The 144179-nt window shown below is 41.2% G+C and overlaps 4 protein-coding genes and 1 long non-coding RNA gene across 5 annotated transcripts; 3 read left to right on the forward strand and 2 right to left on the reverse strand.

Annotated features, from left to right (window-relative positions):
- The first annotated feature begins 10912 nt into the window (after positions 1-10912).
- LOC141436253 (intermembrane lipid transfer protein VPS13A-like) lies at positions 10913-93171 on the forward strand. Its single transcript, XM_074099154.1, has 58 exons — positions 10913-11027; positions 15634-15785; positions 16260-16660; positions 17390-17601; positions 19193-19367; positions 20261-20534; positions 21407-21556; positions 22267-22327; positions 22820-22950; positions 23087-23284; positions 25254-25462; positions 25933-26077; positions 27079-27215; positions 27742-27928; positions 28973-29049; positions 29365-29552; positions 32340-32557; positions 33485-33627; positions 34764-34898; positions 36504-36675; positions 37580-37738; positions 38738-38863; positions 40915-40981; positions 44487-44641; positions 45118-45325; positions 46398-46509; positions 46790-47008; positions 47356-47552; positions 48288-48416; positions 48965-49144; positions 49965-50147; positions 51993-52153; positions 52468-52578; positions 53064-53240; positions 54141-54454; positions 56289-56436; positions 57079-57292; positions 58454-58567; positions 59387-59471; positions 59832-59982; positions 60445-60579; positions 61270-61472; positions 62808-62941; positions 63633-63881; positions 64684-64847; positions 66237-66292; positions 66450-66576; positions 70518-70790; positions 74925-75071; positions 75602-75729; positions 76604-77821; positions 79094-79286; positions 80567-80696; positions 81298-81411; positions 85803-85945; positions 86437-86579; positions 87741-87867; positions 90590-93171. Exons 2-58 carry the CDS (start codon positions 15645-15647, stop codon positions 90725-90727), a joined length of 10386 nt encoding a protein of 3461 aa, XP_073955255.1. The 5' UTR covers positions 10913-11027; positions 15634-15644; the 3' UTR covers positions 90728-93171.
- On the reverse strand, positions 71668-74105 carry LOC141436249 (uncharacterized). Its single transcript, XM_074099151.1, has 2 exons — positions 72906-74105; positions 71668-72347 (listed from the first exon to the last, which is right to left on the reverse strand). The coding sequence occupies exons 1-2, from the start codon at positions 73941-73943 to the stop codon at positions 72087-72089; spliced, it is 1299 nt and encodes a 432-aa protein (XP_073955252.1). The 5' UTR covers positions 73944-74105; the 3' UTR covers positions 71668-72086.
- Positions 93172-98263: 5092 nt separating the features above from the next.
- On the reverse strand, positions 98264-102051 carry LOC141436367 (coiled-coil domain-containing protein 130 homolog). The gene is made up of 4 exons (XM_074099306.1): positions 101892-102051; positions 101483-101809; positions 101002-101262; positions 98264-99422 (listed from the first exon to the last, which is right to left on the reverse strand). Exons 2-4 carry the CDS (start codon positions 101792-101794, stop codon positions 98871-98873), a joined length of 1125 nt encoding a protein of 374 aa, XP_073955407.1. The 5' UTR covers positions 101795-101809; positions 101892-102051; the 3' UTR covers positions 98264-98870.
- A 166-nt stretch (positions 102052-102217) lies between these two features.
- adp (WD and tetratricopeptide repeats 1) lies at positions 102218-126947 on the forward strand. Its single transcript, XM_074099307.1, has 14 exons — positions 102218-102689; positions 102771-102882; positions 106669-106847; positions 107942-108137; positions 109939-110056; positions 111660-111769; positions 113692-113853; positions 114417-114544; positions 116956-117103; positions 117720-117816; positions 119185-119347; positions 121026-121194; positions 122187-122345; positions 123155-126947. The coding sequence occupies exons 1-13, from the start codon at positions 102442-102444 to the stop codon at positions 122343-122345; spliced, it is 1989 nt and encodes a 662-aa protein (XP_073955408.1). The 5' UTR covers positions 102218-102441; the 3' UTR covers positions 123155-126947.
- A 4566-nt stretch (positions 126948-131513) lies between these two features.
- Positions 131514-135609, forward strand: LOC141436369 (uncharacterized). The gene is made up of 2 exons (XR_012452302.1): positions 131514-131841; positions 132186-135609. It is a non-coding gene; the product is annotated as an uncharacterized lncRNA (long non-coding RNA).
- Positions 135610-144179: the final 8570 nt, after the last annotated feature.

Here is a 144179-nt window from a genome sequence, read left to right on the forward strand (position 1 = left end):
ACAAACCGTCATGACAAAGTCAGGTTCTCTTTATAGTTTAACGCCATGACGGATCGTGACATATATAGTACCATAGTACCTAACAAAATAAAGGTGCGACCAAACCGCTGCTGCTTAAAAAACGGTGACGGTACGGAACCGCAGTGACGCATCGTATGCGCACCGTTTTTTAGGCTTCCGGAGCCAAAATGGCAAAAACGGAACCCTTATAGTTTCGCCATGTCTGTCTGTCTGTCTGTCTGTCCGTCCGCGGCTTTGCTCAGAGACTATCAATGCTAGAAAGCTGTAATTTTGCACGGATATATAAGTAAACTATGCCGACAAAATAGTACAACTAGAAATACAAAAAAAGTTTTTTTTAGGGTACCTCCCATAGACGTAAAGTGGGGGTGATTTTTTTTCCTCATCCAACCCTATAGTGTGGGGTATCGTTGGATAGGTCTTTTTCGATTCAGTGATTTGTTTGCGAAATATTCAACTTTAAAGTGCAAATTTTCATTAAAATCGAGCGTCCCCCCCCCTCTAAAATCCAAACCGGTGGGTCGAAAAATTTGAAAAAAATCAGGATGGTAGTAAGTATATCAAACTTTCTAGGAAAACAATAACGGCTAAGTTTGCTTGAGATTTTTAGTAGTTTATGAGTAAATAGCAGCCTAAGGTATAAAATATACCTAAACTTGGAAGATTCCGTATAAAACACGAAATCCTTAGAAAAATATTACTTAATTTTTCGTAATGGCTACGGAACCCTATTTTGGGCGTGTCCGACACGCAATTGGCCGGTTTTTTTTGCATGCTTTCCACACCGCTGCTTAAAATACGCAAACGGTGCGGAATCGCAGTGACGTGCCGTAAACGTCACTACTTTCCGTATTTTAAGCAGCGGTGTGGGCATGCGATAAATAAAAACGGTGCGCATACGGTGCGTCACTGCGATTCCGTGCCGTCACCGTTTTTTAAGCAGCGGTTTGGTCGCACCTTCATGATAATCTTACATCGATAGTAACGATCGAGCTAGGTATATTTCCAAAAATGTAATTGAAATAATATGATATTATGGCATCCTACGGACATTTAATAGTAGATTGTTCAACAAGGGACTAAAACAAGCCATAATGATACGAGATGTTCGAGTGGCATTATGGTTGTTTAGTCTCGCGTTAATCACTCTACTTTTCACTTTGTATGCAAGGAAAAAAAACAATGTTCTGTTCAAAATTACAATATTACTTTTTAAAAACGTACGCTCGACTAATGGACGGCCATCTGTTCGAAAATTCAAACAGCAAAAAAAAATTGTTGCGCGGTTTTTTATTCTTTTATTGTTTATGAAGTGACGCTTTAAAAGCTTGCATATTTAGCCAAAGGTTTCAAAATTGCAAACTATTTTAAAAGTAATTGGACTATGCATAATAAAATGAATTAATCTTCAATATAATTGAATAGATTCATATTTGTAATCATCGCTCCACCTAGTCTGAGGGCGTCCTACGCCACGCTTGCCGATTCGCGGTCTCCACTCAAGAACTCGCAGGTTAGCTGGTAAGAACTGGATGAGACTGGCCGAGGATCGTGCTCAGTGGCGTGCAACTGGAGTGGCCTATGTCCAGCAGTGGACTAAGATAGGCCGATGATGATGATGATATTTGTAATCATTAATGGTTTGTGAAACGTTATTTGTGAAATGATCATTTATTGTTAAACGTTGTTTGCCAAATGATACTTAACCTGTTTTTCGACACCCACGGGTAGAGATTGGTCCATCCTATTCGAAGGCAAGACACGATCAGAAAACTGACGGACGGAAGAGAAGAGAGTTACCTACGCGGAATTATACATTGCTAGTCGTAACTAGCAATCCTAGCAATCCTCGTCCATCGTCCATCCTCGTTCATGCTCGTCCATCGTAATGGACGAGCATGAACGAGGATGGACGATGGACGAGGATGGACGATGAACGGTGCACGGTGGACGAGAATGGAAGATGGACTTTGGACAATGGACGAGAATGGACGATGGACGGGAATGGACGATGGCCAAGAATGGAAGTGGACGAGGATGGACGTTTGACGATCGACGAGGATGGACAATGGACGAGAATGAACGATGGACGAGAATGGACGATGAACGATGGACGATAGACGATGGACGAGGATGGACGATGAACGATGGACGATGGCCAAGAATGGACGTTGGACGAGAATGGACGATGGACGATAGACCAGCCATACTCAATATGCGGCCCGCTTCTATGAGGGCACACCTGGTATGAAAATTATATACAATATCAATTATATATAATTTTCTTTGAAGATTTGTTGTCAGATGTGCCTTAAAAACTCGACAGATAGCTCCAGCTCGCCAATTTCCTAATGACTTAATGCAAAACAAGTTGCAGATACCTTTATCAGTTGCAACGCCTGCAGACTGAAGGGTCGTGACCTATAGCCCTGTTATTTTGTTGCAATACAGATTTCTACAAAGTTGCTTTACAAACGTGGTCGTTTAGATAAAATACTCAAATAAGTCCGCTTTTGCATGTAGTAGTAATAAGTGTTCGTACACTTAAGCTCCATAACAGTACGGTACACTACACGCAATTAGAGCCTTTCTTAGTTTTGAACCATAGTCAAAACATAAAACATTAAAACATAGTCGATGTTAGCACTTCAGTGCATACGGTTGGAGTTTTTGCAATGGTTTTATTCATTTGTACCTACATTCTCGGCGAAGGTATACTGCTCTAGCGTTTCTCTGAAAACATATCAGTGCATTTACTACCTTCAAAAGCTGGCTGATTGGCATCCGTACCAGCGATCCGTACTTATGTATTTATTGTATAAAAACGTTAATGGCCGATTCTCAAAATCTCGATTTAGTGTTAAGGGAATTTTAGTATGCTCAAAAATGGAACTGTCGAGCTTGAACCAGATCGAGCTCATTGCCGACTTGTTGGAAAAAAAAATCAAAATTTTGTGTTTAGCTCAGTTTGGTAGAGAAAAAATGTATGTATGGAACTGTCAAGCTTAAACAAATTTAATGACTGAATAAAATAAAAAAAAAATCAGGTAGTCGGAATTAGAAAAATTTAATATTGTTACTTTTTTTGGCTAGGCTATTTAAATTTTGGTTTTGCAAGGATTTTGTTGTGTGTGTACCTATTAATTTTACTGCAGACACTGTTAAGTTATTTGCTAATATGTTGTGTGTGTGTGTGTGTGTGCGTGTGTGCCAATAATTTCTCCAAACAGTTATTGGTTGTTATCAAGTGGAGTCGCTCAACCCCTATGCGATAAAAAATCAGAACGTGGTTGGGATGTTTTTTCGGCATTGATTTGACTTTCATATATAATAATAATAAAATTTATTCAAATTCATTTCGGTACGAAATAACAAAATAAAATATTTCACTTAAAACCTATGTAATACGTGTGCCTGACTGAACTAGGATAATTCCTGACTCAGGCTAAACGAGCTAACATTTACATACTAAAATAATCACCAGGTAAAAAATAACAAAGTAGGTACGGTGTAATATAATAGGTAGTATATCCACGTAGAAATTAGACAAGATCAAAATAATAAAATTGTAATATATTGACATAAAAGATATTATTAGGTCAAACATAAATACTGTGCGTCAGTGGATTTTTATTGGGTTAGAGTGTTGGTTCATAGTATAATTTCTGCTTGTGTACCATTGGAGTGATCGTACTTTTTCTAGCATTTTTGGTGCGATGACGTCAAGTGACACACGACAGCGACCTAGGGTTGTCGACGTGTATAATATGATTGACGTTTAAAATTATGTAATATTAGGAAAAAGAAAAAAAAAACACCTTGTGTATAATTACTGTAACCCAGTTTCTCCATCGTGTTTAATCAGTTAATAATTATTGCTTATTTTCACACACAAAATCAACGCAACTGTTCTTAGCACTTGACGGGACGTCAGTGAAGAAACAAAATGACTTCTATATTTATGCACTGCCATTACCTACGCATTATACTGTCTATGCTAATATGTAGTTAGTATATCAATTCCTAATCATAAATATGAACTATAACCTGAGATAAGGATTATTGCAACTGTTTTACATTTTCTTATAGTAAATTAATCCTTCATGTCATTATGCATATTGGGTTGGGCTTTACATGTTCTAAGAGTATTTTCTGTATTTCCGATTTGTTTAATGCGCTATTTTATTTTATTTATTTATTTTTTTTTTTTTTTTTTTTTTTTTTTGTTTGATTCTTGGTTCAAACAATTTCATATTGGCACTACTGACAACCCTAGCACTGCACCGAAAACGCTGGAGAAAGTACGATCACTGACCATTAGGTTTTATTACAGATTCTCTTTTCCGCTTGTGTACCCTATCATTACATCATCATCATCATCTCAGCCGCAGGCCGTCCACTGTTGGACATAGACCTCCAGTCGCTTCGGTTGGCAGCGGCCTGCATCCACCGTGAACCCGCGGCTTCAACCAGGTCATCCGTCCATCTCGTTGGTGGACGTCCTACGCTGTGCTTGCCAATCCGCGGTCTCCACTCGAGAACTTTACGGCCCCAACGGGCATCTGTTCTCCGTGCTATTTATATGGCCTGTCCATTGCCACTTCAACAAGCTAATTCGCTTGGCTATGTCGGTGACCCTTGTTTTTCTACGCATCTCCTCATTTATGATTCGATGCCGAAGAGAATCATCATTATAAATATCATATCATTACATATATTGTTAAAACTTTCGAAGACTATACCCGTATTAGTACAATCACTCTTACCACTGAAAGAGTGGGTTTCAAGTCCTATAGAAGTAAGATTACGGTAGATGCTTGAACAACAAATGGCGAAGAAATAGGGGCTCCGCTGTGCGGGGCTCCGTGACTGGTAGACGAAGAGAAATCGCACGAATATTGAAAATATTTCAACACAATTTGAATGAGTTTTCGATTGAACAAATGCGGAAATTGTACGAAATTGTTCGGATCCAAAAATCAACTCAAACATCAATAGACTAGTTAGGGAACGTACCATTACATATTGTTGCATTCACACTCAGACTTTTGATTTTTTCACTACTCCAAAGGGTACCTATTTATTATAGCAAGATTGAGTACCTATTTGATATAAATATCAGCTCGATACTTCCACGAGCTCCTGAGAAAGAAAGAAAGAAATAAAACATTTATTCGTGTCAAAATGGGTTAAACCGGCCTAGAGCGTGTCGGACACGTCCAAGATAGGGTTTCGTAGCCATTACGACAAAACAAGCAATATTATTCTAAGGATTTCGTATGGTGTACGGAATCTTCCAAGTTTAGGTAGGTATATTTTATGGTGTACTGCGTGTTCGGCGAAATATGTTTCGCCAAAATTCACTTAGCAACCAACCTTTCGCCGAAGTTTCATTTGGCAAATTAATCGTTGGCATAACTTTACTTCGAATTTTCTGATTTCGCATCATTGTTATATTGCAAAATTTCACTTCATCACACTAAACCATACCTTAGGCAGCTATTTACTCTTCATTCTCAAGCCTTCTTAGCCTTGATAATTTCATTGTAAATTTGATATATTTACTACCATCCTGATTTTTTTTTAAAATTTTCCACTCAACAGTTTAGATTTTAGATGGGTGGGGGGACTCGATTTTCATGAAAATGTGTACTTTAAAGTTGAATATTTCGCAAACAGATCACTGAAACGAAATTCGTCTTAGCAGGCCCCAATGGTTTTGAAAGACCCATCCAACGATACCCCACACAATAGGGTTAGTCCAGAAAAAGAAATCACCTCCACTTTATGTCTATGGGAGGGGTCCCTAAAAAAAACTTTTTTAGTTTTTTTATCCCACCACTTTGTCGGCGTGACTGATATGTACATTCATGCCAAATTATAGCTTTCTAGCACTAACGGTATCTGACTTAGCCGCGGACAGACAGATAGACAGACGGAGAGACAGACATGGCAAAACTATAAGGGTTCCTAGTTGACTACGGAACCTTAAAAAGGGTCTTGACAGACGTAACACATAGATCGACAGTAAATTTGGGTTTCGTTTCTAGCCGAACGAGGTTACCGACCTGAGAATGATAAAACGACTCCTAAATCGCATCGCAACATCGGTCACACAGTTTAAACACGTTCATTTTAAAACTGTAGGTCATCGATAAATCGTTTAACTCTGTAAATAATTTCAAGCCTCTTGATTGGTCAATAATACACACGATAATTGCAGCTATCGCAAAGGTGAACATGATAGCTTTATTTCGGCAAAAATAAAACTACTTAGGTTATTAAATCGATACGTATGAAGTCAAAACTATAATAAATTATAAAGTTAATGATTATATCATGGACAGGGATATTTGGAAATAATTCCGATCCGCATTAGCGATCCCTTCAAATAGCGAACCTACTGTGTTAAAAATAAAGTTGTGTTAAGTAAATACTTGGGATGTATACATATCATTTAATAATATTGTAAATCTGTTTAAATAAAATATACCTCGTTGAGTTTCTTGCCGATTCTTCTCAGCAGAGGTTTTTCCGAACCGGTGGTAGATTTTTTTTAACATTCGTAAGTGCTTGTTATAGCCTAAATTGAATAAAGATATTTTGACTTTGACTTTGAAACATGTTCAAAAACAATAAGCAAATCAGAATGCTAAAGAACACACGTTTATCATATTCAACTATGGCTCTTGTTTCTAATAGTGTTACGACGACTCACATGAAAATATTCTAACGCTATAGTAAAAAATACCACCAACGGGACTTATTACGCTAACACACACGAGTAATAATGTGCGGCAACACATGCTGAGTGGAGACCCTTTTTGGTATCCTGCCGTGTCACCTAGTAACATAGTTTTAGTGCTAGTTCTAGTCTTAGTTTTAGGTGGTACTTTTGGAGCTAAAATAAACCTTTCTTTCTTTCTTTCTTTCTAATATTTACCTCGACGTTTCGGCAACATTGCAGTGGCCGTGGCAGTGGGTTTTGATTTGACTATGAGTGAAAATCACGAAAGCTTAAAACGTTATACTCTAACGCTAGTTCCACCCGTACAATTTGCTCAACAAAATCGTATGCGGCAGTTTGGGGATAGTCAGTTCGCTAGATGTTATAGAAAATATTTTGGACGGTATTTTGGAGCTCAACTCAAAGAGCGTAGCTGTATTCACTGTATTTTTTTTAATAAGAGCGCTCATGACTAGTATTATTTCCTGTAAGTTTCAGTTTCCTATCTTTGTTATTTTCTGAGATATGTTTTTTTTTAACTTTTCACAAAAATGATTTTTTTTCCTCATTGGCTAATGCGAGCTTCGTAATCTTTTAGTACAGTATTTTATGTATAGAGACTCACATAGTCTTTAAATAATATTTTATTTTACTTCAGTATTTTTTTTCTTGCTTTCTAGAAGAGCGACACCAACAGTTTTTTTGTTAGGTAATTGCTTATATAAAGGTCTACAATATATAATAATAATCCCAGCCTATATACGTCCACTGCTGGGCACAGGCCTCCTCTCAGAATGAGAGGGCTTGGGCAGTAGTTCCCACGCGGGCCCAGTGCGGATTGGGAACTTCACACACACCATTGAATTGCTTCGCAGGTTTGTGCAGGTTTCCTCACGATGTTTTCCTTCACCGTAAAGCTCGTGGTAAATTTCAAATGTAATTTCGCATATGAATTCCGAAAAACTCAGAGGTGCGAGCCGGGGTTTGAACCCACGATCCTCTGCTTGAGAGGCCATAGGTCAAACCACTCGGCCACCGCGGCTTACAATATATATTTTTTTCAAAATAATCCAGTTGGTGCTTCATACTAGGAAATGGAAAAATAAAGGATATGGTGTACCCATACAAGATAATTTAGTCGCAAAAGAGATTATGCACATTGCAACCTCTTTATTATTAACGTTATAGTTACTGGCAGATAACATTCTTAAGGGTGTTACTTGGGTGTTACCAAGGTGTTACGTATGTTAATGTCAAGCTGTATTAAATGCAATGAGGGCTATCGTTTTTTGTCTCACTAGATGGCGCACTGTTGCGTGAGGTTTTTAAGTATGGCTTTCAAAGTCTGTTATTACGGGCGTGAAAACAAAGTTTAGATTAAAATCATATTTAAAACACCTTAAAACCGTACCATAAAATATCGAGTATGCCACAGTGTTGCATAGTCCCCGTTTTGTTCGGAAAAAGGGAGGAAAAAGGTTTCCGAAAGACAAAACTGTCTCAAAACACAGACATTCATTGCCCCGGAACGCATATTTGCCATAATTAATTTCAGATATTGCAAAATATTTACAAAATTATTCTAATTATAAATAAACCCGCGTAGCTCACCCAAAAACTATGAGATTTGACATTTCGGAGACCTCACGCTACACTAGCGCCTCTAGCGGCGAATTCATTCGCGATAGCCCTCATTATTACAGCTTGACATTGACATACGTAAGTTCATATAAAAGAGTTGCGAGAAACCGGTGGATGCAAGTGGCGAGTTGTGGCGTTTTAAGGGGGAGGTCTTTGTCCAGCAGTGGACGTCTTCCGGCTGATGATGATGATGATGATGTATATATCATTATTCAACAAAATAATAATAATAATTAATAATTGTAATAGTATTAGTAATAGTAATTTCAGCGCTTACTAACTTCTTTATGTGTAAACAATTTCAATTTCAACATATCGATTTCAGGCAATAGCATTTAGTATTATATATTTCAAAATATACATTTGTTTATTCCTAATCTATCCATACATAAATGCAAGTAAATTCAAAATAAGAAACTATAAAAACAAATAAGCCGGAAAAGCCACATAGGTTAGAACTTTGACCTTCACAAAACCTAAATGCTGCCAAAAATGTTAGGTTAGGTTAGAACTGCGACCCTCACGAAACCGAAATCCTGCCAAAAAAGTGGGTTAGGTTAGGTAGAACTGCGATTTAGATATTGTTATTATTATGTGTATTATTGTAGATATATATAATAATATGAAATAAGTTTATAAATAAAGAAATTCTTTAAAATAACATTATGGGTATAGATAAAATCTCAGTGATTAAATTATGAGTAAAAAAAAAAGAAATATGTATCATTATGAACAATGTAGGTAGTAGTAAAAATAATTATTTAAAAAATATATAATAAATAAATAACTGTATATGAGCCAATATGGACCCAAACCTTTTAGTACTCGTAGCCGTGGTGGCCTAGTGGTTGTTCCTATGGTCTTCGTCATACATTTGAAATTTACCACGAGCTTTACGGAGAAGGAAAACATCGTGAGGAAACCAGCACAAACCTGCGAAGCAATTCAATGGTGTGTGTGAAGTTCCCAATCCGCACAGGGCCCGCGTGGGAACTACGGCCCAAGCCCTCTCTTTCTGAAAGGAGGCCGGTGCCCAGCAGTATGACGTATACAGGGTGAAAAAAATCAATAGGCCCTGGAGGTCAACTACCTAAATCCTGTAGTTAGCTAATTGTACTGAAAGAAAACATTCCTTTATTTTTAAAATGAAACAAAACTGCATCCAAAGATCTTCTAAACTTCGCTTGTCTTACCCGGGAATCGAATTAACTAAAAAATAAAACAATAAACAATCGCTATAATATTTCATTAGACAAATCGATAGGATTATTGTATAGGATAAAATTTATCTAATAAACATTTGGCCTTACACTCATCTGTTGTACGAGATATAATGAAATAGAATATCTATTAACATTAACCTAGTATTGTTTACTTGTTAGTAAATGTACCTACGTTATAATTTTCTTATCTCTCTCATATCCAAAGACACCATAATCATGAAGTATGTATGTATGTAAATACTTTATTGTACATAAAACACAAAATAATACAAAAAGACAAGAACAAAACCAAAAGAGTACAAAGGCGAACTTATCCCAAGTACCTACAAGTTTACTAATACAAGCAATACAGTAGTACCTAGTGATTCTAGTACAAGCTTGCTAATTTTATTTATCTCTCAGTACCTTATTGAAGACTTTTGAAAGAAAATCTTTAAATGGTAGGTAATGATAAATGTATGCATAATTCCTTCTTACACGAGGCGTTCTGACGAAAAGTTTAGAAATGGAACGTATTTTTTTTTATGCTACGCGGGGCAAACAATCCCCAAATGTTTATACCAATAAAACAAAACGTAAAAAAAATTTTTGCTCGACTTGGCGGGGGCACTGCCATGCCCCCAGATCCTGAACAATAATCCTATTGATTCGCATAATGAAATAACGAGTTTTTATTTTTTAATTTTTAGTTGGTTCGATTCCCGGGTGAGACAAGGGAAGTTTAGAAGATCTTTGAATGCAGTTTTGTTCAATTAAAAAAATAAAGGAATGTTTCCTTTCAGTACAATTAGCTAACTAAAGGATTTAAGGTAGTTGCCCTCCATGGCCCATTAATTCTTTCCACCCTGTATAAGCAGGGATGGTGTTAATCCTTTAAACGCCAAGAACACCTAAAAGTGTGTGTGGTCTAGCCTACCACGCCAGCAACGCCTAAAGGAGTAAGAGCTAAGGTCGTGTACTTCGGTAATGGATAAAATCTATTTCTTTTTTTTGCACAACTCTGTGAGACTCATTCACACATTGAGAGTCATTTTCTAAAACGCAAGTGCTTGGCGTTTGACTGATCACTTCATTCAAATATGAAAGCGTTCAAAGGGTTAATGGGGGCTCAGCTGAACCAATCCTCCAATGCCCGTTTCCCTGCAACGTGTCAACAGTTGCACTGGCCACCCACGTCCCGTGACGTATCCTCGTTTATTGAACGCCCGCCCACCATCTCGGCGAATCAGAATAAAATGATTTTTACAGCTCCCCTTCTGTGTACGCCTGCGCCAACGCCACACATGCGCCCCGCGTGACACCTGTCAAAGGCTATCAGTCTCCGCAAAGGCAAATCCATCGCTACACCTTTGACGTCATTAAAAAACTTGGTGAAGGATATCTACAACTGCGTTGAAAAACAATGTGATTAGAAGGTAACAGTCAAATTGTACACATCCTGTATTTAAAAACATTTTTTCGCGGCCATTGGTAGCGTAAGCGTTTCAGATTCAGGTTCTTTTAAAAACATATGTTACATTCCTAACCCTTTTTCGTAATCCGAATGCAGATCTGCCGGATTCTAGAACGATATATTCGAAATTCTCAACGGTTTTTATGATTAACGTCCCCTGATTGGTTAACGGTTTTGTCATAAATTCGTCCTTGGTGTTGTCTATTTTTAGCCTTGAGATGGATTTTAAGTACTGTCATCATCATCAATTATCTATTATAATATAGTGCTTGCTTGGTGACCTTTATTCTTGATTTCAAGAGATGTAGGTAGACTTGGATCTGTTACAATAATAAGTGGGTTAATTTAACCGTAAATTGGCGGTGGTTAGCTGAATTGGTAAATCGTCGGTCATTATTTTAATCGATGTACCTACATACTTATAGGTGCTTTTAGTTATTGTTTGTCTCTGTATACCTAACTTAGTCATTGTGTTTTTATACCACGCTTATACGCCTTAAAGCGAAAGGACTGATAATGAGCGCGTCATTTTAAATAACAATCCCTACTAATATTATAAATGCGAAAGTAACTCTGTCTCTGTCTGTCTGTCTGTCTGTCTGTCTGTTACGCTTTCACGTCGAAACCACTGAACCGATTTTGATGAAATTTGGTATATAGATATTTTGAACCCCAAGGATCAACATAGGATACCTTTTATTCCGGTAGAGGGCGCCACCGCGCGATAACCTAGATCCGCGCAGACGAAGTCGCGGGCTTAAGCTAGTACAATATAGTTCTAATCATAACACGGATTTAATGCCTGTATAATATAAAACAAAATAAAGGTAACTAAAACTACATACAAACTAAAATTATAAATAAAAAAGTTGCCCAAAATCACTGCCAGGTGGTAGGGTGCCCAGAAGGTTAACTTTTCTTTACTCTCATATTGATTTCCTGCGTGCTTTAATAGTTTGTTATGTATCGCCTTACCATTAGGTACTTATAAAGCGTAATATCTCGGACAGTTATTAAACAAATTTGCATAAATGAGATATTTATTCACCGTCTCAGCTTCGAAGTCCATATTTCATGTAGCTTAGCTAGTATCGCCTTTTTGTGGAAGAAAAGAACATTGACGATCAAAGACTGGACCTCCTAATAAACTATTTTATTACATTTCTATGACCTGGCCTGGTTGAAAATTCAATGCGTCCATATCTATATATGTATTTTATTATCCTATGTGAACAAATTCTTCCACGACTCGAAATACAAATTCAAATTCAAAATTGTTTATTGCATATTGCATGTCACATTACAGGCGTTAGGATGAAATAGTAGATTCAACAATGAACTTATCACTTCCAATGCGAGGAAAAATAACGAAATTCTGTTCAAATTTACAATATTACTTTTTAAAAACGTATGCTACACATTTGTTCAAAATTTAAATAAAAGTATCAAAAAAAAATCTCGGTTTTTTTTCTTTTGTTTTTTGTAGTGTCGCTTTAAATGCTTGCAGATTTAGCTAACAGATTCAAAATTAAAAACTATTTCAAAACTAAGTGGACTATGCTAATAAAATGAATTCATCCTTAATATAATTAAATAGATTCATATTCGTAATCATTAATTGTGTTTCACGAAATTAAATCATGTTTTTTAAGTATTTTTGCACAGTTGCCATTTTGAAATTATTTCCACGCCCGAATAAATGTATATACACAATCCTCCATTCCCAAATTACACCCTGCTTGGCTGTTTAGGAGTTTCCAAAGTAAATAAAAAAAAATAGTACATTACTGTAGGTAGAGGCCGGGAAGTAGGGGCACGTTCCGGCCGAGGCTTGTATAATGCTTTTCTCAAATATGGCATGAAATAAAATAAAAAAAAAACAAGAAATCAAGCATGGCGGGACGCTAGTCTAGTCGCCCTGTTGCGTGCGCGCGTGTCGCGCTGGCTACTGGCGCGGCGGCTGCGGGGCGGGTGCGCGCGGCCGCTGCGGAGCGCGTTGAAACAAAAGACGGTCACATTGCCGGCCAGCGGCCTGCAAAGTTGTATGAAATCTCTTTGCAGGCCGCTAGCGTGACCGCGCGCAGGCAGGCGAGCTGCAGTGCCTCCAGCGCGATACTTCTCGGCCTATTATTATTTGTAACACAACGTCAATATTTCATGTCTTTTGTCCCTTTGCCAAACAACCATAATATTATATTCGAATAAAAAAATAATGTTTGCATATCCAGTATCGTAAAATAATTAGCATTCATCTTTTATCTCACCACGTTTTGGTGCCATCGCAATTACACGCAGTATCGACAACTGTCGCACTCGAGGTGTCTTATCAGACCGATAAACCGATAACACAAAATATCCAATACCGCATCACATTGTCACGTTGTTTACAAGCATGTATCATGTGGAATATGATTGTATACAAAGAGACAGTGATTTTTTGCTACTTAAAACGATTTTTGTAACTTTTTGGTGAATCATATGTGGTGTTACTTGTTCTGGTGTAATGGAACTAGTAATTGAAAATAAGACTTTAATTTGTGTGCATTTAAAACAATTTCATTGTTAATAACCGTAAACAATACCCAGGTACGTAAATTGTTGCTAAGATTTTAGGGTTCCGGAGCCAAAATGGCAAAAACACAAACCTTATAGTTTCGCCATGTCTGTCTGTCTGTCCGTCCGCGGCTTTGCTCAGGAACTATCAATGCTAGAAAGCTGTAATTTTGCACGGATATATATGTAAACTATGCCGACAATAACAATAAAATGTAAAAAATATTTTTTTTAGGGTAAGTACCTCCGATAGACATAAGGTGGGGGTGATTTTTTTCTCATCCAACCCTATAGTGTGGGGTATTGTTAGATAGGTATTTTAAAACCATATTAGGGGTTTGCTACGACGATTTTTCGATTCAGTGATTTGTTTGCGAAATATTCAACTTTAAAGTGCAAATTTTCATTAAAATCAAGCGTCCCCCTCCCCCCTCTAAAATCTAAACCGGTGGGTGGAAAAATTTGAAAAAAATCAGGATGATAGTAAGTATATCAAACTTACAAAGAAAACTATAACGATTAAGTTTTCTTGAGAATTATTAGTAGTTTAAGAGTAAATAGTAGCCTAAGGTATAAAATATACCTAAACTTGGAATATTCCGTACGAAATACGAAATCCTTGGAAAAATATTACTTTTTTTTCGTAATGGCTACGGAACCCTATTGCGGGCGTGTCCGACACGCTCTTGGCCGGTTTTTTTGTAGTATTTTACTTTCCTTACAGTCGAAATGAAAAGTAGAGTGCCTAACTCGGGTGAAATTACCCATTTCCCCTCGGACTATTGGCGCTCTCACTTCGTTCGAGCGCCAGAAATATCTCTGGCGAAATGGGTCACTTTCCACCCTTGGTTATCAATCTACTATTTCAATGTATGCAATATGATACAGTTGATGCTTTAGGCCGACACGGTTTACATTGTCATCTGAGTGCTGGTCGTATTTATAGGCATGCCTCTCTTAACGACCTTATCCGCGGCACTCAGCATTATTGCCATACCGGCAACCCATAAGCCTTCAGGCTTGTCTGCCTCGGACGGAATGAGGCCCAATGGATGTACATTGGTGCCTTGGAGTTTGGGCAAGCCTTTGGCGTGGGACGTTACTTGCTCAGACACGCTGGCTCCGTCCTACGTCAGAGGTTCTACTAAGTGAATCAAGTGCGCGTTTTTATCGAATGATTACTTATTTGCGGCACTTGCGTTTCAAACTTTAGGACCGTGATTGGTTTTTTGGAGTCTTTTTATTTCAACTCCAAATTTGTTATTTTTACAATTTTTTTTTGTTTTAATAAGCAAACTGAGATATGTATGCATAGGAAAAATTCGTGTCTTGATTCCTGTCCAGCGGTGGTGTAGGGGTTAAGCACGCAGCACGGATTGCTGAGGACCTGGGTTCGATTTCCCAGCGCTGGTCTCTTTTTCTGGTTTTCTGTGCATCCATGCTCAGTTTGTTATTTTCGATTTAGGACCGTGGTCATCTGACACCAAAAAATGTGTTCGTGAGGTGTTGGATAAACTTTTTATTGTCTCTGGCGATCGGGCCGGGTCTTTTTTCGCCCAGAGACTGAGCTTAGCCGTGCAGCGAGGGAATGCCGTAAGCATGCTGGGCACGATGCCACGGTTAGGCGAAATACAGGATTTAGAATTTTTTAAATTGTTATTATAACCAATGTGTTCTTATGACAATAAATCATACGATACTAAATTAACGGCACATTAAAACCTATCTTAAAGAAATGTCATTTGCAAATATCAAAATATTTAAAGGCATACCATGGGACGACAATAGCGATAATACCGCCGTCTCCGAAATAATAATTTAACGATTAAACTTTGTGGTGAACCTATTTTGTAATTTTCTAAAGGCGGCTGTGCACTACAAGACCGGATCGGGAAAAAACGGTCCGATATTGCACGCCATAAATTTTCATACCAGTTTGTGCATTTACCCTTTCAGCTGTTTTTTTTCCGGTCCAGTCTTGTAGTGCACAAGCGCCCTAACTGTCGCCTTTCCAGCCGCCGGCATCATGTTCGAGGGCGCCGTGGCCGGCATCCTGAACCGGCTGCTCGGCAAGTACGTCCAGGATCTCGACACCGAGAACCTGAACGTCGGCATTTTCTCTGGCCAAGTCAATCTCAGCGACCTCAAGTTAAAACCGGAGGCTCTGGTAAGGCCTGAAATCATTTTTTTAAACCTCATATTTTCCGGGGCGTAAGTGCACCAAATGTAACTATGTTTTCATCAAAAATTCCTCCATCTCCATTTTATGAACGGATATCCAGGCGATAGTACTATTCCATTGATCCACAATAAGCGGTTTGCTTCATCTTTCATAATGCGAACTGCTAAGGAATGGAATTCGCTCTCATAGTCTGTATATCCGGATAAATACAATCTAGGGCTATTTAAGGCTAGAGTAAATAAACCAGTAGTTAGCCATTACCTTTGGTCTCATCTGCACTTTTCATCAGGTGAGATAGAGGTCAATCACGGGTCAGTTATACGTAAAACAATTCTAAGTCTCTGGATGCAAAGGCCTATAATATAAAGGCCACGGATTGGCTCAAAAAATGTCGTGCATACATGGACTATTAATACGTGAATGACTCATGTTATTTTTAATTCAAATAACTCTTTCCAGTATGAGCTTGACCTCCCGATCGATGTCAAAATTGGCACAATAGGCCGCATCAACCTTCAGATACCATGGACTGGACTCTATACCCAACCCGTCATCGTCAACATAGAAGACGTTTTAGTCTTAGTCGGCCCAGCCATCTCCAACAGCTACTTCGATCCCGAACGAGAAAAGCGCCTGACAAGAGCAGCTAAAAGGAAGATACTTCAAGATCTAGAAGCCGAAAGTGAGATTCTTAAAGGCCCGCAGAATTTCTTCGAGCACTTGTTCACGGCTATTGTTAATAATCTGCAGATTTATATCAGGAATGTTCATGTGCGGTATGAGGATTCGATCAGCTCTAAAGATGGGCCGTTGGCGTGCGGGCTATGTCTGCAGAGTCTCTCTATTGAGACTACTAATAGGTGAGTTGGTTTAGACCACAACCCTTCTTCTTGCTCCACTGTACAGTCACCAGCACCAATGTCTGTCACAACAAAGCCTGCATATTTAAATATCTGATACGACCCTTACTCTACCTTTTTGTTTTTCCTTTTCGTACCATAAAGAGTATAAATATAAACAAACAAATAAACAAACTACATACCTAACTTTCCGAAAAAAAACACCCTGTGAGCAATGTTAAGTGTTATTTCATACCAATTTCGATTCATGTGTGTGACTGGTAAAAAAAACATTACAATTGTTTTTTGTTTTTTACAAAGTGTTTTTTTAGATAAAGAACCAAGCTAGATCGATTGTTCGCCTACAAAAGTTCTGAGATAAATACCCGATATAAATAAATATACAAATTGCTAAAATATATAAAATTACCTATAACTGTTGATATAATACTATAAAACTTAAAGTACACAAAGTTAAAAAAAAGCAAAAGGCGAGTTTGAAAAGATGCTGACTGAGTCCCATCTTCTAGCTAGCTAATTCTTTGTCCGCGGTAACTGTCAGCTCTTCATTCTCCTATGGTTTGTACCAATGGTTGTGACGTCATTAGTCAATTTTTAACAAATTCGGTCCCCATAATTTATAATACGTGCCTTGTGTGAGATCTCTCTTCAGTAGTCTCCCCCACATATCTCACTATAATCTTATGATAAAGATAAAGAAAAAGATATTCACTTAATCCTCATCCTCAGCAAATGGAAGCCCTCAGTGACACCGGCGAACGCAACGACGGTGTACCAAATGATGCGCATAGAGTCCCTCTCACTGTACTGGAACCCGACGGCCACAGCGCTCGACGACGCAGAAATTGCGAACATAACACCGATGCAGTATTACAATTGGAAGCACTACATGATGACCGGGCTGGATAAATTTTCTATGCACCATGAGGATTTTGAGTTCTGTAAGTAGCTACTAATACCACACGGCGGCCACGCCGTACAAAATACGCGTTCTTGAATCTACATAGGCACGACGACGTCTGTACACGCGTCAATGTGTGCGTAAGATGCACAGGGCCGACTAACGCAAAACCCTAATAAGTGCTACCAAAGACATTTAAAGGTACTTATATGTAGGTATGGCATAGATAGTGCAAATCAATGTAATCGTTAATCTTACCTATTTATTTAAACCTAATTAAAATGTGTCTGTCTGTGTATTTAAGCATTATTATTTTCAATTATTCGGTAGGTAGTTATTTCATGTATTAATCGCGATAATTTCAGAAATCATTATTTGTTTAGAAAAAGGAAGTAGGTAGGGTACCGTTACCATTTCGCAAAATTATTGCTCCCGAACTTAGTGCCGTGCGGCCGACATACATCGCGTCGCGCACCCGACTGCTTTCCTGCGGTTTTCCTGCAATCTGCGCTTGAGGGGTGGGGTAACTCGAACCGGTGCGGGGCGGAGCGTGGCCATTCTGTACGTTAGTACTATTATATATTCTGTGCTAATACTATCAAGGGTGTTGCCAGCCGTTCGCTATTTGATAGTTTGAGTCCCGGAGATGGACATAGGATAGTTTTTTATCGAGGAAAATTTTGTAGAAAGAGAGAGCAGAGAGTATAGTTAGCAACGAAGCATACGAGTGTAGGTTAGGTATAAACCGGAAGCATGTATGGCACATGACTTGTTTTTTTTTGGGATCCATGGAGCGTATTATGATAGGAAGGTTATATTTAACTGGTAATATTCGTAATTGCAAAGTGTAATTATATTTCAAAGTTCGTTGACAAAGTTATAATGTGAATAGGGAGTAATGGAATTATGCTAGGAGCATTAGGGAGATAGATCTAAGTTGTATGTGATAAATTCCCAGTTGTAGCCGTGGTGGCCTCTCAAGCAGAGGATCGTGGGTTCAAATCCGGGCTTGCATATCTGAGTTTTCAAAATCCATTTGCGAAAATGCATTTGGAATTTACCACGAGCTTTACAATACAATAACTCTTTATTGTACACCAACACAGTAAGCAGTACAGATAACACAGGTATATACATAGAGATTTTCTAAGGTAAGCAATAGGCGGCCTTATCGCTTCAGAGCGATCTCTTCCAGGCAACCTTTACAATGGACAGAAGTAAGAATACATTTTAGCAGGTGGTGCAATTTACAGTAGATAAGAGCAGTAGCTTTACGGTGAAAGAAAATACTTTAAGGAAAACTGCACACACTTTCCGAGAAATTCAATCCTGCGTGGGACCTACCTACGGCTTAACCATCTCATTCCGAGAGGAAGCCTTGCGCCTTTGCCCAACGTATATTATTACTTTTGTTTGGAAACTGTAGCCTCTAGGTTGGCAACGCATCTGCAATACCCCTGGTGTTGCAGATGTTTATGGGCGGTGGTGATCTCTTACCATCAGGAGACCCACTTGCTCGTTTGCCATCCAGTCGAATAAAAAAAACTGTTCTGTTCTTACTTTAATTTGCTGCGCAAAACGAATAGTAACACCAAAATCAATCAAGTACTAGATACCTTTATTTCTTCCAGTACTAAAGCCAGTGACATGCAAAGTAAAAGTCCTCATCAACCGCTCGAGCGAAGCGCGCGTGCCCCGGCTACTCCTGGACGCAGTGCTACAAGACAGCGCGCTGCAACTGTCCCGAAGGCAGTTCTTGTCGATTGACAATCTACTGTCTTCCTTCCACAGGATACAGTTGAACAGGTGAGAGTAGGATGGAGTTGGGGACAAAGTCGGCTTTAAGTCGTTGTAATTTTTTTTTGTTTTCGTTTCGTTCCTTTTTTATAATAAATAAAAATGTCTAAGTTCAAGAGGTGAGGTTAACTTACGATCCGAAAATTCGGGCCTAATGGAAAATTACCTACATGAGGGCATGAATTATCAGGTCGTACGTTTTTTTATATCTATAAAACTAAGCCGTGATCGAGTCTACTAAATATTGTAAATGCCAGTTTGTAAGTCTGTTTGTTTGTTATCTCTTTACGTCTAAACTGCTTAACCGATTTAGATGAAATTTGGTAGATATATAGTTTGAATCCCGAAGAAGGACGTAAGATACTTTCTATTCCGTAAAATTGCTTAGTTCCCGCGGAATGTGTTTTTCTGTGAAGCAAATGTGTTTTTCTAGAGATCTTACAGCCTTATTATTGATTAAAATGGTTTGTGCGCCTTCTAAAACAATACTCACTACGCTCACTCATATTTATTGTACCATCAGTCAAATAAGTGGTTTATCAATTTTAAAACAAGTTCCTATCAAATGATAAAGTCGCTAAAGTCGAACTTTCAAGTTAACAGTCACGTCTATTAGCATTATTGTTTTATGACACGCAAACGATTATCAACTTTAGGGTGGTAGACCACATATTTGGCTGATAGTATCATCTCACCCAAATAAACGGTCTATCAATTTTAAACAAGTTCCTACCAAATGAATACGTCGCTAAAGTCGAACTTTCAAGTTGACAGACACGTGGCATAAGATTGGCATTATTGTTTTATGACATGCAAACGATTATCAACTTTAGGGTGGTAGACCACATAGGTATTGGCTGATGGATGATGGTACAATTTTAAGCTTAATTTTATTGTTCTAGAAAATACCGCCACCTCCACCCCGGCGTGCCATTGTCCTCTGACATAAAGAAGTGGTGGAAATACGCGTACAACGTGGTCGTAGAACAACGCGTGAGACCCTACACCTGGGGGGCCATCCAACGGCACCGGGCGCACTACAAAGAGTACAAACAGACGTACAAGAGCACGCTCAGGAGTCCCCATGACACGGAGTTGAAGCTGGACTTGCAGCAGTGCGAGGATAGTCTGCCGATTGTTGCGGTGGTTATAGCGAGGGAGCATGCGAAGTATGAGGTTAGTGGATTTGTGGATTAGTCGCGTGGTGGCCGAGTGGTTTGACCTATCGCCTCTCAAGTCTCTCGGTCGTGGGTTCAAACCCCGGCTCGCACCTCTAAGTTTTTCGAAATTAATGTGCGGAATTACATTTGAAATTTACCACGAGCTTTGCGGTGAGGAAGCCTGCACAAAGCTGCGAAGCAATTCAATGGTGCGTGTGAAGTTTCCAATCCGCACTGGGCCCGCGTGGGAACTATGGCCCAAGCCCTCTTGTTCTGCGAGGAGGTCTGTGCCCAGCAGTGGGACGTATATAGGCTGAGGACCTAGTCCCAAACTAAGCAAAGCTTGTGCTATTCAGGGTATGGGTAACAGCGGCGTGCAGTGGTCGTAAAACCGTCTGAAGAACATAGCTAACATAGCATAGCATGCTAAGTTCAGCAGTGTTTTTCAATAGGGTGGAAAACGAGAAAGTACTAAATACTACGTAAGCACCACTGCCAGGGGCGTACCCAGCTTCTGGCCTAGGGGGGGCAAGTCATATTTTTTAGGTCAGATCGCCCGCGCTTGTTTTTACATCCACACTACACAAAGACGAGTGTGTAGGGCAAAAACCCATACTTAATATGTTTGTGTGTTTGTCCGTATTTCACGCCGTAACGGAGCGACGGATCGACGTTATTTATGGCATAGAGATAGTTTATGGGCCCGAGAGTGACATAGGCTACTTTTTATCTCGAAAAAATGCACAGTTCCCGAGGGAACAGCGCGCGATAACCGAATACCACGCGGGCGGAGCCGCGGGCAAAAGCTAGTTATTTATAAAAGTTTTCTGTTGATATTTATTTCAGTCAACGGACGGCTTAAGATTATTATTATTTTCATATTTCCAGCTGCTAGCCCAAGAACCGGACCGCATCGAGGTGGTGGAGTCAGAGTTTGACTGGTGGAAGAGCGAGGAAGATGAGCCACACGTAGAACTGTGCGTCAAGACTGAACGGAAGACTCTGTGGAGCCATCTGTCCAGCCCTGAACGGAAGAAGGTAAGCCTTTGACAGCTTTCCAGAAGGCTGTACCAGGGAGTCGCTGTAGGATTTCTGTCATTAGGAAACACAAATTTGTGCACACACACACACAAACATCACGCCTGTATCAGTTTGATAAGAAGTAAAATAAAAAATCTGCATAAAATACGTTTATTCTGCAAGTAAGGCGCAAAGGGCTCTTATAAGTGTATTTTTTAAACTACCAGCGCATTCGGAAATACCAAGCATCATTGCCAAGAAGAATGCGCCGCAAGAAACTTGACAGAAAGTCATTTAAAACGAAATGTATATTACAATTATCTGGAATATTAAAGCTAGCAAGATACCTATTGAATAAAGATAGAAATTACATTAAAAAATACAGGAATGTATGGGGTCCCTTATTTACGAAACTAAATGTAACATTTTAATCATATCTACGTTCAGTGGAAGTATAGCACAACTCTAATGTCAAAAACAAAAAATAATTAGAGATGTAGAAGTAGAGTGAGATGTTCGTTAGCCATTAGTGGAACTCTCCAGACTCCTCAGTTTTCCAGCAGGCTGTTCATTTACTTATTTTCGCTCCGCTGAGCTGCTACCACTTCAGCTGTGCTGAGCGAGGCGAGGTAAATGAAGCGTTTCTATTGGTTCATCCTCGCACATCTCTGGTGGAAACGGAACCAGAGTTTGATGTCGATTAAGTAATATATCTGTTTTTGCTCCAGGTTTGTGAGCTAATCGGGTACGTGGAAGGTGCACCAAAGGATAAGTCTAAGCAGTATATTGGTGAGTTGAGTATCGGAAAAAATACCTGTTCAGTGGAATATTCATACTTTCCTTGTATCAAGCTTTGCGTAACGAAGTATTTAGTAACTTTGAATATATAGAATATATATAGGTCTGGAACTCGATTTTGTATTAGAGTTTTTACGAAATTGGAACAACTACTTCAAGCCGTGTATGTACCATCAGCAAAATAAGTGGTCTATTAATTTTTAAACAAGTTCCTATGAAATGAATATGTCGCTAAAGTCGAACTTTCAATTTGACAGACACGTCTATTGGCATAATATTGGCATTATTGTTTTATGACATCCAAACGATTATCAACTTTAGAGTGGTAGACCACATATTTGGCTGATGGTACAACGTTTATTGCAATTTATTAAAATTTCATATCGAGCATGTGTCCAATATTGAGTGAGACAAAGACCATCATTTGTATCAAATTTATCTCTGTTAAATTCGTACTTATTCATTTATTTTATTTTCTTTCAGAGCACAAACTGAACCTGACTCTGGCTAACTGCTCCCTCACATTAATGAACAGAAACAAGGAAGTTCTGGGTTTGACGCTCACGCAGTTCCTCGCTTCTTTAGAAACGAGACCTTCAGCCAAAGCCTACAAGGTATGTCTCAGTCAATATTTACTTACATTCTACTAAACATTTATTTTTATATCCCTTTAAAACTATTTTTAGTTTTTATTTATTTTCTCTCCTTTACGTATGCTTATAAATTTAATCTTCTGTAATCTACTTCCAGTTATCAGCGAGAGCAGAAAGCATAGTAATGGAGGGTCTTTCTACCGACGGAGAGTTGGTGCCACTCCTGACCGCGGAGAGAGGGTCACCGACCAGCACGAATCTTTTGGCTCTGGACATAGAGAAGAACCCAGCCAGCAGCGAAGCGGACTATGGCCTGAGCTGCCTGTTGGAGCCGGTGGAAGTTCTTTATGTCGAGGTATGATTGTGGTAATTGATTACCAGGCGTTACTTTGCGGAGTTGAACTCAAAACCTAAATTGAAAATACAAACTAAAATATAGATAAGTGGCTAAATAAGAAACAAACAAGCTGAGATATGTGGTGCATAGGGGAAATTCGTGTCTGTGCCGTTGACCAACAGTGGTGTAGCGGTATAGCACGCGGTACGGAATACCGAGGACCTGGGTTCGATTCCCAGTGTTGGTCTTATTTTTCTGGTTTTTCTGTGCATCTATATTTCAGTTTGTATTTTCAATTTTGAACTAAAAATAATTTGTTCACCCGTGACCTTATGATAGCTACGTCTATAAAAAAAACTCTTACCTCAAAATAGATAATTTTTCTTAGTGAACTTTATGAACATTATATCAAGGTTCAATTTTGTTAACATATTGATTTTAGATACGAGATTTTTTCAAAGTAGTGACGAAATGTGTTTTTGTTCTTCCTCCACCTCCATACAAACTACACCTCAACCAGAGTTCATCCACCCTCAGAGCAACACAACCGATCACCATGTCACTAGATGTTAGAATAACAAGCATCGCGAAGATCTTCCTACGGACCTGTTATAATATCAGCGTGGAGAGATCGCTCTATTGCGGCCTACCCCCATAATAGAATACCTCATCATCATCATCATATCAGCCATAGGACGTCCACTGTTGGACATAGGCCTCCCCCATAGACCTCCAGTTGCCTCAGTCGGAAGCGGCTTGCATCCACCGTGAACCCGCGACCAGGTCATCCGTCCATCTCAATACCTCATACTAATTTCACCAGCTGTCTGAGGCTACGTTTTCACCAGAGATGTGCGAGGAGGTTCTCTATCGTTTGCCCGAATTTCATATGCCCGAATGTATCGTTTTCACGAATTATCATTTGCCATAAACTAATTTATTTCTGAAATAGTCATTTCTTCAGAGTTGATATTAAACAAACCTACCCTAACCTACTGCATTCTATATGATGACATTTAAAAAAATCCTGAAAACAGCACGGTTCTATATATTTTATGGCAAACGTTGGTATGGCAAGTGAAATTCGGGCAAATGAAATTCGGGCAAGTGAAGGTAAACGGTGCGGGTTTGTGTTTTTCAGGTTTTTACGTACCTATCCTCGCACAGCACCGCTCTGGTGGAAACAGCAGAGCGGAGCGAGGCGAGGTAAATGAAGCATTCCTATTGGTTCATGAAATACATATTCCTCGCAACACATCCTCGCACATCTCTAGTTGAATCTGTGGTTAAATGTTATGCCGTCTCTATTTGTTTTGTTCGAATAGACGGAGACGGCATCACATTTAACCGTCAGTTAACACTAATCAATGGATGGTGAAACAGCCCCTAAGTCTCCATACTGGAACATCCAGCACAAGCACTGCTCCTCGCAGGATTAGCAAGTTAGACGGTGGAAGGAATCGGACCCCGCCCAAGGTCCTACCCACAAAACCATAACTCCATCAGTCGTAACATAACTGGACGCTGTTATGCAATAGTGTGTCAACCCTGATTAATTCTGCAACACAATGTCGACCCTTAGAAAATAGTTTTAGAAGTTGACATTGTATTGCAAAATGACGGTGGGTTGACTCAGTATTGCCACGTATTGCAAAACAGTGTCTTGTAGAAGACCGATTCGTAGATACTTACTTTTTGTTCTGTTTTTTTATTATTATTCGACTGGATGGCAAACGAGCATGTGGGTCTCCTGATGGTAAGAGATCACCACCGCCCATAAACATCTGCAACACCAGGGGCATTGCAGATGCGTTGCCAACCTAGAGGCCTAAGATGGGATACCAGTAATTGCACCGGCTGTCTTACTCTCCACGCCGAAACACAACAGTGGAAACCAGGATTAGCGAGCAAGATGGTGGTAGCAATCCGGGCGGACCTTGCACAAGGTCCTACCAGCTGTAAATATACCATCTGCATCTGTTCACAGCACGCGTTCACAGAGCTAATAAACTTCTTCCAAACGCACTCGATGACGTCGGAGGAGTTATTCGAGGAGCTCTCTCATGCGGCGGACGCGGCCGCCGGAGTGGGACGGTCGGTGCTGGCGTATGCCGTGAGCAGGAAGAAGATGTTCCAAGTCAATGTCGACGTGAAGGGGCCTTGCGTTATACTACCCGAATACGGATGCGCTACCAAGTAAGTCACCTTACATGGAATAGAAGAAAGAGATTAGGTTAAGGGTCCCATTAAGTCACATATTTCCGGAATGTGAACTTTCTCAAAAATACCTTCGAAGGACCATTTTCGAGTGTATTCATGATTGACGTGTGTGATCACACCCGAAAACAAGTTTTCACTGTTATCATCATCAGTCGTAGGACGTCCACTACTGGGCATAAGTTTCCGCCTTTGAATCCGCGGCTTTAACCAAGTCATCCACCCATCTCGTTGGTGGACGTCCTACGCTGCGCTTGTCGATCCCCGGTCTCTATTCGAGATCTTTTCGGCCCCGATTTATGGCCCGACCATCTCTTCTCCGTGCCTAATGGCCTGCCTATTGCCACATCAACGTGCTAATTCACTTGGTTATGTCGGTGACCCTCGTATTCTACGTATCCTCATTTCTGTTTTCACTGTAACTAAACAAAATTTCCTTATTTTCCCAGGACTGGCAAATTTATGGTACTGGACATCAGTCGGGTTCTCATAAAGTCGGATCTGCAGCCTTCGAACCTGGCCTTAGAAGACGCCACATGTATGGAGCTGGAGGAGCGTTTGTATGACAGGCTGCACGCTGAATGCTCGTTCCAGGTCAATACAAGCATCATACATTTTCTGATTATATTAAGTACGATTGGTAGATTTTTTGTTAGAGGGAAAGAGGGGGCGGGTTACCTGATGTCAACCAACCCCCATCGTCCTAGGACACTCGTGACACCACCATCCCACCATCCCAGCCTATATACGTCCCACTGCTGGGCACAGGCCTCCTCTCAGAATAAGAGGGCTTGGGCCATAGTTCCCAACGCGGGCCCAGTGCGGATTGGGAACTTCACACGCACCATTGAATTGCTTCGCAGGTTTGTGCAGGTCTCACGATATTTTCCTTCACCGCAAAGCTCGTGGTAAATTTCAAATGTAACTCCGCACATGAATTTCGAAAAACAGAGGTGCGAGCCGGGGTTTGAACCCACGACCCTCTGCTTGAGAGGCGATAGGTCAAACCACTAGGCCACCACGGCTTTTTACTTGTGACACAAGTAGAATTTTACTATCGGAGCATTGTTGACCCGTAAAAAAAGAATAACCTCGTCCCTATTTATTTTAATTCGGAAATATTCTATTGTAACTATGGTAAAACTCTTCATGGTATTTCTTGTACCCAAATGGTTGTCTGGAAGAGATCGCTTTTAAGCGATAAGACCGCCTATTGTCTACCCTGAATCTAAGTGTTTATATCATAAGTTTTTGTACTGCTTTATGGTGTGCAATAAAGAATATTTGTATTGTATTGTATTGTATGGTAGTTACATAAAACACATGAAATTATATGTGTGGTGTTTTGCGCCTTGATAAGGCAGGAGATTGAAAGCACTTATATTATCATTAAAAGAAAGGATAATTTAGGGGAAAAATAAGTGGGGAGAGTGAATAGATCTTGTGCGGGTTACTTGGACTCGTTTACTGATCTCTTGAACTACCACTGAACAGAACTAACCACATTACTATGCTAGCCTAGCTTATATACTAGAATATCTCTAAGGTACTGAGATGGCGGCGTGTGATATTATTATGCGTATTATTTTATCCAGGTGTTGTTCAGCGAGGGGGCGGAAGAGTGGCGCGAGGCGCGGCGGCTTGCGGACTCCGAGCTGCACCTGATGCCGCGCCTCAAGGGCCAGGTCGTGTTCTCCAACAGCATCAAGAAGGACTACAAGCTGCTGCCGAGGTACCCTCACAGTGAACACTGATCTCGGACGATGTGGACGTCTATTCATTTAAAAAAAAGCAGGTGTATTTTTCTACCGAAAACACCACAAGCTGTTTCAGATCCAATAAAAAAAGTCTGGAGTTCCAACAAAATAACTGATAGCAGCCATTTGAGTTGGCTGTATACGACTTGTGCCAACATTTCCGTGGCCGCTTTCACTTTTTAAAAAGTTCGAGACTCGACAATAATAAATTATTGTCGAGCTAGCGCGCCTGCAATCTTTTTAACTTTTAAATTTCTCGCTGACTTTAAACTATGCACTTAGCCTTCTGATATGTAAGGAATAATGTATAGACTTTTACGGACATTTTTGAGAAATTTGTTAGGCGAATAAAGCCGATTCTGCGTTGGTAGGTTTGGGGAGACAAAGCTCCCAAACTACAAAAACATAGCCCTCCTTTGGGCAGTCTGATAAAAAGTTGAGGTAATAACTACCCGGGACTTATCCCGGGTGCTGTAATGAACTCCATAATGTTGTCCACAGATACAAATTGAACATATCCCTGTCGAGTCTCAAGTTCAACCTCTCCCAGCGAACCATCGCCTCTGTCCTGGACTTCCTGGACACGCTGCCCATCCCGGTGCCGAACACCGTTCCAGTGTCCTTCATGGACTCCGGGGATTATGCCGAGTTTGAGGAGCCGGAGCAGGCGCTGCTCATGCTGGATAAGGTACCACACAGTTTCACCATTATCTTCGGCCTGTATACATCCCACTGCTGGGCACAGCCTCTGAATCAGAGGGTTTGAGCTGCAGTTTACAAGCGGACCCAGTATGGCAATCTGCACACACTATTTAAACGCTTCGCAGGTTAATACAGACAGCTGTCTCCATCAATTTTTCCGTCATGGAAAATCTATGGTAAATTTTGCGCGTGTGTTCGGAAAAATGCAGATGCGAATCCGGGAACCTACCACTATCCACTTTGAAGGCCATTGGTAAACCAATATACCTACCAGTACCAATATCCATGTCTCAGTTTGTATTTTCGATATAGTTTTACGGGATACCCGTAAAAGTAACAAATTTGGATTTGAAATAAAAAATACAAAAAGACTCCAAAAAACCAATCATAATTTGATTATTGAAGTAGCGACATCTCTTGTCTGGGTGAGCGGTTAGTTCCGAAAGAGTGTGACGTCTCTTGACGAAACATAGATGTCGCTAGTGCTGCTGCTTAAGTAGCATAGTAGAAATAAGCAACCTGAGATATGTAAGTATGCATAGGAAAAAACCGTGTCTAGATTCCTATCTAGCAGTGGTGTAGGGGTTATAGCACGCAGCACGGATTGCTGAGGACCTGGGTTCGATTCCCAGTGCTGGTCTCTTTTTCTGGTTTTTCTGTGCATCCATGTCTCAGTTTGTATTTTCGATACAATATACCTACCACATCACAGATCATATAATAGTTCCTAGGTAACATCCGACACTCACAATGAACAACCTTTATTTTCTTATCCACTGAACTAGCTGAATTCGATTGTCAATTCCTCCCGTTCTCTTTATCCCTTTCTTCTAAAGTATCTGTAGCATTCTTAATTGCAGTAACAACTTTGGCAACCGATAATTTTAGACTCAGCAGGGTTGAATTAATAAGAAAAGACTAATCGTTTACCAAAAAGTATTAAGATTTGCTTCTGGAACTTCACTTCGTAAAGTTCTGTTCTCGCCTAAACTTTTTTGCGTTAATATGTTTGTTTTGCTATTTGATAAAGGTCCCGGCGGATCCAGGACATTCAGAGCTGGTGCAGCTTCGGCAGAGGATCGTGGCAGCTTACCTGGGTAGAAACAGGTTTGTTTATTTTTTTTATGAATAATTTGATTGATCTGATGGAAAGCAATCACCACCATCCGTGGACACCCATAGTAACATAAGTTGAGTAACAGATCTAGTTAAGTAATAATGTTTTTTAATCATATTTTAACGGATAAGTTTGTTCTTATCTTGCTTTCTCAATTATCTTCAGTAAACTTCAGTAAGCTAGTTAAGAAGCAAGATAAATACGAACTTTCCCGACAAAATACGATGGCATAACATTATTCACTATCTCTGTACATGCGTTGTCCTTTTAGAAATGAGTAGAGACAAATCTGTCTATCTTCCCAGGGCAGCAGAGTCCACGTTCGACCGCGCCGGCGCCAAGCTCGGCTTCCAGGAGTCGAACCAAGTGTTCATATCGTCAGAGCACAGCGACGAAGATATGGAGGTGTACGCGCGCTCCGTGGACCTGCCAGGGTTCGACGACAACGTGTCGCCTAGCAACAATATCAATACGCTGCTTCGGTTTGTTGTTGGTGAGTTCATTTTGGGTTTAGACATGTCGGCAACCGATCGTAAAATCCTCCAAATCACGAAATTCCTAGGCATATCATGCATCGCCGCCACTTCATGATTTGGCCCGTTTAGGCAGGTCATGAAATTCCAAGGCATATCATGAAACGCCGCCATATCGGTTCTGGCACTTCGCCGGGCACTGCCGCGGCACGCTCGCTTCGCTCGATCGGCTCGTGCGTTGTAGTCACAATTAATATATATATTTTTTTTTTCTTTTTTCCGCATATCACTATGTGCCCGGTATAGAGCTAAGAATATCGACGAATGCGTTGCTTTAATCGATCTGCTGTATTGTTTCTCAGGCACACCGTGATGTGCCTGGCCAACTTTTAGGCATATCATGAAATGGCGCCATTTTCCAGGAATTTCGTGATCTGGCGGATTTTACGATCGGCCGCCGACAGACATACTGAGAGGTTCTGGAGACGTGAGCAGGACCCTAAACCCTTAGTAATGAGAGTTATCACGTATGAATTCGCCGGTAGAGGCGCGAGTGTAGCTCTCCGAAATGTCAAATGTTTTTGGGAGAACTACGCGGGTTTATTTATAATTAGAATAATTTTATGAATATTTTACAACACATGCAATTAATTATGGCTAATATGCGTTATCCGGCAATGAATGTCGGTTTTGAGACAGTTTTGTCTTTCGGAAACCTTTGTCCTCCCTTTTTTTCCGAACAAAACGGGACTACGCAACTCTGTGGTTGCTCGATATTTTTATGGTACGGTTTTAACGTGTATTAAATATGATTTTAATCTAAACTTTGTTTTCACGCCCGTAATAACAGACTTTGAAAGACACACTTAAAAACCTCATGGAACAGTGGCGCCATCTAGAAAGATAAAAAACGATAGCCCTCATTGCAGAGTGACCTGACCATCCACTGAGTAAATAATGTAACATTTTGTTTTCGACACTTTTTGTATCTCTTGTCAAGGTACTCATTGACAAATCGTTCAAAAGTTAATGGGCAGAGATCCCCTTGTGGGATAAGTTCGCCTTTATACATCGTTATTTTTATGTGTTTTATTTTTAATTGCAATAAGGAATTATATACAATACAATAAAAAACATACTTATACATATTTTCTTTCTCATTTGAATCTTCAGGAAAATGGAGAAAACCGACGAGTCCCGAGAGACATTAACATTCAATTTGTACTGTACAGTCACCAGCACCAATATCTGACACAGCAAAGCGTGCAAAGTAATCCATACTAATATTATAAAAGCGAAAGTGTGTGTGTTTGTATGTTTGTGTGTATGTTTCTCCGTCTTTCACGTCGAAACGCAGCGACGGGTCGACGTGATTTTTGGCATAGAGATAGTTTATGGGCCAGAGAGATAGGCTACTTTGTAATCCCGGAAAAATCAACAGTTCCCGAGGGAACAGCGCGCGATAACCGAATTACACGCGGGCGAAGCCGCGGGCAAAAGCTAGTACGATTATATTTTCAGGGTCGGTAGGACGTGTCAGATATTTTTGCACGCTCCTCTGTAGCAGATATTAGTGATGGTGACTGTATAGTCAACCAATTTGATTCCTAGGCCATAATAATAATAATAATATTTGCCTGTAACAATATTTATAGAATGACGTAAAATGTCATTACAACACTCATGTGTTATTGTCACCTTCATTAATATCTGCTACAGAGGAGCGTGCAAAAATATTTAACTCATTTTACCGACCCTATATAGAAATATACAGAAAGTCGTAATTATCAGATATTTAAACACTTTGTTGAGCCAGATATTGGTGCTGGTATTTGTACGTACAAATGGGAAGTTAAGGAAAGAAAGAAAGAAAGAAAGAAAGAAAGAAAATATTTAATTGCCAACAGTACAAACAATGCAAGACAACAATATAACCAATACAAGATAGTAGTCTGCCCTGCGGCAAAAGGAGCAAACTCAGCTAATGCTGCGCTTACGCGGAAGCTGCCAGCAAGACACGCTAAGGGGCTGTTTCACCACCCATTGAATAATTTTAATTGACGGATAAGGGCATTTTTACTTTAAGGGGCTGTTTCACCATCCATTGATTAGTGCTGTTAACTGGCGGTTAGGTGTGATGCCGTCTCTATTTGTTTTGTTCGAATAGACGGAGACGGCATCACATTTAACCGTCGGTTAACGCTAATCAATGGATGGTGAAACAGCCCCTAAATGACGCAACTATTGATTTTGACGAAGAAAAAAAAAGTCCCCAATTTTCCATAAACATTTTAAGCGTCCATTTCGTAACGAGCCATATAATCCACTAGCTTATGCCCGCGACTTCATCTGCGCGGATCTAGGTTATCGCGTGGTGGCGCCCTCTACCGGAATAAAAGGTATCCTATGTTGATCCTTGGGGTTCAAACTTCCTATATACCAAATTTCATCAAAATCGGTTCAGTGGTTTCGACGTGAAAGCGTAACAGACAGACAGACAGACAGACAGACAGAGTTACTTTCGCATTTATAATATCAGTAGGGATATGAAAAAAAGTCAAAAAACTGACAAAAAAATTAGAGACACTATTTTTCTTCGTTTAAATCAATATAGTACTCGTGATTCTGAGTAAGGAGAATCCAGAATTACCTAATTCTGAAAAAAATAGTTATGTTGCGTCATTTAAAAAGTAAAAATGCCCATAAATCTGATGCCGTCTCCGTCTGTTCGAACAAAATAAACAGAGATGTCAAACAAATTTAATCAATGGATGGTGAAACAAGGGTAAATGGAATTTTCTTTCCAGGCGAGATAGTCATCAACCTCTCCCGCACAATTGACAAAAAGGACCATCCATATATGGTCCTGGGCGTGAGTAAAGTGTGCCTGGATGTGGCCCTGATGCAGTACGGACCAGCGCTGCAGCTGAGCGTGGCGCGCGCCAGCCTGGTGGAGCACGCCCCCTCCGGCGCCCAGGACCTGCTCGCCGGAGGGGGGGAGCTGCTCAACGTGCTCTACAGAAAGGTGGGTGGAGATTAGACGTTGCTTATGTACTACAACTACGGGATTATAGGAAACCAACGTCGTCTTTATAAACGTCGGTATCTTTTTACAAGCTTTTATTTAGTTTCATCGGTCCCGTTGTCTGTCTGTCTGCCTGTTTGTAATCAAATCTTGCAAGTTTAATTCGACCAACTTCCAGTAGTTGGATTGACTTGAAATTTGGTATATTATGTAAATTGCGTGACACCGGCCAGGATCATCTCCACAGGACGGAACTCTTCGATGGTTAATGGCATCGACTTGAAATTTGGTATGCAAATGTAGTTTAAGTGACAATACAAGTACAGCCAGCAAATGAAACGCTTGTATTAAAAATGTTTTTTTGCCAATAACTTATTCATAAACATCGATGACGTCAGCGTAAGCATCATCATTGCCATTTATATCACTATCATCATTAGCACCAGCGATCATGAAAAGCTAACGCTAGTATGAAATAAGTCGCTCTTGTACTAGTACGAGACGATAGGAAACCAACATCGTCTACATAAATGCAGCCATTCTTCGATGAGAAGAATATTCGGCATCAACGTAAGCGTCGGTATCATTATTATTAGCATCATTGTCATGGATATCGTCATCATCTGCGTAGATATCGTTATTATTTTCATCGCCACAACCACCAACATCATCAACAGCAGCAGCGATAACGTCACCATTATCATTACCTTTAATTTTCCCTTTTTTTTTTCCTTTTTTTTTTTTTTTTTTCCTTGTCTTTGTATTGTACCTTAATCGCCAGTATCATCTTATGAGATAATTTTATTATTAACATTATCGGCATCATTTTCATAACCGTCAACATAGTCACTATCAAAATCAACTTTCATTAGCCTCATCTTCGGCGGGAATCCTATGAGGTAAACTGTAAGTACGTATACATTGTAGGTGCGAGCTGACTGTCCAGATTTCCGGTCCCACTTCCACAGCGTCGAGCAGAGCCTGGTCGGCGATACGGGCGCCATAGAGATGGTCCTCAACGCCCACACTTTGAAGTCACTGATGCAGTACCTGCACTGCATCTATAATGAGTAAGTCATAAAAAATATCAATCCCACTAAGTGTTTGTTAACTCTTCACGTCTTAACTGCTGAACCGATTTAGGTGGAACTCGGTATACATATAGTTTGAGTCTCGGGGAAGGACATAGGATAGTTTTTATCCCGAAATAGGTCTAGTTCTCGCAGCATAGCGATAAGCGAATTCTATACGCGGACGGAGTCCCGTATAACAGCTAGTTTATAAATAAACGCTTAAATTTGTGATTTCTACATTATATTTTCAATACGACCGGGTTCGATTCCCGAACCGGGTATTTTTTTTAAATCTATGAATTTAAAGAAAGAAAGAAAGAAAGAAAGAATATAATGACCCGGATAACTCACGTCTTAAATCGAGCTTAGCTCGACATGTTTCGGGCTAATCCGTAGCCCTTCGTCTTCGGAGCAACGCGACTCAGCGGCTGCTGCAACACGCGCACTGCGCGCCGCTGCTCTGCTCTGCTTTAAAGAAAGAAAGGTTTATTTTGGCTCCATAAGTACCGCCTAAAACTAAGACTAGAACTAGCACTAAAACTATGTTACTTGGTGACACGGCAGGATACCAAAAAGGGTCTCCACTCAGCATGTGTTGCCGCACATTATGTGCAGTAACACTGGTTTTCTGTGGAGCCCACACGTTAAATAAACATGTATGCATGAGCCAGTTCCTTTGCCCCAGTCAGACGGAGAAAAAAAAAACCATAGACAAGGGAGAAGTGACGTGGCTCAGTGTAAAAGATAATAATACAAATCACAGAGTACTTTATACATATAAATACAAATACTGCTGTCGTGGCAATAAATAATTAATAATTTAGTTTTTCTTGTCTCTAAAATTCGTTGACATCGTTCCTAAGAACAGATCTTTGTACTATTTCTTGTAGTTTCAGAATGGCTCATACTGACCGATCTTAATGTGGCACCCTGTTTACTTTCGCAAGGTAACACCTAGGGGCTACTACGAAATTCGAAAATCGAAGTTCATGTCGTAACTACCGTCTCTTTCACTCTCGTGTAAAATAATATAAGCGTCAGCGGGACAGCAAGACACGACGTTCGAATTTCGCACTTCGTAATACAGAACCTTAATCAATATAATATTTAGCAACTTGTTTCTATTCTCACAGAATTCAAGCTCGGCACGACCTGAACCTGAAGAAAGCTCTTCTACCGAAGACCATGTCTCTGTGGGACTACCTCATGAGACCAGAGGCGGATCCGCCAGTACCCTCGGGTGCCACCAAGTTCAGTTACTCTGTCAGGTAATACGGGTGTGCCCGACATCATACTGAGTTGAGAGTGTTACGTGTCATTTGTCTTTGTTACTGTTTTTTTTAATCTTAAGGGGCTGTTTCACCACCGATTGATTAATTTTATTTGACGGATAAATGTGATGCCGTCTCCGTCTATTTGAACAAAACAAATAGAGACGGCATCACATTTATTCTGTCAAATAAATTTAATCAATGGATGGCGAAACAAAGGGTAAAGTCACCAAATTAAATAATCGTCTTTCTATGATTGGTTTTTTGGAGTCGTTTTGTATTTTTTATTTCAACTCCAAATTTGTTACTTTTACGGGTATCCCGTGAAACCATATCGCAAATACAAACTGAGACATGGATGCACAGAAAAACCAGAAAAAATGGAATCGAACCCAGGTCCTCAGCATTCCGCGCTGCGTGCTATAACCCCTACACCACTGCTGGACAGGAATCTAGACACGAATTTTTCCTATGCATACATATCTCAGGTTGCTTATTTCTACTATGCTGCTTAAGCAGCAGCACTAGCGACATCTATGTTGCGTCGACTTTCGGAACTAACCGCTCACCCAGACAAGAGATGTCGCTACTAAGCAATCAAATTATGATTGGTTTTTTGGAGTCTTTTGTATTTTTTATTTCAACTCCAAATTTGTTACTTTTACGGGTATCCCGTGAAACCATATCGCAAATACAAACTGAGACATGGATGCACAATCGTCTTTCTTTCTTTTTAAATATTTGAATACCATAGAACATCTGATCTCTGCCGTTCTAGTATTGACGACCGGATAGCCCAATAGTTAGAGAACATGACTATAAAGCTGAGGTCTCGGGTTCAATCCTCGGTCGGGGCAGATATTTGTATGAATAATACGAATGTTTGCTCTTGAATCTTGGATGTTTAATATGTGTGGTATGTTTATCTTTTGTCTAGTACATATAGAAGCAACTAGAGGTCTATGGGGGAGACCTGATCGTCACTACTTTTAAAAAAAGTCGTAGCTCAAAATAGATAACATCAAGGTTCAATTTTGTTGACATATTGATTTTAGATACGAGATTTTTTCAAAGTAGTGACGTTATGTCCAACAGTGAAGTTCCTACGACATTGTGATGCAGTTGATGATTTTATTCATTACTATAGTTTAACCGCGGCTTCGCACGCCTAAACTATTCGATCTAGTAGTTACAATTGAAATTCCGGGATTTTATAAAATTCCTCTGGGAATTCCCAAAGTTTACATCGTGGTCTTCATTGAGGTTGTGTCAAGAACAACTATCCAAAATTTCAATACTCTAAACCCAGCGGTTGGAATTTCAAGATTTTATCCCTATCCCGAGGGAATGCCGGGATAAAAAGTGCCCAGGTTACTTATATGTTTTTCCAGACGTACCTACATCCCAAATTTCATGACTCAAAGCCCAGTGGTTGTTATTTCGAGATTGTATCCCTATCCCGTGGGAATATCGGAATAAAAAATAGCCTTTATGTTAATCCAGGCTATACCTGTACGCCAAATTTCGTAGTTTTTGCGTGAAAGAGTAACGAACATTCATCCAAACAAACAACCATCCATACAAACTTTCGCGTTTATACAGGGTGTCGTCAGCGTGTGTGAAGCTGTCGCACGCGCACGGTGGGCTGCTCGCTATTCGCGTGCGCGCGCTCGAGAGCGACTGCGTCTTCCGAGCCAACGATCGCATGACGCTCAAACTGTATCTCGCAGCTGCCACGGTTGATGACCTGGCTGGACCCACCCTGTATCCAAAGGTAACGATTACTAACCAAGCTTCGCTTGTTACTTAGGACTCTGACCTACTTTGTATCCTAAGAAACATTACACCTCGTGGTTTATAATAACAGCCTGTAATATCAATTGAAGGCTCTGAAACGGTGAGCTATTCTCGTAAGTCCTGACTTGTTTTATCATACATCGTTCTACAGACCGAGGCGAGAATTCTAAGTATTGTTATTTTGAAAATTACTAACATACTCGTACTAACTTTAAAGTGCATATTTCATAAAAAAAAAAGTATAATAATCTATCTATCGGGAACGGCTGGGCCGATTTTACTTATTCTTATTTTGTTGTATACGTCATTGTCAGGAGAAGGTTTTTATGGAAGAAAACTTGAAAAAAATACTACGGGGGCGAATCCGCAGGCAACAGCTAGTATTTAATAAAAATAAATAAATAAATATTTCATTTAAAATTTGTACTCCACCAAGTATATTCGGTAGTTATTGTTACAATTGATTTGTACTTTGTGAAGTACACGGGGACTTTCGAGGCTATTTTTATGTCTTTATACTGTCATTTGTAGATATTAATATGCCGAATATTAGTGTAGTATCTAATACTCATTACAATTATTGTCAGAACCACCTACCTAAAAGCTAAATTCGTCTTGAAGGCTCAGTTTCATTGGTCGATATGCAGCGTACGGCATCTCTCCGCAAACGGCGACTATATAGTTATACACGAATGCGGGCATGCGTTATGAAAATCTCCCGTACCCCGCATGTGGGCCCTATCGACCAATGGAAAGGGTTCCCAGAAGTCGGGCTCTGTGGCATGCATTATGGAAATCTCCAGCACTCCACATTAGGGTCCTATCGACCACTGTAACTGAGCCTTGAAAGGATTAGACGAAGTTTAAAATTCCGTTTCCAGCTGATGTGGCCCGACGAGGAAAAAGTGCTGGAGTTGAAGTACGTACGGGCCGCGCCGCGCTTCTACGGGCAGCAGCAGCTGAAGTCCCACGGCGAGCTCAAGCTGCACGTGGGGAGACTCCAGCTGGTACTGCTGCACTGCGCGCTGCATCACCTGCAGGTGGGTATGGGTACAGCTGGACAGGGACAGCTGCAACCACCTGCCTCATGTTTAACTCATCGTCTAATCAAGTATACTCGTATGTATTTAATCCCAAACATTATTTGGGATTGCATTTACTTTGTTAGAGTAATTATTATTAAAAGTATTTACTTTTTACCATAAAAATAGAAAGCCTTAAAAAAGGACAGATCCAGTCTCAAGTATGTATTGAAGAGGTTAATTCCACACAGCTGGACGGATTAGAATGAAATTTGTAGTTTGAAAAAGTATGTAGAATGTAGATAGTTATAAAGGATCGGCATAAATCTCAGAAATAAAATAATTGTTGGAAATTGAGTGAAATAAAAAAATTAAAAACACATATCAGGTAATTATAAGAAATTCTCAAATGGATTGTCAAATGTATACAAAAAAATAAAAATAGAATTGACAATGTCAAATTAGATTATTATTAAATAATAATAATAATTAAAGGTAAAAACAAGAATATAAATCTATCTCAAATATATGCAATACTTATATGAACAATCAATTAAACAAACAAAAAAAATTAAAATGTCAGGGCAATAAAATTAAAAATTAGTTCACAAAACTATGACAAATGTCAACCGAACAAAACGAGAGTACAGAAACAAGGTACAATACAATACAATACAATACAAAGACTCTTTATTGTACACCAGACATAGTAAGCGATACAGAAAACAAATTATTAAAATTACAAGGTGAGCAATAGGCGGCCTTATCGCTTAAGAGCGATCTCTTCCAGGCAACCTTTAGGTACATAAACAAAATAAAAATGAAATGCAAATGTCAACATAAAATTTCACTATACTCTTTTAAAGAGTACAAAGACTTGTCCAAAAGAAGTTTTTTTAGTGTGCGTCCAAAATTCCAAATGTCTCATGATTGATTACAATAAGAGATTTGTTAATCAGTCCCTAGTTGCCTACTTTGTCAGTAGATATCCATAAAAGTATGTTGGTATGTTTCCAGCAATTCCTGGAGCCGCTGGTCCCGTCGAGCGTGGCGTCGGAGGCGGCGGTGGCGGCCGAGCGCGCCGCCGAGCGCCAGGCGCAGAGCTTCCGCACGTGGAGCGCCCGCATCAACCTCGTCATAGAGGTATACAATCAAATGGATCATAACCTGAAAACGGTAGAAATAATAAATGCACACACAATACGATACACATTCGCATTAGATAACAACCAGACACTGACAAATAAGTAAAACAAAAACTATAAAAAATCTATATATATAAAAGAAAGTCGTGTTAGTTACACCATTTATAACTCAAGAACGGCTGTACCGATTTGGCTGAAAATTGGTGGGGAGGTAGCTTAGAACCAGGAGACGGACATAGGCTACTTTTTATCCCGATATTCCCACGGGATAGGGATAAAATCTCAAAATAACAACCGCTGGGCTTAGAGCCGTGAAATTTGGTATGTGGCTAGCTGGTCGTCTGGAATAACACATAGGTTACTTTTTATCCCGATATTCCCACGGGATACCTAGGGATAAAATCTCGAAATAACAATCTCGGGGCTTAGAGCCATGAAATTTGGTATGTAGGTAGCTGGACCTCTGGAATAACAACACATAAGCTACTTTTTATCCCGATATTCCCACGGGATAGGGATACACACACACAAACACCACGCCTGTATTCCCAAATGGGGAAGGCAGAGCACACGAAACGTTACCGCTTTGGAGCCACTTTTAGCAATTTTAGGTTTAAAATTTGTCAAAAAAGGTACAATAGAGATAAAATCTCGAAATAATAACGCTAGGCTTAGAGTCATGAAATTTGGTATGTAGGTAGCTGGACATCTGGAATAACACATAGGCTACTTTTTATCCCGATATTCTCACGGGATAGGGAAAAATATTGAAATTTCAGCAATGGGTTTAGAATCTTGAATTTTGTACAATACGGTATTTGACAACTCCTGATTTTGCCATATCTTAATATTATTATGAAAATACAGATAGTGTTTAGCGAAGAGAAAATTTAAATCGGTTGAAAATAGGATTTATAGTGATTTTTTGAAAAATCTATATACATGTCTCTTTTTCAAACGCTTTTCTCTATGCAGCAAGTATGATGGTACTGGCGTGTGACGTCACATGCCAGTATGTCTTTCTCTGTCTAATCTTGAATTTCAAACCTTTATAACTTTGTTTTTTGAAAAGGTAGCTTAAAAATTGATTTTCTATTCGATAACAGGCATTGTGTAGTTTTAATATATAAAACATATAAAAAATAGTCAAATACCGTATTGTTCACATTCACAACACAACCTCAATGAAAACCACAATATAAATTTTGGAAATAATCATTTATAATAATGGTGTCCTAACCTGACTTTGTTTTATTTAATCCTTATTATTCTTATAAACTTTAACGTTATGTTTATTATACTCATTCAGTTACGTTAGTAAAATCCTACATTGTTTAGCTAAAAGTTAACACTACATTCATTGTTTGCCTGTTAAGTAGGCGGTACGAAGTTCGCCGGGACAGCTAGTAGATAATAAAAAAGAGTAGGTACAAAAACATAAAAAGAGGTCTGTCGCCAACATAATCATAATCATTTATTTGCCATATTATGTACATAAGTATACATGCAAATATATATAAATTGAAGTCGGTTAAAATTAGAATTTACAATACGATATACATATACTTGAAGTTATTGTTTACGGCAGCACTTGATCATTCAAAGTTTTATTAATAAATTAAAGCTATGCTTTGGTCACGCGACGGTTTGGTGCGCCGACGTTAAGGCCCGGGCTACACGCAGCGACTTGCTTGAGCAAACGTTTGTGCAAAAGTTGGCGCAATACTGTATGGCGTCCCTCAAGATAAAAAAATATAATGATAATAAAGAATAATAATAGATACAAATCATCTTAACTTATCTTAAGCCGTGTGTGTGGTATACCTACCGTTTCGCCATCTTAGCGCACATGCTTGCTTGTGTAAATTTGTAATTTGCACAAGTATGATTGATCGTGTAGCTGGACCCTTAGAATGCCCCCCCCCCTGAAATGATTTAATTTTTATTATTACTACACTACTATTCACTTTTAATACACACACTACACACACTTGTATTCTGAAGATATTTATCCAAATAAGCACTAAGATTTTACTTTTATTATTTTAGATCCACGCTCCAGTATTGCTGCTGCCCCAGAAGCCTTCGTCGCCTAACCTACTTGTGCTAAATATGGGTAAGCTAACTATCTTACCATCGCACACGTAATCCATTATATTCAACTGTTGAATTGAATTTTCGCGTTCATACTGAATTCTTATGAAAGTTCCCAAAAATATATCGTGGATCCCATTAACTTTTGCTTATAAGTTACTCGCACCAAATTTCATGTCTCTCTAATCCTTGTGGTTAGATTTCCAAATTTGACGATCTCGTGGGATTACTAGAACAAAAAAGTAGCCCATAAGTTATTCCAGACATCGAGCTTACATACCAAATTTCACCTAAATCCGTTCAGCTGTTAAAGCGTGTAGGCTTAGATGAATGATTGGTCTCGCGCGCTCGCTCGACTAGATACCACGCTAACTAAAAACAAAACGTTCTTGAATGCGGAAACTCAATATTGTAGTGTGCGTAAGAACGGTGTAAGACAATTTGCAAGGATGCTAGTGTGCGTGACGAATTGTATTGCCAGCTGCTCCACTGTTACCCGAATTATTGGGAAAATAAATTATTCTGTGGTCTATTAAGTTACTGGTTACAAAATGTATCTTGGGAAATACTTAGAAATTAAGAAGTAATTAAGAGCGAATGTATTAATATGTTTGTGTATAGGTTAGGCGTAGGTTTCTTCTTTAAAAAAAATGGTAGGTATGATGTAGGTATATCAATGATCAGGCCTAACTTTTAATTAAAAAATATATATATTTAAGGACATTCAATATTTACAAATAATTACTGAAAATTCATGGACTGAGTCACCAACTAAGAAGTTTTTGCGTACTTAACACGTTGCACCTATAGTTAAACCTAATATAATGTAGGTACAGGTTAATTAAGACTAAAAATAAAAATAATTGTTTACAAAATATACATACATAGGTACATGCATACATACATACTTACATACATACGCTTGAAAAACATAACCCTCCTTCGGGCAGTCGGGTAAAAAGTTAACATTTCAGGAAAATGGGTAGAAATACGAAAAAAAAAAATTTTCGTTTCCCGTAATACCTAAGTAAATCAGCTGATCGGGCTTTTGACTGGGAAGACGAAAAACAATTTTAATTTTAAGACACATTCACCCCTTAATTAAATAGTGTCGGGTAACAATTTATACACCTTCAGTGTATAATATCACAAAGATAAACATTAAATAATATAGAACTAGGTTATGTATATATAATAATTACGTTAGATACTTAAATAAAATAAGTTATTAAAATTTATCATCATTTAATGATGATAACAATAAATTTCAATTTATTAAAATCTCAACCACGGGGAATTTGATTCTTGTGTACGCGGCAACACAGAATGGCGTTTAGGGTTCATGTTATTTTATTTTGTAATTTCGAAATTATACGATATTTACTGATGGTATGTGATCCCAGTGTCCTTCTTATTTCTTGTAGTATTATTTTTAAACAGTTTCACTGCGAAAACTGGCATTTTACTTCGGTTTATGACCAAAATTTAACAAAAATTCGGGACATGCACATTACGCACAGTTTGCAACGCGACTGACTCGCCTCGGGCTCAGGTACGCCGATTTCGGCGTACTATTTGTTGCCGCATTTGACAAGTACGCCGGCGGTATCTAGTCGAGCGAGCGCGCGAGACCAATCATTCATCTAAGCGTGTAGGAATAACAGTCATTTTACAGACATGCAAAATTTCACGTTTATAATACTAGTAGGTTATAAAACTACCTACAGTTATCTATATATATAAAAGAAAGTCGTGTTAGTTACACCATTTATAACTCAAGAACGGCTGTACCGATTTGGCTGAAAATTGGTGGGGAGGTAGCTTAGAACCAGGAGACGGACATAGGCTACTTTTTATCCCGATATTCCCACGGGATAGGGATAAAATCTCAAAATAACAACCGCTGGGCTTAGAGCCGTGAAATTTGGTATGTGGCTAGCTGGTCGTCTGGAATAACACATAGGTTACTTTTTATCCCGATATTCCCACGGGATACCTAGGGATAAAATCTCGAAATAACAATCTCGGGGCTTAGAGCCATGAAATTTGGTATGTAGGTAGCTGGACCTCTGGAATAACAACACATAGGCTACTTTTATCCCGATATTCCCACGGGATAGGGATACACACACACAAACACCACGCCTGTATTCCCAAATGGGGAAGGCAGAGCACACGAAACGTTACCGCTTTGGAGCCACTTTTAGCAATTTTAGGTTTAAAATTTGTCAAAAAAAGGTACAATAGAGATAAAATCTCGAAATAATAACCGCTAGGCTTAGAGTCATGAAATTTGGTATGTAGGTAGCTGGACATCTGGAATAACACATAGGCTACTTTTTATCCCGATATTCTCACGGGATAGGGAAAAATATTGAAATTTCAGCAATGGGTTTAGAATCTTGAATTTTGTACAATACGGTATTTGACAACTCCTGATTTTGCCATATCTTAATATTATTATGAAAATACAGATAGTGTTTAGCGAAGAGAAAATTTAAATCGGTTGAAAATAGGATTTATAGTGATTTTTTGAAAAATCTATATACATGTCTCTTTTTCAAACGCTTTTCTCTATGCAGCAAGTATGATGGTACTGGCGTGTGACGTCACATGCCAGTATGTCTTTCTCTGTCTAATCTTGAATTTCAAACCTTTATAACTTTGTTTTTTGAAAAGGTAGCTTAAAAATTGATTTTCTATTCGATAACAGGCATTGTGTAGTTTTAATATATAAAACATATAAAAAATAGTCAAATACCGTATTGTTCACATTCACAACACAACCTCAATGAAAACCACAATATAAATTTTGGAAATAATCATTTATAATAATGGTGTCCTAACCTGACTTTGTTTTATTTAATCCTTATTATTCTTATAAACTTTAACGTTATGTTTATTATACTCATTCAGTTACGTTAGTAAAATCCTACATTGTTTAGCTAAAAGTTAACACTACATTCATTGTTTGCCTGTTAAGTAGGCGGTACGAAGTTCGCCGGGACAGCTAGTTATAAATATTTCCTCATCGTCCTTAATCAAATTGCGAATGCGAGTCGAAATCAGTGACCGCATTGCACAGAACGTATATCGAGATAGACGAAAAGAGCGCTTCAAACTGTATGAGAACCTAGCGTGTCGAATTTTTCGTACCTCCGACGACGTCACGAGCGAGATTTAGTGATGGGAAATCAAGACCGCACGCTACCGATTCAAAGGCGCATTTAGGTCGGACAAAACCTTGACCGTGGATCAAACTTTTTACACGCAAGGTAGAAACTCTTACGGTCTATCTCGATATAAGGTCTGGCAGCTTTGTCTAACGAACGGGCGTCTGCGATCGCATAGACCATCTCTTTCTACCCTCATGCCATACCATGTGATAGAAAGAAGCAGTGAAATCGATTATGATTTCGAGTGCATTCGGCAATAAGACCTTGGTGGCTCGGTGCCCAATGATCATTTGCTTAACCACTAAATGTATTCAACGTAAGTAAATACTTAAATTATCTCTGTCTCTTCAGGTGACCTGGTCATAGAGAATTTCTTCAAGCAGACAAACCCGCGCGACGCGTCTAGTCCCGTACAGAGTCCGGTGATCGACAATATTCTGATAAAACTGGTCAACGTAACGCTCTCGCGCGCTGTCATGACACTCGCTGGGACGTTGGAAGTACAGGTACCATTGGAGTGTTTTTAAAATAAAGCAAGAGGTTCTAATATTTCGGTTGTATGTTTTGTTGCAACCACAAAATTTCGTCATTTATGAAACGATTTGGAATTTTCTTTTGGGGTAGCGAATGTTTCTCGTTTTTAGGGAACGGAACCCTATTTAAGCCGTGGTGGCCTAGTGGTTGGTCTTGTTTTGTTTTGAAAAAATGATTTTATGCCAAGTTTCTTGCGGCGCTTTCTTCTTGATAATCATAGTCTTTCCGAGAGCACAGGTAATATAAAAAAAATACATATGCATCCTACTTACAGAATAAACATTTTCATTTTGACCTATGATCTCTCAAGCACAGGTTCGTGGGTTCAAAATCGGGTTAACACCCTTGAGTTTTCGATATTTATCTGCGACACGCGGTTTAATTAACTAGCTGATATTTGGCGACCACTTCATAATTTCTTGGTGGTCACTTCTGTATTTTGTGTAAGGAACCAATCCTGGAGCCGGTGGCGCTCCGCTGCGACCTGAAGCGCGGCGTGTCGTACCAGCAGCAGCAGCAGTGCGCGTCGCAGCGCGGGCTGCTGCTGTGCGACGCGCACGTCGCCGTCGACACCGTGCTCGTCAGCCTCGGACACCGCGACCTGGCCACCCTGCGCGCCGTCTGGACCGACAACCTCAGCGAGGCCAGATACATCGGTAACTATACCAACCTGAGTACCTCGGTAACTATACAGACCTGAGTACGTCGGTAACTATACCAACCTGAGTACCTCGGTAACTATACAGACCTGAGTACGTCGGTAACTATACCAACCTGAGTACCTCGGTAACTATACAAACCTGAGTACGTCGGTAACTATACCAACCTGAGTACCTCGGTAACTATACAGACAGGAGTATGTCGGTAACTATACCAACCTGAGTAATCGGTAACTATACGAACCTGAATACTACATCGGTAACTATACCAACCTGAATACTACATCGGTAACTATACCAACCTGAGTACCTCGGTAACTATACAGACCTGAGTACGTCGGTAACTATACCAACCTGAGTACGTCGGTAACTATACAAACCTGAGTACGTCGGTAACTATACCAACCTGAATACGTCGGTAACTATACCAACCTGAGTACATCGGTAACTATACAGACCTGAGTACGTCGGTAACTATACCAACCTGAGTACCTCGGTAACTATACAGACCTGAGTACGTCGGTAACTATACCAACCTCGGTAACTATACAGACCTGAGTACGTCGGTAACTATACCAACCTGAGTACCTCGGTAACTATACATACCTGAGTACGTCGGTAACTATACCAACCTGAGTACATCGGTAACTATACCAACCTGAGTACCTCGGTAACTATACAGACCTGAGTACGTCGGTAACTATACCAACCTGAGTACCTCGGTAACTATACAGACCTGAGTACGTCGGTAACTATACCAACCTGAGTACATCGGTAACTATACCAACCTGAGTACATCGGTAACTATACCAACCTGAGTACCTCGGTAACTATACAGACCTGAGTACGTCGGTAACTATACCAACCTGAGTACATCGGTAACTTTACCAACCTGAGTACATCGGTAACTATACCAACCTGAGTACATCGGTAACTATACCAACCTGAGTACATCGGTAACTATACCAACCTGAGTACATCGGTAACTATACCAACCTAAGTAACATCGCCTTGTGGGGTCAAAAAATCTGTCCTTCTGATCGGTACATTCGTTTATTTATTGTTACAGACAGCATAATTCCAAGTTCCCCGGTAGAGACGCAACCTGTCGACAATTCGGTGAAGAAACTTCAAGCGTTCTTTGCTCAAGGTGAACCCATACGGAAGGAGGTTGTCATCAGGTAACGACATCATCATCATTTTAAGAGTTGCACTTTTGTCGATAGAGCCATTACCATTACCAACTATCCCTTTCTTCAGCCAGCCTTTTAACTTCTTGATGGGACCCGGCGTTGACGTCAAACTGTTTGAAATTTTCTCGTTCTTATTCCTTGTCTACGTCATAAACATAAGGAACTTCTATTCAAAACTTCATCTTTTAGAGCCCAGGGTTTGGACTGAGCGCTGGTGAGTTAGTCAGTCAAGATTGTTTCCTTTAATATGTTTACATTTTTGCACCAGGTTCACTCTTGAAGGCATGGAATTGAAACTGTTCTCCGACGTGGATGAAGTGCTGAGCTCCCCCGTCCGGGATCTTAACCATGGTCTCGCCAAACTGACTGCGGGAGAAGCCACACTTCAGATTGACTACTTCTCTGACTCCAGCACTGAGATGAGAGCCAGTCTGCAGAGTCTGCTGGTTGAAGACATCAGGCCTGACCCTGGGATTGTTATCGAGAAGTGAGTATTAATATAACTACAGAAGCTGCAATGCAGCCAGGCTACTTCTGTGACTTCAGTACTGAGATGAGAGCCAGTCTGCAGAGTCTGCTAATTGAAGACATCAGGCCTGACCCTAGGATTGTTATCGAGAAGTGAGTGTTAACATTACCGCGGCCAATAGAGACCGGTGGAGAAAGATCGCGAAGGGAGCGACCCGTTATGACTACGACAACTCTGTCAAGAGTCAACTCAGTTTATCAGAGCTCAATGTCTATAACCATTGCGTTGCAGCGACGTAGCTAACTGTCCATGTTATTTCTTAAGTGGTTGGTAGACAACGCCGATGATGTTCGGTTTTTTTCCAGAATATTCCAGTCGCAGTGCTACTCGTCGCGCGGCGGCGCGGGCATCTCAGTGTGCCGGCCGCCGCTGCTGGACGCGCACGTGCGCGTGAGCGGCGCGCGCGCCACCAGCTGCGACGTGCGCGTCGACCGCACGCGGCTCAACCTGGCCGCGCCCTTCGTGCTGGCGGTGTGCCGCGCGCTGCTGGACGCCGCGCCAGGTATATAGAGATGACCACAGCAACTGCTAAATTATGGGACGAGAGGGCTACGATTGTTCACCCGTTCGTGTCCTCTTACATGACTGCAACTTCATTTCGAAAACGTGTGCAAACAGTGGCAACAGGCAGGGACACCGTCTACACAGATAAATAAATTAATAAAATAAAAAATGGCTGCGAGTGGCTTAGTTTTGGAAGCGGTTGTGCCGGCTTGCCGAGCACGCCCTCCCAAATCAGGGCGAAGCTGTAACGGTGGAAACACCAACAGCACTGATTGGTTTTTTGAAGTCTTTTTGTATTTTTTATTTCAACTCCAAATTTGTTACTTTTACGGGTATCCCGTGAAACCATTACGAAAATACAAACTGAGACATGGATGCACAGAAAAACCAGAAAAAGAGACCAGCGCTGGGAATCGAACCCACGTCCTAGTCAGGAACTAGTCCAGCGGCGGTGTAAGGGCACGCAGCACGGATTGCTGAGGACCTGATACCAACAGCACTACCAAAGTAAAAAAAAGGGGCTTAGCCTCGAGGGCTTCACGTTTCGCCTCCAGCTCCGATCATCTCTGTAACCCGTCTTCGTACAACATTATCAGAAACTGGCAACATTTGACACGGTCAGCGAGACAAATTGTCAGTAAATTTTGTCCTAATATTCCTTAAACGTATATGACATGCTGTATTTTTTTTGATAAATAAATAAACGACTGATCAAACTGCACGGTGTTGCCAGGCGAGCGCAGCATGGAAGGCGGCGTCGTGAACCACGGTTATGTGGGGGAACTGCACTCCAAGTCCAACAACAACCGGCCCGCGAGATTCCCGAGCTCCAGCGACTCCACCAGCGGGTATTATTCTGCAGGTGAGACACAGGGGTTGCAAGGAGCGCAGTGTTGCCACCATTGGCGTGCGTTTGGTCAACTTATGGGTAGGCAGCGCTAGTCTGCGCCGCAGCCCCGTGCGGCGACCCCCAACACCAGGGTAGGCAGTGTAAGGTGTTGCCTTAATTACAACCTTATTTACAAGCTTCTATTTAACTTGCTAAGTAAATATGTACGGGTCAAATCTTGCAACTGAATTTTAACTCAATTCCAATGGACATATTGAATTAAAATTTGTCATACTTATAAATCTGGTGTCAATACATAACACTCTGATAGTTCGGCAAGGATCGTCTCCGCAGGACGGAACTCCTCAACGGTTAATGGCATCAACTTGAAATTTGGTACGAAAATGTAGTTTAGATGACAATGCAACAAAAAACACAAATTGTACAATCAGCAAAAAAAGCTTGTATTCAAAATAATTTTAATACTTAACTTATTTTCCGGGAGCTGCAAGTTTTTTTTCAAAAAATCACCAGTTTGCAGCAAATTCGAAATGTATATTTACACCAGCCCCTTTCCGCAGCCACATCAGCCCCCGAGGAGTCCCCGGGGCTGTCCATCTCCGTCCAGTTCCGTCAGCCGGAGATCATGTTGTTCACGGACCTGACCAAGTCGGACGGCCACGCGCTGCTGCTACGGACAGAGCTCATCATAGACTACTCCAGCCACTCCAACACTGACAACTTCGTGGTGTCGCTCGCTGGTAGGTCCATTTATATCTCATTCAATTTACAAATCTGTGATGAGACAAAATTTGTGAAAAAAAAGTACTTTTCTATTTTGGGTCTGGTAGCATGGTGAACGGTTGGGTTATTGTGAGGATAGACTTTAGTTTAGTTCGAAACGCGTCGGCTTAGTGTGGTGGTGGTGATACGGTTTGTGTGATGTGAACTGATGTGTGTATACCTAGAGAGTGCCACCCACGAAGGCGCGTGATTTGGTCAAAATTAGACATTAATGACATTGTAATAAAAACCACGGCACACGTCATCGTGAATGAGTCTAGAGTCGTGAGTATGTTCTTACGACGTGGAGGTGGAGGAGCTGCATGAACATACATTTGTTGCATAGCTATCGTAAGTTCGCGAATGAGCAAAGTAGCTAATTATTTATAGTAGTTCGTTGATATGAACCTCCGCAAGTAACTTAAATTAAATTTAGACATGATTGAGTTACAAACATCTTAACTAACTTTTTTTTTATTTAGTCATTGTCTTTGTCCTACTGCTGGGCAAAGGCCTCGCCCTCGGAAATCCTACTTCCCCTGTCGGCAGTAAAGTCTTGCCAGTCGCGTCTGAATGCGTCCAAATCGTCCCACCACCTCCGTCTCGGTCTGACGCGCCGCCAATGGCCATCTTGGGGCGCCCACTGGGTAATATTTGCCCATCTCTCTGGGTGCACACTTTCTTTTTCTTTTTTTTTTTTAAGTAGCCTGTATAATTTCCCACTGCTGGGCAAAAGCCTCCCCTCTTGACCTCCACAACTCTCGTTCGACACTTTCTTATTAATTAATTTTATTTCAGGTCTCCAGATAATGTCAAAGTTGCAGTCCAAATTGAAGAACCTGCCTCCTCAGCTGGTGCTGAAGCCGTGCGACCTGGAATTCTCTAAGAGCTTCAAGACCATGGAAGAAGGAGTCAAGGTTAAACTGTCGGTGTCCGAGATCGAAGTGCATCTGGCAGCGACCACTGTTCACACTGTTATTGGTAATATATTAGCCCAATAAGAGTAAACATGGTTGTTATTTGACCAATACTGAATATGCTCCGTCGCTCTATAGTAAGTTTTTCGAATTCCGTACCTCAGTCGGCAAAAACGGAACCCTTACAGCATCATCCATCCATCCATCCATCTTGCTCGCTAACCCTGCCGTGAAGCAGCAGTGCTTGCATTGTTGTGTTTCGGCGTGGAGAGTAAGACAGCCGGTGAAATTACTGGCACGTGAGGTATCCCATCTTAGGCCTCTAGGTTGGCAACGCGTCTGCAATGCCCCTGGTGTTGCAGATGTTTATGGACGGTGGTGATCTCAGACCATCAGGAGACCCACTTGCTCGTTTGCCTTCCAGTCGAATAAAAAAAAACACCTTTTTTGCTCGTCTGTCCGTTTGTCTGTCAAGACTCTTTTTCTCAGAAACTCTTGGAGGTATCAAGCTGAGATTAATATTAAATACTCAGTCTTCTATCCCTTGGACTAGTGAAAGAAATTAACCTTCTAAGTCAACGCAACCAAAAAATGAATCCAGCGGCACAAAGTTTGGTCCACTGTACAGACCATTTGTTCGAACCATCGAACCAAATAATGACAATATTCAAAATAGGCAATTATACCTAACCTACTTAATTACATAGATTTTAAAAATAAATTATTATTTATTAAGTACCTACCTATTACACTGTATTGTAGGTAACTAATCAACCTTATGATATGAATAAATATTTAATTTGAATTTGATTTTAGAATTATAATAATCTCGTGTTACGTCACGGTGTTTGTGGTCACGCTCCTCTGGATCTGCTCGACCGATGTTTCTATTTTTTTTCCCTTATTTCAATTGTATATATTGTATTTATGAGAATAGTCCGTAAAGTAGTAAGTATATGGCAAAACAAAGTTTGACGGGTCAGCACATCAAGTCATCCACCTTTCACTAAAGGACGATTTTCAGTTGTCAGCCGTAGAGCAACCATGAATTCTTTTAAGGGCCCTGTTGTCCTGGTTAGGCCATGCTTCTGGTGACCCAGAAGCTGGCGCGTAATATCAGCGCTGCAGTGGAATCATTTGATTCCTAACCCAAGTGTCATAATAAATTCCCTGGTCAAGCAATGCTATGTCAATTTTGAACATGAAACTACCGTGAGACTCACTCATATTAAATATATTGACCCGGATATCTCACGTCTTAAATCGAGTTTAGCTCGACATGTGCGCGTGTTGCAGCAGCCGCTGAGTCGCGTTGCTCCGAAGACGAAGTCTACTGATTAGCCCGAAACATGTCGAGCTAAACTCGATTTAAGACGTGAGTTATCCGGGTCAATATATTTAATTTAATATAAATGATATGTCACTATATTTTTTTTTATGAAAAAGTTCCACAGTGGGTCATGCATGATTCAGTTAAATTAAAGTGTATGTGCATAAATTTGAGGGCTAGATTTTTTGACGCTCAGTATTTATTTATATTTCAGAAACAAACAGTCGTTTACATACATTCGTTTTTTAAACTATGACATATAGTTTAGACCTAGAGTTTCCTTTACAATTAAAATTGCAGTGTATATCTAACGAAGCCACATGCCCCGAGATAACAATTTTTTTTTTTTACATTTAGGCTGAAATAATTTGGAATACTTACACACTTATAAAGTTATAATACTACTTACTAACATTTCAATGTACAATAATCAACTTTAAATAGAAAAAAAAAAAAAAAAAAAACTTGTAACTTGACATTTATGTAATTTATGATGTAGGTAAAACAAGGCTAGGCTTAGGCTTAGGCTTTGTAGGCTTTTATATTGAAAGGATAAATAAAATAAACTACAATTTTCAGACATAATGGAGGAGATACAGTCAGAGCTTGCCCTCCCAGAGAACGAGTCGTTCAACTTCTCGACCTCAAACCCCAAGTTCGAGAAGCAAGACGACGAGCTCTGGTCTCCGAAGAAGATAACTCCCTACGTGTTGATCAACCCTGAAGACAGCTACGTCCAGGTAAACTTACAGATAAAGGTAGGACACTGAATATGTTCTCCTAGGCCCGTTTTTGGTGTCACTGTGAGGGTCGCCGTCCCGGGATGACTGTGAAGTTTCATCATTTCATAAAATCTTTTCTCCTACGACCTACACTCTTGACAGAGGGGTCATGCGGTGTCACTCTTCACCGGTCCGGATAGTACCGACATGGAAATACTGACCCTGTTTTTCATGTACCTACACGCAGATTGAAACTGATATGAGTTTAGTTTGATCTCTGTTATTTAATAGTATTATGGGAGCATTTTTAAAGCGTAACGCCTTTTTTGTAGCCAAAATACCCCGCCGTGAAAGTGCAAGAGAGCTTCGACATGGTGATCCCGAGCGTCCGGGTGCTGCTGGAAGTGGAGCAGACTGTGAGGGTGCCAGTTCTCATGGTGAAGGTTCGTATCCTGCGTACTTTCTATGGTTTGCTTATCTGGATATTATTATATTCAGGAATAGAAATGAAACAGTATTTTTAAAAGAAGATAAGTAGATATTTCATATACTTAGTGTTTTTTTTTGCGTGAACTGAAACAATTGCTTTGCTCACCTGCAACTTTATGATAGCTACGTTTATGCAAGAAATGTTCTAGTTATAGATGTTCTTAGTTATAGATGGGTTTGTGTGTGTTGATTCAGTTCCTCCACCTCCAAACTGTAAGAACACACACAAACCCATTTATCACTACAACCACATTACACTGACGCGTTTCGAATTCAACCAGAGCTCATCTTACTACTACTCTATGGTGTGCGTTGAGTTGGCAGCAGGGTACTAACTGCCTATCCTGGAATCGATCCAATGCACGCTTATTCCTACTACTTAAAACCGTAACCAGGCCTTTAGACCATGCAAGTGTTAACGTAAGCGTCTTCGTATCAGTTGACAGGCGAGCTGTCCCTCCACGACTGGTCCCGCCAGCTGCACGGCTCAGGCAGCATGTCGCTGCGCGCGTCGTGCTACAACGAGCGGCTGGGCTGCTGGGAGCCGCTGCTGGAGCCCGTGGTGTGCCGCGAGAACGTGTACCGCCCGTGGGAGCTCACGGCCACCATCTTCCAGGTTGGTGAACTTTGTCAGCTGGCATTGGCGTGCAGTGAAGGCAAAAATAAGTTTATCTTTTTTTGCTGACTGTACTTTTTGTTGACTGTACTTGTATTGTCACCCAAACTACAGTTTGATTAATTCGAGTTAACACTTGACAGATGGGCGTGCCTTCAGTCAATTTTCAACTTTGACGTCATACAAATAAAGCCATTTTTAGTATACCGCTACCCACGTTTACAGATTATGTAAAAACTATTTTATTTGTATGACCTCAAAGTTGAAAATTGACTGAAGGCACGCCCATCTGTCAAGTGGTAACTCCAAGTAATCGTACTGTACATTTGCATACCAAATTAAAGTCGATGCCATTAACCGTTGAAGAGTTCCGTCCTGTGGAGACGATCCTGGCCAGACTACCAGGATGTCACTACCAGATTATTGTATTGTCACGCAATTTATATAAATATATCAAATTTCAAGTCAATCCGACTCTTGGAAGTTGGTCGAATTTAACTTGTAAGATTTGATTACAGACAGACAGACAGACAGACAACGGGACAGGTGAAACTAAATAAAAGTTTGTAAAAAAGTCGCGGTGGCTGGGTAACACTATTTACTGACCCGATTTTTCGTGTACACGCCCATAGAAATTCATGTTAGTTGGGCATAAAGTTGCACTTACTCAATATTACAAATGTGCAAGTTGCGGAAAGTTTCCAAAAAGTTGGAAAAGTTCTCGGAAAATTCTTTGAAATTTTCTCAACATTATAAGTACATATATATAGGAAATTTAAAAAGGGAAAGTTTCAATCCCCATAAAAAATTTCCGAAGTTTTCCTATACCTATGAAAAATTCCCCAGCTTTGGTAAGTTTCCTTTGGCACATCAGTACTCAATATAGCTTCTATTGTCCAGTCAAAAGCCTACGCGATGTCATCCCGGCTCAACACCAGCACCCAAAAGGACGTGGACGCTGAAACTTCCTTCACGGACGGCGCCAAGCGTCGCAAGCGCAGCGAATTCGAGTCCGAAACATCAGCTGACGAAGACAACACCGACAACGAAATGACCTTCATAAAGAACCCACAGGGCAGTAGGAAGGACAATGTGGACTATAACAGCGGGAATATGTCCTTCCTGAGTGCGCTAGATGTGGATGAATCGGACTCGGAGAATGAGAATGGACTGATGGATAAATTGGCGACGGCTATGGGGCATCTGTTTACAGAGTAAGCATATTATGATTGGTTATTTGGAGTCTTTTTGTATTTATTATTTCAACTCCTTTGTTACTCATATTAAATATAATGACCCGGATAACTCACGTCTTAAATCGAGTTTAGCTCGACCTGTTTCGGGCTAATCCGCAACGGCTACCCGACGAAACTGACACCGGCACACAACTACCCGCGTTTTCATCATCATTACAACTGTCAAATGTAGGGTAGCACACAACACTAACAACATCGCTCTGTAAAGGTACGTTCACACACACCGATGACGCAGCACGAGTATTTAACACCGTTTTCCAACTCGGAGGTACCGTCCAACCACTATCCCGGTTGACATTCGGCCGACGACTAATCTCGATGGCTTCACGCACTTTCCGCGGAATGAAAAATTTCTCTCTCGCAAGTACAGATACCTTATCAAATCTGATATAGTGCGTCGAATCCGAGTCCATTGAGACTCGGCAACAGCAGACCCCTTGTCGTCCTGTTTCCTCATACTGCGTATGTGCTCCGATACCCTTGTGGAAACATGTCGAGCTAAACTCGATTTAAGACGTGAGTTATCCGGGTCATTATATTTAATATGAGTGAGTCTCACGGTAGTTTCATGTTCCTTTGTTGCTTTTACGGTCATCCCGTAAAACCATATAAAAATATATGCTTACATTACTTAAGTAGCGTAGTAGAAATAAGCAACCTGAGATATGGGTGCATAGGAGAAATTCGTGTCTGTACTCTGTATTCCTGTCCAGTGGTAGTGTAGGGGTATGGCACTCAGCACGGAATGCTGAGGACCTGGGTTCTATTCCCAGCGCTGGTCTCTTTTTCTGGTTTTTCTGTGCATCCATGTCTCGGTAAGTATTATCGATAGAGTAAGCATAGTATTCTTTTATCATCATAATCAGCTTTCCTGCGGCACTTCCTGCCACGTGCAGTGAAATTGTGGAATCAACTTCCGTCAGCAGAGTTTCCGGACAACTGTGACTTCGGGGCTTTTAAGAAAAGGGCTTATAAGTACTTTCTTAAAAGGCCGACAATGACTCTCGTTGAGTAGTTGGTACTCTGGGCAGCGGTGATCATTTCCCATCAGATGACCCGCTTGCTCGTTTGCCTCCCTCTCTTAAAAAAAGCAGTTGAAATGAGAGCCGAAAGAGATATACGCTTCGCACGCGTAAATCATATCCAGCAGTTAAAGGGGCTGTTTCACCATCCATTGATTAGTGTTAACTGACGGTTAATTGTGATGGCGTCTCTATTTGTTTTGTTCGAATAGACGGGGACGGCATCACATTTAACCTCCTTCAATTAACACTAATCAATGGATGGTGAAACAGCCCCTAAATTCATCATCATCATCCCAGCCTATATACGTCCCACTACTGGGGCACAGGACTCCCCTCAGAACAAGAGGGCTTGGGCCATAGTTCCCACGCCGGCCCAGTGCGGGTTGGGAACTTCACACACACCATTGAATTGCTTCGCAAGTTTGTGCAGGTTTCCTCACGATGTTTTAATTCACCGCATAGCTCGTGGTAAATTTCAAATGTAATTCCGCACATGAATTTCGAAAAACTCAGAGGTGCGAGCCGGGGTTTGAACCCACGGCCCTCTGCTTGAGAGGCGATAGGTCAAACCACTAGGCCACTAAATTACCAATCACGAATAAGAGACTAGCAGAATTTGTAAACGGCACAATTCCAAGTACATGTACCTTTTCCAGCGTATTTTGTCGGATAATTTCGTATTTAATCTTGCTTTCTTAACTAGCTTACTGAAGTTTACTAAAACATTATTCGCCAGAACTGTAGTCTATTTATTTCTTTTCCTCCAGCGACTCTAGCGCAGAAGAGTTGAGCAACGAGTCTGACTCGTCCGCCCCTGAGCAGAGCGAGGGAGAAGGCGAACAGAGCGACAAAGAAGCCGATAAGACTGTCTCCTTCATAGACGGAGATAGAAAAGACAGGACTGTCACTGTTCAGGTAAATTAAACCGAAATCTTTATAGATGTACGAAGACAGTTTTTTTCGTTAAAGCCGTCAAACGGGCATGCGGGTGCGGGTCACCTGATTAATTAATCACCGCTGACTATGAACACTTACAGTACCTACCATTGGAACTGATTGTGTGTTGCCAGCCTTAAAAAAGTTAAAGATATACATGTTGTAGTAAGATGGCAGAACCTCAATCGACGTCTATTGGTTCTGTATTTCGATGGACAAAATTTTGCTAATTAGGTAATTTAGACCTATACAAATCAATAACTCTTTATTTGGATCCCTTTAAGGCATAAGTTCACCTTTGTAAATATTATTATCTTGTTATCTGTTAATTTCAAGTTTTTTTGTACAATTATAATAGTTATACAATACTAACAACAAATAAAAATATTTATAATTGTACATAATGCAGATTAATTCACAAGGGCTGGCACGAATGGATTGAACGAAAGTAATGTCACTTTCACATTTTTGTTGGAAAATGACAGATGCATGACGTTTTCATATTTTTGTGAAGTGTATTCAAATAAGTAACACACAGAAACTTTCATTCATTCATTTGCCAGCTCTTGTCAATCGACCTGTACAATCGTTATTTAAAAAAATCTAAATACTATTTTCTAGGATCCAATCCGCCAAGACAGCGTAGACTCCGGCCTGGAGTCCGAGAGCGTGGAACGCTTGTGCACGTACATAGTAATAGAGGCGAAGGAGCCGCTCCGGCTGACTGCGCACGCGGCGTGCGGGCGCGCGCTGCGGGCGCTCACACTTGACCGCACGGCCTGCGTCGGCGCGCTGGTACAGGCGCCCGCGCAGCTCACGCTCACTAACGACATACGTGAGTATTTTGGTTATTACAATTTGTTGCTTTGAAGGTAGATACCAATGAGAGCTATCGCGTATGAATTCGCCGCTAGAGGCGCTAGTGTAGCGTGAGGTCTCCTAAATGTCAAATCTTATAGTTTTTTGGGTGAGCTACGCGGGTTTATTTATAATTAGAATAATTTTGTGAATATTTTGCAATATCTGAAATTAATTATGGCAAATATGCGTTCCGGGGCAATGAATGTCTGTGTTATGAGACAGTTTTGTCCTCCCTTTTTTCCGAACAAAACGGGGACTATGCAACACTGTGGCATGCTCGATATTTTTATGGTACGGTTTTAAGGTGTATTAAATATGATTTTAATCTAAACTTTGTTTTCACGCCCGTAATAACAGACTTTGAAAGCCATACTTAAAAACCTCTCGCAACAGTGCGCCATCTAGTGAGACAAAAAACGATAGCCCTCATTACGGAATAAGACGATCATCATCATCATCCGATCCGATCCGATTTTGTATTCGAACCTACCCCCAGTTATAAACACAAAGATAGGCTTATGATTGGTTTTTTGGAGTCTTTTTGTATTTTTTATTTCAACTCCAAATGTGTTACTTTTACGGGTATCCCGCCAAACTATATCGTAAATACAAACTGAGACATGGATGCACAGAAAAACCAGAAAAAGAGACCAGCACTGGGAATCGAACCCAGGTCCTCAGCATTCCGTGCTGCGTGCTATAACCCCTACACCACTGCTGGACAGGAATCTAGACACGAATTTTTCCTATGCATACATATCTCAGGTTTAGGGAAGTATAAACAATTGCTTTGCTCACCCGCGACCTTACGATAGCTAACATTATGACGATGAACTCAGGCTAGGCAGATGGCATGAGAATGAACTCTGATTGAGTTCGAAACGTGTGGTGGTGGTGATATTTTTTTTTATTAAGAGTGGGAGGCAAACGAGCAAGCGTACTGTGCGTCATGGACTGACTTATACTAATGTAACATCTTGTCTTCACAATAAGTAAATAAATTATTGCTTATAGTTTATTGACATGGACCTTCGCAAAGTAACGCCCGATGCACTAAACTATTGGAGGTTTGCAAAATAGTTACTCTAAGTATTGCAAATTTCGTTCGTCTGACAAAATTTCTTCTTTTTTATAGAGCCGGGTTCCACGGTGCACTTGAAGACGCATTCCGAAACGGACTTGGCGGGGAACGACCGCGTGTTGATTATAGCAGACTATGACGTCGACTCCAGCCGCCCTAGCACGCCTGGTAAGTTTTACGGGGTAAAATGGGGAACCCCCCCCTGATAAAATAATAGATGAGTCAATTAAGTTTTTAGTAGGTATATGTAATTCGGTTTCGTAACTAAGGGGACATCAGACACTTTGTTGGAAAAATGTTTGCAATAACTATTAGCATGCTTAGGAGAAGAGCCATGGAGGAATGAGGGCTATCGCGAATGAATTCGCCGCTAGAGGCGCTAGTGTACCGTGAGGTCTTCGAAATGTCAAATCTCATAGTTTTTGGGTGAGCTACGCGGGTTTATTTATAATTAGAATAATTTTGTGAATATTTTGCATTACCTGAAATTAATTATGGCAATTATGCGTTACGGGGCAATGAATGTCTGTGTTTTGAGACAGTTTTGTCCTTCGGAAACTTTTGTCCTCCCTTTTTTTCCGAACAAAACGGGATTAAGCAAAACTGTGGTTTATGGATATTTTTATGGTAGGGTTTTAAGGTGTATTAAATATGATTTTATCTAAACTTTGTTTTAACAGACTCTGAAAGCCACACTTAAAAACCTCACGCAACAGTGCGCCATCTAGTGAGACAAAAAACGATAGCCCTCCATTGCCTTAAAACTGTCACAAGTCCTGACTTTTAGTAGATTTGTACTGCATCAAATTATACTTTTAATAAGTAACTCAGGAGACGTTACCATGGCAACAAGCTACACTAAAAAATGACCCTTCTTCGGGCAGACGGGTAATTTTGTTCCACCAATCTGCAGCCATGTTTTTGCATTAGTCTGTGGTTCATATTCGCTACAGTGAATGACTTTATTAAGTGTATCTAATTTTCCAGGATGTGATACATCTTCGGCTGACATGCTGGATGACGCGGCCGAGCTCAAGCCTGAGACGAGCGACGTCAATGATGACTGGGATTGGTATGAACTTTGTGATCAGTGGCCGTATTGTCTAATCCCCGAGCGCTCGCTATAGCATTCAACATCTCTTTCTACCCTCGTCCATGCCGTGTGACAGAAAGAAGTCGTCAAGAAGATTGTGATGCCAAGTGCGTTAGACAAAACTCTCTGGTTTTACTTCTTGTGTTTATAGTTAGTTTGATGGATCCCATGCATTTTACTATGTCTGTGCCACACGGTTTTCTGCTTAACTTTTATTCTTAAAATACGATGCAAACCAATTAGTTATAGGTGGGTAAAGTAAAAACAAATTTGTTTTGAAAAAAATACCCCAACTACTAATTTTGTAAGTTTCTAGTTTGAGTTTGTATTCATGAACAGTTTGGATGGTGGCTTCCCTTCAACAACCATGGAAAGCACTCCTACAGCTTGGCGGTCGCCGCTGTCACCGCCTGCAGGCGCCGAACGCCTGCGACGGAAGCTCGTCGACAAAACTCTCACCATCAAACTCCATGATTTAGACGAGCTAACGGTGAGTTTGGTCTACTTAACCGATTTTACAGCAGCTTCTCATAAGCCACCGCAGAGTGGAGAAATGAGTGGCGGTCATAGTTGTTCAACACGTGTCTAACGCAAGGGCGCATCCAGGGGAGGGTCATAATCTCCCCCCTGGGCAAAGGGCTGGGTCTATGACAGCAGTAGATATTTTTTTAACTCTAGTTTTAATAAATGTTTTATTTGCAGAAAAAGACTTAGAATTTGATTACACTCAAAAATGTTTTACGCGTGCTTAATACCAAACATGTCGACAAAATCTTCCAACATTAAGGACTTGAATACTGTTTTCTCTATTCCACCAAAAAGTTATGTGGTAGATGGCTGTAGTGTAGGTAATGCTATGATGGGACGGCAGATAAACATAATAGAGTTTCACAGTATAGTCTACACACTCAAATAAAGTAGTATAATATCAAGCATTTTTAATTGTTTGCAGATCCCCTGTCCGCAACGTACGGCTTCCAAACTACACGTACTCCATCCGAGCAAGAACAACACTCGGTATTACATCGTAGTTGAACGGACGTCTAACTATAACCACCAGAAGATTGTCGTCCGATCTCCGTTACAGGTGACTGTAACCATACCAGCCAGTGTACAAATTAGCGAAACACCACAAAGATCAGCTTTGGCGGGTATAAAGCCCAATTTACGAGTAGATCTGCAAGAAGCTTTACATTGCTCCGCTCGATGACCTCTTCAAAATGATTCCCTTTACGACTTCGCAATGGAACTTGCATCATTTTTGTTGCAAGTTTAAACCGGGCTTAAGCCTATCTCTTCCAAGTCGCTATAGTCTTGATAGAGTGCTCTTGGTTGTCGTTTGAGGGTCAGAAGTGTACCCTCGTGACGACTTTTTTGGGCAAAAAGAGTGGTGGTTTTTCCCTGCCTTTCAGACCGCTGTGCTAGAGATTGTAGTTGCCAATAAAGAGCGCTGTTGCCCACTCTCAGATGGTCGCCTGTTACGACACCTACTGGAAGACTGGTCTGTCCTAGTCTAAAGTGGGACGCAGCACGACTAAAATTGTATAAGTAGGGACTTAAACTTTTTCACCTACAGAAAACTAGATTACTTGCAACACATAATAATAATCTTGAGTAGTTGGTAGGTACACATGGGCGGTGGTATTAATTTTTCACCAAATGACCCTCTTGCTCGTTTGCCTAACTCTCATAATCAGCAAAAATAAAACACCATAGACTATTTTTTATCCCGGGAAAAAAGCTCCCGCGGGACGTTGACAAGTAACTACGTTTTCAGCTTCGCAACGAAACCTCGTATCCCCTCGAGCTGTTCTACAAGAAGACGGATTTGCAAGCCATCGGAGCTGAGCTGATCGGGTCGGTGAGCAACCCGTTCGAGGACAAGATGCGGCTCGCGTGCGTGGCGCCGCAGGACACCTACAATGTGCCGCTGTATATCGCGTATCACTGCAAGCTGTTCCTCATGCCTGTACATACTGAGTAAGTATAAGATAATGCTTAGACTTTCGTGATATTCGTTCATATTTACTAACACGCTCGGGAGTTATCAGGCTAAATAACCACCACCATGTGGCCACGGCCACTGTAATGTAGTCGAATGATCCATACTAATATTATAAATGTGAAAATGAGTTACACACGAAACGGAGCGACGGATCGACGTGATTTCTGGCATAGAGATAGTTTATGGGCCAGAGAGTGACATCGGCAACTTTTTATCCCGGAAAAATGCAGAGTTCCCGAGGGAACAGCGCGCGATAACCGAATTCAGCGCGGAAGAAGTCGCAGGCAAAAGCTAGTAATTATTATATTCCTCGTAATTTAGCGTGATAAATCTCGATAATGCTAGTAAATATCAGGAGGTATAAGATTGTATGAGTTAAGGTGACTTTCTGCCAAGATGCTTGCGGCGCACTTCTTGGCAATGATGGTCTTTCCGAAAGCGCTGGTAGTTTAAAAGAAGTGACATGTCATCATCATCATCATCAGCCTACAGCAGTCCACTGCTGGACATAGGGCTCTTCCATGGCGCGCCACAACACTCTGTCTTCAGCCCCTCGCATCCATCCGCCGCCAGCGACCCTCTTAAGGTCGTCCGTCCACCGTGCCTCAGGACGCCCTACACTACGTTTTCCCGTCCGCGCGTCTCCATTCGAGGACTCGTGTGCTTCACCATTCATCAGTCCTGCGACAGACGTGGCCAAGCCACTTTAGCAAACTAATTCTATGAGTAACGTCGGTAACTCTGCCTGCGGCCTACTTTTGAGGAATAAGCGAATTGATTACAAAAATGAACTAGTTTTTCGTGGTGCCGGGCGGGATTTGAATCCGTATATCGACGTTGGTTAACCTCCTGCCGCCCACCATACAACAAAATATGACATCGAAATTTAAAACTTAATGTTCTCATAGATAGTTTTTTTTTGTAAATTTGATGATACAGAGAAAATGACACTTTATTCCTTTTTCAAGATATAAGTTTTATTGCTAACAATATGTACTAGAACAAAGATTGTATCTCCTATCTCTTTGTACAGTCAACGTCATAAATAAGTGATCACTTTTGTACCTTGTCACTTTAACGTCATGTTTGAAAAGCCATACGAAATTGTGTAACGACTGAAAGCGACAAGGTAAAATGATCACTTATTTATGACATTGACTGTACTAGTATTATGACTTTTGAACCTCAGGAGATTAATATTTTTGACAGAAGGGGAAGCGCATGGTATCCTCTCCTGCCAATCCGTCGTAAACATTTTTAACCTAAGTTTGTAATAAAATTTCCCTAATTATTGTTGATATTCAATCCAGGAACTACCAAACCTCGACACAAGGCATCTGGTGGATGGAGCTGGCTAAAGACCTGGACAGTCCCCGGGACATTATCTGCCCGTCCAAGACTGACGACTCCAATGTCTTCGCCATGAGGATACTCACTGTTGAAGGTAGGAAGCTAGGCACTTTGCTGCTTTTGCACTGCACTAGCGACACTCGCTACCCGTGGTGCCATTAATCATTGGTGGTTAGGGACAGATAAGTGGCAGAAACATAATCGGCGAAGATTTCATCTTCTTAATTTTCACAGAAAGTTCTACTTGAACCGTTCTACGTTATAATTTTTCAATTCAAATGAAGTGAAGCTCTCGTCAGTTTCTATGGGCGTGTACACAAAAAACAGGGTCGGTATTTCCATGTCGGTATTATCCCGGCCGGGAAAGAGTGTCACTCTTATTTTTAGTAGTTAAGTGAAATAAATACAGGAAATGATTTAAAAAGCATTTATCTCGAAAGGATTTTCGATTTATACTATTCTTTGTAACATAAATAGACAATCGCAATTCAACTGTTTCAATATTACAGTTTTTATTTGACTTGATCCTTATATAGGCAAAAGCGATTCATCTACCTGATTACTGTAAATGAACTTTTGTGTAAAATTAAAGTGTTGAAAATTATTTGTTATGTCACTAGATTGATTTTTTGTTGCAATGCTGTTAAGCAACGAGTACTGAGAGCTTTTTGGGAGATTTTTATAGCGGCAACACTTCTTATTGTTATTTTTCCTAACCTGTGTAATGTGGCATTGCTGTTATAAATAAATTATTTTCTTTCTTTTCTTTCTTTCTTTATTTGCAGGCTGCCCCTCCCCGAAAGTGACCCGCTCCATCCCCAACTACCTGATCCGCGTGGTGCCCCCCCTCGCTGTATACAACCGGCTGCCGTACGCCGTGAGCGTGGAGGGCGGCGGGGGGGCAGTGACCGCCCGCGTGGAGCCGGGGGAGTGCACTCACTCGCACGCGCTGCCGCCGCAACGCGCGCACAGGCTCACGCTGCACGTACACTATCTGGGGCTGCCGTGGACTGGGAGCTTTACGCTCTCGCCAGGTATAAAATTATTAATTTTCATTTACACTCGCGTGCGAACGTCGCAATTTTCTATACAGTGGTAATTGTCATTGTTGAATACTTAGACAATCTCGTCAAGTCAGGCGCGGCGCACTCCGCGATATAGGTACGATTCTGTAAGTATCAAAACACCCCACGCCGGCGTGGGTTAACTCACGAGGGCCATGAGCACCGCCCGGCATGCGCGCTCGCGGTCTCGCTCGAACTAGTCGCGCCGCGTAACGCTACGTGTAACTGTGTGATTTTTGTGAGGGTATTAGAATATCTATCATGAAAGAGCGTGGTGTTTCGATTTTTGGGATGAGTAGGTATATATTTAAATTGTACAGTTTGAGCGCTGAAACAGTATATGTATAGCGACACTACATAAACAGTATGAAAACTACATAATGTTATCTGAACATGAATTTTTTTTTTGGTAAATTCATGAAAATGTCATTCATTGCAACACTAAAATTCTTACTATTTTCTATTCTGTACATAACATTACAACCGACAAGAGCTAAGCTCTTAAATTAATTATGATGATGATGACATAACGTTACACTAACTAACCCAATTCTGTTCGAAACCATATTAAGTGGGAGTGCGATAAAAGAACAGATAGGTAATTTCCGATTTACCAATGCCCACTGCGGGTGTACAAAACCTTTGAGGCAGCCGACGACGCATTCGGCACGTTACCTTGTACAGTTATAATTTCGTGACCGTCTACCCTGGAATCGGCACAATGCACGCCAATGGCAATATCCCAGGAGACCAGAGCTTACGTCCGTTCCAGACATGACAGAGAAGAACATAGCGATGAGCACCGAGTGCGACACGCAGGGCGGCAACAAGCAGCTGGGCGTGCGCGCAAGACTGCGGCGCGCAGACTGCTGGCAGCTGCATCTACACGCGCCCTGCTGGATCATCAACAAGACAGGCCTCCCCTTGCAGCTCAAGGTAACACGCGCGGCCACAGCAGCTGGGACGCAGACTGCTGGCAGCTGCATCTACACGCGCCCTGCTGGATCATCAACAAGACAGGCCTCCCCTTGCAGCTCAAGGTAACACGCGCGGCCACAGCAGCTGGGGCGCAGACTGCTGGCAGCTGCATCTACACGCGCCCTGCTGGATCATCAACAAGACAGGCCTCCCCTTGCAGCTCAAGGTAACACGCGCGGCCACAGCAGCTGGGGCGCAGACTGCTGGCAGCTGCATCTACACGCGCCCTGCTGGATCATCAACAAGACAGGCCTCCCCTTGCAGCTCAAGGTAACACGCGCGGCCAGAGCAGCTGGGCGCAGACTGCTGGCAGCTGCACCTACACGCGCCCTGCTGGATCATCAACAAGACAGGCCTCCCCTTGCAGCTCAAGGTAACACGGGCGGCCAGAGCAGCTGGGGCGCAGACTGCTGGCAGCTGCATCTACACGCGCCCTGCTGGATCATCAACAAGACAGGCCTCCCCTTGCAGCTCAAGGTAACACGCGCGGCCAGAGCAGCTGGGGCGCAGACTGCTGGCAGCTGCATCTACACGCGCCCTGCTGGATCATCAACAAGACAGGCCTCCCCTTGCAGCTCAAGGTAACACGCGCGGCCAGAGCAGCTGGGGCGCAGACTGCTGGCAGCTGCATCTACACGCGCCCTGCTGGATCATCAACAAGACAGGCCTCCCCTTGCAGCTCAAGGTAACACGCGCGGCCAGAGCAGCTGGGCGCAGACTGCTGGCAGCTGCATCTACACGCGCCCTGCTGGATCATCAACAAGACAGGCCTCCCTTGCAGCTCAAGGTAACACGCGCAGCCACGGCAGCTGGGCGCAGACTGCTGGCAGCTGCATCTACACGCGCCCTGCTGGATCATCAACAAGACAGGCCTCCCCTTGCAGCTCAAGGTAACACGCGGCGGCCACAAGCAGAGGGCGTGCGCGCAGTGATGGGGTGACAAATTAAAATGACCAAGTGCGGGTAACTCGAAGAACTCGCGCTGCTAGGCAGACTTGACACCCCACACTCGTGACCACGGGTACTGCAATGTGGTCGAAACGTCGAGGTAAATATTACTCTTGTGTCACGATAAGTCCCGTTTATGACATTTGAAACTATAAACAGAGAACATCTTCGCCGTTGTCTTCTTTCTAAATTTTTCATTCAAAATCTCATTACTTATTAGGCTGGGCTCACACGGCATTGGCGGCTTTGTACCGATCGTTTGTACTGCAAAAACAAACGCCACGTGAACGACTCTATGTATCATGTATGTATGTGCCACTATTTATTCGTTAGGTACTGCATAAAAACGTGCAGGACAATGCCGTGTGAGCCACGCGTTATTGCTAGTGTTACCAACAGGGCAGCCACTCGGACACAGTGTACGAGGTGACGGACGAGCCGCTGCTGTGGTCCCCGCTGGGCGCGCGCCGCCACGCCGACAAGCTGCGGCTGCGCGCGCACCAGTCGGCGTGGTCCCGCGCCGCGCGCGCCGCTCGCCCCCGGCCTCGTGGTCTGCGCGCACACAGAGCGCCGCATCAACTATAGGATACTGCTCAATGTGAGTGTCTTGAGTCCCCACAAGCTGCGGCTGCGCGCGCACCAGTCGGCGTGGTCCCGCGCCGCGCGCGCCGCCCTCGCCCCCGGCCTCGTGGTCTGCGCGCACACAGAGCGCCGCATCAACTATAGGATACTGCTCAATGTGAGTGTCTTGAGTCCCCACAAGCTGCGGCTGCGCGCGCACCAGTCGGCGTGGTCCCGCGCCGCGCGCGCCGCCCTCGCCCCCGGCCTCGTGGTCTGCGCGCACACAGAGCGCCGCATCAACTATAGGATACTGCTCAATGTGAGTGTCTTGAGTCCCCACAAGCTGCGGCTGCGCGCGCACCAGTCGGCGTGGTCCCGCGCCGCGCGCGCCGCCCTCGCCCCCGGCTCGTGGTCTGCGCGCACACAGAGCGCCGCATCAACTATAGGATACTGCTCAATGTGAGTGTCTTGAGTCCCACAAGCTGCGGCTGCGCGCGCACCAGTCGGCGTGGTCCCGCGCCGCGCGCGCGCCCTCGCCCCCGGCCTCGTGGTCTGCGCGCACACAGAGCGCCGCATCAACTATAGGATACTGCTCAATGTGAGTGTCTTGAGTCCCCACAAGCTGCGGCTGCGCGCGCACCAGTCGGCGTGGTCCCGCGCCGCGCGCGCCGCCCTCGCCCCCGGCCTCGTGGTCTGCGCGCACACAGAGCGCCGCATCAACTATAGGATACTGCTCAATGTGAGTGTCTTGAGTCCCACAAGCTGCGGCTGCGCGCGCACCAGTCGGCGTGGTCCCGCGCCGCGCGCGCCGCCCTCGCCCCCGGCCTCGTGGTCTGCGCGCACACAGAGCGCCGCATCAACTATAGGATACTGCTCAATGTGAGTGTCTTGAGTCCCCACAAGCTGCGGGCGCGCGCGGTCGGGCGTGGTCCGCGCCGCGCGCGCCGCCTCGCCCGCCGGCCTCGTGGTCCTGCCGCGCACACAGAGCGCCGCATCAACTATAGGATACTGCTCAATGTGAGTGTCTTGAGTCCCCACAAGCTGTGGCTGCGCGCGCACCAGTCGGCGTGGTCCGCGCCGCGCGCGCCGCCCTCGCCCCGGCCTCGTGGTCTGCGCGCACACAGAGCGCCGCATCAACTATAGGATACTGCTCAATGTGAGTGTCTTGAGTCCCCACAAGCTGTGGCTGCGCGCGCACCAGTCGGCGTGGTCCCGCGCGGCGCGCCGCCTCGCCGGCCTCGTGTCTGCGCGCACACAGAAGCGCCGCATCAACTATAGGATTACTGCTCAATGTGAGTGTCTTGAGTCCCCAAAGCTGCGGCTGCGCGCGCACCAGTCGGCGTGGTCCGCGCCGCGCGCGCCGCCCTCGCCCCCGGCCTCGTGGTCTGCGCGCACACAGAGCGCCGCATCAACTAAGGATACTCGTCAATGTGAGTGTCTTGAGTCCACACAGCTGCGGCTGCGCGCGCACCAGTCGGCGTGTCCCGCGCCGCGCGCGCCGCCCTCCGCCCCCGGCCTCGTGGTCTGCGCGCACACAGAGCGCCGCATCAACTATAGGATACTGCTCAATGTGAGTGTCTTGAGTCCCCACAAGCTGCGGCTGGGCGCGCGCACCAGTCGGCGTGGTCCCGCGCCGCGCGCGCGCCCTCGCCCCGGCCTCGTCGTCTGCGCGCACACAGAGCGCCGCATCAACTATAGATACTGCTCAATGTGAGTGTCTTGAGTCCCACAAGCTGCGGCTGCGCGCGCGCCGACCAGTCGGCGTGGTCCCGCGCGCGCGCGCCGCCCTCGCCCCGGCCTCGTCGTCTGCGCGCACACAGACGCCGCATCAACTATAGGATACTGCTCAATGTGAGTGTCTTGAGTCCCCACAAGCTGCGCTGCGCGCGCACCAGTCGGCGTGGTCCCGCGCCGCGCCGCCGCCCTCGCCCCGGCCTCGTCGTCTGCGCGCACACAGAGCGCCGCATCAACTATAGGATACTGCTCAAGTGAGTGTCTTGAGTCCCCACAGCTGCGGCTGCGCGCGCACCAGTCGACGTGGTCCCGCGCCGCGCGCGCCGCCCTCGCCCCGGCCTCGTGGTTGCGCGCACACAGAGCGCCGCATCAACTATAGGATACTGCTCAATGTGAGTGTCTTGAGTCCACAAGCTGCGCTGCGCGCCGCACCAGTCGGCGTGGTCCGCCGCGCGCGCGCCGCCCTCGCCCCCGGCCTCGTGTCTGCGCGCACACAGAGCGCCGCATCAACTATAGGATACTGCTCAATGTGAGTGTCTTGAGTCCCCACAAGCTGCGGCTGCGCGGCGCACCAGTCGGCGTGGTCCCGCCGCGCGCGCGCCGTCGGCCCGGCCTCGTGGTCTGCGCGCACACAGAGCGCCGCATCAACTATAGGATACTGCTCAATGTGAGTGTCTTGAGTCCCACAAGCTCGGCTGCGCGCGCACCAGTCGGCGTGGTCCCGCGCGCGGCGGCCGCCCTCGCCCCCGGCCTCGTGGTCTGCGCGCACACAGAGCGCGCATCAACTATAGGATACTGCTCAATGTGAGTGTCTTGATCCCCACAAGCTGCGGCTGCGCGCGCACCAGTCGGCGTGGTCCGCGCCGGCGCGGCGCGCTCCTCGTGCCCGGCCTCGTCGTCTGCGCGCACAAGAGCGCCGCATCAACTATAGGATACTGCTGCAATGTGAGTGTCTTGAGTCCACAGAGCTGCGGCTGCGCGCGCACCAGTCGGGCGTGGTCCCTGCGCCGCGCGCCGCCGCCCTCGCCCCCGGCCTCGTCGTCTGCGCGCACACAGAGCGCCGCGCATCAACTATAGGATACTGCTCAATGTGAGTGTCTTGAGTCCCACAAGCTGCGGCTTGCGCGCGCACCAGTCGACGTGGTCCCGCGCCGCGCCGGCGCGCCCCATCGCCCCGGCTCGTGGTCTGCGCGCACACAGAGCGCCGCATCAACTATAGGATACTGCTCATGTAGTGTCTTGAGTCCCACAAGCTGCGGCTGCGCGCACCAGTCGGCGTGGTCCCGCCGCGCGCGGCGGCCTCCCCCCGGCTCCGTGTCTGCGCGCACACAGAGCGCCGCATCAACTATAGGATACTGCTCAATGTGAGTGTCTTGAGTCCCCACAAGCTGCGGCTGGCGCGCGCACCACAGTCGGCGTGGTCCCGCGCCGCGCGCGCCGCCCTCGCCCCGGCTCGTGGTCTGCGCGCACACAGAGCGCCGCATCAACTATAAGGATACTGCTCAATGTGAGTGTCTTGAGTCCCCACAAAGCTGCGGCTGCGCGCGCACCCAGTCGCGTGGTCCCGCGCCGCGCGCGCCGCCCTCGCCCCGGGCTCGTCGTCTGCGCGCACACAGAGCGCCGCATCAACTATAGGATACTTCTCAATGTAAGTCTCTCACCGTTAGGATACCTACTGCTCTACTTGAGTCTCTCATAGCTTACGGTAGGTACTAATTAGGGTGAGTCCTTTGAGTTGAGGCCCTACAAATGCTAAGATTCTACAAGATTACACTATCGCTCCCGGATTTGTTGTTGCACGCACGAAAGGCGGATCAACTATAGAATACTGCTCAACGTGAGTCCCTATTGAGTCCCTACAAAATTTATGGTCTCGTGTGACATCTTAGGATACAAATTAACGCGAGTCCCTTGACTCCCTACAAAAGTTAAGGGCCCATTTAACGTAATGTTGCTTAACACGACTTATAGTCTCGTGAGACAGCTTGGGGTACTGCTCAACGTGAGTTTCTTACAGTTTACGTGAGTACTGCTTAACATGAATCTTTTGAATCCTAACTTAAATTAAGATTCCATAAGGCGGCATCATAATAATCTACTAGCGAGTGTTATCGTCAACACAATGTGTGCAGGAATAGCTTACGGCGAGATAAATTTGAGAGCAAAAATTTGATCAAACATATCTGAAGCGGTGTAGAAGCGTGTTCAGATATTTTTTATCAAATTTTTGCATCACAAGTTTATGAACTCGACTGTACTTACGGTGGCTGATGAGTTAATTGCTCACTCAGGGTCTGTCATCCCTAAAACAATTTACCGATTTCATTTTTAACTTTTAGACTGCAAGAATAATTTGATTATCTGTTTGTTTCTTTGTGTGTTCAGGTAACTCTCTCCGAACTATGCCCGCAACTAACAAAAATCGTGACCCTCCTCCCATACTTCCTCGTGTACAACGACACGAAACGCCATTTGCGTTTCATGGAGGAGAACGAAGCGGCCGACCTGTGGATCGACTTGGCGCCGCAGCAATGTACACCGTTCTGGCCGCAGACTGATTCCATGGCGATGCACTGCAAGTACAGGGATTCGGGTGTCGTGAGCCAGCACTTCCCTATTACGAAGAACCACTTTACTGTTTTGAGGATGGACAAAGGGGTAAGTCTAATTTATGGTATACCTTCACTTGACCGAATTTCATTTGCCCGAATTTCAGTTGCTATAATATTCAACCGCCATAATATTATTTCGTATAAATTCATTTTCACTACTCATTGTTTACCATATTAATCAAATGACAGAATCTTTGTTTCCCATAATATTAATTTCAATAATTTCATTTTTCATAATCATTGTAAGACATAAGTATCACATGCCATAATATCATTTGCCATCCATTTAAATGGTGAGTATCGACACTTTGTAAGTTCATAGTTTTATACTTGACTGTAATATTTAAAACAAAACATTTTTTCCTTTTGAGTTAAAGCTATTTGTCACCCGTGACTTCATATTTATAATTTTCCAGTAAACTATCATACTATGTTACGAGTATGTCCTCCTTTGTAACTATCTGCGTGCTAAAGTTCATCTAATTATTTTTATTTATTTTATTTTATTTGACTGGATGGCAAACGAGCAAGTGGGTCTCCTGATGGTAAGAGATCACCACCGCCCATAAACATCTGCAACACCAGGGGTATTGCAGATGCGTTGCCAACCTAGAGGCCTAAGATGGGATACCTCTAGTGCCAGTAATTTCACCGGCTGTCTTACTCACCACGCCGAAACACAACAGTGCAAGCACCATCATCTAAATCTGTTAGACGTTATTGCATGGTTAAATAACAAAGATCTTAAACTTTCTCAGTTATGATGATAGGTAAGGTACAAAAATACATTATTGATTGGAAAGTATCGGCGTTATATGTCTAATTAAGATTGGCTTTTGGAATCTTTTTGTAATTTTTATTTCAATTCCAAATTTTTTGTTACTTTTTTTTTAATGTTTAATTTTTGTTTTAGTGTCGCTGCTTATGTGACTTAATAAGAAACAAAACCGGCTGAGATATGTGATGCATAGGAGAAATTCGTGTCTGTACCGTTGTCCAGCGGTGGTGTAGCGGTATAGCACGCGGCACGGAATGTCTAGGACCTGGGTTCGATTCCCAGTGCTGGTCTCTTTTTCTGGTTTTTCTGTGCATCCATGTCTCAGTTTGTATTTTCGATATGGTACCTACTCGTTTCAGTCTCTTTGCCTATTCATTAATTTCATACGTATAAAATGTAACTTTTGCTTTGTATGTATCCCGTTATCTTATTACCTACTGATCGAATAACAAACCAAACAAAAAGAGAATCACCTTCAGCTCTGGTTGGCGTCTTCCATATGCACCCCAATAAAAATAATTCGCCCATAAAACTGTCCTAAATTACTAACATAATCTATAATCTTCACGGGCCATATTTCGTCTTGGGCCTCCCTGGCCTCTCGAGCGACAGGGTTCCATCGCTGTGAAGAGTATAGGCGGTTCCTTTGGAACGGTGGGACCATATCTTAATGGCTTTGAGGTGCGCGTCGCTCTGCTCCTTCGCCGCTGACGCGGGGGGCGCCGGCTCGAGGGGCGCATTGAGTGATGATGATGATGATGATGATGATGATGATGATGATGATAAAACCGGTGATGGTGCGCCGTATTTGTTGTTTGACGTCACCTGAAACAATTGGTTATATGTATTAGTTGACGATGTCATAAGAGTAATAATTATGTCGTATTTTAACACCCCTCTTTTTGCGTCGAGGGTTAAATATATCAAAGAAAAAAGTGACTGTTAAAGTTTTTTTTATCAAATAGCTGGTAATCGGGCATGCGGGTCACCTGATGGTAAGCGATCACCGCCACCCATGGACACCTACAGCATAATTAGGACTGCGGGTGCGTTGCCGGCCTAAAAGGGAGGGGGATAGAGAAGGGGGGAAGGGGGAGGGGAGTGGGGACTGTAAACTTGTCAATAATGCGCCAGTTGGTGGCATGAACATGAAAAAAAATTGTTGTAAACTCCTTTCACTACTACACTTTACTCACATAGATTCTATTTGCATCTATGTTTATGTCCATGATTAATCGTGCCCATAAAATACTTGTAAGTATCATTTTATCTCAATAAATAATTAATCAAATAATTGGTTACGGCGTTACTGTCTTTGTCCTAATCAACGACTAAAATTAGCAAGGCGTATCAATTAACTTCATTCATAACTAAATTACTTACAGTATAATGCGGCACTTTGTACGAACTGACTGTGTCCAGTTTATAATCGTTACTCATCAGAGGCAATTCGCCAAAATTCTTCGCTTCATAACCTGGTCTTACAACGGTCGGTACATTGCTCGTGTAAGATATGTCAAAATCATCTCTAAGATTCAGCGGTTTTGGGAGCTCTTCTTCTTTCATCATTTGACTGTCTGTAAACAGGTTAGCGGGGCCGTTTCCAGGCGGCATGTCATTAATCTCATGATGTATATATGCGTTTAAATATGATATTTGCTTGTTCTGCATCGATTCTTCAGTTTGCAATGGTGTGTTAAGATAGCCGTTGTTGTTGTTAACGTAAATTAAGTTAGATTGTGTCGCATCTTCAACGTAGTTCAATACGTCTTCGTTGGGTGCGTAGGGACCGTTGTAAGACTTATGATCATTATCCTGAGACTTGTAATTGTTAGTGAACTGTTCTGGATTTGTATTTGGCCTGTATGAGTACTTTTCGTCTTGTTTGAAATGCGAATACTGAGTATCTGAATCTTGCGATCTATAAGGACCGTTTAAATTGAATCTATGTTCAATCTCTTGTGTTTTATAAGGAGAGTTTTGTGAGTAACCCTGATCAGTGAGTTCTTGCACGTTAGTTTTGATAATTTTGCTCTCTTCTCTTTTAAAAGGTCTCTTTTCAATAAAATTGTCTCTGATCCGATCCTTTTCAGCTGCGCTTTCAATGATCTTATCCAAATCTTGTTTGCCTAAGTATTTAACGATATTACTGATGTCATCATCCCCTAGCCCGCCGTTGGGTCTTCTACTAACCTTGGGTCTGCTTGGGTATGCGTCTTCTTCATCCATCATATAGCCGGGTGGCGGAGTGTACGAGAAGGCACCTTTCGTCAGATGAGTGACGGGAGGTCTCCTATAGAACCTCTGCGGCGGGTTCGAATAGTATTTCCCTCGTTTCATCCTTATGTGTATCGTCTCATTCAAAAAGGCGTCACTGTACATTGTAAACACTGTCAAGATCACTAACGTTAAATGTAACATTGTGACACTTTCTTTTTGCCGTGTCTGTCTGAAACTGAGCTTCAGTGCGTGCGCGTCGTCTTATAATAGCTAAAATGAAAGTGGTGACAATTGAATTAGCGGTGTTGGCGTAATGTTGACTTGTGTGATAATTCTGTTATGTTATTGCTTGTTTCCTGTCGAACGGCACTTCCGAAATGGTGAAATGTGAATATTAGGCATTTCATTAAAAATGTAGGTACACTTTGACAAATACCTAAATAATGAACTATCCCTGAATTTAAAAAGAGAAAAGGTTTTAATAGTCCAAGTAAAAGATATTCATTTAATTTGGCAAGCACTTAGGAATGTCAAAAAAATCTACCGCCGTTTTAGAAAAACCTATTTTGAAAAAAATATAAGAAATTTTTGTTAATACAAATACAAAATACAAATATTTTTATTCAAAGCAATAAAGATACAAACAATCCATTATTACATAAGTATATCGCCCTCTTATGACAATATTGCAATATGAATGAATGTTAACATATTTTGACCCCCGTACCTACTAGTTTAAAACTGTATTACGGTGCCGCCAATTTTGCCTTCTTCCATTATAACAAAGCAATAAAAAAAAATGCAACAACTTAAATTAAGCTACGCATTCCGAAGTTCCTTTAGGCCATATTCTAGTAACATGCAGTATATGCAAATAGATAACATGAATTTAAACAAAAACTAACTTAAGAAACTTTGAAGTATGAATGGTATAATTATAACGTAATGTAGGTACTCGTACTGTATGTTTTATGTTCTATGTACATTAATATTCTAATGTTTCTATTGTAAAGGGTGCGTGGAAGAGATCGCTCTGAAGCGATAACCCCTCCTATTGGCTACCTTGGTTTTTTTCTCTAAGTATGTAATGTATATCAAAAACTGCGCGTAATACACTGTGATAGTTTTTAATTAATTGTGTAGTAATTTAGACAGCCTTATCACCTCACACCTTGGTTCCAGTCAGCCATAACCGTGGAGGTAACGGGCGGGACAGATCGCCCGTTCACGATTACGTTCCGGACGTATACGGTGGGCGATGCGCCCGTGCGTATCGACAACTTGTGCGACGACCTGTTCCTGAAACTGCATCAGAAGGATTCTGGACAGGTTGGTATACCTTTTTTTTAGGTTTACCTTAGCCTTAGCCTTTAGGCTTTGACTCTATACACCCCGAACTTCCAGTTTGACGCAATGTTAGGAAGTTTTAGATCTTCAAGTCTAATGATACGTAATTTGAATTCCAATGTGAAAGTTTGTGAGTATGTAGTGCGTGTATGTTGGTTATTTTACACTAGAACAGTTAAACTGATTTAGATGGAATTTAGTATGTAGATAGCTAGACGTCTGGAATAACAAATAGGCTACTTTTATCGGGATTTATCTCTAAGTCTCGAAATCTCAATCATTAGGATTAGAAACTTGAAATTTGGCTCTGACGTCTTAAAAAGTTTTTTTATTGAAATACATAATTTTAACATGGTCATATTACTTATCAACACATTTAAAAAATATGTCCAACATTTTAGCCTAACTTTAGCATTGAAGCCTTGTAACAGTGACGCTGCAGTATTGTTCCTACAGCGCAAATAGAACCGTTGTATTCTCAATTTGATTCAATATTTTCGCTGTTTTCGTAGGTGGCGCTGCTTAGCCCGTACCAGTCAATGCTCTACACTTGGGATGACCCAAGTAAGGAAAGACAGCTCATGTGGAACATCTACAACAACAAGGGAAAGGGATACGTAGCCGACTTTAGTCAGGACGGGTAAGACATATCAGTCTTTGCATATTTTTTTTGTTACATTTATGCAAATAAGCTGGTGTAGAAGCATCGTAACAAGTGGGTATGTTGACGATATATTTGCTTTGCTTACCCGCCTGTCTACTACATATTAATTTATTGAATCAGGCGTTACTTTGCGGAGGTCCATATCAATGAACTAAAATAATTTCCTTGCTCACCCGCGACCTTACGATAGCTAAGCTTATGCAAAATATGCGTGTTCGTGCAGTTCCTCCACCTCCACACTGTAAGAACACACACAAATCACACAAACCCATCTATCACCACCACCACACTACACTGACGCGTTTCGAACTCAAACAGAGCTCATCTTCAGAGTGACACAACCGTACACCATGCTACCAGTTGTTAGACTAACGAACCAACTTGTGGGTACTTGGGGAGTTACAGTGACAAGTTAAAACGGTGGTTTGGTTCGTTAGTCTAACAACTGGTAGCATGGTGTACGGTTGTGTCACTCTGAAGATGAGCTCTGTTTGAGTTCGAAACGCGTCAGTGTAGTGTGGTGGTGGTGATAGATGGGTTTGTGTGATTTGTGTGTGTTCTTACAGTGTGGAGGTGGAGGAACTGCATGAACACGCATATTTTGCATAAGCTTAGCTATCGTAAGGTCGCGGGTGAGCAAGGAAATTATTTTAGTTCATTACTACATATTACTTACGAGTCATTTGCAAATGAGCCTAAGATGCTGACTATTAGTAACTAACTAGTAACTACCCGTTCGTGATAGGTATTCCTTTCGGAAGGAATTGTCCCTCCATTACCACATTACCACATTCGACTAAATATTATATATTATCAATTTCGTGAATTGAGCCTTTATGTCTGATTCCAGCCACGGCGAAGAAAAAGTGAGCTTCCACTCGGTCAAGCACTCAACCCTGGTAGCGACCAGCAGCGTCACTTCCAAGCTGTCCTCAACCCTGAAACGTCTCACGCCGAAGTCACCAGAACCTTGCTCCTCGAGCTCAGATGACTCCGACAGCGAACAACCTGACGCTCACAAGAAAAAGATAAGAAAAGACAAAGTTATCGTCTACTGGATATCCTACATGGAGGGATTACAGAGGGTGTTCGCTCTCGCCCAAGACGAAAGAATAGCGTATCAATACAAAATGAGGATAAACTCAGAGAAAAGCGATTACGAAGTGTACTTGTCGCTAGCAGAAGTAAGCCTCTCCGTTTGCGTTGATACGAAAACTGGTGTGAAGGAATTGGCCCATATGAGCATTATGGATTCTTTACCACGTTGGGAGGTTAACGTTAGTCATAAGTGGAAGCAGCTGTCACCTGACTTGACAGCTTGGATCGAGGACAAATACCAAACGGAGCAGAAGAAGTGTCAGTTGAAAGAATACATTCACATAGACTTGGAAAAGATGCAGATGACGAAGCCGTTCTTCTCGGAATTAAGGAGAACGTATAACCCAGGAGTTTGGCTGCAATTGCGTAAGTCAGAAACGCTGACGTACTGCCATCTGAAACTGCAGAGGTTCCAAATAGATAACCAGCTCAGCGAAGCTGTGTTCCCAAGTGTCCTATATCCTGGACCTTTACCAGCTCACGTCAGAAGTAACAGGCCTCTCAAGCCCTGCATGGAGCTCGTAGCCTTAAAACAGCATCGACCTACACTAAACCAAGACGTTTACAAATACTTGAAGGTTCTCCTACAAGAATACTGCGTAAATTTAGACCGTGGGTTCGTAAACTACGTCTTTGATATACTCAACCATTGGAAGTTGGAGGAAAAACCAGCTGTTAGATTGCGCGCTGATTTGGCTTTGGTTCATATGCCTTTGCCTATAATCGCTCTGAAGAGCCAGACCAATGCGCAAAGGAACGTGGTCTTTGAGTTTGTCCATCTGTCTCCGTTAAAGTTAATTCTGAGTTTGTCTTCCCGGGGGTATTCCGGGGAGAACCCTCACAGTCCCACGAAGGCGAGGTTCTGCAATAAGAAGGAGAACAGGCCTAAGTTGTTTAATAGCGATCTGCTGGAGTACTTGTTTAATTCGTGGGGATCGTCGCTCTGTGATATAAAGGATGTCGTATTAAGGTAAGGTTTAGTCTAAATTTCTCAAAGGGTACCATTTGTACCTGTTTAACTCGAATACTACAGAGTCGCCTCGGAGTTTTTCGAAAATTATGTACGAAATTACATTTGTGCCACGAGTTTGGTCGGATGACATGTGGCAGTCGGTTGGTAAACTGTGGATGAGACTAGTAAAGGACCGGGCAAAGTGGCGTGAAAATGAAGAGGCCCTTAGCAGTCGGTGGATGTGGGCTGATTTGACGAGTTTCACGGTGAAGGAAAGCAGCGTGAGCACGAAACAATTTAATGGCGTGTGTGTAGTTCCCATTCCGCACTGGGCCCGCGTAGGAACTACGGCTTAAGCTATGTCATTCCGAGAGGAGACCGGTGGCCAGCAGTACGAAGTATACTATAGGCTGGGATAATGATGTGATGATGATGATGATGGATGGATGGCTTTACTTTTATGATTAGGTGACAGTGTCATAGACTAATGATTTTAATAGACCAAATGTGTACTTTTACTGTGTGAATTTACATAGTGTTGTCGATTACGTAACATGCCGTTAGTTAGCTTGACTTACATTTTTAAAAAGGCATTGTGCTAATATGTTACTTAAACGTATTACACATAAGTGGCATATTCGTAAGTGACTTGTCAACAGAATGCTTAGTGAACCTCAAAAATCTGTAAATATGTCATCCTTCTAGTTTACATGTTCACAGACTTTGTCTTTGCTCAGGGACTATCAATGCTAGAAAGCTGTAATTTTGCACGGATATATATGTAAACTATGCCGACAAAATTAAAAAAGTTTTTTTTTTATTTACCGCCTATAGACGTAAAGTGGGGGTGATTTTTTTTTTCATCCAACCCTTATAGTGTGGGGTATCGTTAGATAGGTCTTTTAAAACCATTAGGGGTTTGCTTAGAGAATTTTTCGATTCATTCATTTTTTTTGCGAAATATTCAACTTTAAAGTGCAAATTTTCATTAAAATCGAGCGCCCCCCCCCTCCTCTAAAATCTAAACCGGTGGGTGGAAAAAATTCAGGATGGTAGTAAGTATATCAAACTTTCAAGGAAAACTGCAACGGCTAAGTTTGCTTGAGAATTAAATATTACTTATTTTTTTCGTAATGGCTACGGAACCCTATTTTGGGCGTGTCCGACACGCTCTTGGCCGGTTTTAACATCCTGCGTGATTTGATCATTTTAAGCCTTAGACATTTGGTCGGATTTCTGATTTGGCCATTTCCCTGCGACATATACATTTTTAACAAATTCAATTCACAGAATGGCCTACCTAGAGTTAAGGAACGCGCCGATGACAACGTCCGCGCTGCTGGACGCGGCGTCTCGCTTCTACTGGACGCAGCTGGTGCAGCAGTTCTACGTGCTGGTCCTCGGCCTCAACATCCTCGGGAACCCTTACAGCGTCATCGGGGACTTCGGGAGGGCCATGAAGTTCTACTATGAGCCGTACTTGGTGAGTACAGCGCCATCTCATCATCAGCCCGAAGACGTCCACTGCTGGACAAAGGCCCCCCTTAGAACGCCACAATGAACGACAACTCGCCACTTGCATCCACCGGTTTCCCGCTACTCTCACGATGTCGTCAGTCCACCTGGTGGGAGGCCTGCCAACGCTTCGTCTTCCGGTTCGTGGTCGCCACTCGAGGACTTTTCTCCCCCAACGGTTATCTGTTCTTCGAGCGATGTGGCCTGCCCATTGCCACTTCAATTTGCATATTTTTCCAGCTATGTCAGTGACTTTAGTTCTTCGACGAATTTCCGTATTCCGGATTCTATAGCGCAAAGAAACTCCAAGCATAGCTCTCTCCATAGCTATCAGCGCTATATAGCGCCATCTGGTCATCAAAAAATCTTTAGTAAAAAAATTGAACCAACTATAAAAAACCATGAAAATATTTTTCTGCCAATTTGGAGTCAGTGTGTCGTACCAGCCAGCAAGAGTTATTCTTATGTAGCCCTTATGAATATGTGGCTCCCCTCTTGAAGTTAAAGAGTTCCTTAGGATCCAAAAGAGGGCCAGAATTTTTACTGCACGATTACAAATATTCATATAGCGAGGTTATTTGCTTGCATATCTAGACTATGGTACTTGGCGGAAGAGCAAATAACATTATCCATTTTATATGAAACATGGAATACCGCAAAGTAACGCCTAAATCCATCCATACAGCGTTTAATATCTATATACTTTGCCTTTGTTTAGTTTAAGACAAGGTCAATATGGTGTCAATTGTACTATGATATTTTTAGGGTTCCGTACCCAAAGGGTAAAAACGGGAACCCTATTACTAAGACTTCGTTGTCCGTCCGTCTGTTCACCAGGCTGTATCTCATGAACCGTGATAGCTAGACAGTTGACATTTTCACAGATTATGTATAACTGTGGCCGCTATAACAACAAATACTAAAAACAGGATAAAATAAATATCTAAGGGGGGCTCTCATACAGAAAACGTGATTTTTTGCCGTTTTTGTGCTTGACATTAATAACGGCAACAAGTAGACGCTTGAAATATTCATAGAATATTTAGTCGTATATGCACTTTAAAAGTAAAAAAATGAAATTAAAATAAAATAAATATTTAAGGGGGCTCCCATACAACTTACGTGATTTTTTTTGCTAATGTCTAATGTTGTATAGATAATGGTACGGAACCCTTCGTGCGCGGGTCCGACTCGCACTTGGCCGTTTTTTTATTTATTTTACTTTGGCCTCATGGTTAATCTTTGTAGGGCTGCGTGACCGGTTCCCGGCAGCACGACGTATCCTGCCGCCTGGGGCAGGACGCGGCGCGGCTGCTCGGGCAGGCAGGCGGCGGCGCGCACGCGGCGTTCGACGCGCCCGCCGCGCGGCGCCGGACCGGTAAGGCTGCTTCACGGCTACGACACGTCAATGGCCGTCAATCTTGGGGGAAACAATAATGTACAACTCGTAATGACATAATGCTTCGGATTATCACGTCGTACATTATTGTGTGTACATTATTGGTTCCCTTGCTAGTTCGGTACGGGGTGATAATGCACGACATGATAATTCGTGCACATAAGCACGGATTATCAGGCCGTGCATTATTTAAGCGTGCATTAACAAGTCGTACATTAACTACACCCAATCTTGGTCTTGGTTTGACATATTGCCTCAGCAATACATACATACAGTAATACATTGCATGTTAAGGTGCGACCAAACCGCTGCTTAAAAAACGGTGACGCCACGGAATCGCAGTGACGCACCGTATGCGCAAGCAGCGGTTTGGCTGCACCTTAATACAGTTTACGATTTTCGTTGATCGTGTACAAGATGAACAGGACATGACAGCAATACTATGTCACGGAAAACGCGGGAAGCACGGCTGTCAAAAGTGCGGTCCGAAGTGGACCCGTCGGGTTTGGTTTAAAATGACCAACAAAAAATTAGTGTGACGTACTTTATGGACGGCCCCTTATCTACTTCATTGTTTTAGTGGAAGATGGCGCGCTAAGCAACGACTTGCCGGAGAAGGTTATAGAAGCGAGCCTCAGCCACCCCGCCAGTGTGGCCCTAGCACTGTCCGGCCTCGCCGCGCGGCCTAGCCTCGGTGAGTTAGCTGAACGAGTATGAATATGAGTATGAATATGAGTAAATGTTTTAATTGAAGTCTGAATCTGCTTGTAATATGAGAATTAATATGGCTATGGCCTATGTGCAAGATCGTGAACATGAACATAAGTATGAATGTGAGTATGAGTATGAATATGTGTATGATCATGAATATTAACATAAGAATGAATGTGAGTAGTATCAATATTGTGTGTGATAATAAATATAAACATAAGTGTGAATATGAGTAGGTATGGATATGAGTATAAATATTAGAATGAACGTGAGTATGAGTCGAAATATGAATATGAGTATGAACAGAAATAAGAGTATGATCATGAATAAGAGTATGAATATAGATATGAGTAAGAGTATGAATGTGAGTATGCATATGAATCTAAAAATATTTCTTGATATTGAAAATAAATAAATCGAAGTAAAAGTGTGTTTTAAATAAAGATTTATTCAGCGAATAAAACCTGTAATAGTTTTTATAATAGAAGTTTTAAGATCATCGCATGCTCGTTTGATAGGATTTTCAAAGCATGCGTTTACTTTTTAAAATCACGAGTTTCTTTTACCTTACTTACATTTAAGATAATCATACTATTTAGATTTTTCTGTCTTCAACTGTCTATCTTTTGAATTAAATACATGAATATTTAGAGACTGACATTTAATTTTATGTATGTACAAATTTTATCAAACCGATGACTTCCCAAGTAGTGGGCAATATGTTGTTTGAATGATTGCATGATATATAATGTGTTTTTAAAAGTAGCTGTAGAAGATCGCAGTGCTCTAACGCGTGAGGGCTCGCAATCGGATTCACCGTCTCTTTCTAACCTCCTTCTATACCGTTTGACAGAAGGAAATGGTGAATGTGATTTATGGTCCCAAATGTGTGCCTTTTAAAACCAGATGGTAAAGTTTTAGCTACTCGGGTGGTCTGGCATTTGGTTTCCGACATGCATGGTTTTTTTCTCAACACAGAAACAAGTGGATATATATATGTATATGATATATTTTTGTATTGTATTGTTGTATTAGCCGTGGTGGCCTAGTGGTTTGACCTATCGCCTCTCAAGCAGAGGGTCGTGGGTTCAAACCCCGGCTCGCACCTCTGAGTTTTTCGAAATTCATGTGCGGAATTACATTTGAAATTTACCACGAGCTTTGCGGTGAAGGAAAAACATCGTGAGGAAACCTGCACAAACCTGCGAAGCAATTCAATGGTGCGTGTGAAGTTCCCAATCCGCACTGGGCCCGCGTGGGAACTATGGCCCAAGCCCTCTTGTTCTTAGAGGAGGCCTGTGCCCAGCAGTGGGACGTATATAGGCTGGGGGAAGAATCATGGTACAGTCAGTTGCGTAATATCTGCACAGCGGAGCGTGCAAAAATATCTAACACGTCCTACCAGCCCTAGAAATAGAATCGTATTAGATATTTATGCACGCTTTTTGTTGTGTCAGATATTCGTGCTGGTAATTGTACGCTCGCAACTGAATAAAAGCTTATAAAAATACATAGAAATCCTATTTTTCAAGAAACATAACTACTTAGTAGGTGAAAGTAATCGTCAAGTTCTTGTTTCTGTGCTGTGAGTTTTTTCATCTAATTCATTCCGTTTTTTTTACTTGTCTGTTTCTGCACGTGTTGGATAGATGAAGAAAATGTTGTTTTGCGACGTGAGTATATTTCAGCATGCCATTTTGCACTTTAAAAGCTTTTAATGTGGGATTTAAATACAAAACACATTTTTATTAACTACAAACATTAAGATGCAAAAATGCACACATTCACACATGTGGTGAACAATATTTTTCCATCGTATTAGGCAGTTGTCTCACCGCCAGCGAGGAAACGATTGGCTATCGACTATTTTCTCGCTCAAGAAGCGAACAAAAGGTATAAGATCCTGTGTGAGTAAAAGAGACACATATATTAATAGTTGATCGCTAGCTGTTCACACTGTTGGCGAGAACTCGCTCTTACATCTTTTGTCGCAGCGACAAGAGCTATAAAACTCGCTGAGCTATAGATACTCGCTCAGCGATGTCAGCTTGGCGGCCGCCCCGCACGAGCGAGTCGAGTGGAGCGAATAATCGCCCGTCGCACGCGAACACTCGCTTACAGCCGAGCGACAAAACTACACTCGCTTCTCGCTGCTCGCCCACTCATTTCTAGTTACTCGCTCTACTCGCTTCTCGCTCATCGTCGGCGGTGGGACAAGTGCCTTATGTCGCAAAAGTTCGCATTATCTTGCCTTCTCAACTAGCTTACTGAAGTTTACTGAAGCTAGTTGAGATAGCAATATAAATACAAACTTGTGCGACAAAATACGGCGGAAAAACTTTCACTAGATCTGTAGGATATGTTTTTCCATTGTAGGATATTAAACGACCTCAATTGAACTTTTTTTTTGCATGAAACTTGTCACAAATTAATGCCATACTGTTTAATAGGTAAATAATCTCGACAGTAATTGTTGAATCTGTGGCGCTTACTATCTTATATAGGCAGTGCCGCCAGAGTTGAGGTCACGCATACAAAAATAAATATGTCATGTAATGACTATCAATTCCTTAAAGGGTCGGCAACGCACCTGTGATTCCCCTCGTGTTGCGGGTGTCCATGGGCGACGGTGATCGCTCTCCATCAGGTGACCCGTCTGCTCGTTTGCCCCCTCGTTTTATATAAAAAAAATTACAGCGGGATTTTGACATTTACTCATCTATTTCATTCATTCACCTCTTATAAAATCAGTTCTTCATGTAGCTGTGTGTGTAATCATTCACTTCAACTCTCGTGGCACTACCTATACTGTTAAACGAGCAATTTTTGTAAGTATTATGTTTATTTTGAAGATCTCGGAAACGGATCCAACGATTTCGATAAAAAAATATGTAGGAGTTTCCGGCGATGAACAGTCGATCTAGCTTGGTCTTATCTTGGGCAAAAGGCGTGTTTTTTAGTTTTAGCCCGGGTACTGATACTATGCTACGGCCTAGTGGGTGACAAACTTAAGAATAACGGACTTACCAACTAAGCTAACAGGAGTTTTTAACCGACGAAAAAAACCGAGAAGGTTCTCAAGTCGACGCGTATATATTTTTTTATGTATAACTTTTTACATAGTAGTCCGATTTTGATAATTATTTTTTTATTGAAAAGCGTATACCCCGAGGGTGGTCCCATTATAATTTGGAAAAAATATTCCTACCCTAAGGGTAGGAAAACAGGGGATGATTGATTGTTCAGTCACTGATTGTACTGTATGAAAGCATAACTTTTTACAGAGTATTCCGATTTTCATAATTCTTTTTTTATTAGTTAGGGTATACGTTGAAGTAGGTATTATATAAATTTGGAAAATAAATTGCCCCAAGGTGGGAAAAAAGGTATAAAATAAAAACTTTTTAACAAATTACTACTATTGCCGGTGAAATTACTGGCACTTGAGGTATCCCATCTTAGGCCTCTAGGTTGGCAACGCATCTGCAATACCCCTGGTGTTGCAGATGTTTATGGGCGGTGGTGATCTCTTACCATCGGGAGACCCACTTGCTCGTTTGCCATCCAGTCGAATAAAAAAAGAAAAAAAAGAAAAAAAATTAAGCCGCCGAAAAAACTGAAAAGCAAAAAATAATAGAGTTAAATACTTAGGTATATGTAAGTGTATACCTTAGTACCAGTTTGAAGTCAGCACGAGCCAGGCAGGAGGCAGGAGGAGTGATAGAAGCCCATCAGGTAGACGTCTATAGGTCCACTCCTGACTAGTGCTGATGCTCAGGCACCGACTTCAAATGGGTATCTAGGTATACTTTACTTACATATACTATAAGTATTTAACATCCCTGTATTATTATTATTTTGTATTTTTTCTTTAATTGCATACTGTAGAATAAATGATTTGAATTTGAATAACTTTATTATTATTTGCTGTTCAGTTTTTTCGGCGGCTTAATGTTTTTGTTAAAAAGTTTTTTTCAATAGATATCGAAAATACAAACTGAGACATGGATGCACAGAAAAACCAGAAAAAGAGACCAGCGCTGGGAATCGAACCCAGGTCCTCAGCAATCCGTGCTGCGTGCTATAACCCCTACACCACCGCTGGACAGGAATCTAGACACGAATTTTTCCTATGCATACATTTATTTACGATGTTTATTTATTTATTTATTTTTTTATTTACTTAATAAAACATACATACATACATACATATCTCAGGTTGCTTATTTCTACTACGCTACTTATGCAGCAGCACTAGCGACATCTATGTTCCGCTCTCATCGAGAGTATTTCTATTTCTAAAAGTAACAAATTTGGAGTTGAAATAAAAAATACAAAAAGACTCCAAAAAAACCAATCATAATTTTTCAATAGATATATGTCGTGAGGCGACCCGCGGCGTGCTGGCGCGGCAGCTGGCGGGGGGCGCCGCGGCCGCGCTGCGCGCGTGCTTGGAGCGCGGCGGACACCGGCTCGTGGCCAGGACCAGGCTGCCGCGACACTGCTCCAATACTGAGGTACGGACGGATAGACCTACTTGTGATGGACTGACATAGGTGACAACTTTGGTAGGGGCGACAAGTGAGGTAGTGGCGACAATTGATCCAGGGGTGACATTGGAGGTAGTGGCGACAATTTAGGTAGGGATGACACTTGAAGTAATGGAAACAGGTTGAGTTGAGGTGACAGAATGTCCTATATGACCTATTTAAGAACTAAGGTATGGTTAACACTATAGTACCTGGAACACTGAAATAGTGAAAGAAATCGAAAACAAATTAAACACAATAAATAAACTAAATGGAAAACAAAACAGGAAATTTTTGAACAAAAAAAGAAAAATCAAAGAGGCGACTGAGCCCCGGGATGAGGAGCAAAGAAATTTGATGCTATACGGTTTCTTACTGCAGCAGGTTTTAATCGGTACAGATCTAGATCCTCATAACGCTGACACAGTTCGTTCATGGCTTGTGGTGTGTGCTAACTCTGTATGTGGCCGGCATTGCAGGGCATCCGTCCATACTCGCTGCACTGCGCGCTGGGGCTGCAGCTGCTGGCGCTGCTGGGCCGCGGGCACTACGCCGACACGGACGCGTACCTCGCGCACGCGCACCTCGCGCCTGCCAACAACACGCTGCTCCTCACCACGCAGTAACGTATTTTTCACACGTCTCATTCAGAAAAGTAACTTTTCCTCCCTGACGAGAGGGAGCAAAGTGCAACTTTTCTGTTCAAGGCTTTTCTTTGTGTTTTATTGAAAATGCAACTTTTTGAAGTTGACAATTGTAAAGCTACGCCATTTTCTATGCTGGTTGTTCTTTAATAATATTTAATTTAGTTTTTTTTTTAAGTTTCTTAATGCTCGGTGTGAAAAGTTGTATGAGCCACTCGGGAGCAAAATTATTTTCATCTTGGGCGTTAACACTTGAATCCCTCATTACGCTCGGGACTCTACTTTAGAATCCCTCGCTACGCTCAGGATTCTATTGTAGAATCCTTCGCTACATTCTGGATTCCATGTGCGTCCTAACTTTTAGTGGATTAAAATCATACTTTTCAGAAGTGACCCTTGTTGATTGACCCTTTTGCAATAACTAACTGCGCTGGTTACATCATTATTTGTCAATTGTGTTTTGGTTTTTCCTTTTGTACAATAAATTAAGAGTTTACATATCTATAGATACATACTTACATTATGGATTTGGTGGCATAGATATAGTTAAGAGGGATTCTGGTGTTTTTGCCGATAATATTATTCTCAAATGGTTTATTTCCTAAATATTTAAATTTTCTCTCTTTAGATTAAACAAAAATGTAAACTGAATAGGATATGATTAGTTTTTAGAGTCTTTTTGTATTTTTTATTTCAACTCCAAGGGTCTCTTTTTCTGGTTTTTCTGTGCATCCATGTCTCAGTTTGTATTTTCGATATGGTTTCACGGGATACCCGTAAAAGTAACAAATTTAGAGTTGAAATAAAAAATACAAAAAGACTCCTAAAAACCAATCATAATTTGATTGCTTAGTAGCGACATCTCTTGTCTGGGTGAGCGGTTAGTTTCGAAAGAGTACGTCTGTCGACGAAACATAGATGTCGCTAGTGCTGCTGCTTAAGTAGCATAGTAGAAATAAGCAACCTGAGATATGTATGCATAGGAAAAATTCGTGTCTAGATTTCTGTCCAGCAGTGGTGTAGGGGTTATAGCACGCAGCACGGATTGCTGTGGACCTGGGTTCGATTCCCAGTGCTGGTCTCTTTTTCTGGTTTTCCTGTGCATCTCAGTTTGTATTTTCGATATGGTGAACTTGCAGACACATATTCATGGTGCGGGCGAGCGGGGCCAGTAACTCTTGCCACGTGGAGTGGGTGCTCAAACTGGACGACCTCATCGGCGCGCCCGTCGTGCAGGGGAACCGGCTGGTGCTCAACGTTAAACAGGTGCTCAATATTTGTCTTACTTCATTATCTCAGCTTTCCTTACATTTTAGGTTTTCAGTTATTTAATTACAGATATAATGCATAATGTGCTCGGATTTCCATCTAGAAAAGTCGGATCTCAACCGGAAACAATTACTTAGGAATCCGCTTTATTATAAATGCGAAAGTTTAAGTCTGTTTGTTTGTTACTTCATGACGTCTAAACCGCTGAACCGATTTAGACGAAATTCGATATACTAATAGTTAGAGTCCCGGGGAAGGACATAGGATAGTTTTTATCCCGGAAAGTTGCATAGTTCCCGCGGGATAGAGAAAACCGTATTCTACGCGGACGGAGTTATTATTATTATTTTTTGTATTTTTTTTTCTTTAATTGTATAATATAGTTTTTAAGTATTTTATTTGTAATTATATTTTTATGAAAAAATGACTTTCTGCCAAGTTTCTTGCGGCGCATTCTTCTTGGCAATGATGGTCTTTCCGAAAGCGCTGGTAGTTTAAAAAAATGACGTGTAAAAGTGCCCATTGCGGCCTATTTACTGAATAAATCATTTGAATTTGATTTTTTAACGGCTAGTATGTATATTATAAATGTGAAAGTTTGTAAGTCTGTTTGTTTGTGAGTGTGACTTCATCACGTCTAAACCGCTGAACCGATTTAGATGGAATTCGGTATACAGATAGTTTTGAGTCCCTGGGAAGGACGTAGGTTTTTACGGAAAATTCCATAGTTCCCGCGGGATAGCGATAATCGAATTCTACGCAAACGGAGTCGCGGATAACGGCTAGTACTAGTACAGTCACGTCTAAAAATATGTATACAAAAACAAGGTTGCATAAATATGTAGTCATACATTGTATCAAAAATATTTATCTATTACTGACACCAAAAAATTGTATTCATTAAACTTTTTCAGTATTATGTAATCACAAAATGCTTCAGAAAGTTGCATACTAAAATAAATTCCATTTAAATGTATCCACCTCGTAGGCAAAAATAAGTATACATGAATGGGTTCCATATACATATAACCACACCAATTTGGCAAATATTTGTATACGCCGTTTGATTCATAAATATGTAAACACGATTTGATATTTTGATTAGTTTGAAGAATTACTGTTTTGTTAAGATTACATGTCTGTCTCTTTCGTAACCTGCATGCGGGCAGGGACATACATACTACGAATCCATACTCAATTAAAATAATATTATATACTGGTGACCCGTTCCGGCACAACACGGTTACGGTATACATAGACACCGTGAATCACACTATTTATTTGTGAAAACCGCATCAAAATCCGTTGCGTAGTTTGAAAGATCTAAGCGTACAGACAAAAAAAGCGACTTTGTTTTATTGATGAATTGAAAGTAACTCTGTCTGTTCCGGTATCACGTCGAAACCGACTGGTTTCGACTGTCAAGGGGCTGAACATAGGGTACTTAGTTTTTATCTCCAAAAGCAACCCTTAAGGGGAGAAAATGGGGGATGAGCTGACTGGAGTGAGCTGGATGAAATTTGGTATGGATATATTTAATTTTTTATACACCATCAAGATCACCAAATACTTGGAAACGTCCAGAGTGGTCATTAATATCGACTAAGCCAAAGCGATCAAGTTGTTCGGGTCTCCACTGAGGACAGATCCACTGAAGCATCTATAATTTGCAATCTTTAATCATTGTAATTTTAATTATAGATCTCTCACTCATCGTACGAAACACAGTAAGCAGGACTTAGCCAGCTCCTGCTTCACCGTCGATATTCTGTGAGAGTGTGGTACTACCCCGGTCGAGCCGCCCATTCGTACTGCAAACCAAGAACTGGCTACAGTGCGGCTCTACACTAACAATTAACAATATAATTAAAATAAAACAAAAAAATGCTTAGTGCACCTTTCTGAGAATGACCCTAAACTGAAATACTCAATATTTACAAGTCAATTCAATCTAAGGACTGTCAAGTGCGTCATAGAATAATCGTGAGATAGACGTATGCAGTGACAAGTCCGCACTGTTTTCGTGAATTGTCAAATCAGTTAAATATACAACTTACGATTCTATGCCAGTCAGACAAGGTTTGTTGTTGCAGTCTGGATACATATTTATGAATCAAACGGCGTATACAAATATTTGCCAAATTGGTGTGGTTATATGTATATGGAACCCATTCATGTATACTTATTTTTGCCTACGAGGTGGATACATTTAAATGGAATTTATTTAAGTATGCAACTTTCTGAAGCATTTTGTGATTACATAATACTGAAACAGTTTAATGAATACAATTTTTTGGTGTCAGTAATAGATACATATTTATGATGAAAATGTGTGGTTACATATTTTTCAAATTTTTTTGTGTATACATACTTTTAGACGTGACTGTACAGTCAACGTCATAAATAATTGATCACTTTTGTACCTTGTCGCTTTCAGTCGCTTACATGATTTCGTATTATTTTTCAATGGAACTTACAGCCGGTGAAATTACTGGCACTTGACGTATCCCATCTTAGGCCTCTAGGTTGGCAACGCATCTGCAATACCCCTGGTCTGGGCGGTGGTGATCTCTTACCACCAGGAGACCCACTTGCTCGTTTGCCATCCAGTCGAATAAAAAAAAACTTTAATATTTATAGTAATAGTTATTTTATGTTTTCTTATCAAAAGTAACCCCTAATCCGTAACATCTTAAAACTTAAGAACATTTCTTTACAGGACGAGCTGGTAAATTACTTCTCGACGGACGAAAAGGTGATCGAAGTCCAAGACCCGGAGGTGCTGAGCTGGCTGCAGGCCAAGATACAATGCGCTCTGGTTCTCGCGCTCGAAGACAAGCGCTGCCCTTCTGAATAAGGACTTCAGCGCCGAATCCTCTTATTAGACCAGTACATAACTCTGGGGCCCTAGTGTAAAAGGGGTTAATTCTGCAGTAGTTGAACAGCTGATTTCGACTTAAACCCCTTTACACATAAAATAGAAAATAGCTGTGTAATTTCTGCAGACTTAACCCCATTTTCACTATAGAGTCCCAGAAATATACGTAGAAAATTGGCTATACTGCATACATTTGAGGGCTAGATTTTTTGCCGCTCAGTATATTACCACGCCCGAGACTTATCACGCTAACAAACGAGTAAGTACAGATGTATTGAATAATGTTTTTCCATCGTATTTTGTGGGAAAAGTTTGTCTTGCTTTCTCAACTAGTTTAGTGAAGTTTACTAAAGCTAATTGAGATAGCAAGATAAACGAACGATGGCAAAACATTATTCAATACATCTGTAATAATTACCGGTTCACTAATGTTTCGCAACTAACGCTTGGCAGCCTGATTCACAAGGCTCGGAGCCGGTTTATGAAATAGCGGTAAATACCGGTTTATTTCGGTTAGCTCCGAACTTTCATGAGAACGCGAACGTTTTTAAGAACTTAACTATAACCTAAATAAACCGGTTTATTCGACGAGTGACAGCTGGCCGGCCGACGGCGGGCGGCGACGTTTATCCTGCGCCAGAATAAACCGGTTTTTATTGTTCTAAACCGATTAATCTGACCCAGTTCCCAATCCGCACTGGGCCCGCGTGGGAACTATGGTCCAAGCCCTCTTGATCTGAGAGGAGGCCTGTGCCCAGCAGTGGGACGTATATAGGCTGGGATGATGATGATGATTAATCTGACGAGAACTTTATGGAAATGTTCCCTTAAAAACCGGTTTAAAAATAACGGTTTCGCGAACGAAACCAAAATGATAAGGTTTTGCGCCAAGTACATGATAACGGTTTGGAAATTTAACCGGTATCCGAGCCTTGCCGATTCATTTCGCAACTGTTTAATATTTCTGAAACTGTAAATATTTCAGGATTTTTATATACCTGACCTTACCTAACCTGAAGGGTTACACGATGGCCCTGAAATGAATCCTGAAATATTTACAGTTTTAGTTTGCGAAATGAATCAGGTTGCCAAACGTTAGTGGCGAAATAAACGGATACCCCTTTTTCCTTATAATCAATTTTGTTTTAATTTGAATTACAACAGTAGGTAGCACAAAAGGTCGACCCTGGTGCGTGATACAGTTTCTTTGACAATACTTTGAAGGCACCAATAATGGTATACCCCAGAAATAATAATGAGAAAGATGGAAATGTCATCGTGTTTATTTCCATTAATGCGCACAAGTTTTTTTTTACTCAATTTCACAAGAGGAGGTTCTCAATGGGGTTGCATTCTTTAATGTTTAGTAGGTACTCAGAGCACCGTCATTTATCATCCGATTTGGGAGTTCCTTTTTTTTTGGAGAGTGTACTTTCCGTTTGGTCTCATTTATTTACACTTGAAGGAAAAATACCATCCCTTAGATAGGTAAGGTTTTTTTGAACTCAACTTTTTAAAAAAATGATAATTAAGTACTTATTTGATCATTTTTCATCATCTCGGACGTTGCACTGTCAGGCACAGGTTTCCTCCCACACGAGGAATTTCTTCGCCGGTTTGTGTAGATTTCCAAACGATATTTTCCTTCACGATTTAAGTGGATTAGGATACTCGCACAAAGGCAATCTTTTTTTAACCACGATTTCAACTATAACCCATACTTCAATGCAATCAACTTCATAAAAGTGAGCTGGGAAAATTTATATATGGCTTTTTACCCATATGTGCGGTCGCTTTTAGTTTAACCTTGACGTTTTTATTCCAATTCTTATTATTATTTCTGTGGTTCCTTCATGCAGGCATCCTTCGTTTAAGACACCAGTTGGTTAGGTCATATCGTGCAAATTATATCTTACCAATAAGTTATTTTTTTAAATAAATTCAGGCGCTTTGCGGTAGTTCAGTAATCAAGTGCAATTTTAAAACAACTACAGATGTGCATAAAGGTTATCCATCGGTAAAAAATTAGAGCTCAGTCGCTATATGACTATAATATGACGGCGCCCGAAGTGTCATTCAATTAATGTAAAACTTTATTTAGTGTCAAATGCCTAAATGAAATATGCACGGCTGTACTGAAGCTAATGAGGGTTTTCACACAGGCGAAATATCGCTAGATGGCGTTAGTATCGTGAAGTTCGTTGGATGTTTGACGTTTGCTCATGATTGGTTGGTGGTTGGTGGTTGGTGGTGATAACTAAATGAGCCAATGAGGGCTATCGTTTTTTGTCTCACTAGATGGCGCACTGTTGCGTGAGGTTTTTAAGTGTGGCTTTCAGAGTCTGTTATTACGGGCGTTAAAACAAAGTTTAGATTAAAATCATATTTAAAACACCTTAAAACCGTACCATAAAAATATCGAGCAACCACAGTGTTGTTAGTCCCGTTTTTTCGGAAAAAAGGGAGGACCAAAGGTTTCCGAAAGACAAAACTGTCTCAAAACACAGACATTCATTGCCCCGTAACGCATAATTGCCATAATTAATTTCAGGTAGGTAATGCAAAATATTCACAAAAAAAATCTAATTATAAATAAACCCGCGTAGCTCACCCAAAAACTATGAGATTTGACATTTCGGAGACCTCACGCTACACTAGCGCCTCTAGCGGCGAATTAATTCGCGATAGCCCTCATTGCAAGCAAACGTCAAATGTCAAACGCACCTCACGACACTAACGCCATCTAGCGATGTTTCACCTCTGTGAAAACTCTCATTGAGAGAGCAAGTAAAAATTTGTACCAACTTTTCCGATAAAATACGATGGAAAAGCATTATACACTACATTTCTGTACTATCTGTACATACGCTGTCATAGTAGATGTCGTGCTATAGTTTTTGAAGTGACCAACAAAAGTGTTTGATTACACTATAAAACTGCTGACAAGATTTTTTTTAGAGACTAGCTGTTGCCCGCGGCTTCGCTCCCGTTGTATTTTTTCTGTATTTTCTTCCATAAAAACCTTCTCCTGACAGTAACCAACACAACAAAAAAAGAATTAACGAAATCGGAGCAGCAGTTCCCGAGTTTTGCGCTTAGCAACACATTTTACGATTCATTTTTATTTATACAGATTATCGAAAAATAGATACTAAGTTTATTGACTCAAAGTCTGTAGAATCAATCAAAAGTAGTTGTCTTAACATAGTAAACGGCACGTAAATAGAACCCGAAATTATATTACTCTCTTGCTCACATATGTCTCTAACGAGCGAGAACGACATATGATTTTTATGTTCCATTTCCGTGCTGTCTACTATACGTATTAGAAGAAAGGCTAATACTCGGGATATCCATCCTAGACAAAGTGAATGAAACAAAACATTTGCATTAATTTGGAAGGAGACAGAATGTGACCGAGACGCTTTGATTTTAGATACTAATTTAGTCTTAAAGGCTGTTTCACCATCCATTGATTAGTGTTAACTGGCGGTTAGGTGTGATGCCGTCTCTATTTGTTTTGTTCGAATAGACGGAGACGGCATCACATTTAACCGTCGGTTAACGCTAATCAATGGACGGTGAAACAGCCCCTTATTGTAACATTTGTTAAACATATCGTTACTACTTTGGAAAAGCTCGTATCTGGAAACTGATAAATTTATGACTTGTACTTTACTCGATGTACAATATGGTTCAATTTAGTTTACTTGTAAATTTTGAGATATGGGCGTTTTAAGGTTCTGTACATTAAAAAGAAAAAGAAAGTCTTGTAGGATCACTCCGTAGTCTGTCTGTTAAGAATTTTTTTTATACACGTGGATGTACCAAATTACAATTAATATAGGTACCTACCTGATATAGTAAAAAAAGTAAATCCTAGGTTCATACGCGAAATGGTAACCTTTAAAATCTTAAAATAGTGTTTTTATACAAAAACAGTTGGAAAATATACCTATAGGTATAGAGTGTTTCCTGATGATAATAAAACTACGAAATGTGGCATGAAGTAAGAACTTACAGCTAAAGCTAGATAAAAATAAACAAATATTAAAATATGTAGTAGCTTATTTTTTTGCTTGCTTCAAAGTTTGGAAGCCTCTGTACGCGAGTCAGGCTCGCACTTTGCCGGTTTTCAAAGTAGTCACGATATTATTAACCAAATCTAGAGATTTTTATTTCAATACAACGCTTAATGGAACTAAATGACCATCGTACTTGGAGCCTATTATGTTCTAGTCAATAAAGCTTTATGTTTAGATACTTAGTTATAGATGTATGTATATTTGTGTAGAATGGTGCGTTTCGGTGGAACGAATCTGATTTTATGTAAATGTTTGCCTTTTTATATCAATGATCATTATTTTATGAAACTTTAGCAGAAACATGAAATTCATGTCGTATGCAGTAAAAACGTTTTTAAGTCAGGCCAAATAAAAATAAATCTTATGTCAATATCATAAAGACTTTAGACTTGATATTTTTTTTTTAACAACTATACCTTTTAGGTTTTAAAATAAATATAATGGAATGGAATATTTAAGCAGATGGTTGGGTTTTTTGACTGAACTGAATGTTTTTTTATTCGAAATGTAGTCACGCCTTTGAGGCCGTAAAGTCTGTCAAAAAAGAGAAGAAATTAAAAAGTGGCAACACTGTAGTGTCATCCCTTTCAAACCCTGTCAAACCAAAAAGGGAGGACACTATAGTGTTGCCACTTTTTAATTTCTTCTCTTTTTTGACAGACTGTACCTTTTGAACATCGGCTAGTGTGTGTGAATACATCTGTGTATCACAATAAAAAAAAACTGATGACCAGATTTTGTATATCTGGTTTTTTTTACAAACAAACACATTGGCGAGTGAACAGTCACCGCTGTAGATACTTTGATTTTTTTATACTAAGTAAAAAAGTGGTTTCGCAAAGTAATATCATTGATACAAACACGGCAAATCTAAAATAATCATATCTATAACGATATATATAAACGCAAATTATAATAAACAGTGCAATTGCTTTCATTGCCTCTTTGTAACGACGGGTCGACGGAATCTAAACTTTATTGACAACGTTGCAACGACCCGTCTCTTTAGACTTTAGGTTAGTAAAATGATATTGAATGTTAAAAATATTTTCGTAAAGCATTTATATATTTATGTTTAGTTTTATATGTAAAAGTGTAGTCTGCTTCCAAAAGTACGACAGGTACCTACAGATGATGAAGATACGAGTCAAGTCTACCCAAGTACCCAAGTCGATAAGTAATAACATCTCGGAATAGCGCGTTTCGTACCAGGAACGCAGTTCTTCTCAAACGCGCGGGCGGGCGTGCGATTTACAAACGAAGAAAGTCATTATTTTAGAAAATCTCTAAATGTAGTATTATTTATAAGATTTTAAGTCCTAAGGTCTTTTATGGCGCTGTCTTGGGACGCCCTATTTGTCAAACGAGCCCGAAGCCGAATGTACCAAATGGACCGATCAAATAAAAGACTCCAGGTCCTTGAGCCGTGAGAAGCCGTGGTGGCCTAGTGGTTTGACCTATCGCCTCTCAAGCAGAGGGTCATGGGTTCAAACCCGGGCTCGCACCTCTGAGTTTCTCGAAATTCATGTGCGGAATTACATTTGAAATTTACCGCCAGCTTTGCGGTGAAGGAAAACATCGTGAGGAAACCTGCACAAACCTGCGAAGCAATTCAATGATGCGTGTGAAGTTCCTGTTAATGTATAACGACGGGATGAACTCTGCCTCCTATATTAAAGAAAAACTCTGTAAATCAGTGCATTCTGTAAGACTATATTTTCATTAAGTGACACTGTCTACAAACGAAAAAACCGTTGCTACGACACAGAAACCAAAGACTTTAACAGTTTCCAATCCGGACTGGGCCCGCGTGGGAACTATGGCCCAAGCCCTCTTGTTCTGAGAGGAGGCCTGTGCCCGGCAGTGCGGCGTATATAGGCTGGGATGGATGGAAGGTCCTTGAGGTTTAGATCCGTCATCAGGGTCTCGATAGACAAGCCGATGGAAACAAATAATCCATTCCAACTGTACCTAGACCACCCATTGATGACCACAGTCAAGACTCATGAGGGCACAACTAGACAGAGAGATCAGCTACCTATACTTTCGAAGCAGACTACACACTCTCCACACTTTAAAAGAGGTTTCTTTCTTTCCACGAATATTCCATATAAAAATAATATAGGAATCATAAGTGGATAGAAATAAGTCGTTTTGAAGTCTATATTGATGTCTATTCGATACAGTATGTGTAAGCGTTAACAGTTTGTTTAAATGTTTACTGTGTAGTATTGGATGTATAGCAATATGTTATACTGTTTACTGTATACTGTTTAAATCAATTTGTTTTACCAGAAATGTTTGACGACATCAATCATTTTTTATATCAGAAGTTGCTATTACACGTACACAAAAAGCTCTAAATTATATATTATGTGGTGGTAAGACTTGTGTTTGTTGAGACAGACTTTATAAAGTTCGTGAACTGAGAATAAAAAGCTTCCATCTGCAATTCCAACTGCTGTATACCTTTTTACGTCTCTTTCCCTTGATAATATATAATTTTATGTATTTTATGACAACAATAGTTATACAATACAATGAAGAAGAAGGACAATCGTATAACGAATCGAATATCTTAAGTATTACAGCGGCTCCGCATGAATGTAGCTAGGTATTAAATAAGAAAGTGAAGCCATATCTTCCTTACATAAATGTTCTGTCTCACTCAGTCTTACTTTTTATATGGAGAATTTTTAGCCCAAAATGTTCGGTTTTCTGTAAAAAAATTAACTATTTCTTTCATTCATAGAAAACTTGTATCTACTGACATAATGAGGGCTATCGCGTATGAATTCGCCACTAGAGGCGCTAGTGTAGCGTGAGGTCTCAGAAATGTCAAATCTCATAGTTTTTGGGTGAGCTACGCGGGTTTATTTATAATTAGAATCATTTTGTGAATATTTTGCAATATCTGAAATTAATTATGGCAAATATGCGTTCCGGTGCAATGAATGTCTGTGTTGTGAGACAGTTTTGTCCTCCCTTTTTTCCGAACAAAACGGGGACTATGCAACACTGTGGCATGCTCGATATTTTTATGGTACGGTTTTAAGGTGTATTAAATATGATTTTAATCTAAACTTTGTTTTCACGCCCGTAATAACAGACTTTGAAAGCCATACTTAAAAACCTCACGCAACAGTGCGCCATCTAGTGAGACAAAAAACGATAGCCCTCATTGATTTAAATTATTTAATTTATTATTAGTTATGCGCTTGATGTTCTCAAATTGATTTTTATTTAAATCAATCAAAGTTAAATGGAATCCTTTTATTCTCAAGAGTATTTATTTGGAAATCATCATTATTATATTATCATAAATTATAGATTGGTCAGTTGGCATATACAAATAAACGCCAGCCAACAATTACAAATCTTTGTACTTGACACATTTCTTGATAACAAGTTTTTTTTTTGTGGCGGCCAAAGGAGTGACAGTTCATTCAGTATTACAAATTATGTTTGCAAATGGCGCGAACAAGATTGTTCCTATTTTTTATTTATATTTATTTGAATGAATTGGGATTCATATCATATTGTTAACATATAACTTGTGCACAATTACATGTTCCTGTTACGTTGACCTTCATATTCGCATTGATTGTTTACTTGTGTAAGGTCATGCTTACATCGAACTTGAATCGATGAAAATGAATGTTTTATAAAAGTCATTTGAATAAACATAAATATGTAATAAAAGGTTGTTTTATTGCTGTATAGTATTATTGTATATTTCGCTCTTATCTTTAAATAATACCTATTTGTTTAACAAATTAATGTGACAAAAGCTAGAGTTAGCTAGATTCGTGGTGAATAACAAAATATATAGCAAGTTAATGAATGGAAAAATGCCATTATGCCAATTATTGTCGAAAAATGACCGGTGATTTCGCAAGAAACTATACCTAGTAAAGAAATAGCTCGTAAAGGCCTATACACACGGCATATTTTTTAAGCGCGAGCGACACGCGTTTACATCGCCTAAATAGAAAGCAGTAAAAATCATCATATGGATCAAACCCCAATCACTGTCTTTATTCAGAATCCCCACTGGAAATATAGTCGCTTACTAAAGACATTCCAACATTTGCATCATTTTTAACTGCAACATCGATTTTCGTCTTGCATTCCTCATTCATATTACTTAACATACTTTGTCCTGAACTACCATCACTTTCTTTAACATCAACTGTATCTTTTTTTTCTTTTAAAACTTCCAATTTATTTTCACCTACTTTGTCATTACCTTTATCTTCTTCTTTATCTATAATTTCCACTTTTTTCCTCTTAACCATTATACCTAAAGCATCCCTTGTTAAAGTAGAACTTTTGCTAAGCGATTCTTCTTTCTTGAGGCCTCCAAAACTAGTCAGAAGTCCGCTAGAGCTTGGCAAAGCCGGGCTATTCAGTATATGGGTCCTCGTCGAGGTCTGCTTCTCTTCGATGCTCTTTGAGGGTCGGAGGGACAGGAGTGTAGCCATTTGACGGTCCTCATCATTCTCGGGGAGCAAGTTGATGTCCAGTGATGACTTTGATAGTAGCAGGCAGTCGTTGACTGATGCTTCTTCAAGTTCCTTTCTTCTTTTCTGAGGATTTGAAATAAAAGGTAAACTCTCAGTTTTATGATAAATATTATGAATTAAGTTATGAATTGGAATGGGTTCATAAAAAATTACTCATTACATTATCCTTTAATAAGTTAGAGGAGATTTAGCAACCATCATGCAATTAATTGGAACTTCAACTTTATCCTTTTAGTAATAAGTTACAATATCCATTGTAATTAAGGTCAGGGTGGCCAAATCCGTCAGCGGGGCATTTCCGTCTAACGGCGTTTGCGGCTATTCAAACAACAGTACACGTTACACACATTATAACCACAGACAAAAACAGATGGCGCTGTCTAGCCAGTGAATGGAAAAAAAAACCGCTTTTAAAGTTTAGTTGCGCTCCGAACTCGAACGCGTGTTGTTGAACGCGTGTGTGCTGTTGTGTTTTGTGACGGTGCGATGAGAAAATGTAAGTTTACGGCTTACTAAGAATATTTATTACATAGTTCGATATGCATGTTTGTTGGTAGTTTTATAAATTTTCAATTATAATCCGTTGGTGAGAAACTATGGGTGGTTGAATATTGGTATTAACGAAATGATTGATTAGACAAATCCGTCAATCGTGAAACGGGCAAAACCGTCATGTGCCGGAATTTCCCTATTTCATATATTGCCAACCTTTTTGATTTGACTTAATTAAATAATAATATGAAAATTAACATAATACGATTTAAAATTAAAAATATTGTTGCGAACATAATGACACTGTACTTCTGCCGGACTTTACTCAACAGTGGCGCTAACTGGTGAGCACAAAACAGCCCATTATTTAAAAAATGTGTCAGTTGACGGATTTTCCCTAGGCTTTGGGAATCTGTTTTAAAAGGTTTACTACTCCTGATTGTAAAAATAGGCCGGAATTGCCCCGAAAAAATATATTTGCCAATACAATCTAAAATAAACCTTAAATTGAGGTCACTAGTTTAGTTTCGAGTTCAGCGGTATTTGTTCACTTGACGTATATGTTTGTAATACGTCACAATACAAGAAAAATCGTAGGTTGACGGAATAGCCCCAAACCGTCGGGAAAATCCGTCAACTGACATGTTTTAAAAAAAAACATATTTGAATGACCAGCAGTACTAGCAATTTAATATGAATACCTGTATATAGTTAAATAAATGCTTAATCTATTACAGTGATCAGGTTTATTAAAAAGTAAATATCATTTTAGATATGACCAGCCAAAGTGAACTTATCAAAAAGTATGACGGAAATGCCCTCCTTGACCTTATTGAAAAAACTACTAGCTTTAAAAATATCTATAAATCAGCATTGCTTCTTCTGAAAGTGGTTGACTTAGAATTACATTTACACCTCCATTGAACAAGCCCATACCATCCAAATACCTGTCTCTGATGTCTTTATTCTGATCACATTACAAAAGAAAATGAATAAGGTCTTCAGTCTTATTACAACTTATACACAAAGGTGATTGTAGCCTCGTGGTCTATGGGACTTTGTGCCTTGAAAAATTCTTGTGTTTTTGCTCCTTTAAAACTCCATCATTTTACCTAATTGGAGACAAAAACTGAAATTTAATCCTACTTACTCTAAAGTTCCTCCTTAGTGAGCAGTTGGCCTCATAATCATCCTTCCATACACTCTCATTTCGCCCCACGAGCCGCCCCAACCGAGGCTTGTCCTGCTTCGCCCCATCCTCATCTCCAGTCTTGTGCTCCAGACGGAACATGGCATCGTCAAACATCCTCTTCTGTGTCTCCTTTGTCTCAGGGACGATTTGGCCATTTTCTGTAGGATCCCATCTGTTTTCTTGGCGTCTCGCGCCTGATACTATGACATAGTCTAGGTTCTGGAAGTAGAATGGTTTTGTTATATTCAGAAGCAGTCAATTGCTCAAGGTATTTGTAAATGTAAAAAAAAGCTTTTTCTTTATTTTGAGATGTCTACAATTGTGAAATCTATAATTTTAAGGCTGTTTCATTGTCAGTGACTCATGCGGTGTCTCCCCACAGGTGGTATAACTTATTTATTTATTTATTATACTACAATCATTTACTAGCAAAACTTACCCCTGGATCGGTCTTGATCTCAAAATGGTTATCACAGAGATGGCACTTCATCCTAAACTGGTACACAGGTGTAGTATAGTACATCCCAATCTTAGTTTTCTCAGCGTTGTACCGCACCCCCATACCTATGTGGTTGTTGCAACCATCACACCAGATGTTGTATGGCATCTCAAACCGAATGATAAGAATTCCCATGTGAAGTTTCCTGGCTCGTTCCCTCAAGGCATGGGTGCCCATGAACTTGTTCAACCCCCCGACCTTTGGGTCGTAGTCAGGGGGGTAGTATAAGTTCTGGCCTTTACGCTCACCCATCTTGGACTAGAAGTGCTGGAAGTAAAGTTAGAATACAGGTTATATTTGGTTGTTATGCACTAACTCGCTTGGATATGGTAATGCGTGAATTACTTACTTTTAGTTAAAGATAAAAGCTAATAGAAGAAATGTTTTGATATTTTTTCAGTTGTGTAGCGTAAGAATGACGAAAAATAAGGGCAAATTGTGCATTTCTGCCTTTATTATTTATTATTGATAAAGTTGACTGACAGTCAATGACATTAGGTTTTTTTTAAAACACAGATATGAAAATAATTCTCTCAGTGGTCCCAGTAGTGTTGTTCTTTGGGGGTCCATGGTTACTTAGTTGGCAGCTCTGTAATACTAACTTCATTAGTATTGTTGGAAAATATTTTTGTTTCCAAGAGTCTGTACTCCACTTTACGACCATAGACTAGAAACTAGTTTTCAATGGCTGGCAATTGACGACAGCTGTTTGACAGTTCGCTTTTATTTTCTATAGAAATTATCTCTTCATTATAAAAAGCTTTTGTCCCGCAATTTGTTTATTTGAAAATAGTATTCGAAAGTGATTTTTTGTTCCACGTTTGTTGTAAGAATTCGAGAGATGAGGGTTAAAACAGATTGCACTATAAATAGATCGAGCCGCAGTTAGTTAGTGTTAAATGTCTGATTGTGATGATTTATCAGACTTAATGAGTGTGAATCCGGCAGCCATGGGTAGGAGAGAGGAACCCGCTTGGGCCAAGGGGACAGTGGGTCTGATGGCGGCACGGGAGCAAGGGTACGTGGATCGGCAGTTCCAGAACCGTCTAACGGTGACGCGCAGTATGATCGACAGATTAGGCCTGGAGACTGAGCTGAACGGCCATATGGGCTGCGTGAACTGCCTGGAATGGAACCATGATGGATCGTAAGTAATTTTACACCCACATAATACTAAAAAAACAATTTATGTGACCTAAATATCTAACATTAAACACTTTTAACGCAGTGTGTTGGCATCGGCTTCTGACGATCTCCATGTTATACTCTGGGACCCGTACCGATACAAACAGCTTCATAACATTGCAACTGGGCACACAGGAAACATATTTTCAGTGAAGGTAAGCAATAAGGCTCCTATATCTAGATTATGGAAGACTTATAGATATACCTACACAAATGTTAATCAAAACAATGCTTTTTCATAGTGACTAATTAGCATATATTATTGAACAAAAATGAATCTGCTTTGTGCTGATCAATTATTATTTTGTTGTGTTGTTTTTATTTGTTATACTTAGGGGCTGTTTCACCATCCACTGATTAGTGTTAAGTGCCGGTTAAATGTGATGCCGTCTCTGTCTATTCGAACAAAACAAATAGAGACGGCATCACATTTAACCGTCACTTAACACTAATCAATGGATGGTGAAACAGCCCCTTAATCTATTTATTATTTGAACGTTGACATGCTCCCATTTGCCATTTTTTGTTGCGATATATTTCAATGTTAAAAACTAAAATGATTGCTTATTATCTTTATTATTGTTTCTAAAATAATTGCATTTACAAAATCAAAATTCAATTTTTAATTTATTTTTTAAACAGGTTACCTATATCAATAGATAATGAAGTGGTATCACTATGGCTCATACCATACAAAATTTACCTTGATTGACCTCAACTCAACTTGTCACTTTTAATTGTAGATTCAATTAAGAATAGATATATATTACCATTTATTATTATAGCAGTTTGCTAAGTACTCTATTATGACTCAATTCAATACAATTTTTAGAAAAATATAGCTCCATGGAAACTATTGAAGACTCTATTATGATGAACAATTTGACTACTTATTTAAATCTCATTATCTATTTTTAGATGTATAACATAGTGCATTTATAAATGTTATAGACAACATTATCTAATTAATACTATAGTGTTATAGGACAACTTGATTGAAACTGTACAAAATGATATTGATTATAAATAAAAGGTATTATAAAGAAAACCCTGTTTAAGAGATATGCCTAAAAAAGCCCCCATAATGCTATTTAAAAGTTATTCTAAGTATGATTTGATTGTACACTGTCAAAATTTCAGTTATATGGTTCTCCACTCATTGATAAATTATATGTGACAGATAAATAAATCAGACATGTTTAATCAGACAAAACAAACAGGGACAGCATCACAGACAACAGGCACATAATATTATTATTAAACAATGAGTGCTGACATAGGGGGTTAATGTTGAAAAACTATCAACTATCCTTAATAAAGATGTTATTAAAAAGTTGCATGTTTTAAACCCACAGTATAGCCCTAATCATAGTAATCCTCTGATCCACTTCCAAACAAAAATATTCTTTCTTTCATCCATAAGAAGAAATGAAATCTGTCAAAAATAGATACACAAACATTTACAATTACCACAGCACTAGCTCATTTAATTTCTGTGTTAAGAAGAATAAAAGTGAAACCTAAACTCCAATTCAATAGAATCTGACAATCCTGTAGACACTTCCAGCCTACTAATATAAACACCGGGTTGCCTAAGGCTTTGTGATGGGACTATTATTCTTTTTTGATTCCTTATAGATGATAATTGCAACAACAGGGACATATATAATCAAGTGTGCCCACGATAGGGTGTCTTAAATATGTAGAAAATTGACAGATTCTATTGAATTGTACTTTACATAGTGACGTTAATATATCAATCTCAATTTGCAAGTCATCCTATGACTAATATGTTTATTGTAATGTCTACCCTAAATTTCTCCGAATTGTTGACATTTGTTTATGCAAATTAAAGTCTCTCTCTTTCCAAAGGCACAACATGAATGCTTGATTAATATTCTTAATAAACATATATTGACACCACACATCCGGCATGTTCAGAAAAATATAGAGTAAGATGTGTTTCTATTGGATTTCTAATGTGACATCTCTAGCAATGTTCCATCTCTACTTACGTACTCACAATGTAGATTTTCCTAAAACTGTTGTTGATATGTTAGGATTTTATTCTCTTTGCCAGTTGATACCCATAAAAATGATAAATCAATATGTAATTATGTGGCATGGATTGGAGTCAAATTTAATTCCACATGGATTCGTTTGAATTTATGGTTGCGTTTTTGATAAAACAAATAATAATGATTTGGAAAGTTCATCAAGTTCAGATGACATCTCTCACATCTGTCATCTCTTTCGAATTCCCGCCACGTGACAGCTCACTGACCCACTAATATTATGTGGGCGGAGCAGGCGGTGTGGTTGCGGACAGTGACGTCATATGACGTTGAAAGATCGCTCGTGACGACCACGGGCCGTAGGTGGAATGATACAGAGCATAAGCGTGCATTGGGTGGGTCAATTCCAGGGTAGGTCTTGAGGTTGGCAACTCTTGTAACACCATTATGATTGGGTTTTTGGAGTCTTTTTGAACCAGAAAAAGAGACCAGCACTGGGAATCGAACCCAGGTCCTCAGCAATCCGTGCTGCGTGCTAGACACGAATGTTTCCTATGCATACATATCTCAGGTTGCTAATTTCTAATATGCTACTTAAGCAGCAGCACTAGCGACATCTATATTTCGTCCCAGTGCTCTTTTTCTGATTTTTCTGTGCATTCATGTCTTAGTTTGTATTTTCGATATGGTTTCACGGGATACCCGCAAAAGTAACAAATTTGGAGTTGAAATAAAAAATACAAAAAGACTCCAAAAAAACAATCATAATTTGATTGCTTAGTAGCGACATCTCTTGTCTGGGTGAGCGGTTAGTTCCGAAAGAATGTGACGTCTCTCGACGAAACATAGATGTCGCTGGTGCTGCTGCTTAAGTAGAAATAAGCAACCCGAGATATGATATGATATGTATGCATAGGAAAAATTCGTGTCTAGATTCCTGTTCAGCAGTGGTGTAGGGGTTATAGCACGCAGCACGGATTGCTGAGGACCTGGGTTCGATTCCCAGTGCAGGTCTCTTTTTCTGGTTTTTCTGTGCATCCATGTCTCAGTTTGTATTTTCGATCTTGTAACATCCTCTATATCGTTCCACTTAAGGCCCGTGGTCGACGCTAGCGATCATGCGTCGCGCCCACATCGCCCACAGAATATTGGTGGATCAGAGTGGGTTTTCACAATGACAGATGGGCGACGTGTCATCAGAACTTGAACTTTCCGAGACTTGCCTCTCATTCATTTTGTCATAAACGCAACTATAAATTCACGGGAAACCATGTTGAATTATGTTTTTCTCCAATCTATGTGAAATATTTATTTACAACTCTCACAGCACGTTTCTATTCTACCATGCCGCCATATTGCGAGCATACAGCGCTCAAGACGTGCGTTCCACTTATAACATTCGTCTACAACGCCCGTTTTACGTTAGTGGAATGGCAATGAGGGCTATCGCGAATGAATTCGCCGCTAGAGGCGCTAGTGTAGCGTGAGGTCTCCGAAATGTCAAATCTCATAGTTTTTGGGTGAGCTACGCGGGTTTATTTATAATAAGATTTTTTTTGTGAATATTTTGCATAACCTGAAATTAATTATGGCAATTATGCGTTACGGGGCAATTAATGTCTGTGTTTTGAGACAGTTTTGTCTTTCGAAAACTTTTGTCCTCCCTTTTTTTCCGAACAAAACGGGACTAAGCAACACTGTGGTTGCTGGATATTTTGATGGTACGGTTTTAAGGTGTTTTAAATATGATTTTAATCTAAACTTTGTTTTAACGCCCGTAATAACAGACTCTGAAAGCCACACTTAAAAACCTCACGCAACAGTGCGCCATCTAGTGAGACAAATAACGATAGCCCTCATTTCAGCGGTCGTGGGCGTTGCGGACGTTAAGTGGAACGTAATGATCGAGTGTATTGCCTCCCTTAGTTCCTGTCCCCGGAGCTGGTGGCGACGTGTGCGGCGGACGGCACGGTGCGCGCGCGCAGCGTGTGCGGCGGCGCGCCGCTGCTGGAGTGCTCGTGCCACTGCGGCCGCGTCAAGCGGCTGGCCGTCGCGCCGCACAACCCGCACCTCATATGGTCCGCCGGAGAGGACGGCCTCATACTGTGAGTGACACGTCCTGGGTTCAAATCCCGGCTCATGCCACTGACTGAAATTTCTCACCAGTTTTACATCGATTAGTACATGTCATGTTATGACAGCGAGATAATGACATTCACTCATTCTATAAGCCGTGGTGGCCTAGTGGTTTGACCTATCGCCTCTCAAGCAGAGGGTCGGTGGTTCAAACCCCGGCTCGCACCTCTTGAGTTTTTCGAAATTCATGTGCGGAATTACATTTGAAATTTACCACGAGCTTTGCGGTGAAGGAAAACATCGTGAGGAAACCTGTACAAACCTGCGAAGCAATTCAATGGTGCGTGTGAAGTTCCCAATCCGCACTGGGCCCGCGTGGGAACAACGGCCCAAGCCCTCTTGTTCTGAGAGGAGGCCTGTGCCCAGCAGTGGGACGTATATAGGCTGGGATGACGACTCATTCATTTATTTCATTCACCTTTTGTGCAATCAGTTGTGAAACAGGTATCCTAACCCTGCCGTCGCTTTATGTTTTTGGAATAATCATGTATGTTAGGAAGAACATATGTGATTTTCCCACTAACGTCGATAATCCAAAGGCTACTAGAAACACAGGGAAGCTTAAAGTTCCATCTTACAGACTGGCTAAAACCAAAAAGTCGTTTCTGAGAAATTGCGTTTTTATAATAAAATTCCAAAAAATATTACAAGTGAAACGGATACAAAAGAAGACGTTAATATCAAAGGCGTGTTATAAAGTTAATGATTATATTATGGACAGGGATATTTGGAAATAATTCCGATCCGCATTAACGATCCCTTCGAATAGCGAACCTACTGTGTTAAAAATAAAGTTGTGTTAAATAGATATCATTTAATAATATTGTAAATCTGTTTAAAAAAATATACCTCGTTGAGTTTCTTGCCGGATTCTTCTCAGCAGAGGTTTTTCCGAACCGGTGGTAGATTTTTTTTGACATTCACAAGTGCTTGTTATAGCCTAATAAAGATATTGACTTTGACTTGAGTTCTTCATGACGTGTGTGTAATCATTCACTTCAACTCTCGTGGCACTAGGTACCTATATGACGTTGATGTACCAGACATAGCAACCTATTCACAGGCAGCACGACTTACGCACGGCGCACCGCTGCAGCTCGGCCAACGTGCTGGTGAATCTGCTGAACCACCTGGGCCGCTACGCGGAGGCCAAGTGCGTGGCGGTGAACCCGCGCCGCCCGTATCAGCTCGCCGTCGGCGCGAACGATCTGTATGTGCGGCTGTATGACACACGGATGATCAAGCTTAGCAAGCTGCAAGTAAGTTTGCTATAATGTACTATGGAATCCTTCAAAATGTGATCCAATGTTTTGAGACGACCAGATGGCCTAGTGGTTAGAGAACCTGACTACGAAGCTTGAGGTCCCGGGTTCGATTCCCGTGTCGGGGCAGATATTTGTATGAAAAATACGAATGTTTGTTCTCGGGTCTTGGGTGTTTACTATGTATTTAAGTATGTATCTATCTATATAATTATATTTATCCGTTGCTTAGTACCCATAACACAAGTTTTGCTAAGCTTATTTTGGGACTAGGTCAATTGGTGTGAATTGTCCCGTGATATTTATTTATTTATAATGTGGAACCTTTGCGCAGCATCATAGTAACAAGCATTGTTTTTTTTTATTGAGCAAACGAGAAACGAGCTTCACTATTGGGTGAAATATACTGATTTGTATTGCTTCTTTGAATATTCATTGAAAACTACAAATTAAATTAATTTACAAAAATCACTAATATGTACAATTAAAACTAACCTGTTCATTTTGTTTTTACCCGTCGTAGGTATGCACAGCAGCTACTTTAAATATTAGAAATAGCAAATTGTACGCAATGGAGGCTTACTTTTATTTTAGAAAACAATACATTACTTTATTCAAGGATTTTTAAAAAATCGTCTGTCTTAACTGGGACTCGAACCGGTTAAATGCGACAAAAAGATCGCAAGGGTCTTTCATGGTGATAGTTAGTTTTCATGGCCTTCCATTATTTTGATTGCGTTTGTGATTTAGATATAAATAAATCTGTAACCCTTTCGAATTTCGATCTGCATCATAGAATATGAGTACGACATGTTATTTTTTGTCGCATTTCACCGGTTCGAGTTCTGACTGAAACAAGCGACCTCTCAAAAATCCACAAATGCAAAATTTAGGGGCTGTTTCACCATCCATTGATTAGTGTTAAGTGACGGTTAAATGTGATGCCGTCTCCGTCTATTCGAACAAAACAAATAGAGACGGCATCACATTTAACCGTCACTTTTAACACTAATCAATGGATGGTGAAACAGCCCCTTATTGTTTTTAAAAATAAAAGAAAAAATAAAGTCTCCTTTACACAGACTGTGCTATTTCCAGTATTTTAGGTAGTTGTCATTCATGTGGCATTCGATCTTAACACCCTGTATCGAGGCCGCACTGCGGCTAAACCGCCGCGGTTTTTAACCGCGTGTCTTTTAAATCAAGTAAACTTAAAACCGTCATGTGACCGCTTGCATTATACTCTACTAGCTTTTGCCCGCGGCTCCGCCCGCGTGGTATTCGGTTATCGCGCGCTGTTCCCTCGGCAACTGTGCATTTTTTCTGGGTCAAAAGTAGCCTATGTCACTCTCGGGGCCATAAACTATCTCTATGCCAAAAATCACGTCGATCCGTCGCTCCGTTACGGCGTGAAAGACGGACAAACACACTTTCGCATTTATAATATTAGTATGGATTTATTTAAATCAAGATACTAAGCGACACTAGCGACATCTATGCTAAACACCACTACACTACACTACCCTTGACCCGTGACTAAATAGGAAACAAACAAGCTGAGATACATATCTCACCACACCACACCACATGGTGCAGGGAATGCCGGGGACCTGGGTTCGATTCCCAGCGCTGGTCTTATTTTTCTGGTTTTTTTCTGTGCATCCGTATTTTCCATGTTAATAAATAAGAGTATAGTTTACTTGATTCACAAAGTCCGCGGAAAAAAACCGCAGCGGTTTGGCCGTAGTGCGGCCTAGCGCTATAGTGCGGGTACAGTATGTGTGTACGGGGGCTGCAGGTAGTGGTGCCGGGGTCGCGCGTGTCGTGGGAGCGGCAGACGGTGCGCTGCGCGCGCGCCGGCGCCGGCGACCCCGACCACAACATCCCGCGCGCCGCCGTCACCTACTTCGCGCCAGGTAACGCCCCAAGCGCCGCCCCCCTACTGGGCCGGGGTCGCGCGTGTCGTGGGAGCGGCAGACGGTGCGCTGCGCGCGCGCCGGCGCCGGCGACCCCGACCACAACATCCCGCGCGCCGCCGTCACCTACTTCGCGCCAGGTAACGCCCAAGCCCCGCCCCCTACTGGGCCGGGGTCGCGCGTGTCGTGGGAGCGGCAGACGGTGCGCTGCGCGCGCGCCGGCGCCGGCGACCCCGACCACAACATCCCGCGCGCCGCCGTCACCTACTTCGCGCCAGGTAACGCCCCAGCCCCGCCCCCTACTGGGCCGGGGTCGCGCGTGTCGTGGAGCGGCAGACGGTGCGCTGCGCGCGCGCCGGCGCCGGCGACCCCGACCACAACATCCCGCGCGCCGCCGTCACCTACTTCGCGCCAGGTAACGCCCCAAGCCCCGCCCCCTACTGGGCGGGGTCGCGCGTGTCGTGGGAGCGGCAGACGGTGCGCTGCGCGCGCGCCGGCGCCGGCGACCCCGACCACAACATCCCGCGCGCCGCCGTCACCTACTTCGCGCCAGGTAACGCCCCAAGCCCCGCCCCCCTACTGGGCCGGGGTCGCGCGTGTCGTGGGAGCGGCAGACGGTGCGCTGCGCGCGCGCCGGCGCCGGCGACCCCGACCACAACATCCCGCGCGCCGCCGTCACCTACTTCGCGCCAGGTAACGCCCCAAGCCCCGCCCCCCTACTGGGCCGGGGTCGCGCGTGTCGTGGGAGCGGCAGACGGTGCGCTGCGAGAAGGATCTCACTACCACATTATTATCCATCCCAGCCTATATACGTCCCACCGCTGGGCACAGGCCTCCTCTCAAAACAAGAGGGCTTGGGCCATAGTTCCCACGCGGGCCCAGTGCGGATTGGGAACTTCAAACGCACCATTGAATTGCTTCGCAGGTTGTGCAGGTTTCCTCACGATGTTTTCCTTCACCGCAAAGCTAGTGGTAAATATGAAATGTAATTCTGCACATGAATTTCGAAAAACTGCGAGCCGGGGTTTGAACCCACGATTTACATAAATGTGCCAAATTTGCCAGACAACGGGATAGGTGAAACTAAATAAAAGCTTGTAAAAAAACCGCTAGATGGCGCCATTGTCTTGCTCGAGATTTGCACATTTAGTTACGACAATCCCAAACATGACACTAATATCAAACTGGCTTCTAGTCCGGCCAGAATCTTCTCCGCAGGACGGAACTCTTCAACGGTTAATGGCATCGACTTGAAATTTGGTATGCAAATGTAGTTTGGGTGACAATGCAAGTACAGTTGTTTACAAGTTGTGTACAAGTTGTTTTTTTTTTAATGTATGATGACCAGATGGTCTCAAAGGAAGACCAGCGCCGTTCGCAAGACCGACAGATTGCTGATTTGGGACCATTTCGTGACATGCATAACTTATTTTTTTTTATCCATTGTTCTCATGTTTGTCACGAATAAATATTTTCTTTCTTTCTTTCTTTCTTTCTTACAGTCGACAAAAAGTACAGTCAGCAAAAAAGCTTGTATTAAAAATTATTTTTTTACCAAAAACTTATAAAGAAAACTTTGTGATGTGTTTGTGTACGTTTGCAGGGCACTTGTCCATCGAGCCTAACGAGCACAACTTCCCCAAGAAGGCGACGACGTACGTCGCGTTCAGCCACGACGGCACGGAGCTCCTCGTCAATCTCGGCTCCGAACAGGTATACTAACTAGCGTGTAAGGTAATATACATTCGGTATTCCGAACGCAGTAAATCCATACAAATCTATGGACCTTACCACATACAAACGGTAGTTTTCCGTCCGAAGTATTTTAGAATACGGTATTTGACAACTCCTGAATTTGCCATATCTTAATATTATTATGAAAATATAGATGCACAGACAGTGTTTAGCGTAGAGAAAACTGAAATCGGTTGAAAATTGGATTTATAGTGATTTTTTGAAAAATCTATATACCTGACTCTTTCTCAAACGCTTTTCTCTATGCAGCAAGTATGGCGGTACTGGCGTGTGACGTCACATGCCAGTATGTCTTTCTCTGTCTAATCTTGAATTTCAAACCTTTATAACTTTGTTATTTGTAAAGGTAGCTTAAAAATTGTTTCTCTATTCGATAACAGGCATTGCGAAGTTTTAATTTAAAAAACATATACATAATAGTCGAATACCGTATTCGGTATTCCGTATGGTGGCCTGTGCGTACAGAATTAAAATAACGTATGTAAAGTAATTCCGAATGTATGTTGCCGCCCTTAACAAAGCCTAGTCTAGACTTGCAAGAAAAATGGTGCAAGTTGTATTACATTGCGCGATCAGAGAAGGAAGCGAGTTTGAATAGATCAATTAAAAACACAGCAATGTAACTACAATGCAATTTGTATGTGTGTACTTGCGTTTGCTTGCTCTAACAATCGATCCCCATCTATGAAATTTGGATATTGAGTGCTTAAGGTATAACTTTCCCTGTCAGAACAGTAACATGTCAGTACTGTTAGTACAGTGAAAAATATACCTTACGGAAAATGCTAGTTACGCGGTATTTCAGTATCACCGACGGTATCAAACGTCATAATTTTATGAAATTTCACCTCAGTTTCGTCATACTACACGGTTAAAACAGATTTCTTGAAATAAAACAAAAACTAATTTGCGTTAAGACAGATTTAACTCCAAGAAAATGATTCTCTCCCTATGGACGCAAGAGAATATTTTCTTAGTAATAGCAGAAAATCTTCTTAAAAATTTTTCATTTCTTTTTGCTTGTATTAGGTACCTATATTCAAAGAATATCTGTTATGTTTGTTTGTTAAACCTTAAATTATACATTATAGTAACTTTGAGTAAAAATTGTATGTGACTGAGTGCGTCAACTCCTACTGGTTCCGACAGAATATCAGCGCTGTGACAGCAATGCTGTGCCGTGACAACTTAATTTTTTTTTTTTTTTATTCGACTGGAGGGCAAATTTAAATATGTAACAATTTGAATCGTTTGTTTATGTAGAATTGTCATGGCATGTTTGTGAATAAAGTTTTTTTATCTATCTATCTATCTATTTGTTGCAAGAGAAATAAATTTCATCCAAGAAAACAGGTTGTTTCAATTAAGAAACCGCTATTTATACAGTGTGATAAATTTCTTCTTCATATGAAAACTTTTTTTATTTCTTAGAGAACACGAGCAAATGATAGATCTCTATCGAAGTAACAAGTCATTGATTTGAGATAATTTAAATTTGATCCAAGAAGATTAAAATTTCTTAATTCAAGCTAAATCCATATGGATTGAATTGAATAGAATTGAGAAAAAAATTGTGTTAGAAATAGATAAGCAGTTTTTTTGTTTTAAAAATATTGCATTAGCCTAAGTAAATATATTGCTGTCTTCTTTGAAGAAATCCTTTTTACCCGTGTATAAAATTCGATTTTTATATATTTTGTTCGGAATGATATTAGAAATCACTGCCTTTATTGCCAGACACTTTGTAGGGTTGCAACTCCCTGCCAGACAGCCCTAAAATATGTTTAAACAGACGCCTGACAAAATTGGATCTTGGTTCATAATGTTTGAGCAAATGATTGACTGATTGATAAACACTAAACAAACAACTATTTCTGCAGATATACTTGTTCGACGTGAACAGCGGTCGTCGGCCGGTGCTGGTGGAGAGTTTCATAATCCAGCACAATCACGCGCACCGCACGGCCGCGCCGCCGCCCGCCGCGCCGCCGCCGCCCGCCCAGCCGCCGCTGCCGCCCCACGTCAAAATACTGAAGGACCGGGTAACTAGCTTGGTGCTAGCAGGCTCGATATAAGTAAAGTTTAGACGAAGCCAGTAACGCTAACGCCTGTCCCCAGAATAGTGTTCTAAAAAAAGTTTCTTTTCTGGAGTTAAGAAAAAGCAATGAAAAAAACGCCCCCGACGCACGCAAAAACTGGGCCGCAGGGGTGTTATAAGTTTGACCGCTATGTGTGTCTGTCTGTGGCACAGTAGCTCTTAAACGGGTGGACCGGTTTGACGGTTTTTTTAAATTGAAAGCAGGGTTACTAGCGATGGTCCTTAGACATGTTTCATCAAAATCAGTTCAGCCGTTCAACTAAGTCGGGGGTTTTCCAACTTTCTGTTGGTTAGGTTATTTTTTCCTAAGTTGTTTTTTAAGTTTGATTCGATTGTTATTTGTCAATGAGTTCATATTAATATTCGGTATGCATTCAGATCACAACCCCCCTTTTTTTTGATACACCCAAAAAATTCCTTATGCACGCGTGAGATCTTACAATCCCTTACTTCCCGGCCTCTGTAGTAATGTACTATTTTTACCCAAAAACTACCCAATTGTTTCAGGCGAACGAGCAAGTGAACAAAGCTAATTACGCGGCGGCCGTGGAGTTGTACAACGCGGCGCTGGGAGAGAGCCCGCACACCGCCATACTGTACTCCAACAGGGCCGCGGCGCTCATGCGACGAGGCTGGTCAGTAACCTTTACTTTTTAGGGTTCCGTACAGTCACCAGCACCAATATCTGACACAACAAGCGTGCATAAATATCTGATACGACTATTTCTAGGGCCGGAAGGACGTGCCAGATATTTTTGCACGCTCCGCTGTGGCAGATATTAATGCTGGTGACTGTACCACAAGAAACTATAGAATTGCAAAAAAATCTTCGCTTCAGTTCAGTGGACGGGGAGTTTGTAACTAGCTTAAAAATTCATACTAAAAAAGGAAGCCGAGTGAGGACGCGCAATGAAGGAGAAGAACGGGAAAGCTATGCGAAAACTTCGTTCCATATTACTTTCTCGCTCCGTCCCGCTCCAGTGAACAGGCAACCTAACTTACAACGATCGGCTGCATAGATGTACTTCCAACGAACTTCTATAAAGTTAATCGCTGCAAGTTAAACTGAGTCTGCGAAGTGTCCTCCATTCGCAGTGGAAGTGCATACGGCTTTTGTTATTTTAACTACGGTAACATTAGTAGATTATTATCGTGGCATGGAAGTAGGCAATTGCTGGCTGAGTATAAGTATTAAACGGACGAGTTTGCGGGTCCGTTTAACTAATACGAAGCCACCAATTGGGATGTCCCAATTTTTGACAACATATAATAAATCGAAAACCATTTGGAGAAATAGGCTTCGTGAAGCGTTTTCAGAAATCAGATTCCAAAAATGTGATAAACTGATTTAAATAAACAAAATTTAAGTAATGACCCTCATTTGACCCCTGGAGTATCTCGTCACAAAGGCAGTTATAAAGCAGGTCTACACTCTTAAGCAAATTGACAGTTTGAAATGTTCCTGTCCTGCTTATAATAGTAAAGAGTGACAAAGATAGAACTTTAATCACATGATGCGCAACTGGCCTTAAACAGTTGTCATTTATCGTAAAGTCCGAAATGTATACGAGTATTTACAATGTATTTTTACAAATTAAATTATTAAATTACTATGTTACAAGTAAATACAAAAGAATTTCAATATCAGATTTTTAAAAAGATATCTATTTACTATCACACCATTAAATAAACAAAGGAATAATCGAAGCTAAAAGAAGAGAAATAAAATAAAACTATTTGTCATGGTTCATTTAGGACCCTGAACCGTGCTTGAATTATTGTCAAATTGTAATGCCACAGATTATGTTATGTACGACCTGAATTTTTCCAGGCAATGGAATGTGGCTGTCTCACTGTGACGTCATCCAGCGTATTTCGTAAAAAAATTATAAAAAAATAAATACTCATCCAAATTCAAAATCAATGAAAATGGTATCTTAAAATATCCTTTTCAAAAATAAGATAAAAACTATAGGTAATTTTTTTTGGTTCATCCCAATTGCTATTCCAGCCGAGACTAATATAAAGCTTTTCTCAAAAATGCTAAAGGATAAAACTATTGCGATGGACTTTTTCTCAAAATATCTTATGGCATTTAATTTTATTCCAATGAAATTTTTATGCTACAACATTAAAACATGCTTTTCCGCCTTTTTTCATAAAAAAAAAACTGCAGGTGTGCTTTTCCACCGAAAACACTACAAGCTGCTTTAGACACAATAAAATAAGTCCGGAATTCCAACCAATCGATACTGGCCATTTGAGCTGGCTGTATACGACTTGTACCAACATTTCCATGGCCGTTTTAATTTTTTTTAAGTTTAAGACTCGACAATAATGAAATTTGTATGCGACATTGCTGTCGAGTTAGCGAGCCAGCAATGTTTTTTAACTTATTAATTTTTCGCTGACCCTAAACTATGCACTTCACCTTTTTATATGTAAAGAATTTTTCTCAAAAATGTCCGTAAAAGTTGACATTATTCTTTACATATCAGAAGGTGAAGTGCATAGTTTATGGTCAGCGAAAAATTAAAAAGTTAAAAAGGTTGCAGGCGCGCTAGCTCGACAATAAGTCACAATTTTTTTTTGATGTTAAAAAGGCCATGGAAATGTTGGCACAAGTCGTATACAGCCAAGTCTAATGGCCGGTATCAGATATTTTGTTGGTACTCCGGACTTTTTCTACTGGGTCTGAAATAGCTTGTGGTGTTTTCGATGGAAAAATACACCTACAGTTTATTTTTAATGAAAAAAGGCGGGAAAGCATAAGAAAAATATTGGAATAAAATTAAATTTTATAATATATTTTGAGAAAAAGTTTATTCTATTTCAGAATTATTCACCATTTTTGAGAAAAGCTTTATATTAGTCTCGGCTGGAATAGCAATTGCTGGCTTCGTATTAGTTAAACGGACTCGCAAGCTCGTCCGTTTAATACTCATACTCAGCCAGCAATTGTCTACTTCCAGGCCACGACAATAATCTACTAATATCAACTCGGTAATTTTTGAGAAAAACCATGTAACGTTAACTTGTCGGTCAGGTCTGGCGACACGTACGCCGCCATCAAAGACTGCTACCGCGCCATCAAGCTGGACCCCACGCACGTAAAGTCGCACTTCCGGCTCGCCAAGGGGCTCATGGATCTCAAGCGAGCCCGCGAGGCGCACGAGTGCTTGCTGTACTTTAAGGTACGTGTAATGAGAGAAGCAACCGGTCTAAGGAACAAGTGCTCTAAGAAGCAACCGGTCTTAGTAGCTGAGCAAGTGTTTTAAAAAGCAACCGGTTAAAGTAGCAAGTGGTCTAAGAAACAACCGGTTTAAGTTGAAAGTGGTCTAAGAAGCAACCAGGCTAAGCAGCAAGTGATCTAAGAAGCTATCGATTTAAGTAGCAAGTGGTCTAAGAAGCAATCGGTCTAAGTAGCAAGTGGTCTAAGAAGCAATCGGTCTAAGTAGCAAGTGGTCTAAGAAGCAATCGGTCTAAGTAACAAGTGGTCTAAGAAGCAATCGGTTTAAGTAGCAAGTGGTCTTCGAAGCAACCGGTATAAGTAACAAGTGGTCTAAGTAGCAAGTGGTCTAAGAAGCAAGTGGTCTAAGTAGCATGTTTCCTTGTTCATTTCCTGGTTCGTCTTATTTAATTCTATGACCAAAAGAAGACGGAGCTCCGCGTGGCGGATGGCCTATTCCGCTTAGCACATGAAATGTTGAAAAAATAATCTTTTGGGTAAAATATAAGAATAGCTGACCCTTTCCAAGCTTTGATAATTATCTATCAAATGGTCTTAATTACGTGAATGTTGCTTTTTAGGACAAATTTCCCCGCCACAACGCCAGCCACGCGGTGTTCCTGTTGCAAAAGGACATCAACGTCGCTTTAGACACTGTGGACACTCAGCCAGATGAGGGTAAGTAAATATTCTCTTTTGTTGCCACTTTAAATTTGTACAGTCGAGGAAACTGAATAGCGTACCAGGAACCTTTAAATATTGAATTTCACTATGATTTCCTTGGCAGATGTACAGTCGGCATCAGATATTTCTGAGTGGCCAAGGTGGTCAAAAATATCTGCACTAGCACTCTATTATTAAGGTATTAGAGTTCATGTATCGATATTTTTGATCGCCTTGCCCACTCCGAAATATTTGATGGCGACTGTATGAACTGTATAACACTACTAGCTTTTGCCCGCAGCTCCGCCCGCGTCGTATTCGGTTATCGCGCGCTGTTCCCTCGGGAACTGTGTATTTTTCCGGGTTAAAAAGTAGCCTATGTCACTCTCGGACCCATAAACTATCTCTATGCCAAAAATCACGTCGATCCGTCTCTCCGTTACGGCGTGAAAGACGGACAAACACACAAACACACTTTCGCATTTATAATATTAGTATGGATATGGATATGGATTTAGTTCAAAGGTGCAATTTAGTTTCTTTGACTGTACCTTAGGTAGATTGTAATGTCATAGTCAGTCATATAAGGGCTCCTAAGGCAAGGATTGTATTTCATATCCTTTGAAGAGGAGCGCCAAAGTTCGCATACTCTTCCTAATCCTGCTGTGAAGCAGCAGTGCTTGCACTGTTGTGTTTCGGCATGGAGTGTAAGACAACCGGTGAAATTACTGACACTTGAGGTATCCCATCTTAGGCCTCTAGGTTGGCAACGCATCTGCAATCCCCCTGGTATTGCAGGTGTCGTTGGGCGGTGGTGATCTCTTACCATCAGGAGACCCACTTGCTCGTTTTCCGTCCAGTCGAATAAAAAAAAAACTTCGCTGGTCATACCGTAATTTTTGTCCGAATCATCGTTTGTTATAATTTTTTTGCCACTGAAAGCTTAAATTTTTCTGAAAATTTTAAATGGTCATGCTATAGAAAACTATAGGTTAGGTTAGTTTTATAAAAATTCTGAACAATCATTGGATTCAGAGAAAAAAGAGTTATGACAAACGATCATTCGGACAAACGTTACATTCGGACTATCAATAAGTATGCGAGCAGATATGGACCCCCTTTGAAGACTTGATTGATAGAAAGAAAGAAAAACATTTATTCGTGACATTTTACAAAACAAAGAAAAAGAAAAAAGGAAATCAAGACAAATATTGTCACGAAATGGTCCCAACTCAGCGTGATGTCAAACTTGCGGCCGACGCTGGTCTTCCGTTGGAACCATTTAGAAGAGTTAAAAGTATACATCAACAATGAACTCGACAGCTAAAACAATTTTTTCACAATACAAAAATCTAGTAATTCCAGTAATTGGACTGATTGCAGCGCCGGGCGAGGCCGAAGAGAACCAGCCGACGAGCGTGCTGGAACGGCAGCTGCGCGCCGCGGCCGTGGACTACTCGCAGCGGTTCCTGGGACACTGCAACACCACCACCGACATCAAGGAGGCCAGCTTCCTGGGGCCCGACGCCAACTTCATTGCTGCTGGGTGAGACGATACCTTTATTACTCGCAGCGGTTCCTGGGACACTGCAACACCACCACCGACATCAAGGAGGCCAGCTTCCTGGGGCCCGACGCCAACTTCATTGCTGCTGGGTGAGACGATACCTTTATTACTCGCAGCGGTTCCTGGGACACTGCAACACCACCACCGACATCAAGGAGGCCAGCTTCCTGGGGCCCGACGCCAACTTCATTGCTGCTGGGTGAGACGATACCTTTATTACTCGCAGCGGTTCCTGGGACACTGCAACACCACCACCGACATCAAGGAGGCCAGCTTCCTGGGGCCCGACGCCAACTTCATTGCTGCTGGGTGAGACGATACCTTTATTACTCGCAGCGGTTCCTGGGACACTGCAACACCACCACCGACATCAAGGAGGCCAGCTTCCTGGGCCCGACGCCAACTTCATTGCTGCTGGGTGAGACGATACCTTTATTACTCGCAGCGGTTCCTGGGACACTGCAACACCACCACCGACATCAAGGAGGCCAGCTTCCTGGGGCCCGACGCCAACTTCATTGCTGCTGGTGAGACGATACCTTTATTACTCGCAGCGGTTCCTGGGACACTGCAACACCACCACCGACATCAAGGAGGCCAGCTTCCTGGGGCCCGACGCCAACTTCATTGCTGCTGGGTGAGACGATACCTTTATTACTCGCAGCGGTTCCTGGGACACTGCAACACCACCACCGACATCAAGGAGGCCAGCTTCCTGGGGCCCGACGCCAACTTCATTGCTGCTGGGTGAGACGATACCTTTATTACTCGCAGCGGTTCCTGGGACACTGCAACACCACCACCGACATCAAGGAGGCCAGCTTCCTGGGGCCCGACGCCAACTTCATTGCTGCTGGGTGAGACGATACCTTTATTACTCGCAGCGGTTCCTGGGACACTGCAACACCACCACCGACATCAAGGAGGCCAGCTTCCTGGGGCCCGACGCCAACTTCATTGCTGCTGGGTGAGACGATACCTTTATTACTCGCAGCGGTTCCTGGGACACTGCAACACCACCACCGACATCAAGGAGGCCAGCTTCCTGGGGCCCGACGCCAACTTCATTGCTGCTGGGTGAGACGATACCTTTATTACTCGCAGCGGTTCCTGGGACACTGCAACACCACCACCGACATCAAGGAGGCCAGCTTCCTGGGGCCCGACGCCAACTTCATTGCTGCTGGGTGAGACGATACCTTTATTTTATTTTTAAGGTTGCGTACCTCTTAACTAAAGGAATAACCGTGGTAGGAAGGAAGATTTTTTTTTAAACTTGCACGGCGTGCTGTGTCAATAGATTTCAATAGAGCAGAGAGCCGCCTTTCGCAGCTCTGCACTATTAAGGTCTGTACACACTACACCGTAAACGTAATAGGAACGTAATGTAACCAAAAAATTTACTTTGGCGTTAGAGGATAAGAAGTGTATCGGCACCGTTTTCGACCCTTCGTGCATGGCACGTGAGTCTCATACTTTTCAATACATAGAATATATTTTTGCCCGACACTTTCCTATAACGGTCATGGTGCGGTACGGTGTAATGGGTACCTTAAGATGACACGAAACAAGTACGCCGCACGGGCGAGCGATTTAGTGGAGGCCCTTAAAGTGGTAGGAGGAAAAAAAGTCAGTAAATAATGCTTGTTATTCGTAGTTCTGACGACGGCAGCATGTTCATTTGGTGCCGCCGCACCGGCAACATCGTCCGCTGCCTGCGCGGGGACGAGTCTATAGTGAACTGCGTGCAGCTGCACCCCGCAGCGTGTCTGCTGGCCACCAGCGGCATCGAGCCCTGCGTGCGGCTCTGGAGCCCCCGCCCCGAGGTATGGGCCCCCCAACAGGGTCGCCCGGCGACATCGTGTCCTGCTTGCATCAGATCGGATCGGAATATCCGTTGGATTTCTTAAAAGCTACATTGTTTCATTAATGTTGCATAAAAAAAACATCCAGCCCAAATTTCATATCTTTGATCTTAGCAATGAAAATTTTAAGATCCCTGATTTGGATCCATTCAAATAAATAAATGATTGGATTTGAGAAATCCAATGGATATTTAGTATAATCCCGAAATTTCAATTTAACAATTATGTAAAAAAAAAACCAAAACTTAACAATTCTTTCACATAATTGTTAAGTTATGGGTTTTTTTACACAATTGGTAAGTTTCTCATACAAAAAAAAACGAAAATCATGTAGAATTGTAGCACTTGTAACTTTTATAAAATAGGGGCCAGATCTAGAAGTTTACGCGGGCATAACCGCAAGTATGCCAGTGCACTATATCATTATTATTGAAATTAATGTAAATATTACACTACAATCCTGGTCTTACTTGTTGAGGTTTAACTGTTTCGAAAATGGTTAAACTGATCGAGTGTTGCCATTATTTCCAGATTGAAAGTTTCTTTGCGAACTTCCTTCCGCTGGCGTTCGCGTCGTCATAGTGTGTTGTATGTTTTTATATGTTTTAGTCTTTAAATGGGTCCCACTGAAAAACAGCGCTGCGGCTTGCCGTAACACTATGCTGAGTGGGACTCACTTTATTCTATTCGATGTTATTTTTATTTTTTCCGTCTAATGTATTTTTACACTGCGCGCACTGGGCCCGCGTGGGAACTATGGCCCAAGCCCTCTTGTTCTGAGAGGAGGCCTGTGCCCAGCAGTGGGACGTATATAGGCTGGGATGATGATGATGATGATGATGAATGTATTTTTATGTGTATCGAATATGTGTAAATAAATGTTTCTCTCTCTCTCTCTCTCTCTCTCTCACTATAAAATATTGTGAGTCAAAGCAATGTACTGTGATTGTCAGGACGGCGTGGAGGAGCCCCGCGTGGTGCTGGACGCGGGCTCGGCCGCGCACGAGAACCAGCGGCGCATGCGCAGCGACCCGTTCGAGGCCATGCTGCTCAACATCAGCTTCGCCGGCGCCGACCGCGACCTGCACTCGCCCGCCTGCCGCGCCAGCTAGGTACCCAATATACCCAACCACCTTACTGTACACTCAAGGGCAAACATATCGATACGGCCAAACTTACAACAATATGTATACACGACTTTATGCACTTAACATTAAGGCCGTGTATACATATTTTTGCAACTTTGGCCGTGTCGATATCTTTGCCCTTGACTGTATAAAAGAACACCTAGGTGTATACACAAAACTAGACAAGTGAATACTCAATAAGCTGAGTCTATGAACAATTAGCTTGATGTTTAAACGACTAGCTAAGTGTAAACACAATCAGCTAAGTTTTTAAATAAACAGCTAGGTGTATACACAAAAAAATATACTAAGTGTATACATAAAACTATCAAAGTTATAAACAACTAGCTAAATGTATAAACGACCAGCTAGGTCTATAAACAAACAGCTAGGTGTATACATAACCTGCTAAATGTAAAAACAACTAGCTAAGTGTATCCAACCAGCTAGTTGTATAAACAACCAACTAGGTGTATACACCACCTGCTAGATGTATACACAACCGCCCAGATCAACTGTATTTTAACAACTAGCTTTAGCGTCTTCAATTCGATTTTCCATAAGAACATTTTTCACCCCTTTAGGGGTTGATTTTTAAAAAGGCTAATGTATTTTTTTTTGTTTATTTATAACTTTTAAATTTTACATTTATAGCTTCAACGGGTTCTATTTTCTATAAAAACAAGATCCTTTTCTTACCTCCTATGGGTTGAGTTTCCAAAAACCCGTCCTTATTAAATTTCAAGCTCTTAGCTTTTTGCTGAACGTTTTTTGGATATTTCTTAATTTTTCAGGTAATACATGTGATAATGGACATACAAGATGCGGGCGGCATTGCTCGGTATAAAGGATTCCTTATAATCGTCACCAAGTCAACTGTAAATAATTATTCATTAGTGATATACGCGGTGTCGCTTTTATTGTAATTGCGGCATTTTTCTAAAAAAGATGAGAATAAAACTGAATAAAAATGAAGTAAAAATAAAACGTGTAAAATGAATTCCCGAAATGGATTATGCCTTTTTATGGGCAGTGATTTTTATGTTAATATTAAGTATTAGAGAGTAAACGAATTTTTTTTTTTAGAAAAATGCCTACGAATAATACTCGATGAACTAAATAATGAGGGTAAAATATTGATTAACAAAGATACGCTTTTCAATGACGATAAATGAATCTTATTATTTCTTCACCAGGCTTTGACAGGCATCTTAATCTTAACTTTACAAACTTATTTAGTTTCACCTGTCCCGTTGTCTGTTTGTAATCAAATCTTGCAAGTTAAATTCGACCAGCTTCTAGTAGTGGGATTGACTTGAAATTTGGTATACTTATGTAACTTGTGTGATAATACAATAATCTGGTAGTGACATCCTGGTAGTCTGGCCAGGATCGTCTCCACAGAAAGGAATTTTTCAACGGTTATTGGCATCGACTTGAAATTTGGTATGCAAATGTACATGTGGGTGACAATACAGTCAGCAAAATAAAAGCTTGTATTAAAAATGTAATTTTTACCAAAAAACTTATTTTTAAACATAACTTCCAATTTTCATGCACTGACCCGAAGATAGTCTACCAATTTATAAAGTATTTACGCGAAGTGATCTACATTTTCCAAATGCATGGCAACCAATCTGGGCAATATTCCTGACTAAAGTACATTACAAATACACGCCACATACGCTCGGAATTCCAATCGAATCGGATTTCGAATCGAAATTCCGAAACGGAATTCCGTAAATGCATCACACACATACGTTGATTTCAATTCTGGAGGCACAGGCCATCATACGGAATTCCGAATCAGAGAAGTTCTAACGGAAAACTACTGTCCGTATGTATTTACTGCGTTCGAAATGAATCTGAAGATAGAAAGAGATGCGATATGAATGCGATAGCGAGCGCCTGCGCGTTGGACAATACGGGCTTTACAGTGGATACACTATTTTTGTCATTTAGTTGACCGAGTATTATACCTTAAATCCACTGGCCTCCATTATAAGCACGCTGCACTGGCTGGATGTTTACCGATGAAGTTATGTTGATGATATATTCGGGTATTCTTTATTTGAAATACTATTTTTTTATTTAAATTTTTTTATTTTTATATTGAGCGTCACAAAATCTATTCATTTTTATAAAGAAAAAAAGTTCTTTATTTTCCATATAATTTTTATGCGTTCGTTTTGTGACAGGTAACTGTATGAAAAAAAAATCACAAGTGACTTTTTTTCACAAAATGAAATAAATTGATTTTTGTCCCAATTAAGGGGCTTTTTTGTTGATAAAAATAAACAATACTCGTGATTATGAAAAACAAAAACTGGTGCGCGTCCACGAAATTGAAGCTAGAAACGGGACGATAGCGCCGCCTGGCGGAAATCTTCGACACTAAGTTGACAATTTCAATTCTCATTACGCTTTGCATCGATGAACTGTGATATATCGTCACTACTTTGAAAAAAATCTCGTATCATTAAAGCAATGTTCATTAAGTTCACTCGGAATGATCATCGATTTCGAGATACCAGCTTTTTTCAAAGTAGCGACGATAAATAACCTTAGTATTTCCATTCCTCTTATTTATGAATTCTGTGGTTAGAGCAGAGCCGTTATTTTCTTGGAATCACAATTATTTTCACCACTTCTTTCCAACCGTATGAGACGAGGGTAGAAAGAGTTGGTGAATGCGATAGCAAACGTCAGCGCGTTAGACACTATACTACGGCCTCGTATCTGTTGTACTGCTACTGTTTCAAAATGAAGACTTCTCTTCTTTTTTTTTTCTTGTCCTTGATCTGTAGACAATATGAGTCGCTTAACTTCAATCTCGGGTAAATCCAATTCTGTTTTTTTTTTTAGATTTTCGTATTAAGAAAAGGATAAAAAAACTAGTTTTGTTACAATTGTATCGATTAAGTATAATTCCGTGAGGTTTTTGAAAAAAATACAGTTAAAATCATAATATTTTATAAAAATCAGATAAATTCATATGACAGTTTTTTTTTCAAATGTAGGTAAGCCCATCCAAGCCAATCAGCGAAAGGAGTTTTTTTTGACAGTTTTTTTTAAATCTAGAATCCAGAATCCAGGTCTGTTAAATCAAAATTATACAAATCCACACTGAGTTTTTTAAAAGATAGATAAATTGCAATTGATTATATCCAAGAGAAACGTCGGGAGACCTTTGCTCAGATTTAAGGACTGCGCTAAGCGAGATATGGCCGCCTTCAAAATTGACCACCTTGACTGGGAAAAGTTGGCGGAGAAACGCACAGATTGGCGCGGACGTGTATTGGAGGGTCGTAAGTATTGCGATGAAGCCCGGCACAAGGCACTTGCTGACAAGAGACAGAAACGACACCAAGGCGGTTCTGCAACAACATTCGCAGACTTCTCTTGTCTGGCCTGTGGACTGTTCAGTCGCTCTCGCATCGGTCTGGTCAGCCACCAAAGACGTTGTGCACAGGCAACACGCCAAAATTCGTCTGGAACAGACGCGTAGGTCTGATCATCATCATCCCAGCCTATATACGTCCCACTGCTGGGCACAGGCCTCCTCTCAGAACAAGAGGGCTTGGGCCATAGTTCCCACGCGGGCCCAGTGCGGATTGGGAACTTCACACACACTATTGAATTGCTTCGCAGGTTTGTGCAGGTTTCCTCACGATGTTTTCCTTCACCGCATAGCTCGTGGTAAATTTCAAATGTAATTCCGCACATGAACATGAATTTCGAAAAACTCAGAGGTACGAGCCGGGGTTTGAACCCACGACCCTCTGCTTGAGAGGCGATAGGTCAAACCACTAGGCCACCACGGCTTTAGGTCTGATGATGACATTTAATGAAGATGTCGGTCTCTGGAAACCACATTTCACGTTGTATTGTGTAATTTCATTGTATTATTAGCATTTGAGTCAGTGCACATTTATCCGCCTCGGTGTGCATCGGTGTATCAATTGTAGTCAATTATCAAATAAATCATTACTTCAGTAATCTGCCATATATCAATTCGACTATCATCCAAAACTCGAAGGTAAATCCAATCCACATTTTTTTGTAAAAAATGAATTTGCCGAACAGGATCGCTTTAGCCATAATAAAAAAATACTGCCTTTCAAATCATCGTATAACGTTATATCACCTTTTTTTTTTCAATTATCTCTCATAGAGTCGATTTATCTGAGTTTGAAGTTGGTTGGTTTTTTAGAAAAATATGGCTCTGTCCATTGGAGGACAATTTTGCCAGTGTCTAGTAGGTTTTGCCTTTGTACGGTAAAAAAATTCTAGAAAACGAAATATGAGAGGTAATGGTGGATGAACGATGACAGCGCGAAGTTAAGCGATTCATGTAACTGTAGTTTTCTTTGACACAGCCAGCCAGCGTTCTGGCATAATGGAAGTCAGTGCCTAAACCCCCTAATATATTTTGATGTCTGTCTCTGGGGTGGTGCTAAGGTTTGAAAATGGAACTGTAAAGTTTGTCATCTCATTCGTTATGTTGTGTGTAAAATAAAAGCGCGTGCAAAAGCACGAATATGGTATATATTTTTTAGAATTAAACACGGAACCGTTGCAGAGTTGTTTTGGTGTTTTAATTATCGCCAGGCTTATGGAAGCTGAGAGCAAATGCCTGGGATACACGAGCTTAGTCTTCTTCCAGTTTGGATAGCGAAGCTAGAATTCTGGCTTCGTATTTACAGAAAATAAAGCCCCGGGTTCACGGTGGATGCAGGCCGCTTCCAACCGAAGCAACTGGAGGTCTATGGGGGAGGCCTATGTCCAACAGTGGACGTCCTGCGGCTAATATTAGAATTATGAGCAGAAATAGAAACAGTTATGTATACAAAAGAGGCTAGAGTTGCTAGCCTGCTAACTTACTACTATGCTATATTAGCTTGAAAAAATAGCCTGCTGTATCTTGATGATTTCCCCAGGCTCAGCATTCCGTCAGAAATTAATATAAAATCGGGCAAATGAATGTCCATTGGGTTACTTTTCTTTAAAGTAGTAGGTATCACAATAGTTCTACTTAAAGTATCGCACCACAATACAATGACTTATATGATATGACTGCATAATATAAAAAATTTTTTTTTGGAACACTCTCAAAAAATGTGTTTTCTGTTTACACAGATTTGACTGTCAAGCTTATAATTTTTTAATTTATTAATATTTTATGAACGAACTGTACCTATTTAGAATAAATATAAATCTCGTTCAGAAGCAAAAATGCTGTATTTTTCAAAAATGAAAAACCGTCTTATTCATTGATCTCGCGGGTCGAAGGCTGATCAGAGGCGGCACTGCCTGTCGCTCACGCTGTTACAATCGCAATCACTATCTACCGCTTATAAACCAGGTTTTTCTTGATTTTAGTTAACTTTGACAAACGATTCAGTTCATAGACAGAAACTACCTGGTAAAACTACTTTTTTACTTACTGGTAAACTACTTTTTGCGATTTTTTTTTATGTCACATAAAACTTTTTCTTTGTAAGAGATCAAATTGTATGTAAAAAAAAAACTCACTTATTTAATCTTTTCTTGCCAAATATATGTGAATGAAAATACTTTAGTAAGATATTTTAAAAAAGGCCAAAAGATTTTATTAACGACAAATATGTGTGAGTTTCACAGTTACTTCAAATAAATTGATTATTATTATAATTTATAAATCAAAAACCCTTATATTTCGTTTCACTGTGCATAATCTCAATTTTGATTATCTTTTAAAACAGTAAACAGTTAAACTGGTGTCTTGGAGAAATTAACTGCATTTGAACAGTGAATGCGATTGCGATAATGCGTGTTTTACAATAAAAATTGTGTTCCGTTTAAAGCGGCTCTGGCGTTAATGACGCCACGTTATTGATGCCGTAAAAAACTGGCCATAAGGTCACTATTTAAAAGATTGATATGGCCAAAGTTACAAAAATATGTATACACGACTTGTTAATTTAACATTAAGATCGTGTATACATATTTTTGTAACTTTGGCCGTATCGATATCTTTTTAGTCAAGTGTGTGTACATTGTTCTGCACTAAGTTACGTGGTGGCATTAGCGAATAAATCTTGTTACCAAAATGGTAAATTCGTTTTTAAAAGAACAAACTCTAACCCCCTTATTCATAAAAGACAATCAAACCTATTTTAGTTAAAATGCCGCTAAAATTCGTTTGTCCTTATCTGTCACTTCGACATTTGTATTTGTTAGAAAGGGACAAAGCATTTGTTAGTTAACATAGGCTTGTTAAGTTTTATGAATAAGGGGGTTAAAGTTTACCGTCATCTGTACGAGCACAGCAGTTCAACGTTAGTGACGCTGCGTCAATATAGCTATGTTACACGCTGACATTTTATGTAGAACCTCCTATCGCCGTCGCAGCATCGTTGACCTGGCGTCATCGGCGTCTGAGCCACTATGCTCGGAATTCCACATTAAGCCGTCTGGGATGAAATATAACATCTTTAATTGATCAATTTACTACCCTCTTAAAGGCAAAGGGGGTATCTAAAAAAAATACGAGTTATTAATTAATACATAGTGTAGCTTCTTTGGAACCGTCTTTTGCTTTAGGCACTTGTCCCACCGCCGACGATGAGCGAGTAACTAGAAACGAGTGGGCGAGCAGCGAGAAGCGAGTGTAGTTTTGTCGCTCGGCTGTAAGCGAGTGTTCGTGTGCTACGGGCGATTACTCGCTCCACTCGACTCGCTCGTGCGGGGCGGCCGCCAAGCTGACATCGCTGAGCGAGTATCTATAGCTCAGCGAGTTTTATAGCTCTTGTCGCTGCGACAAAATATGTAAGAGCGAGTTCTCGCCGACAGTGTGAACAGCCAGCGATCAACTATTAATATATGTGTATCTTTTACTCACACAGGATCTTATATCTTTTGTTCGTTTTTTGAGCGAGAAAATAGTCGATAGCCAATCGTTTCCTCGCTGGCGGTGAGACAAGTGCCTTATGAGGGCAGTATATTTGATACTAGTTTCGCTCGCGACTTAGTCTAAATCTCGCAAGGGGCTTTGCATTTTTTCCGTGTTAAAAGTAGCCTGTTTAAATCTGGGATAGTGTAGCTTTAAAGAAGTGGACTATTTTTTAAAGTCGATTCTGTTGTTCTAGCTCCACGAACTTGCAAACAAACTCAACAAGGGAAAGGTTTACCTCTTTTATTTGATTAGTGTAGATAGATAGTGTCACGCTAGTTTTCCTTTTTTCGCACACATAGGAACACTAAAGATAGAAAGAGATAATAAGCTACAGTCATATGGGGTTCATCAGGGAAAGTGGTTATCCTTGTTAAATGTAATCAAAAACTACAAGAATTTGCACCAACTTACTGTAAGTTGGCGTGTTCGATTGCCGATTCAGACAGTTTTATATAAAAAAAAAAAAAATGCAGTTTTAACTGTTTCTAAAATCAAAATGAAGTTTTCTTTCAGTATAATTTTTCAGTCTACTTTCTTTCTGCTACTTCTTACTTTTGTGTGCTATTTTCCCTCCATGTGGTATAGCTATGGGACACCCTCTGCTTACTATGACAAAAGTATTTAATGATCTTTACTAGCTACTTATAGCTAACGCATTTTGGTAATGGAACTGTACGCGGATTGGTTGCTATATTATACAGCATATATAATATCAACATTCTAACAAATCAAAAACCAGAATAATAATACTCAACGAGTCTTTGTTTCAATTTAAATCTAGACTAATCATTAATTATTAAACAATCTCGAGTAGTTAGAAAGAGATGGCTGCTCATAAGAATATTGACAGTGTTATCCTACTAATATTATAAATGCGAAAGTTTGTGAGTGAGTGAGTGAGTGAGTGAGTGAGTGAGTATGTTTGTTACTCTTTCACGCTGAAACGGCTGGACGGATTTGGATGAAATTTGGTATGTAGATAGCTGAACATCTGGAATAAAACATAGGCTACTTTTTATTCCGATATTCCCACGGGATAGGGATAAAATCTCGAAATAACAACCGTTGGGCTTAGAGTCATGAAATTTGATAAGTAGGTAGCTGGACGTTTGAAATAACACATAGGCTACTTTTTATCCCACGGGATAGGGATAAAATCTTGAACTAATAACCGCTGGGCTTAGAGCTCTGAGATTTGGTAGGTGTGTAAATAGCTGGAAATTATGGAATAAAACATAGCCTACTTTTTATCCCGATATTCCCACGGGATAGGGATAAAATCTTGAAATAATAACCGCTGGGCTTAGAGTCATGAAATTTGGTATGTAGATAACTAGACGTCTGGAATAACACGTAAGGGACTTTTTGACTCGATATTCCCACGGGATACCTAGGGATAAAATCTCTAAATAACAACCACTGGGTTTAGAGCCATGAGTTTTGGTATGTAGGTAGCTGGACCTCTGGAATAACACACAGGCTAATTTTTATCCCGATATTCCCACGGGATAGGGATAAAATCTTGAAATAATAACCGCTGGGCTTAGAGTCATGAAATTTGGTATGTAGGTAGCTAGACGTCTGAAATAACACATAAGCGACTTTTTGACCCGATATTCCCAAGGGATACTTAGGGATAAAATCTCGAAATAACAACCGCAGGGCTTAGAGCAATGAAATTTAGTATGTAGGTAGCTGGACCTCTGGAATAACACATAGGCTACTTTTTATCTCGATATTCCCCCGGGATAGGGATATAATCTTGAAATAATAACCGCTGGGCTTAGATTCATGAAATTTAGTATGTAGGTAACTGGACGTCTGGAATAACACGTAAGTGACTTTTTGACTCGATATTCCCACGGGATACCTAGGAATAAAATCTCGAAATAAGAACCTCTGGGTTTAGAGCCGTGAATTTTGGTATGTAGGTAGCTGGACCTCTTGAATAACACATAAGCTATTTCTTACCCCGATATTCCCACGGGATAGGGATAAAATCTTGAAATAATAACCGCTGGGCTTAGAGTCATGAAATTTGGTATGTAGGTAGCTAGACGTCTGGAATAACACATAAGCGAATTTTTGACCCGATATTCCCACGGGATACCTAGGGATAAAATCTCGAAATAACCACCACTGGGCTTAGAGCCATGAAATTTGGTATGTAGGTAGCTGGACCTCTGGAATAACACATTATCTATTTTTAGCCCGATATTCCCACGGGATAGGGATAAAATCTTGAAATATTAACCGCTGAGCTTAGAGTCATGAAATTTGGTATGTAGGAAGCTGGATGTCTAGAAAAACACAAAGACGACTTTTTGACCCGATATTACCTCGGGATACCTAGGAATAAAATGTCGAAATAACAACCGCTAGGCTTAGAGGCATGAAATTTGGATGTAGGTAGCCGTATGTCTGGAATAACACATAAGTACGCTACTTTTTATCCCGATATTCCCACGGTATAGTTTTGTAACTAAGGGACCCCATACATCCCTGTATTATTATTATTATTATTTCGTATTTTTTTCTTTAATTGTATACAATACAATACAATAACTCTTTATTGCACACCAATACAGTAAACAGTACAGAAAACACAAGTATATACATAGAGATTTTCTAAGGTAAGCAATAGGCGGCCTTATCGCTTCAGAGCGATCTCTTCCAGGCAACCTTTACAATGGACAGAAATAAGGAATACATTTTAGCAGGTGGTGCAATTTACAGTAGATTAGAGCTGTATCAAGAATACATAAAACTAACACATACAATACACATACACAACAAATCTAAACAGATAGATAGGTAGATAGATACCATAACAACACATAAATAAGCTAACTATAACATTCATACGCAAGATGACAGGTAGTGCTCAGGTATACTGTAGTTTTTAAGTATTTTATTTGTAATTATTTTATTTTGAAAAAATGACTTTCTGCCAAGTTTCTTGCGGCGCATTCTTTTGGCAATGATGGTCTTTCCGAAAGCGCTGGTAGTATAAAAAATGACGTGTAAAAGTGCCCATTGCGGCCTATTTACTGAGTAAATAATTTGAATTTGAATTTTGCATTTGAATTTGGATGGGGAAAAATTTTGAAACTTCAGCACTGGGTTTAGAGTCTTGAATTTTGTACAGTTATTCACAACACAACCTCAATGAAGACCACGATATAAATATTGGAAATTTCCAGGGGAATTTTGTAAAATCCCGAAAATTTCAATTGCAGCTACCACACCGAATAGTTTACGCGTGCGAAGCCGCGGGTTAAAGCTAGTTTGTTAATAAATTAATAAATTACTTATAATTTACTTATTTGTTTTGATTAAACATGTACTCTGGTAAAACTTGTATATCCCTTTCAGACCGGCACTTAAACTAGTACAATTTGCATACAAAAAAAGAATGACTTTGAGTAAAATTGGGGCGTAGATGATGAATCCGGGGTCATTTTCCGGATTTTCCGGCTCCATCGTGGAAAAATTTTTCGCCAACAATTGTATCATAACGGGCCTCTATTCTTACTGACACTTTTGTGACACCCACGATCGTGTGCTATGGGGCCCATCAGCCAAACCGCACAATTGTGACTCTCTCACAATTGTGTTAACTTGGCCCCTATGTTACAATTGTAAGTGTCACAATTGTTTCGACTGGAGCCATCCTTTGCGTAAATTAGCGAATTAAAAAGGAATAAAACCAAAGAAAACATTATCAAACTAAAGTTATTTATTGCAATAATCAACTTTTTTATTGTAGCCATCACAAATTCTTTCAAAAGTTCAGGGGTAAAATATGCCTTCAAAGTACTCTGCTGGCGATTTCACGGGTGCAATTAAACAATGAGTATCTTCTGGAACGGAGTTACTGTTGAATCTTCTCTTGTTCCATCTTAAAGAACTCAGGGGTGCATTATCCTTTTTGCTACTACTGCCTGCTTCCGCTGCATCTGACGATGATGAGGAGGACATTTCTTTGTTTGGGGGTAATAAAACGTCTTGCTCGTCCTCACTGCTATCATCACTAGAACCATTGCGGAGGCCCGTGATATCAGCATCATTCAAAGTCCTGTTTATTGTGATTAAACACTGAAAATCCAAAAAACAGTCTGGTGATTCATAATACAGTTTGGCCCTTACCCTCACAATTGTGTCATAAAAGTTCATTGCATCATGTCAGCGGCAATAAATAAGCCAATGGTATCCAAATGAGCACAAACACGTACAGAAAACACTAGTTTTCTTACCCAATAACAAATAACGTACGCTCCGGAAGAAAAAAACATATTTAATTTACTTACCTTCGTAAAAGTCAGGAGCATGACCGTACACTGAACTCAGCAAGTTCGCACTTGTACGCCGACTCCCAAAGGCACGAAATTTTGGTTGGGGGGTGTGATCCGAAACTCGCACAATCATGCGACGTTGAGCCCGTTCGCTCCTAGCGCTTAGAAGTCGAAAAAAGTTCAACCTTATGACCCGCACAATTGTATTGGCCGGGTCTGAAAGGGTTAAAAGGTATTGAAATTTTCTAGTTATATAATATAAGTTTAATTTGACCGGCACGATACTCCAGACGGAAGGAGCTATGTAAAGTGTGAGGTAAAGGAAATTTGGACTTATGTTGTGAAGTGAAATGGGTTGGCGCGATTTCTATTCTCGTCCCGCCTCGTCTCACCGCGTCTCGCCGCTAAAACAACCTATAGGGTTGCTATACACTCAAGCGAGCCGGCATAAATCAGCACAGCCGGGCGATAAAATCTAATATTATGTAGATTAATGTTCGGAGAAAAAGGCGATCGACTTTACCACACATACACGTCCAGGCTTTTTAATCTAGGTTTAAGTGGTCTTAAGTCCTGCCAGATCCATACAAGAACTGTTAGTTAACCTCCTAACGCCCAAGGCATGAACATCAAACTTTATGTCATTTATGATAGAGTTTGAAGTTCAAATTAAAGTAAGTCTTTTATAAAGGACTCTGGGCGTTAGGAGGTTAACCTCTCTAAGGCTTAAGCCTTAAATCGAGATTTAAAAAAGCCTACAAGACGCCCTAGGCCGCATAAGCCGAAGTACAGTATTGCTTCGGTCGGCTTTGTAGTGCCTCAATACTGCCGAGCCGACAACGATGACTCGCTTGTATGTAGCAACCCTTAGCGTTCATGCTGACTCATAGTAATCCAGCAATCAGCGCCGGCGCTGGGGCAGAGCAAGAGGAGTGGTCTTCACGCCAGATGACAAGGGGTGCCATTTTCCAGTTTCCAATGCAAAATTAAATCATAATGGCGCCTTTTGAGAGGCGCGAAAGCGGTGTAGACCTCGCTCTACCTTGATCAAGGGTGCCGGCGCTACCAGGAATGTTATATGAACTCACAGTAGCGTTCAAAGTCATGGGTGAAAGTCAGTAAAGGTGCTGATAAACTTGAGCGTTCACTTGTAATGAGCATTCCAGCGAATGTTAAGCCCGCTTTAAACTTTCAAGAAAAGTCGTGCAAGTTGCATTACATTGCGAGGCCGTAAGCCACCGAGTTTGCGGTGGTCAATCGAGCGCTGCATTGTAATGCAACTTGCACGATTTTTCTTGCCAGTCTAAACTTGGCTTTACGTTACAGGTAAAGCCCAACACACACTGACGACGGATGCGGGTCGTGCGCGGGCCCGCGACGTGCCTATTTACATGGCGGTATATGGATGCACGACCCGACCCGCGCCCGCCGGCGGTGTGATTTTGTCGTTTTAGCGAGCATTCAGGCGAAACGACTTACCGTCGTTCTTTCACTTCAATCTTTTTCCTTTCCGTAGCTAGAATGGTCGTGTGTTCGTAGCAATGTTTGACTCTATGCTTGGCGCTGTTCGTTGTTCTGTTCGGCTTTAACCCTTTAACCGCCATTGTCTGAATTATAAGACAAAAAATAACCAGCTCATTTCGCCGCAGTCTTATAATTAAGACAAAATGTCATATAGTTTCGGTGTAGGTACGTATTGGCGGTTAAAAGGTTAAAACGGTGAATGCTCGATATTCTGTTACAAGCGCATGCTCATGTGTATCAGCACCTTTATAATACTTTCAAGGCGAATGCGTTAAAATGCAGATCCCTCAAGTTTCTCGCATTTGACATAACTTTAAAAAAATATGACAGCTGTCATCTGACGTATATTTGAGGTTTAATTGATTGGTTGACGCCTGTGCTCGTGCTGTAGCGGTAGTCTTAGTTTAAGGACGCCTTAATGATCCCTTTTGTATTTGTGACACTTCCCTTTTTTTATTTGGTTAGATGTTATTAAATTAAAGATTTGTTAGTATTTATTGAGTTTTATTTGAGTTCGAGTTATATAAAAATTTAGATTAGGTTCAAAATTGTTGGATAGATGGCGACACAAGGCTTTCACGAATTTATAAAACCGGTCGTCTTCGAGTAATCGGGGAATACAGGTTTTTATAAAAAGATTCCCGGTGAACTGAGAACCTGCTGTTTTTTTAAGGCAGTTAGGTAGGTTGTACCATCAGCCAAATTATGTGGTCTAACACCCTATCTTTTATCGTTAATCGTTGGCATGACATAAAACAATAATGCCAATAGACGTGTCTCTCAACTTGAAAGTTCAACTTTAGCGACATATTCATTTGATAGGAACTTGTTTAAAAATTGGTAGACCACTTATTTTCAAGTGTAACAATATGTACCACAGTCTCTTATTCCCACGCAATAAGGCCGTAGTAACATATTTTTGAGTGGTTCGAATAGATACTTATTTTTGCACTTGACTGTACATAAAGTTCCACAGTGTCTTAAGACGAAAGACCAGTGTGTGTAGCCAGTGATGACATCCCAATCATGAATCCGAAACGTGGTGTGGTAGCTCGGGAAATGACGGGATACTTAGAAGAAGGAGGGTGACCGGCATAGCCAAGCGGATTAGCTCGTTGACGTGGCAACGAGCACGTCTTTTAAGCACGGAGAACAGATTGCTGGTATGATGTAAAGCCCAGAGCCGCATGTTTAAATACCTAAACTTTCAAAAGTTTTCCAGGACACAGCTCATTAGAGCCACCCGGCACCCGACCAGCACCGCCTCGACTTTCGGTGTCCACTCGTTGTCGACAGTGGTCCACGGGTGGACGCCACGTTAACAACGAGTGGACTTCGCGTGGTCCACGAATTTCCGAGTAGTCTATTATGAAATGAGGGTGGGGAGCTCCGCGCCGACCGCGCGCGGTTCACGCGAGGCAAGCGAAGGAGCAACGAGCTATCATCGAGTGGTGCACTCGTCGTCCGCGCGTGTATACCTCGCAAGCGAGGCGATGCGGTGACGGCACGGAGTTGATGTAGTGAGCGTATGCCCATACAAATCCATATAAAGAATACTAACCACTCGCGGCGAGGTAGTGCTGATCGGGTGCCGGGTGGATCTAATGAGCTGTGACCTTTAAAGTTAACACACAAAATGCATTGAAATAAAAGTACAGTAGGTACAACCAGAATGTCAATCTCGCTCGGGGCTCGTCGGTTTTCGTTTCCTTCAAGATTGAAACGAGAAAGAAAAAGAAAACCGATCTTTTATTGCGAAATCCGATCCGAACAACACTAGCAAACTAGTTTATGCAGTACAACGATACTATGAATACAAAAACATGTAACAAAGCAAATGTAAATTCAGGTGCATGAAGCAAAATGCCGGTTCCCTCTTCGATCTTCCATCATTGCAGAACAGAGCGCCTAAGAGCGGGAACTCTGCCTCCGTTGGCGAATGGACAGCGCCAACGGTGGTGGAGTTACCAAGCCCAGACACGTCCGACGACCGAAGATTACACCCCTGCGGGGTGATTTGCACTTTTCCGGTTCTTGTTTTCCACTTGTATGCATTTTTATAGGTAGTGCCACCAGAGGGCCTACTCCGAAAATCGAAGTTCGTATCGTACCGTCCCTCTCACTCTCGTATTAGATATGAGCGTCAGAGGGACGGAACGAGACGACCTCGATTTTAGGATTTCGTAGTAGCCTTCGTGGTACATGTCGTGTAATGACAGCAGGATTTTTTTTTTGTGCTATCAGTTCTTTTTGTTGCTGTGTGTCACTCACTTCAACTCTCGTGGCACTACCTATAGTTATACTTTGCGTCGTAAACGTACCTGCCGCAACTAGAAGCGACCAGTGATGTAGCAAGCGTTTATCTCTGTTCGTTGCGTGAGGTGTGCTGCGAGGTAGTACGTAACCACCGAGCGGCGGGCGTCTCGGCCGCGCAATGAATTATGATTGTTTTTTGGAGTCTTTTTGTATTTTTTATTTCAACTCCAAATTTTGTTACTTTTACGGGTATCCAGCGGTGGTGTAGGGGTTATAGCACGCAGCACGGATTGCTGAGGACCTGGGTTCGATTCCCAGCGCTGGTCTCTTTTTCTGGTTTTTCTGTGCATCCATGTCTCAGTTTGTATTTTCGATTTGTATTTTCGCGCAATGAATATTCCGCCGTCTAGATTCTGCCGCTGCCTTCTAGAATCTTCCGATTGTGTTCCTGTTTCAAGCTTAGAGCCATGTTATTACTGAAGTTGCAGGGTACTGATGTTGGAGATCAACCTGGAATTAGTAATTAGTCAAATTTAATATTAATTGTAGTACATACTTTCATAGTACTTAATATTTCGTAATAAATCCCTGAAGTGGAAAAACCTATCACCATCATCCCAGCCTATACGTCCCACTGCTGGGCACAGACCAGTACCTAAATTAGGTTAGGTTGCCTGGAAGAGATCGCTCCAGCGGCGGCCTTACCCATTGCTAGGCTCAGGGCGGCAGGTCTTTGCGAGGCCCTTTGTTCTTCGTGAAAACTATGTGATGCGAAAATATAGTTAAAAAATCTATATTTTTTAAATTTGCTTGGGTTGTTGCGCGAGGCCCCTGCAAGAGCGAGGGCCCGGGCGATTGCCCTGTTCGCCACCCCCTAAGGCCGCCTCTGGATCGCTCTTAAGCGATAAGACCGCCTATTGCTTACCTTGTAATTTTCACTCTGTGAACCTGTTTTCTGCATCGCTCACTATTTCTGGTGTACAATAAAGAGTCATTGTATTGTATTGTATTGTAAATATGTCTCATCTCTATCCTGGGGGGCTACTACGAAATTTCTAAATCGAAGTTCGTATCGTACCGTCCCTATCACTCTCGTATTAAATAACAGTACCTGGGCGACATGAAAACTTTGTCGATCCGAAAACAAAACGCAGTTTCTCGAAATCGCCATTTCACGATTAACTACTGTAGGGCAGGGTTTCTCAAAGTGGGGTAGGGGTTCGCTATTCGACGGTAGGGGGTTCGCGACAAGGTTTACGCGATGGTGGCTGCAAGACTGGCAAGTTGATAAAGATTGGTTTTTGGAGTCTTTTTGTATTTTTCATTTCAACTCCAAATTTGTTACTTATTTGTTTGTTATTTGTTGTTGTTTGTTTGTTGTGTGTTTCAGTTTTGGGGCAGGTAGGGGTTCGCTGTCGTCTAGAAACTTTAACAGGGGTACGTGGAGCCATAAGTTTGAGAAACCCTGCTGTAGGGCTACTACAGTCTATCGAAGTTCCTGTCGTGCCGTCGCGCTGACACTAAATCATTTAATACGAGAGTGACGGGACGGTACGAAACGAACTTCGATTACCGAATTTCGTAGTTAGCTCCTCTGCATTCTTCGTTACAATCACAGTATTAGTAATTTACCCTAGGTAGTCTTTTAATAGGTATACTTAAGATTCAGTGCCGGTTTTAGCACTTCCAGCGCCCTGGGCGAGATCCCCCCCCCCAACTTTTTGGAATTCCCTAGAAGGTAGGTATGGCTTCTGGCGCCCCTTTAAGATCGGCGCCCTGGGCGGTAACCCAACCGTGCCCTACCCTAAAGCCGTTACTGATAACATTAATTCAAGCTTTGATACCGCAGACGACCTCGACATATTGTTTTGTCTGGCGGCTTGCGATTATTGCTATAGAACGGATTTATGAACCTATTGGACCAGGGGTTCCTAAATACCCGACTGCCCCAAAGGTTATGTTTTTTGAGTGTAATAAACTTGTGAGCAAACATTTTATCAAATATATCTGAACACGCTTTTACGCTGTTAACAATAGAGTCGTGTTCAGATATTTTTGATAAAATTTTTGCTCACAAGTTTATGAACTCGACTGTACCTAGCACTTATAATAAGAAATATCAAAAGTATAAAATAAAAATCGGTCAAGTGCGAGTGCGAGCGACTCGCGCATGAAGGGTTCCGCACCTCCGTACAATGTTTTAAAAACAAATAGTTCAGTAAAAAACCAAAAACTACTGCTTTAAAAAAACTAAAAAGAATAAAAATGTCTATAAGCCTGTGAAATTAAAAAAATACCAAGAAAATGAAGCCTCTTGGTAAGAGGTACCCTGATAAACAGACAAAACTCGTGTCATTATCCCATCCCAGCCTATTATACGTCCCACTGCTGTGCACAGGGCTCCTCTCAGAATGAGAGTGCTTGGGCCGTAGTTCCCACGCGGGCCCAGTGTGGATTAGGAACTTCACACACACCATTGAATTACTTAGCAGGTTGTGCAGGTTTCCTCACAATGTGTTCCTTCACCGTAAAGCTCATGGTAAATTTCAAATGTAATTTCGCACATGAATTTCGAAAAACTCAGAAGTGCGAGCCGGGGTTTGAACCCACGATCCTCTGCTTGGGAAGCCATAGGTCAAACCACTCGGCCACCACGGCTTTCAACTCTTATGTAACAAAACTAAAACTCATGTTCAATTACCTACAATATCGATGAGAGCTAAAGTGAACTAGGCAAAGATCTAAGTATACCTATATAGTTTATAGGTACTAATTTTTATAATTACTGATTAAATACATTATTCAGAACAACTTCAAGACTAGAAAATATAGTAAATTAATACGTACCATGATTACTTAAATACCGTGTCTGAAACTGCCTATCGTTGGGTCTGATATCCCTGAAAATAAAAAAAACACTGCATAATTTTTATAACATTTTCAAGCACTCAGCTTTGTTCACTTTTTCAGAGAAAAACAGCTCCATTGGTAAAATATAACTATTACCCGATTATATTCCAATTTTAAAACTGTGCTAAGTATGTTTTAAACGCTACACCTTGAAATTTCTCACACCGCTATTTAAAAAATCAACTAAAACTAACTAAAAGAGTACCCGCTTTCTTAAAAAAAAAACACGCTCCGGCTGGAAGGCACTTTGCCAATCACGGACACGTCAAACCGCTTTTTCGCACATAACTCAAACAGCAAATTACCATGCCTTCCGTTTTGAAAAACGCCCCCGCGTTTCCACCGCACGGTTGACTGCGCTGCACCGCAGACACTATCATTCTTGATAACAAAAAAGCAAGCTACCCAACGCGACAAAGCACAAACTAGTTAGAACACAGGTTTTAAAGTGCCTGCGAGCGGGTCGGCGCGCGCGCTCCGTTCCACCCCTAGCCAGCAACTGCGGCGTTTCCAAGCGGCCGACTATTCCAATTTGAAAAAGGAACGAAAAAGCTGCGCCCGGACTCCATCTTGGATAGCGATCGTTACAAATTTAAAATTCTAACCTATACCCATGTTTGTAGAACACAAATTCCAGTGCTTGCTGCTATAGTTTATGCGCATGCGTTTTCAAGTTCGTTTCTGCTAATTTAATTCCAAGGCGCCTCTCCAATTAGGGTAGTTCTTTGTGTTAATAATTGTTGAAGAACACGTGCGCCCCGCTCGTTTTTAAGTAGACAGATAGTCTGACATTGACAGGTCATCAATTCAACAAAATCTACTCGTCTGCTTTTCTTTAATTTCATTTCTTGCGGCCAGTGTCAGGCTGAATGGCACAATTTTATTCTTTTTCTGGAATGCGTCCCTTAGCAACAAGACATTAAAACCTCAATGGTTATGACTTATTACTAGCACAGTCTAATATCTACATATTGCGATTAGTGTACGTTCTAGGTGCCTACGTGCCTTTAAGTAAGAGCTCATAATGATATAACTTTACTTGTGTAGACGGCTAGACCTATAGGTATTTCATCCTGAAAATAGGTAGGTACCTATCTACATCTACTGAACAAGGCAATAACGAAATCATCGATGCTATCGAATGACCTAAGTAAATTTTGGAAAAATCAGTCAAAATATTTTTATTCAATTTAGGCTATAACAAGCACTTATGAATGGCAAAAAAAATCTACCACCGGTTCGGAAAAACCTGAAAATAAATTGTTTCATCGAACAGGTCGTAGGACCTTGTGCAAGGTCCGCCCGGATTACTACCACCATCATGCTCGCTAATCCTGCCGTGAAGTAGCAGCGCTTGCACTGTTGTGTTTCGGCATGGAGAGTAAGACAGCCGGTGAAATTACTGGCACTTGAGGTATCCCATCTTAGGCCTCTAGGTTGGCAACGCATCTGCAATACCCCTTGTGTTGCAGATGTTTATGGGCGGTGGTGATCTCTTACCATCAGGAGACCCACTTGCTCTTTTGCCATACAGTCGAATAAAAAAATAAGAACAAAAACACTGAAAAAGCAAGATTTTAGTAGCATGATCAGTAACTTTTTTTTAACCCCCGACGCAAAAAGAGGGGTGTTATAAGTTTTTGTTGATTTTGATTGTATCGTATGGCTATGAGAAAAATTTCACTGTGTATTATTATAATAAGTAGTTAACACAAGTTAGTAAAATTTTCAGGAATCTATTTTGTACGTTTCGAAGACTGACGGACAGACAGACAGCGAATCCTTTATACATGTCCTTATATAATCGGTACGGAACGGAACCCTTTGGCCATTCGTTGTTATTATCACAATTAAAACTCAAGAACTGACCTTAAGTATATTTTTATAGGATTAGACATTGGGATTTCGTACTGGATAATTCAGTTTCATATAACATAATCGCTAATATAAAAAATATGACTAATACGCGATCATTTTTAATACGCGACTGTTTTGCCAATTGCTCTCTGTGAAAACATGTTTTTTGTAGTATGTTCCTACTTATTCAATGCATTATGTTCCTAGGTATTTTTGCGGAGTGTAGATTCTGATATTGTGGTTAAAAATAATGCAGGTTTTATATCTTATTAAAAGAATAAACTTCAAACATCATGACTATAAACATAACAACTGGTCTTGTAATTCAACACAGAATCAAACCCAGTACGGGCACTGCAAAAGTTTAAACTAATAGTGCTAATAATAGTTAAATTAAACATATTCATTGCAGAGATTGTCGTTAAAAACCTGCTAAGTGCACGTTGCACTCACGTACCCAGGGATCCGTACAAATATTCTATGTATATCGAAAATACAAACTGAAATATAGATGCACAGAAAAGCCAGAAAAATAAGACCAGCGCTGGGAATCGAACCCAGGTCCTCGGCATTCCGTGCCGTGTGCTATACCGCTACACCACCGCTGGACAACGATACAGACACGAATTTCTCCTATGCACCTCATATCTCAGCTTGTGTTGTTTCTTATTTAGCCACTTAAGCAGCGACACTAGCGACATCTATGCCGTAGCCCTCATCGAGAAACTTTTCGGCACTCCATCGGAACTAACCGCTCACCCGGACAAGAGATATCGTTATTAAGCAATCAAATTAAGATTGTTTTTTTGGAATCTTTTTGTATTTTTTATTTCAATTCCAAATTTTTTGTTACCTACTTTTTCTCTTTTTCTTTCTTTTTTTAGTCTTATTTTTGTGGTTTTTCTATATTTCAGTTGGATTTTCGATATAGGTTTTACGGGATGACCGTAAAAGTACCTAACAAAAAATTTGGAATTGAAACAAAAAATACAAAAAGATTCCAAAAAAACAATCTTATTGTATGTATGTCAAAATGTATGTTATAAGTTATAAACAGTCGTATCTACAGAATCCAGGGTAATCAGAGCCCTGAATGTAAGCTAAATGCACGTACTGTGGGTAATTTATATTAGACGGTTAGGACCATCTTTAATTATTTCTTTTATTTATAATAAATTACAATTCCAACTATCAATCTTGCGTTCATCCTCTGCATTTCAGCCTAAGGTAACGGCGCCTATTAACGGGGGTATCGAAATCGACGGCCATCACCGCGGCAATTTAAAATACGCATTTTATAATCAAACCGATAGATTTCTGAAAAAATATATTTTACAAGATAAAAGCTTATTTAGTCGACTCACGGATCTATTAGCGCTAGTGTATGTGAATGAATCAAAGATCTCGCAATTCGTGATTTTCCGAAATGGCACCGACGGAAGAGGATTTGCCATACTAACTCGTGACACCACATACAAGCAGACTCGAATCTTATTTAGTGTTTTACAAAATATGTATGTGGGAATGAAGGTGGATTAATGTTTGAATGATTTGATGTAAACGAGCGACCGAATGACTGAAGACTAATGTGGAGTGAATGAGACGAGCGAATGAGTAAAAGAGTGGGAGTTACGATCGGGTGAGCCTAGTTGCTGCATGTGTTTTCTGTTTTATTTTGTCAATTAACGTATTCCATTTAGTTTTTTTTTAATAAACTTTTCTACTTTGTGTTTTAAAGTTTGTTTTCCTTCGCACGATCCCACATTTTTGGGGGCTCGTCCGGGATCAGAAGGAAAAAATTAAATCGTGGATACGACGACGGACTGGTGTGCTACGTGGTGTAACGAGGCGGTTACATTTTTTGTTACGGCGGTTGCCATTTACGACGGGCGACCGAAATAACGACGAAGACGAGTTTCTGCTGGCTTCGGGAGTAAGACGGTGGCTTCTGAGCGGCGAGAAACGGCACATCGGAGGGATGGAAACAGATAGGATTTACGACGAGGCAGCTAGCGAGGCTCCGAGTGGAGGTGTGGATGA

The sequence above is a fragment of the Choristoneura fumiferana genome, chromosome 16 (genome assembly GCF_025370935.1).
Source record: "Choristoneura fumiferana chromosome 16, NRCan_CFum_1, whole genome shotgun sequence".
NCBI lineage: Eukaryota > Metazoa > Arthropoda > Insecta > Lepidoptera > Tortricidae > Choristoneura > Choristoneura fumiferana.

What these genes read in the sequence shown, in the direction of transcription:
- LOC141436253 (XM_074099154.1), top strand. Translation starts at nt 15,645, where the DNA reads ATGTTCGAGGGCGCCGTGGCCGGCATCCTGAACCGGCTGCTCGGCAAG. An exon ending in GGGAGCATGCGAAGTATGAG is followed by an intron (nt 20,535 to 21,406) that starts GTTAGTGGATTT and finishes TCATATTTCCAG; the next exon opens with CTGCTAGCCCAAGAACCGGA. An exon ending in TCTACTATGAGCCGTACTTG is followed by an intron (nt 79,287 to 80,566) that starts GTGAGTACAGCG and finishes TAATCTTTGTAG; the next exon opens with GGCTGCGTGACCGGTTCCCG.
- LOC141436249 (XM_074099151.1), bottom strand. Translation starts at nt 73,943, where the DNA reads ATGTTACATTTAACGTTAGTGATCTTGACAGTGTTTACAATGTACAGT. An exon ending in ACAAAGTGCCGCATTATACT is followed by an intron (nt 72,348 to 72,905) that starts GTAAGTAATTTA and finishes CAATTGTTTCAG; the next exon opens with GTGACGTCAAACAACAAATA.
- LOC141436367 (XM_074099306.1), bottom strand. Translation starts at nt 101,794, where the DNA reads ATGGGTGAGCGTAAAGGCCAGAACTTATACTACCCCCCTGACTACGAC. An exon ending in AGATCAAGACCGATCCAGGG is followed by an intron (nt 101,263 to 101,482) that starts GTAAGTTTTGCT and finishes TTCTACTTCCAG; the next exon opens with AACCTAGACTATGTCATAGT. An exon ending in CACTAAGGAGGAACTTTAGA is followed by an intron (nt 99,423 to 101,001) that starts GTAAGTAGGATT and finishes TCAAATCCTCAG; the next exon opens with AAAAGAAGAAAGGAACTTGA.
- adp (XM_074099307.1), top strand. Translation starts at nt 102,442, where the DNA reads ATGTCTGATTGTGATGATTTATCAGACTTAATGAGTGTGAATCCGGCA. An exon ending in GAAACATATTTTCAGTGAAG is followed by an intron (nt 102,883 to 106,668) that starts GTAAGCAATAAG and finishes TGCCTCCCTTAG; the next exon opens with TTCCTGTCCCCGGAGCTGGT. An exon ending in GCCAACTTCATTGCTGCTGG is followed by an intron (nt 119,348 to 121,025) that starts GTGAGACGATAC and finishes TGTTATTCGTAG; the next exon opens with TTCTGACGACGGCAGCATGT.